The sequence below is a fragment of the Oenanthe melanoleuca genome, chromosome 4 (assembly GCF_029582105.1).
Source record: "Oenanthe melanoleuca isolate GR-GAL-2019-014 chromosome 4, OMel1.0, whole genome shotgun sequence".
Lineage (NCBI taxonomy): Eukaryota > Metazoa > Chordata > Aves > Passeriformes > Muscicapidae > Oenanthe > Oenanthe melanoleuca.
This window is the reverse complement of record NC_079337.1, coordinates 46,853,921-46,994,925: the sequence shown is the minus strand read 5'-3', so window position 1 is coordinate 46,994,925 and position 141,005 is coordinate 46,853,921. Positions and strand designations below refer to the sequence as shown.

Here is a 141,005-nt window from a genome sequence, read left to right as displayed (position 1 = left end):
GAGTCTTTATAAAGAGGAATTGGCAGAGTATTGGGATGATAGCACGGCAGGGATGAATCCTGATTGATCATGAGGCTTAAGAACATTAGCCAAATGTGGTCATTTGAGCAATTAATGCAATAATGCTGAGAACAGCAATATCTAGTTCTTTATTGTAATTGTCTGAACAGAATTTTGAACTAAGGAGGAGTAATTTTGCTACAATGGAAGCTATTTATGTTAAAGATACATAATGATATTAGGATTTCAAAAACTAGATCCACAAACCCATTAAACTGAGAAAGCTTTGAGCTATTTTATGTCTTGTATTTGCCTTTTACTTGTAATAAATTGTGAATATTCCTTTTAAAAATGTCAGAAGGAAAAATAATTACCTAGTAATCTCAAATTTCTTTATTAGGATTTCTATTTCTTTTTGTGCTACAAATTTTAAAACATTAAGGAAGTGTCTTCCCCAGCCCCCTCCATACCACTGGGTAGTGATGTCAGGTTGAAAAAAAAGTCACAGAAACGTATAACTTATTTAAGTCAGCACATTCTTTCATCTGGATAGCTGTTGCATGGTTGGAGCAGGCTGTAGCCTCCCAGCTTCTCTTTGCTGCAGGAAACTTTGTAATAGCACTTAAATAAATAAAGAGACTGGGTAGGAGATTATTGCTTTCATTGTGCTATTGTATATGTGCATTATAGAGTCACCCCGTAGATTGACACACTTAGTTGAATGCAGGACAAGACAAATGTTGTATATGACAGTGGGGTAGTATTGAAAGATGACCCCATATCTGGAGAGCTGAGAGTTATGGATCCATTGATGGCTGTTACCAGTGTTTTGAAGCGTGGCTGTTGAATTTTGCCTGCTGGCTTCTGGCTGCTGGCCTGCCCGGGCGACCGCTGGGCTGAATGGAGCTGCAGGCAGCCTCGGCACTTTGTTCTGCTGTCATAAAAACTGACCACTGACAGGAGGAGCCTCTGCCAGGCCCAATGGGGATGCAGCACCATGGATCTTTGTTGCTCTTTTCACTCCCTGCTCTGCTGCTTTGAAGCAATCTAAAGGGAGCTTTCAAATGTGTGTGTATGGCAGCGTTGGATGAGAAAAGAGATTCTGTCCAGCAAGAAAATATCCTAAACAAAATGGGATTTTTATAAAATATAAGGCTTTTCCTCCACAGGAATAATCCTCCTTATCATAATAAGATACTTATTGGTGACAGTGCAGCATCTCTGACTGCCAGCCATTTTCTTTTTAGATGCACACATGTGCAGTCAAAACATGTATGCTATAGATAAATAACTCAAAGTATCCAGCCTGCAAGATGCTGGCAGAAATTTTTGTCTACTTTGTTTGGAATGTAGCTGTAAATATTTTATATTTTTCAATCCTTGATGACCATTTCACCTGTAAATGGGAAGGCCAGTATGTTTCCCTTTTAAAAAACAGAACCCCCCAAATTTAAGCATTTTAAGTAAATGTTTCGTGCATTTGTCAGGAGGATTATTCAGGAGACCTCAGATATATTTTGTCTAAATTGCTGAGTAAATAAAAGTCCTGCAATCCTACTCTCTGGACTGTAAGTTACTGCATGTGTTTCCCCAAGCAAGTGCCCTAACATGGGAACTCAGAGGACAATCTGAAATCAAATGACAGCTAGACAGTGGACAATGTGTTCCTTGCAATCTTGTAAAATGGGTAAGGTTTCAATTTTTTTTCTGCTGAAGAAAAATAGAATTTTGAGTTCAGACTGTGTAAAGCAGGGAATCTATCCAAACAAGACCTTTCAAATACATTAATCAGAAAAACAAATCTAGCTGCAAGCCTGCAAGAGATGGTCACATTCTAGAAAGCTCATGAGCATAAGCATCTACTAAGAAGAGAGGATTGTCCCTTTTCTCTTTTCATTTAGCAAAAGCTAGGTACATGGCTGGCTTTCTCGGGGAAGCCACTTCTACTTCAAGTCCTGAAATGCTGGTTATTAAACATGTGTCTCACAGGATTTATCTGCAAGCCTCTGTCCCGTTGAATTCTGATGGAGGAAAATCTGTTTGGAGGAAAGTAGAAGCTTTTGTGTGACTCTTCTAAACTAACACCTGTTTACAGTACTGGTAAAACAGGCAAGTACAGTCTAAATGCAATTTATCACTCGACCCTGTGCTTCATCAGAGGAGTATTCTGGCTGTGCACATACACAGATAACTCTGTCATATAAAGGAGTCTCTGTTGACATAAGCTGAAAAAGACCTCATGTCACTGTGGAGCTTTCTAATTACTGATGTTAGTTAGGAAACATTTTTTGAATCAGAACACCACAGGTATAAACTTCCTCAGTTTATATCAGATCCCTATGGAAGGAGGAAACTTATGAAGAGTTCCCATCAAATTACTGAATCAGGAAGAAGACAGACTTTTGAACCTCTTCTGAGCACCTCATAAAATAATGGGAACTGTCAGTCTCCAGGCCATTGCATTATCCAGTGCCTCTTTTGTGGTCCCATGGATGTTGTACTGGCAGAAACACCTCTGGCTGATCACTGCCACCAACTTTCTGGGCTTTCACAATCTCTTTCTCTTCCACTTTGCATATTTGGGAGGGAAAGAAAGTACTCAGGACAAAGACATCACATGTGAGGTGCTGAATTTAACCAAACCATGGATTCCATGAAGGATTGGGGGTTAAAATTGTCAGGAGAGTAACTCCATTACTATTAAACTAACTGACCCATTCTCTAGCTTTAGAGTGCCTGCATGGAGATTTTTGACATTGGGAAAGGAGAGGTGTCACAGAGCAGGGTGGGACACTTGGGGATTTCTTCTGCAAGGAGCCAGCAAATGTTGGTATTCCTTGTCAGGAGGGATGAGACAGCTTAGTATTAGCACAAACTAGATAGAGGGGAGGCAGGGATTTGGCTGGTGGCAAGAAATCAGACTAGCAATCATTAGACATGGATTCTGATCTTCATTTCATTCTACTGAGTCCTGGTTTCTGAGTCAAACTATGCACTGTTTGTTACCTCATGGCACTTTTTTTCCTTCAAAAATAATAGATAAATAATTCTCACCCTGACAATGGTGCCAAACTGTGAAACTCAGGGTGCATTATGATCTCCAGGAAGTCACCAGTAACTGAATACAAAATAACAGCTTTTTTCATGCCCTGCTCATTCATTAATATTTGCAAAAATGCTCTGAGATCCTTCCATGTAGAGTAGGGTAGAATATGCTGTAATGTTCTTGCTAATAATAAAATCAAGATAATTTAGAGATAAAAGGAAATTGATAGATGTAATAGAGTTTGTATCTAGGAAGAAACAACCAGCAGTTTCTCTTTTCATTGTTCCAAATGTCTTTGATTTTCAAAGACAAGTTGTACTGTACTAATAATTTCATTTAACTAACTGATTTATTTTGTCCTTTTTTATTTTTTCCCAAAGCACTATTGCTTTTGCAAGACAACAATAATCATGACTCATTCTTCATACACATTTCTTAATAAAGTTGTTCTCTTATTCATTTTTAACTTCCCAGCATTGAGGAAAGGTGAAAACTTAGTGGGGTTTTCTATCCAAACATTTTGTTTTGTTCTTTATCTTTGCTGCTGACTATTGGTGTGAGTATTCCCAACCCAAGGCAGCTGATGAGAAGGATTCAGTTTACATCTGTAAGGGTTTCTACTTTGTGTCTCTCTTAAATCTGCTCATTCTGCAGTACAAATAGCTCCTCAGAAATCAGTAGGATTTCATAAGGTGAACAAGATTTCTGCTTTGCTGACTACAGTAAGAGTTTTATCTGATTCGGGATTGAGGTGTTGGTCCCAATGGTGAATGATCAAAGCCAAAGTGGTAAGAGATGAAGTGAAAAAATGAATAGTGATCCTTTTCCCCTTACAACCTGTTCTCATTGCTGTATTGAATTCTGACTCATACAAACCACTTAAACCATCTCTTTTCATGATGTATTTTCAACCACTATTAAAGAGAAAAAGACTGTTTTAGAACTTTGCTATTATTGAGAAATACAAGATAGTGTAGAATATTTTTTATTCATCACAGTTCCTAACTGCAGGGTTGCAAAATATTCTTGTCCTTGCAATCAGACCACATTTGCTTGTTAAGGTGAAAGGCACAGACAAGGTTTAGAAGATCACTCCTCAAGAGGATACATTTTTACACAGGATTTTTCTCACCACTTATTTGCTGATTTACTAATACTTGGGCATACACTTTGTGTGTTACTGTATACATGTATTCAAAGTACTATTTTGCACATTTTAATCAGGGTATTGACTACTTTTGTGGTACCTCAGTGAGTCTCTTCCTTGTAGACAATTATGCTCAATAGGATATGTTTGCATATCAGTCTTTATAAAATCAGAGATTTTCCATCTAGTATTTACATGGCACTAGTTTTAGTTTACTTCAAAGGAGACATGAAAAAAAGCTAAAAAGGGTTTAACCTGAGGAGGGTTGACACAAACCTAAGGATGCCACCATAGCAGGACACTTGCCACTCTCTCCTTGCTTGTCAGGTTTGGGACCCAGTTTTTTGCCCTGTCTGCCAGACCAGCTTTCCACCACCTCCACCATCCTACTATGGCCACAGTGGATAACTGCCACAATGCTCACCTTCTCTGGGAACTGGGCTTGGCTTATATTTCTCTCTGCCAAAAAAAAAAAAGTGACCAGCTCAGCTGAGAAGCCTTGGGGATGTCAAAACTCCATGGAATATGACATCAAATCTGTAGGCTCTCTGCCACCCTTCCATTTGGGACTTTGAAGACAACAGACATTTTAACATCTCTTACTTAATCTACTTTTTAATTATTATTGCAGCACCCAAGCTGTTGGCTCACTTTTCTCCTGCTCACATAGTTGGGGGTGTGTGGGGGGTGTTGCAGGTGTTACATGTGTGCCATCACACCAGAGGGGGATTTTATTGCAATGGGCACCATCTCCATCACCAAAGCCCTGATCTGGGGCACACTGAGATTATTCTGCTCTAAAGGGCAGAGCCCTGTTGCTTCACTTGTGGGCTCATAACCTTCGACCTGTGGGCAGAGCCAGGCAGGTCCCAGGCTGCTCTGGCAGGCAGCTGCATGGGCTGGGGCTGGCAGGGCTCCACAGGGGGGTGTGTGTGTGTGTGCACCAGGAATGCTCCTTGTGCCCTTGTGTGTGTGTGTGTGTGTGTGTGTGTGTGTGTGTGCATGTAATGCCCCTTTCACATGTGTGTATGTGTGCACATGTGAGTGTGTCAGGAATGCCCCTTTCACGTGTGTGTCTGTGAGTGTGTCGGGAATGTCCCTTTCACGTGTGTGTGTGTGTGAGTGTGTCAGGAATGCCCCTTTCACGTGTGTGTGTGTCTGAATGTGTCAGGAATGCCCCTTTTACGTTTGTGTGTCTGTGTGAGTGTGTCGGGAATGCCCCTTTCACGTGTGTGTGTCTGTGAGTGTGTCAGGAATGTCCCTTTCACGTGTGTGTGTGTGTGTGAGTGTGTCAGGAATGTCCCTTTCACGTGTGTGTGTGTGTGTGAGTGTGTCAGGAATGCCCCTTTCACGTGTGTGTGTGTGAGTGTGTCAGGAATGTCCCTTTCACGTGTGTGTGTCTGTGAGTGTGTCAGGAATGCCCCTTTCACGTGTGTGTGTGTGAGTGTGTCAGGAATGCCCCTTTCACGTGTGTGTGTGTGAGTGTGTCAGGAATGTCCCTTTCACGTGTGTGTGTGTGAGTGTGTCAGGAATGCCCCTTTCACGTGTGTGTGTGTGTGAGTGTGTCAGGAATGCCCCTTTCACGTGTGTGTGTCTGTGAGTGTGTCAGGAATGCCCCTTTCACCCTGCTCACCTCCCCGGCAGCGCACTCCAGCCTCAGGCGGCTGGTGGCTCAGTGCATTGGCTGATTAGGTAACAACAGAGCACCTTCCCTCCCTGTTTCCTCTCAATGCGCTTGGGCCACGGCTTTTGAAGGAGCCCGGCCCTGCCACTATCCAGCCATTATAACGGGATGTATGGGGCTTTATCCGGAAAAAGCTCAGCCTTGCCCCAGGCTTCATCAATCATTTAGACCGGTTCAAATCCCCTTCATCGTGTTCCGCCTCATTAAACCTATCGAGGGGGACTGAAGAGAGTTTGTATAGGTCCAGAATGCCTGTACACTCCTCTCTATCTCAGATTGCGCTGTCGGGAAAAAAAAAAAAAAAGAAAAAAAAAAAAAAAAAAAAAAAAAAAAAAAAGCAAGCAGTCGAAGAAAGAGGCGAAAAGGCAAAGAATCAATTAAAAGGGGTATCTCTGCCCTGTCCGCTGCTCTCGCACGTGAGCCGGGTCGGGCGTCCCCTTCACACTCCGCCTGGGCTGCTAGCCCTGGGGGGCACCCAGCAGCCCCCCGGGGCTATTAAACTGCCCGCAGGTGTGAAGAAAGGCCGGGGCGGTGCGGACTGCCTTGGCCCCTCTGCTCGTCTGCAGTCACAGGAGGAGAACAGCCCGTACACATCCCTGCAGGCAGCGAGAGAATGGGCTGGCTGCCACTGGGTCCTGTGCCAGCCTTCATTTATAAACGAATTATTTTATCCCCCGGGACAGAGAGAGAAATGAGCTCCAGCAAAACGGTGCTGATTGTTATTTATCCTTATATTTTTATTCTGACGACGTCAATCGCCGAACTTGTGGGTGCCTTGCCCCCTTGTTCCCGCTGGCCGCTGGTGATGCGCCGCTCCATCGGGGCTGCTCTTCTGTGCGCGCCCGGAGCCGCGCTCGGAAACCAGGCTGCAAATTGCTGACATCTGCATTTAAAACAAAGAGGGACATCTGCATTATCGCCGATCCCTTCTGATATTAATAGTCATAAAACCCGGAGCGATTACCGAAAAAGAACGCGTCAAATTGCGAGGAATCTGGGTGGGTTTGGGTCTAAAAAACAAAAACAAAAACAAAAACAAAACAAAACAAAAAAAAAAAAAAAAAACAAAAAAAAAAAAACCAAAACAAAAAAAAAAAAAAAAAAAAAAAAAAAAAAGTAAGAGAAAAAAGAAAGAACTAACCAAACAAAATAATAATAATAATAATAATATATAAAAAGGGGCAACGCACCGAATCCAAGTCTGTATTTTAACTTTTTTAATAACGATTTTTCCTGTGCTGTAAGCTTGCACCGAATCCTGGAGGAATTGCTAAATCAGATTAAGGTTATATTTTGCAACAGACTGGATGGAGCAATAAAGGAGAAAGCGCGGAAATGGGACTTCACCCATCAATTAGATCTCTATTAGCAGCCAATGCAGGCTTCACCACAGGAAATGTCACGTCCCGGCAGAAGCAGAGCCTTTCACTTTCCCCTGAAATTAAACAATTCTTCATGCTCGCAGACCCCGGGCGAGCCGAGCCTTTGTTCGCCCGGGTGCAGAGGGTGCGCGTCCCGCCAGCACCTGCTCGCTGCCTGCGCCGGGAGCCGCGGCCGGGCCACCGCCTGCACAGGTTGCCCCAACACCTGCGCTGCTCGCCCTCCTGCCCAGCACCCAGGAAACCGCCGCCTTAAAAGGCTCTATTAATATTAAAGGGGTTATTCCAGTCATAAACGGACCATTACCAACACAATGGCAGTATTTTGAATAGCAGGTCGGCTCATCTGCCTCCATAGATCATAACTGCCAAAACCATCCCCCTCTCCCCCCGTGGCTCCTCATCCCCGGCTCCTTGGGGTTTATGGAGCCGAGACTCTTTCGCATCAGTCTCAACAGTGGCACCGTCTCAGGCTGTGGGGCCGTGTTAAAGCCAAGGCAGACAGAGTGGGCCGCTCTCCGGAATGGAGAAAGGCTTCTTTGCACCGTGTGAAGCTGAGTGCCGCAGGGAGCTCCACTCTGCCTGGCAGGGCGTGCCTGGTGCTTCTCCCCCCTCTTCCCCCTCCGGCACTGCAACCAGACGAGCCACCGGCTCCGGGGAGCACACTGCGGGGAGGGAGGCAGGGAAGAGCACGGGCCCTTTCCCGCACACGGCCCCCCACCACTCCTTCCCCCCTTCCCGCTCAGGGAAAAGAAAGAGAAAAAAAAAAAAAGGAGAGAGAAAAAAAAAAGGCGTTGAATTTGCCCATAAGCAAGAAAGGTGCAACAGGAAAGGAATGGCCAAGAAGGGGGAAGTCACGGGGGGGATAAAGGGAGCTCTGTTGCCCCGGTCCTTGTTGTTCTTGCTCCTGCTCCATTCAGGCACCGAATTCAAATGGATATTTTACAGCTCAGTCCAGCTGAACAGGGGCTCAATGCCTGAAAGCTGCCGAGCTGCCTCCGCGGACATGCTCTGAGCCCGATATTATAATTTTCATAATGCGCTTTTATGTAGCTTCAGCCTCCTCCGGTGAGGAGCCCGCAGAGCGGCTGAAAGGGGCTTTGAGAGACCGGGGAGCGGGGCTGCAGCGAGCTGCGAGCCCCCCGCCGGCGTGAGTGGCACCGCCTGCCCCGGCCGAGGCTCCGCTCCAGCCCAGTCCCGGCCAGCGCAGTGCGGGGCGGTGCAATGCGCTCGCTGCGCTCCGGGGCCGCTCCGGCACCACGTCTCGGAGTGGCGGCACCATCCGTCCCCGCCAAACAGCACACCGGGACAAAGCTCTGCTTCAGCCCGGGCAGCTAGGCTGAGTGTCTGCTACACCCGCCCCACCAGGGAAAAAGGCAAGGAAAGAGGGATTCTCCCCTTCAGACAGGCAGGAGGGAGGGCACATAAACAATAGAGAAACAGGAGAGTTATTCCCACCGCTACAAGCCAGGTCGACTGAAAAAATGTGCAGCTGTGTATTTATCATCATGGCTAAGTCATCGGCTGCTAAGAGGGTCCCCGGCTGAATCGTTAGCCGGCCAGAGCCAGTGCCTGGGAATGAGATTCGAAAGATTATTGATTTCCCTTCGGGGCCAAACGAGGCAGCTCCGCCAATGCTTGCCCGCCCCCGCCCCGCTCAGCAGGTGCGTGAGCCTCGCTCGTCGTGTGAAAACATCCGAGGTCTCCCCTCGGAGAAGTTCTGCCATCCCCTTCCCTTCCGGCTCGGGAGGCACCCAGTGGCAGCATAAGAGACTGAAGGGATAGTCACTGACACAGAAAAGGGCCAAAACAGATATTTCTAAGGTCCTTTTTAGCTTCAAGAGCGCCCTTAAATATTTGCCTCACATACTGGAGAAAGGGGAATATTAAAGAGAGAAGAAAAAAAATCAAGGGAAAAATAAACCAAACCAAACCCAACAAAGCAGCACACCAAAACCCTGAGAAGGCAGAGTCCGCGGAGAGGGAGGCCCGCTGCACTGGGATGGCTCAGGGCCCGGCCCAGCCTCTGCACGGCCGGGAGCGGCCGGACAGCGGCACCGCGGTCCCCCGGAGCTCCGCTTAGGGATACAGCATATAAGGAGGCAAGGGAGAAATCCGATTATCTGTATCTAGAGTGGCTTTTGACGTTTCGCACGGAGTGAAAGGCTTCCTGAGGAGCAAATTACTATGTCGCTACATATAACTGCAACTTGAATATGAGCGGCTTGGCCCCAAAATCTTGTGTAGCTGTTGCCGCGTGTCACTCGCTAAGCGCCTGCTGCGGAGTTATAAACACGTGGGGTCATTTTTAAAGCAGGCCAAGTCCGGAGACATGTGGTCTTTCTCCTTCATGTGTCCCAGAAACTCCCGCAGCCGCCCTGCACGGGCAGGAGGCTGCCTGGAGCCCTGCAGCCGTGCCCGCCCAGCTCCCAGCCCAGCCCCGGCCGAGCAGATCAGGCTCCAGCTCTCCTCCAGCCCTGAAGAAGAGCTGGAAGGAGAGCAGAGAAACAAATCTGTCTTCGCCTGAGTAAAGGGGAAAAAATACTACAAACCAACAACAACAAAAAAAGGTTTTTTGCCTCGTTCGGGTAGAATTTCACCCGCGAGTGGCCGTGTTTCTCACCCACGGACCGTGGGAAGCCACCAGTGGCCACGAGTGCTTTAACCCTTTCTCGCCTCCTTTCCGCGTGCTCCTTTGCAGAGGCGGAAATGCTCTGGGGCAGCTGGACCACCTCCCCCCCACGACTGTTTCCCCCCAGGGGACAGCAGAGGCCGGGGACCCCGTCTGCGCTCTGCAGAAGGGTCCGGATGCTTCGTGCGAGAGGCTGTGCCCGTCTCAACGTGGATGCTGCCGTTCCTGGATCGTTTTGGTTGTGAACCTACTGCGCTCATGTTACAAATGCAATTAATAGTAAAAGCAGCCTTTATCTGAAGAGCAGGAGGCAGCTGCACACCGCAGGTCATTATCCATTAGCGGGTAGTGTTCAGCACTTAGCAGGGCTGTCGTGTTCAGGGCAAGGGGAGTAAAAGGCAGAGCCTTATCTCCGGTGCTAGTCCTTCCACCACTTTCCTCTGCCCGGGAGGGAGGCCAGCTAGCGGCAGGCTGGGCGCAGGCAGAGTGTGGGGACTTGGTGGGCTTTCCCCTCGGGGCAAATTCCCCTGTGATTCAGTGGAGGGGTTCAAATCTTCGAAACATATATCCTTCTCTCCTGCCCTCTTCCCAGAAGAGTCCTCCAGTTTGCAATCGGCGGGAGTCAGCAAGTGCCGAGCCCCCCCCGGTCCCAGCCGTGGCAAAGCGGCTTCGTACCTCAGTTTCCCTATTCTGTAGACCCAGGTCAATGCTCCCAGCTCACTTTCTGGAACACATCCAGACCGATGCCCTGTGCTGCTCATGCGAAAGGTGTTTCCACACCTCCGCGGGCCTCCCACACAACGTGAGGTGCCCGTTCCAGCCCCTCTCGGGTGCGTGTAGCATCCAATGGGCTGGAAACTACTGGCACCCTATAAGACATTCCTCTCGGGACTAGAGACGAGAGGATTGGACTAGTAAGAGAGCAGAGAGAAACCCAGGAGGCAGAAACCCTCCCCTCGGCCGCACAGCAAGGCTCTACCTGCTGGGGCAGTTTGGCAGAACCCAGCGAGGTCTCCGCCCAAGACTTTTAGGGCTTCTCACCCGTTAAAGGAAAGTTCAAGAACACACTGAGGACGTCCAACAGGTCTGGCTAAAACCTCACTCGGGCCACTCGCTCATGGCAGCGCAGAGCAAAATACTTCCTCTGCAGTGAACCATCTACCATCTGCTTAAACCTCAGGATAAGATGACATATCGTATTGATTTAGTCTCTAAAAGAAATAGAGGAAGGAAGTGGGGAGGAGGAAAAAAAAAAAAAGCTAACCCCAAACCACTCTGTTCTGTATTCTGGAAAAAGGAGAAAAAAAAGCACCTCTTCGTAGCTCAGTGGGGAAAAAGGTCAAGCTACTATTGACAAGTATGTAAAGACATCTTCTAACCATGGGAAAACATGTATAAATTGTTTCGACTCACTGCATTCAAAACCAATGGAAGTGAATTACAAAACTGCACTTCTTGCATTGTTGGACTGAAAGGATATCTATTTATCATCTTATAAGACAGCTCGAACGATCTTTATCTGCTTTGCCCAGTTTCTGACCCAAATTCAGGGTTTTTATGGAAAATTGCAGTCAGTTTGATTGATGAAATCCAAAGATGTCTAAAATGGCACCAAAGATCTCCAACTGTGCAGACTCCAACTGAGGGCTTCAATGTTGGCATTGTTCCTACGAAAAAAGTTGAGAAAACGAGCAAAAGTTAGGGAATTTCTGTTTAAAAACTTCAAATTTCAATGAGGATCCCGAACCTATTATCCCTATTCATGGGGTGAGCTGTGTGAACATAAAAGTATTTCCCACACATTGCAAAACAACAACAACAAAAAACCCCTTATTTTTAAGCCACTCCATAAACCTTCTTTGTAAAACGCTGAATAACCCTGTGCAGAAAATAAACCCAGCCGTTCCCGTTTAGAAATCACGTAAGCTTAAAATCCTATAAACAGGAAGCTCAAGAGAAACCTTTAAAGAGAGAGGGAAAAAATATAGATATATTTCATCTGTGCATCTGAAATTATAGAGAGCCTTAATTCAAAATTAGGAGACGATTTTTAACCCCCGTGTGAGGATTTAACTCGGGGTTTAGAGGGAGCAGTTCTGCAGGAGGTGCTCTACCCAGCCTTCCTCGTAGAAGGTGGGTGAACTGCTGCCTGCCAGGATTTGTCATCACGCGGAGCTGCGAGCTGGGGCCCTCGCAGGTGGGTGAGCGCTCGCTGCCCCCTGGTCCAGCCCGGATCGCTCGGGCCATGGCTGCGGCGCAAAGCCCCGGCGCTCTTTGGCCGCGGATCTGTTTGTTAGCGGCTCCCCGTCTCGTTTAGGGCTACGCATTATTGTGGAATACTGTCACCTGCCTAATTGTGCTAAATGGCCACCTCCTATTATTAATAATAGCTGGAACGTGGCTCCTAGACACGATACCAAGCCTGGGAAGCTGATGAATGAAACCCCTACCAGGGAAAATCTTGGTAGCTGTCTTCTGTCGCATTACCCAAGGGGGCCGACTATAAATCTTCCTTCATTTTAACCACGTTTACCCTCATACTCCTCCAGGCTAGGGATGCTGTGTTAAGATTGCACTGATGTGCCAATGCTTTGGACCAGCTGCTCCTAAATACAGACAAGTCCTTGTCAATTAAGCCATTGAGGAGCAGGGCCTGGGAGCTCTGGGGCATTTTAGCAGGCAGCAGTGTGCAGCCCCAACAATTAGCATCCATTTTGAAGGGACCTCCAGGGCACAAATGCACAGGCAGGGAAGAATCAAAACACCAGGCAACTTCAATTCTGAAAACCGGTCACATAATGATACTGAACAGACCGGCCTAGGAGAAGTGAGACAATCTTTCTTGGGAAGGACATTCAGCCGCTCCCCCAGCCAAGCCGTAGGGCCGAGGCACGCCGCGAACCGCGGAGTCAGAAGAGATAAATGAACACATTCATTTGCCTGTGTGAGCCGAAGTTTCCTTTGGCGGTTCTTCTTTGTAATTCGGTGTCACCTCAAGCAGCTGGTGGCATCCAATGCTCCCATGATCCTGGCCTTTGGCCCAGGCGGAGCTGGACAAGGCAGCCCGCTCCAAGGAGAAGAGCTGCGATGTCTCAGGTCAGAGAGGCCAAGCTACCAGTGGGACAGGCAGAGCACTAGGAGTTCAGCTAAACAAAACCCCGAGGGGAGTAGGGAGCCTGGGGGATCATTAGCGAAGGTGTTTGCTTAAGTCATTAGGAAGCCGGTAGCTAGGGGGAAAAAAGGTTTGTTCCACAAGGCACCTCCCCAGAATGGCAGGGCTGGAAATGCAGAGGATATCACAGCACAAGACTATGTGACCCTACCAAGTTCAACAACAGAGCAAACAGCACATGCCATTAGGGACGGCAGTCAACCGGGAGGTAACAAAGAGGGGAGGGCACTGGCAAAAATGTTCATGTATTAAATATGGAAAAGTATGGGGACAAGGGCAAGGGTCAATGAAAGTCAACAAGAGAGCAGGCGTAATGTTAGAAAGAATTTAATATCAAAAATACATAAATCTGCATGGGAGGCAGCCCCAGAATAGGCAGAAAGGAAGGCAGCCTTGGAGTCAACATTCACTTGGTAATAGAGCCAGAATGGATTGCGCCAAGTTGTTAACATCTAACACAAAAGTTAGCGGGGAATAAAGGACGCAGGGCCGGTTCCTTTAATTGTGGCCCCACCGGGAGATTTCCATATGTCACACTAAATGGATAACACCAGCCTCACTCCGCAAGGCTTCTGCCGCAGAGTCTCTCCCTTTACTTTCGTTCCTTATTATTTCTTTTTCCTCCGTCCGTCTCCGCACGCCCCGCGGAGCTTCCAAGAGGGGCCGAAACAAAGGTCTGGCTCTAAGCTGGTGCGGGGAGGATGGGAGAGAGGAAAGGAGAGGAGGCTTTTGGGCAGCCCATGCCCTCCCGGGGCTTCTCCGTCGCCCCTCACCGGGCGTCACGGCTCGCCAATAGCTGTCGCGACATGAAATTTAACTCCTGCGTTTTTTTGTTGGGAAAGTATCCTCAAGTTAAAGTAGGAAACAGGACCACTGTCCCGGTTCAGGAGGGCTCGGTTCAGCACCGCCCGGAGAACCGGGCCGGCCCCGCTGCCGCCCCCGCGCGGGGACCGGGCCCGTCCTGCTCGGGGGAGCGCACGGACCGCGGGACGGAGCGAGAGGGTTTTCACGGACCCAATAGAAAAGAAAAAAGAAAAAAAAAAAAAAAAAAAAAAAAAAAAAAAAAGCAGCAAAAAAACCCCCGCGCCCCTGATCAATACGGCAGTGTTTCCGCGCTAGTTCAGGAGGTCAGGCGGGCGTAGACACAGCATGGAGAGTTATTTATGTCAAGTCGGGTTATTGTAAACGAAATCCAGCAAATTGCACATAAGCTCCTCGGGGCCGCCAGTGGGCTCGTGGGCAGAGGTCAGTGTCAGTCAGTCTGTCCATCCCTCTGGAGACAGTAATTGTCCGGGGGCTGACACCGCGTCGGGGGCGATAGGCGGCTCCATCCATCTCCATCCAGTTATCCCGGCGCCGAGGCCGGGGCTGCCCGCTGGTCCGCGGGTGCGTGGCACCGAGCCACGGCCGGCCCCGCTCCCGGGAATGCCACGGGGGGAATGGCACGGCTCCCACGGGCCGGGCCGTGCCGCTCCCGTGCGTCGCCCGGCCATCCCCGCGCATCCCGCACCGGGTACCGCGCCTCGCCAGCCTCCAGCATCCAGCTCCATCACTACCCTATACTGCCTTTATTAATAGGGAAATTCTTCCTTTCTGACAATTTAATCGTCTAAAGTAATCTTCTGCGTGACATTGCCCATCCGTCTTCTCAAAAGAGAAAACAAAGGGGATGTTTTTTTCTTCGGGCCTCTCCAGATCCTTTTCTATTTTGAGAGGGGCTCCCCACAATGGGGTCTTTATGAACCATAATGGTTATGTTTATGAAGCCAGCGATACCAGTGTATGAAGACAATTTTATGCCTAATTAGAAAATGATGTAAGCAAGGGGGAGACAAAGAGGGCTTGTCTGCCGTGGCTAGGTCTCCGGCCACCACTCCAGGGCGAATATATCGCCTCTTCTGTGCTTTACGTCCACTATTTTTATAACATCTCGTCCATTAGCTCCTCAAACTGTTTATGATATCGTGGACAGTTAGTAAAACAGCTCAATTTAGCGGTGGATTAAAGCAATTTTGAAACTTGTTCCGAAGGGAATCGCACGGGAGGCGAAGAGCAGCCCTCCCTTCTCCTATCCAAGGGGACTTCACCTCTGGGAAGACTCCAATAACTGCAACCCCAGCCCCACTCGATTAAGGGATAATTTTTAATATATATGCAATAAATGTTCACTTTGTTAGATTGAATGACAGACAATAATATCGGCAAATCTTCATATCCATCCATTACCAGCAAACGAGCCGCACAAAGAACATATTTGCTTTTGATTAATTTATTTGCAGACTCTGTTTGATAAAGCAATAACTATTTGGTTAAACTTGACATTCGGTCTTCGGGGGGTTATCAGACCAATTCCCTCTCGTTCGTGGGTGATAATAAAGCTGTTTAAACGGGATTAATTATTAATTGGTTGCAATTAATTTCCTCCCTTCTCCACGTCGACAGACAATGAGGATCACTCACTCCCAAACAAAAGACTGCCATAGGAGCATCCTCGCCCCGTCTGTATCTATCTGTATGTTTATTCGCCTTTTCCATCTCTCGCGATTCCTGTACGCATCCTCTCAGCTTTCCTCTATCCTACAGCAGGTTATCTCCCCCTCGGCGGGGTGAGAGGGACATCGGGACCCCCGTGCGTGTCCGCGCCCCCCGACCCAGGGGTGGCACGGTGGCGGCCGTCCCTGCGCGGCCGCGGAGAGAGCGCGGAGCAGCCCCGGCCCCGCACAGAGGCTGGGCTGGGACGGAGCTGACCGAGCAGGCATCCCAGGAGGGCGGCCAGGGAGCGGGTCGCTGGAGGACAAGGCTCCTCGATTCAGCCGCAGTGATGAATTGCTGTGGGGGAGAGGAACAGAGCTTCTCTGCCCCCATCTCCGTGCTTCTGCTGCTGATGAATGGGCCCCGAGGATGGATAGTCCAGAGTGTGTTATATCTTCATCAAACTGTGAAACCCCTCCCTTTACTAATAATCTGTCACAACTTTACAGAACACACACTGAGACCAAAGGGAAGCCCCTGCCCTGTAGCCTGCCCCTTCCCTCCCCTGTCAGGAAGGGCTTTATTCGGGCAAGGAGCACGGGGGAGGGGGCCTCCCTCCGCCGAAAGTTTTCCTCGGCCACTGCTCGGCCTTTTCCCCCGGAGCCCGAAGGTCCCCGTGCCCTGGTCCGGGACTCCCGGCCTCTGAGCCCGGTCTCTCCTTGCCAGCCGTGGGAGGCAGGGCGGGTTCTGCTCCAGACAGCCAGAGCGGGGCGAGCCGAAAGCACCCCAGCAAATTCCCAGTGCGGTTTTAGTCGCGGGAGACATGAGGCCAGGAGGGAGGAAAGCCACCCGTTTTCCCCGTACAAACGGAGGAAGAACAGCTAAGGCGAGACCCAAAATCCTCCTCCAACAACCAATCCTTCCATTAGTATTTCTTTCGGTCACAGTTACATCTCCCTTTTCCGTCGCGTATTTACATTTCGAGCAGGTGCATCTTCCAGCAACGGTGTCCACTCCTCTACTCTACACGATTAAAAACAACGATCACAACTCGTTGTTTAAAAGTGAGGAGAGCAGCGGGAGGTGCCGTGGGTGACAGGCAGCACACACACACACACACACACACACCGCACCCGTGCCCCTGCCCGCCGCCCGGAGCCCCGCGGCGCAGCCTCCGCCCGCAGCCCTGGAGCGCTGCCTGCGCTCCCTGCGGCTCTCCACCTAGAGAAAGGGTCGTTCCGGATTATTCTGCTGTTAGCAATAGTCATTGCTCTGTCCCGGAATAGTTTAAGGCGTAAAACTGAGGCAGTGAAAGACATTAGTCTAATGAGGTTTGTCGTGTAGAAGCTGTTGATATTATGTTGTCATTCATCTCATTTAAAGTCCGAAGAAATGCATTCATGAGATTGTTTCTTTATTTTTTCCCCCTTTTCTCCCCCTTTCTTGCTGTTTTTAAAAACATCGCTTTCTTTGGCTGTTTGCTTTAGGGGCTTTTCATCTGGGTGTTTCAGATAAGAAAAGAAATCAGATTCTTTTATTTTTCGATTGGATCCGAATTCCTTTTGATGTCCCCATTTAGTGCCTTTGACTTCTCCTGTGAATGGCAGCCTTTTGTTGCCGTCCCACATGCCCTTTAAGAAATTCTCCCTTAAACGCCTGGTACCCGCTGATGGATCCGTTTTCAAATGGACCAGAAGGAAAATGCAAGGAGCGAGAGGCCCGTTTCCTTAGTAATTGCTCGCGTTTGGGTGAAAATGCAGATATTTTTGTCCGATGTGGGAGTATTGGGAGCAAGAACATCAGCAGGGGTTTAAAACAAAGATCGTCAGCTGCGAACTCGCTGCACAAGGCGAGTAGCTCGCTTGACTGCCTTTGGTGTCAAAGTTGGGGTGTTCTCCAAAGTGCGGAGCGACGTGCAAAAGCTCCCGATGGCCACAGTTGCGCCGGAGGAGAGCGGGCAGCAACGGAGCGCTGCCCGGCTGCCCGGGCCCGGCCGAGCCCCTGCTCCCCTCGCTTCCCTCCCTTCAGGGCACAGCCCTGGGCACTGTTATGCAAGCAACATTGCTGAGAAAAAAGAGTTGCTGATATATACATACATACATATATATCTCTATATATACACATATATATGTTTTTGGGTTTTTTTTAATATGGATGGATGGATGGATGGATGGATGGATGGATGGATGGATGGATGGATGGATGCTGCTCGGATATCGCTGGCTTTAAAGAATTATTCGAGCATCCCAAACTACACTTCGGAAAAAGCGACTATAAAATAAATTCACCATCCAGAACCGCAAACATCCCCGTGCTTCGAGGCTCGGCAAGCAACGGGAACACCACCAGACCGAGAGTGTTCAAAAGCTAAACCTCACAGGCACTCCCGAAATATATATTTTTTTTCATTCTTAAATAAGGACTTTCCCCCTCATTTTACCTCCTGGGGATTTAGACAATCTTAAAGTAATCGGTTAGCGATCAGAAATCACTATCAAGAAATGACTCCAGGATCCGTGAAGCGGGATCAGTCTCGTATCCCGCAGCGATCCATTTGCTAAGCCATGAGCCCGTTTTCTCCTCCAAGTACATTAGTTCTCGTTACTCGTCAGGGATACATCGCAGCAAAACCATTGCTGATCATTTTCGGGTTTTGCCTTTTCTTGTATAAACACTCTTCTCTCACACCTTTATGTCTCGAGACATTGGAGGATAATTAAATGCCAACAGAAATAGCAAAAGGTCGGATACATTACTTAAAACTATTTACTTCCCCAGCACGGGGTTTCGGGGCTGTAATGGGAAAAGGCTCGGGTGAGCCCTTGCAGGAGACCCGGTGAGCCAGCACAGGTGGAAGGAAAGGCTTCGGCTCCAGGCAGTTACTGAAATCTCAGCCACCCACTTTTATTTTTTTTATTTTTTTTTCTAAAGCAAGAGCCTGCAGCGGCCGATCTGAAAGCATCTCTTTTCTCGTGGGGAGTTCTCCAGGACAGGTACCTTGTTCCCCACTAAGCACCAAGAGCTAACCAGGGTACTCCAAGTTATCTATTCTCCAAGGGAAAAAAAAAAACAAAACAACCATGCACTACGACAAGGGAGGAGAAAAAAGTATCAAACCAGATTTTCTTTAGAATACAAATGTGGGATAAAAGATTGCGTATATTTGGAAACAAATTTGTGGCCAGGCATAATATTTCGATTCTGCAAAGACAATGGCAATAAGAGCGGAGTGAAAGGTGCCTTACTTACGTTTTAGGCGAGCGCCTTCCCTTCCGCACTGACCTGCCTCCTGTGCTGTAGATTATTTTATACATTTCTCCCAGATACACTTATAAACAAGTGGAAATTTTGCATCCTACCCGCACCATTTTATACATGATGAGCCATCAGTAATAGGATTATTAAACAAAAACCGTCTGAGGCGCTGGCGTTAACCTTTTTTAAAATGGCTAATTAGGTTTTGCACAGAAAAATTAGATTTAACATTGCTTACATTGCCTACATTTTCAGTTGATGCTACAATAATTTGGGGGGTAGGATGGGTAAAACAATTCGAAGACATAATAAAAAATTAACTATTTTAACATATATTATAGGTCCCTTACACTAGGATAAGGCAAAGAATATTTTCATGATCAAATATTATATACATAAAACTAATTATCTCTCGCTGCTGCCTCCATCAATTACGCGGGAGAAGGGAGCGGTGTAGAGCGCCCTCTGGTGGGCCAGAACGGGAACGTGTCTCTCGGAGACACCGCTCTCTCCTTCCCTCCCCTGCGCCGTGACAATGTTTTTTTTTTTGGACGGAAAAAATGTCCTTTTAATTCATCTACAGCTAGATTGATTTGTAACATAAAATAGGGAGGATGCTGTTTATTTGATCTGTGTTGTTATACAAAGATAGCTACGACAGATGGTAGACAGTACTTGTCAAAGTTACACATGCTAGACAAAGAGGTCTTCCTTCCTTCCTTCCTTCCTTCCTTCCTTCCTTCCTTCCTTCCTTCCTTCCTTCCTTCCTTCCTTCCTTCCTTCCTTCCTTCCTTCCTTCCTTCCTTCCTTCCTTCCTTCCTTCCTTCCTTCCTTCCTTCCTTCCTTCCTTCCTTCCTTCCTTCCTTCCTTCCTTCCTTCCTTCCTTCCTTCCTTCCTTCCTTCCCAATTTTTTCTCCTCTTCCTGTGGAATCTCATCCGAATTTCTCTGACTCTTCCGCGGAGTGCATCTCTCAGATGTTCTCCCCGCGGAGCGTCTCCCGTCCCGTCCCCGGCTCGGGGAACGTGCGTGTTTTGGGAGCCGACGATCGGCAGCGCAGGCACCCAGCCGCGAGATTTCACCACGTCTTTTTCTCCCACCATCTTCACTTTATCCTGCTTTTCGAAACACAGACAGCAGATCTCGCCTCTGAAGCATCTGCACGTTATTCAGGGGAAAGAAGCCCATTTTCCTGCCTGCTCTGTTCCCTTCCCTAGGTATTTACCGGAGAGAGCCTGGCTTGTTTTTCAGCCTGGTTTTAACGAGCAACACGCAGAGAACCTGAAAGGGTAATCAGAGGACGAAAAAGCTTTCAGAAGAAACCAAATGAGAAATATATGCAGTTTATCCCACACAGCAGCGTTCATTGCTAGACTGAGTGTGCTCTTTTCATCTCTATGGTAGGATGCTCTGTCTGCACGGCTTTTGCAGGGCAAATCAGGAAAATGGAGGCAAGAGCTGCACGAAGCACAGTCTGTCAGAAGGGACTTGGATGAGGTTTCCAGAAATGAGAATGGTAAAAGAGTACCTGTCCTTCTACAAAAAATCTTGTTCTATCACAATAGATAACAAGGCCAGCTAGTACCATGTGAAGGTGCAGTATATAGAACAAATGAACCATTATTCAGTTTAACATTCAAAATACATTTAAAAGCATTCTATGATCATATTAAGATCGTATTATTCTATGATCCATAGTTAAGCCTATTCTAGAAGCACAAGAATATACGCTCATTTTTACCTATTGCTTTTCCTGTATTAAGGCTTTACTGAGTTTAATGTAACTTCCTGATGTCACAGTCCAGGCACTCCATTGTGTCTGTAGTGTTCAGTGTCTCTGGAACCACACTTTGTGCTCTTCCTGCAGCCTAATTTCTTAGCAGGGAATCCCCCCCAGTTTTGCTGTTCTGATCCTGCAGCCTGTGCTCAGTGACTCCCGGCTACAGATGCTGGAAGGAGACACCCGGTTATCTGTAAATTATCACATTTCACTCCTGCTAATTTAGTCTTCTCAGAGAGCTTTAACACTTCTCATTCGAATTACTTTTATAGAGGTGTCTTTAATGGCTGTACTGTGCTGTGTAGACAGACCCATCCTTAGGCAGGGGAACAATCCTCAAGACCCTTCCCTGATCCATTAGCACCCAGTTTCAGATGAAGAGAGAATGAAACACTTACCCAGCTTCCTCTCTGTGACCCAGAACATGTGTTGCCCTCCACAAAATCTGCCGAAGTACCTAAAACATACAGATAACTGTATTTTCTCTGCTGGTATATAAATCTGTTTACCAGCATTTCTGGATTTCCTCTTTGTTTATGTGTACCTTTTGGTAACCACTTACAAACTAGGTATCTCCCCACCCTAATTTCCCAGGAAGGAGAGTCTGGTGGTGGAGCACAGAACGTACTGGATCAGCACCTCCACCACATTCCCCTAATTTCACCTCAGGCTCTTTTCAGGGGCTCCACCAGAAGCAGACAAAGATGGTAATCTAGTCATCGGTCTTCTGTAGCAGCTTTCTGAGCAGAGACAGACTATACTTAGTAGACTGTATATTCCCTTATTTCCAGACTAATATTCACTTAAACATCCAGGAAACAAACAAACTTTTGTATTCAATCATTATCAATATACCCAAAATAAATGGAAAAAGTGAATCATGCATATTTTTTATTAAAATATGTGTCACTTCTATCTTCCCCACCCGCAACCTTTGTCTCAGCCACTTTGAGCAATATGTTACAGACAGATTTTGGCTGGAACTATGCAAATATTTGGAATATACAACTGAAATATCCTACATTTCTTTCCAAATTTGCCATATTACACTAAGTCTGCTACTGCTGGAACAGACTACAAATGTATCGAGCTTAATAAAATTCTCTTTGGACCCTAAATCTTGCTATACAATGCAGAAGGTTTTTTATTGAAAACAAACAACTGAAATGGCCCATTAGGACAGTTAGCCCAGAACCCTGCCTTCCCAGGTTCATTGCTTACAGTCAGAACCAGAGGCATAATGCAATTATGTGGCTGTGTATTGTGCAGCATCTCAGGAAAATATATCTGATCATAAGCCTGTTACTCTCTGGTAAAAAGAGCTTGTGGACAGCTTGATGGCAGGATATGGCTGGTCTTGGTGTGTGGCGATAGCCAGACTGATTGCAAGAATTAAAGACAAAACACTGCAATTGCCTGTGATTTTATTTAGTTTCGGGTTATATTTTGAGTCATTTTTATATCTAAGGGGACTGTATATTTGCCCAGATCTATTCAATTTTTACAGTGCTCATTGGCAGGTTTTTGGCCCATTCCAAGGGATGGATGTTATTTCGGGGAAAAATATGCTGCACCTGGGACTGCTCCTAATAAGTAGTCCTGGCAGAGTATATGGGCAGGGTTTGTATATTTTGTCCATATGCCCAGAAAAAAGACCCAGGCCAATTTTATTTACTTATGTTGACAGATATTTTCTTATACTATCTTTTATAAATAGCTGAAAAATGAAGTAATTTCTTCTTATCTGATTGTTTAATTTTGAGGGGATCTTGAAAGTCTATTAGGTAAAAGTATTGAACCATGTAATTTCTTGCTATGGGGTTAGACATTCAGGAGGAACTAATTCCATTCTGACAGAATCAGAGTTTAGAGCATGAGTAAGTTTCCATTTGGTTATAGCTTTTGTAAAAAAATCTTGCAACAGAAATGTCTTTAATTAGTACAGTAATTATTAACTTATCAAGAACAAATTTGATCTTTAATAAGAATTTCCTTTGTGCTGGGACTTTTCTTTCCAAACCTACAGGAACTGCATAGAATTGATAGTGTTGATTTTTTTTTTATAGTTAAAATGCTCCATCAATAAAGCCACTCTGAGCCTTGTGCATGGTATGGACATGGAAAAAAAGGATCAGAATACAGCATTTCTATTATCTCTGCAGCTTCTTAGTGTTAGTAATGGACAAGAGCCATGCTTGCTCAGGATAAGTCAGAAGGTGCCAGTGTGCCAGAGTCTCAGTGACAACTCTCACAGGATTGGTAATCTGTACTGTTAAATTTATAAGGGCTAGGCAGTATGACTGACTCCAAATGATCAGACATTTGTCCACATTGGTTTTTGCCTCCTTTACATATTCTCTTTGAAGAGAATTTATGGAAGTAATCTGAAGCAAAACAAAGACCGAAGGAGGAACTGGTAGTGTGGCCAGTCCCTCACAACTGCTCAAATTCACTTTCTGAACCTCTTTTATTGAACAGCTTAAATGCCCTCTGCATCATCCTGACTACCCTGGATCTCTGGTGAAATGAGAAGTGATGCTGTGGATTCATCACACGAATCTTTAAAAATTTGCATTTGTACTTTCTAAGCTGTCCAAAGTGCACACAGTGCTTTCAGCATCACCTCATCTAGGGACTGCTGGATGACTCTGTGGGATGGACTGCAGAGAGAGGCCAGGAGTCCAAACTTCCTGAAATAAATAGGAAAAGTATCTTTGCAGATAGGTTTGAATCAAGACATCCCATTTTGTAAGGATATCCTTCAGTAGCCTTATAACACTTATTAGACTAAGGCACAGGGTTTCTGTCATTTCTTACCTAATGGTTTACAATTGAACCTCCTCATACATGGGTTCTTGTGGTAGTTTAAACAGTAACACAAACTCTATTTTCACTAGAAAAATATTTGCCTTGTCTAGTTGTTTTTACTTTTAGATTGATAAACATACTGAATTGTGTGGAGATTTTGCTACCTGGACAAATACCTACAAGAAACAAGTAGGAAACCACTAAATTGATTTTCACTCCTGGTTTTAAAACCAGTAGATAGTCTAATCAAAGATTTAACCCAAGTAAACTGTTTGGTATTAGCTTTAGAAATTTTATTCTTCATAAAATAAAGCTCTACTTTGATACCAGGTGTTAATGCCTTTACTCAAATTGATCTCAGCTGACAGCATTACTGAAAAAGCTTTCAGCAACTGATAGAAATTGAAACACTGTCTCTATTCATGTATAACTAATACATATGGTAGACATAATTTAAAGCATTTCTCAGACTAGTTGGCTTGATACTCCGTATTCAAATAGGAAAGAAAAACTATTCACACTGATCTCCAGAGCAGAGCAAAATCAGATGACTAGTGACTGAGCAAGCTAGGTTCATGAAAACAATCTTTGAATAATATGGGTTGAATATAAAGAATGCACAGAACAGATCAAATCCAGAATGTAATACTGTATTTCTATTCACTGGATATCAATGTGCCCCTTTTATTGGTCTTGCAGAATCTGAGGAAGTCGTGATTAGATGGCATGAGTGTTCCATTTTCAAAAGAATAGATAAATAGCATGAAAGTTCTCTTATGACTTTAAGTAGAAATTCCCCCCACACTATTTCTGGTTCCTAGTAAACTTTGCTGTTCTTTGAGAAATACCATTCCTACAAGATATCATGCAATTCTACATCTGCAGATGCCAGAAATACTGGGATGCCAACACCACTGAAAAAGTCCTTCAATATATAAAATATGTCTCCTAACTATACTCCTTGTAATAAATATTATTCACTATTCATTTCTAGTGACCTTTTTAGCAGTGTTAGATTGTTTTATACTTTAAACAAGAAGAATCTTAGTGTGAGGATCTCCAGTGAAATTTTATGAGATAATTATACAACAAATGATGAACATACTAGTTGCAGTCATCACTGTTCTGTTTTATTGCTTTTGTAATCACTACCTCTAAGGGCCTCAAATGAGGATACTGAGAATTTGTTGAATGCTGCACTTGCTCAGATTAAAAGAAATTTTGGTGTTCTCTTTTTGTTCCTGGGCTTTTGCAGTCTGAAGTCCTCACTGAAGGAGGTGGGGTCATATGAACCAAGGTAAGTGCACCTCTTAGTTTTTACTGAAAAAGTGCAAGTGTACTTACATTTCTAAAACAATGAGTGGACGTAATCCAGTTTATGGATAATTAGACATCTGGATTATCATAAATTACCTTACTTGAAAGTCATAGTAAGAGTTTAATTTTTCAGAACATGTAGAATACAAACTGTCAGATCATAATGCTCTATACTGAACCCTGAGAAAACTGCAGAAACAGGAAATTGACCCATGCTCATCACCCATTTACTGTAAAAGAGTTTTGATTAACTCCAGAATAACAAAACATATTTCAAAACTGAGGTCACCACTGATTTGCTATGTTACTGAGGTTCATTCACAGGAGTTTAGAGAGAAGGACTTGAATTACATCTGATATGATGTTTTTATCACAACAGAATCAATTGTGAGGTTTTCCAGCACTGACAGGGACATAATGAAAACAGATCTGTCTTGTGGCCCTGATATCTCTTGTTGAGTAAAGTGTGGCATCTTCAGAAGAGACATGAAAACCAGCTTATTCTTTTGGCATAAAATAATATATTTGACCACTAACCATGCCTTCACCTTTACCTGTTATTTGGTCCTCCATTCTTATTTTTACTAGTTTTACAGCATTTCATCTCTTCTCTAAGCCATGCACTACACAGGATATCACCCTGAGAGGAGAATATAAAGGACATTTGTGTCCTCATGATGGTCATGAATTTGACCCAGTAAAGAGGATAACAATCTATTTATTTTTCTTACAATGATTTTTTTCACGTATCACAAGCTATTTTAAATTATATTCTAATTAAAGGTAAAAACACCTTTGGAATAGAAAGGTACTAACCTGAAGATTCACTTGTAATTTCAACATTAATCAAAAGTCACACTTAGATCTCCAATACTCTTATCTATATTCTTTTTTTACTCATCTATGATTTACTTCTGAATTACTATTTTCCAGTTCTACTGCTACATGATAAATCCCCTGATAAGCATAGGTAAAGCCAAGACAAATATATATTTGATTGACACAAGTTTTATTTTGTTGCATGAGCTGATGCTCACAGGTGAATATAATTAAATTTTATGGCTTATGCCTGAGGCACCTCTGGTATAAAACTGTTGTAAAATACAGCTCATATTTAAAAGTTAGAAGTGTACACTGCCTCTATGGCATAGTAAGGTCATCAGACTAGCAAATGTTACCAATATTAATATTTTTTCTGAAGAAACATCTTTAGTTGTTTCCTTTGAACTGGGGTCTTCATAAAAACAGACACACTAGAAAACATTCTTGAGGAAGCAGTCAGACCTTTTATGGTTACCATTTTTTGAACTCTAGAGTTCTGACAGCATCCTTATGAATTGTGGGCAGCTCCACCGTGTTAATTGAATGAATGTTTGGTGTCCTGGCCAAAAGTGTCTCATCTTTGTTGTGAATTTCAAGAGGACAAACTCTGTGACCTGCTCTCTGTCCATATTTTAGGCTGTTAGCTCATCAGCACCTCAGGTCCAAAGCATCCATGTGGTACTGAGGAGAAGCTGATCTCAGGATTATGGACGATGAATGAGGCTCTGACTTTCTTGGTGTCCAAAAGAGATCCAAAAGGAAGCCAACAACTGGAAACCCAGTGAAGTTTGAGAGACTGATGTTTGGAAACTCAGATGAAAATCAAGATATTACCTTGTGCTTGGAGACAGCATTGACAGACCATTCTCGTGCCTTGTGACTTGTTTTTTAGACACTTCTAGGAGACACTTCTTAGACACTTCTAAGTGTCTGTTTCAGTTCCTCATTTTTAAATTTATGTCACCAGCCTACACTCCCTAATATTGAGATTTTTTTTCCCCCTGGCCATTTTAAGAGACTGGAGAAAGGATTACAGACATTCTGCTGTGGCATATATAATTTTTCTTATCTTATCTTATTTTACTTTTACTTGAATTTCTCTAAATGGATGACCTCACTAGTAATTTACTTAACTTATTGATGGATATTCTTTTAAAATATAAAACACTTAAGAGAAATACCTTTTGTTTATCCAATTTATTTTGGACCATGTCAACTTGCAATTGTTTAGTCCAGTGTTATTTTCAACAAATAGTTATAATGGATTTTTTTTTTATTTCCAAACCCAAGATTGGTGTAGCAGCTCAGCTTTTTGGTACAGTACAGATGAGGAAATTTGTGAGCTGTAGCACTTCAGAATAGCTGCACTGTATGGATACAAATAACCTGTATTCTTGTGCCTGTACCTTAGAAATCAACACTTCCTATAATGATGGAATTCATCAAAACATTTGCTCTGTTTTGAAGCTTCATTATTACTCATCACTTTAATTCCTATGAATCTTTAAGACTCCTTATCCTTCAGTACCTCTTAACAACATGTCTCAACTCCATGAGGTATTTGTTAATCTCATAATAGTGGGTGTCAAACCCATCACTAGTTGTTCCAGTTTCTTCATTTTTGCTGTTTAAGAGTCTCACTTTGCACAAAACCAAACAAATATCAATTGGAAGGGATCCCAGGGACTAGGTGGTCCAACTCCCCCCTTGAAGTAGAACTATAGCTGAATCTTGAAAATTTTCAAGGATACAGATTCATATCCTGCTGCATATAAATTATTCTCTCATTTCTTATTGTTCATCTCTCATTTGTCAAGCACATTCCTGTCACTAAGCCTGCTACAGTTCTCTTCTTACAATTCAGTCTTCTCCAGACTGTTTCTTTGGCTATTTTAATACCTCGATTTCTCTGGTTTTGGAGGATTTTTAAAAATGCATGAAGATTAAAACAAAGGTGCCATGCCAGAATTGTTTGTAGTGGTCTTGGATCAACTGTAATGTAAAGCAATTATTCCTATCAGGAATAATAAATAGTATAACTCACCAAAAGTGAGTTAAACTTCAGTGAAGAAGCTAAGAGTGAATTTTCTATAGCCACAACCTGAATTCATTGTGTTTCTCTTCCCAGGTCACTGACTGATAATACATTAACTATTAAATTTCAGAAGCTGTCATAAATGTCAATAATCTTGCTATGTATTTAACACTTCATTTTACTTGTGACCCTTTCTAGATTGCTTACAATTTCCTTTGTGTAAATGCCAAATATCTGCCTTGAACCCGAATCTCCCTGTATTTTACCTTCCTAATGAAGTAATTACTACAGGCTCTATATAAACAAGCAAAAATTGCTAAAGGGGAAGTGTTAGACAAGTCATTTCTGCAAAAGTCACAGCACAGAATTCAATAAAAAGTTATGTGCCTCAAAGAATATCCTTCCATTACCAGTCATTCTGGTCAATATATAAATCAGAAGCTTTGTGACCGAGCAAGAAACTTATCCTTGACTTATCAAGCAGGCTATCTGACTAATTGGTATCCTTGAGGATTTTTATATCTCAGTAAGAATATTTCTGGGCTATGGACAGCTTGATTTCATTCAATTTCATGCCACTTCAGCACATGATTAAATCAGATTTAAATGGATGGACTTTACCTATGAGTGTTTGGAAGGACAAATCTAATTAACCTGATTGTCTTTCCACGTATTCTTTATCTTTTCTAAGTTTTAAGCTGTTACTGATTATCAGTGGCTACAAAAAACAATTGGATAAAAAATGCCTATACCTTTTTTTGGCAATGATTATAAACTTAAATTAATCTAACTAAATTATATAGAATAAAATAAAAAACAGAGGGAATAATTTTATAAACTGGAACACTTGCCTGCTATATCTGGAATTGGATAGGCTGTGAATGAATAAACACCAATGAATAAAAACATTCCCACCTCCAAGTGGAACATGTCAGTGGACATGTCAGTTGACTATGCTTAAAATTTAATATCCAATATCAAATGTTAAAAATACTTCTATATATTCCTAACATGCAATCACCCAGCCAGTTTTCTGAGACTGAATTTCTGAATGGGATCTCACAAAAAATGCAGAAAGTTACTGATTTCTGAGTTTATCTGTAACTGCAAAGTGAATTTTGAAAATTCAGCACTTGGAGTATGTATTTAAAGATCAAGAACAAATTATGCAATATAATACATAAGACTACTTCAACCTACCCTGGTTAGGAATACATACCAGATTGTGTAATAAACTGTCCAAAACCTAAAGCTTTTCTCTTTTCTCCTTTAATTTTAATAAGGTCTTTTATAAACACCTGTACACTTTTACTGCCTAGGACATAATGATGGTAAGATGATGCAGACAGACACAATCAAAGGTCTAAAGATGCTTGTAAATGAAACCAAAGGCAGCTTTGTGGGTGCTGAGAACAAAAAATGTGCAGCCCTCACATTTGTTGAGGTTGTGAGAAAAGTTTTGTATGTGAATAGGATGGGATTTCTGACTCACTAGCTGGTACACTTATGTCAAAAGAAGTCTTTGCTTGTGTCACCTTCAGATAAAGGCAAAAAAATCTCAGTGTTCATTTTTATTCAGTTTATACAGCTTGCAACCCTAATTATTTATCTGCAAACTTCTGCTTTAACTGAATGAGTGGCAGAATGTAATAATAATATCTCTGCTGAAGAAAACAGGACCACAGATTATCATGTTATTAGTTCTTAGTTATTAGTGCAGAACTGTGTTAAGTGTTACTGTCATCAATCTTTATGAGGTTTCACTCAGATCATATAACAGACAGTATTTTAAAAAGTGAATATTTCCTTTCACATTTTTCTGCATACCTAGAGCTAACATTCTTTGCATGGTAACAGAACTTCTTGGGAAAGCTCACAGGTTTGGGTTTTGTCCTTTGTCCTCTTTTGATTCCCTCACTGTAGCCTGTGATCAGAATGAGATAAGGAAGCCATTTACCAGCAGCACAGTACTGAGTCCAGCATTGATCAATACACTTTCAGATATTTCTCTGAGCTTGCAAGATGATGTTTATCAATCTCTCCTGCTCTGGTATTTATAATCAAGCACTACAGGTAGTCGAAAGTTTACATCTATAATTCACTGTGTTCCTCCATTCGTTGATATGGTCTCTTGCTGCAGATTTCTAAAATCTTCCTAATCTTTCTTTAATTAATTTTTAAAAGAACACTTGCCCATCATTCTTTCCATCCTTAAGTTTTCAATATTTTTTTATGTTCTTAATGGGTAGGACATTGCAAATAAAATACACTGGTAAGGCTGCTCTCTGATTCAATCACATGACAATCCTTGTTCCATACCTTGGATCCTACAAAAGACATATATAAAGTCATCATATTTCTTTATACAGTCTTAAGCTTACACTTGCTGCTTCTGTGTCACTTATTTTAATAACATAAGACTATAGCAAAATGCCAGGAGTCATGAAAATGCTGACACAGAAAGCAACTGGAAGGAATTTTGCACATCTATTTCACACATCTTCAAAAATTTTGTGGTTTCTCTTTTTCACTGCTTTGGCACACACTCAGTGATTAAAAGGGTAATTCTTCCAGGAAGGGTGAATAAATGGAAACTCCAGCTGCGAAGGAAAAGAAAGAAGAACATATTTGATATTGCTACAGACCATCCAGCAAAAAATCACAACGCAATCTGGTAGAGACAGAAGACTTCTGTTTCTTTTTCTGAAAAATATAACAGGCATTTACCCAATGTCCTTTATTGTTTCTTGAGATTTGGATAGCCAGCTTGAGATAACCACAAACAAGAACCAAATTGTTCATTAGAACTTCGCATAAAAACTTATTTTATCTTTGCGTTAGACACTACTGATACAAATAATGGAGCTAGTTTGGCTATGAGGAACTGCAATCCCATCAGTCTTGGAGGAATGTTCTCTCTTTTGTTTGAAATAAATGAAAACTGCATACAGATGTTAGCAACAGTACCTTCTTTCAAACCAAGAAGGACAAAAGAGATAAATCATTGTCTGAACCTCAAATGCCCCTTGCTGCAAGGTGATGAACACCACCTAAACAATGCTACACCATTGTCTGTTAAAATGATTGAGAACTGGTGCCACTGTAGACCACAAAAGATTGCATGCTTGTGATGGTGATGTTATTAAAGAGACAATAAAAAAATCAAATTTAAAACTACCTTTAATGCAAAATACTGATTCTATAAAGTATTTATTATGGCTGTCAAAATGCATTGGCAAAGAATTACTGTTTCTAAATTATTTCCACAGTGTCTGTAATGAGGTTCTCAGTAATTTGAAACACCATCACAGCCTTCTTTGGATATTCAAACTGGCTTCAAATTGTCTATGGAGTTTTGCATATGATTTCATCTGAAAACACATAGTGACTAAGAAGAAAACTGGAAATGCTGGCTTTGGAGTTATATATTCCATTCCTACCCATATGCTGCTGCTTGTGTGCCTACAAGTAAATTACTAATCTTTTTGACCTAAAGTCTTCACTGAACTTCATCTAAATAATGATGTTGTGAGCCTTAGCAAAGTTTCACTGCCTCTGGGGAGTCTCAGCCTTGCTAAACAAATGTAAAGCATTGCACTCATATTTTCTTCTATATAATTTTAAAATGTGTGACTTATTTTGCAGATATACTAAGGTGCTTTATTTTTTTTCCCAGAAGACATCAAATGGATTAGTGGAAGTAGGTGTATATATCTGGGCATAAAAGGTCAAAATATACCCCTTTGCATCCATAACTTTTTAAATTAAGAGCAAGCTGATCCCAGGTATCATTATCATTACTGTCTAATTCTCTGACAGGTGTATAAATTTTTGGGAGGAAAACATGGAAGTGTTAGTTAGAATTTCAGCTGGGTCTGTGCTCATTGTGTTGGACTGCCACAGTGGAAAAATGGGACTGTATTGCTAATGAGGCAGGTGAGTCCTCATCAATTACAATGATACTCTACTAAATACCTGAACTATCAATCACCAATGAAAGCAAATGGGTGCCTTGATGGGATGGAAGAGTCCTCTTACAGCTGTTGGAATCAAAATCATTAGTAACAGACAGATCAATTTCTGCTCCTCCTCTCGGCTCAGTAATGTCATAGCAGAGGAGAACTGTGAAAACGAGAAGCCAATAGCTGACACTTGATTTCTAAAAGTATTATTTAGTGTCTTCCTTCAAGTTAAATTAAGCAGTAGTATGGTCTGAAGTGCTCAACAGAAGAGACTATATTGAACAAGAAGCAACAGCAGGTACAGAACAAAGGTGGAAAGTCAGGAAAACAAGGACAGAAGAAAAAGGGGACTAGTTGCAAAGGGCAAAGAGGGACATTTCTTATTAAATTTTCCAAAGTATGACATTTTTAAATTCATTACCGTTGTAAATAAATAATGGCTTAATACTCTATTTAAATGAAATTAAGGCAAAATTGTGAAAGACAACTCTTGCTGTTTTGACCAAGAGACCAAACTAGAATCTGGGAATGAATGCTTTGCATAAAAATGCATTGAGTACTTCCTAAATTGCAAGTGCTAAGGAATGAAAAAGCACTCTTGCTAAAGACATGGAATTGACATCCTAGGTTCATTTAAGAAAGACATGTAATCTTGAACACTGGCCAGGTTTTTTTCCTTTGTGACATTTCAGTTAAACATTCAGTGGTTTTCATGTTTCAGTTGCATCTAAAAAAATCTCCTGGATGTATCAATATTTAATTTTGAAATATAGTATTTAGGTAATAGCTCAACTTGAATTTACTGGGCTATATTTGAAGTCTTAATTTTGGTTTAGCATAAATGTTTGTCAGTCTTTTTTTTACAGCACCTGAGAATGCCCAGCAGACACACTGAGAGTCCTAATTCTCTACTGCTCAGTAGAGTCTCCTCCCTCCACAGAAAAATCATCTCAAAGTAGGAGGTAGTTCTTGTGCCCTCTTCTCAGTCACCTAAATGAGAGATGGATGGTTGGGAGAGAAGTGGGAAATCAGGTTCTGCATCTTCAATTTAAAAGTGTCAACTAGTCTAAGATTGCTTAGATTATTTATAATTGTTATGGTATTAGAATCCCTATCAGCTGACTCTTTTCCTACTTTCTTGTCAACATACTTCATTATACATTCTTCCTTAGTGTCTTCCAATCAATCTTCAAGTTTAATCACCACAAGCCAGAAATGAGGCTGATTGCGGATGCTGATTCCAATATCCTCGCTCACAGGAATATGTCTTTCTTGCTGTTAGAAAGTAATTGAATTGAAAGCCTCTGGGAACGATTAGAAGCTGGAGCAGACGGCTTGTGTCCTGAGAGCCGTGCTGCCAGGAGGGGGAACCTGCTGCACATCCTTTGGAGAAAGCCAGAAGCACAACTACGTGAAGCCACGGCAGCCACAAGTCAAAGGTGTCGGTCATGAGACCCACGTTCTGTTTTATTTTGCTTTGATGCCACTTCAGACGAGTTACAGACTTCCAAGTGAGAACAGCTGTAGAAACATGTACATAATAAAATAATAAAGTAATAAAAAAAAACTTAAAGGCAAAGGGAAGATTAATGGAGGATTAAACCTTCCCTGGAAAGGGAAATTACATATGCTACATGTCGGAGAGTGAGCAGAGGGCTGCTTCTGCTTTGTGCCACCCTCCTGTCAGAGGTTGCTGATATACCTGTACTCGAGTAAAGCTCCTAACTTTATGGTTTGATGATCATTGACCACAGATTTCAAAAACTTGTTTCAAAAATCCAGCTTTTTAACGTAATACCGCTGACAGACTTTAGGCCCACCTGGCTTTGAGGAGGTCAGTTTCTGTGGTTTCCCCCCCCCCCGCTTATAACATTATAGGGAACCAAAGACACTAAAACACAGGAACACAACCTTGCACCGTAGCACCGGGAACTGCGGAGGGTCCTGCACGCGTCCTGCGACCCTACGATTCCCATTTGTACTGTTGATGCACAGCACTGAGCCTCGCCAGGCTGCTGTGGAAACCCGGAGCCCTGGAAACCCAGTCAGCCCTCAGCGAGCAAACACTCCCCACACCGGGGCCGAAGCGAGCATTCACATTGTCGCTGCTGCTGCCACGACATCCAAGTGCCCCCAAACACCCCTAGAGACGGAGCTGAGCACCTGTGTCCGGGCTGCTATGGGCAGCGGGCTCACCCCGCACCGCAGCCGCGATCCCCGCGCTGCCGCCCAGCCCCATCCCGTGACGCCGCCAGGCGCCGCCGGGAGCATCCCAGTCACCGCCTACATTGCCCGGCAGCCCGCGGCTGCGGGAAGTGGCGTGCGGCCGCATCCGGGAGTGCGGATCCGCCGGAGCGTGTTCTGTGCCCCGTGTGGCGCTTGCGGTGGGTCGCGGCCGGGCCGGGAGCGGGAGCTCGGGGGGCGGCGATCGCGGTCGCGCGTGTCCCGCGAACTGAGGCGCTTCTCTCCCCGCAGGTGCGGCCATGGCGGACTCCACGCAGAACGGGCCCATGCCAGGCGCGGCCGGCGGCGGGGCCGTGGTAAGGAGCTGCCGGGCCTGGGGCCGGGCCGGGCGCGGGGCTGCTCCGGCGGCGGGGCACTGCTCGCCCGGCTGCGGGCGGGGGAGAGCGGCTTTCGCGTTCCGATTGAAACTGTGCTCCTGGGGTGCCGCCGCTATTGGAAATGGCTGAATTGGACGTAATTCAGTGTGGTAGCATCTGTATTTCACAGAATTGTAGAATATGCTGAGTTGAAAGGGACCCACAAGAGTCCTCCAGTCCAACTGGTGGCCCTGCACAGGACACCCCCGAAGTCCCACTGTGTGCCTGAGAGCATTGTCCCAACGCTGGAACTCTGTCAGGCTGGTGCTGTGACCCCTTCCGTGGGGAGCCAGTTCCAGTGCCCACTCTCCCTCTGGGTGAAAAACCTTATCCTGATAATCTAACCTAGCCGTGACACGGCTTCATGCTATTTCTGTAGTTATATTGTGCAAGTAAGATACAAAATTATGTTATGAAGATGCTTGTAGATTTCTGGTTATTTCCATGGTGATGCACTAGGAATATAGAGGGAAAGAGTAATCTTCAAAAGCTGGTCCAAATTTGGAAAAAAAAAAAAAAAAAGGATTCTTTCAGATGGAGAGAAGCTGTTGTTTTGACTTGGATGCACATATAGCCAAAAGCATTCTGTGTTTCATTATAGCCTTCTGGCACTTTGGCTATTTCAAGATTGAGCAGGGCTGTGGTTAGGAAGAGCCCAACAAGAGGAGAGGTCAGGATTACTGTGAAAAGTTTTCTGCTTTTTCAAGGCCAGGAATATGTGAGCCAAAAGGATGCCACTTTCCTTATAATGTAGTTATGCCAGCTTTACCTCGCCCTGTATTTTTCCTCGCTAACAATTGTGGAGATTTAGCCCCAGGTGTGTGCAGTATATTCTAAAAGAAACCTTGAAGCAAAAGTCAGTCAGGTCTAGCGACCCTACATGATAACATTTGTGAAACTGACTGTTTAGTGAGGTGTGTTTGGATAGAAAAACTGCTTTTCTAGAAGTTCTTACCGCTGTATGTGATTGTAATGTGCAAAGGAGCCTCTTCGTTCTGGGAAAGCCAAGCTATTTTTCATCTGGCTAGTAACATCATATGAGCCAAGTATCACAGAACAAAAAGAAGGCTTTCTGCTTCAAGCTATAATTTGCTTATACTGAGGTTGAGGAAAGACTTGCAATTTAATAGAATTGGGAAGAGTGTTCATTGTACACAAGTATTAAGATACTGGCTTTTGGTTTTTTTTTTTCTTGTTTTTTTTTTTTTTTTTTCTTTTCCAATTTAGCAATTTCTGATGGCTAATAAGTTGGATACAGCAATGTGGATTTCCCGCTTGTTCACGGTTTACTGCTCAGCTTTATTTGTCCTGCCTCTTCTAGGGTATGTACCATAATACTGTAAAATAGCATTAAAAATTTACAAACAAACTAGATTCCCTTTGCATTTAGTTGTTTTTTTCATGTCAGGTGAATTGCTGTTATTCAGCTGACTTGGATGCTTTTTGTCAGAATAGCTTACAGATTGTAGATTGGTTTAAAACACAGATGTGTTTGGAAAATGTATTGAACAAATGTAAAGTAGTGGTAAATGCATGTTTTTGTGTGTAAATGGAGTATTATATTGAGTTGTCTTAGGCACCTCTAGTAAAGTCAGTATTAAACAGTTTCTGAGTTCTTTTTTGGGAATAGTGCTTATGTACAATAATAGAAATAAAGATAAATACTTCAGGTATTGTTCAGTTGTGATGCAATCCTCGAGGGTAGAAGACTTCTGAGCTTGTTCACATGGTAACATCTCCTCTGATGATTTGCAGGTTGCATGAAGCAGCAAGCTTTTATCAGCGTGCCTTGCTGGCAAATGCTCTTACCAGTGCCCTCCGACTACACCAAAGGCTACCGCACTTCCAGCTTAGCAGGGCGTTTCTGGCCCAGGCTTTGCTGGAGGACAGCTGCCATTACCTGTTGTACTCCCTTATCTTTGTGAATTCCTACCCTGTTACAAGTATCCTTTTCTTGTGTCATCCTGCTAATGTTTTTAAATATATTACAAACATGATTCTTTTCATCACCGTTGCCATGATTTGAAAAACTAGTTTGAACTCGTTTGATATGTTTGCTATTTATAGAACATACTCTGTGTAAAATATGGGAGGCTTATGTTGATTGATCCATATTCAGTTTAATCAGCCCTGTAATTAGTGCACTGCATTCTCTGGCTACTTAGATTTTCTCTTTTTGAGGCTTAAGTTTGGTGGATTTTATGACCAGCCTCCAGTGATATTTGGAGAGCTTGGTAATTTTTATTTATTGCCAATACAGAGCTTACACAGTTCTCACTGTAGTAGACATGCATCATGTAGAGAGAGAATTATTCAGTAGTAGCTCTCTCAAATAAGTTATTAAACTGATAAAGTCTGCACAGTTTGCTCCTGTGGATTGTCAAAGAGCTGACATTTCTTTATGTCACACTATGTATGCTGAATGTCCTACTCTTAACTACATTTTTGCTCTGTAAAATCAGAATGGCTGGCAACTGCATGTTCTTTGGTAAAGAAATTAATTTTGCAGCATCTTTTAACAAAAAATACAACATTTATTTAAGAGGTTTTGCGCCTTCTGTGTAGAGAGAACACATTTCAGTAGAAGCTCACTGGGGTCTAATGATGTGTGTTACACTTTTGCATATTTGCAGACACCCATATTTTGGAGTTAATAAAAATGCATAGCAAAGAGGTTTAAGAACCAAAAGGAAGAGCTATAAATATAGGTCTTAGACTTACACATATCTTCATCCAGTGTAGGTCATTCCAGCCAAACTTTTGCAAAGAGCCATCAAGCTATGACTGGTGTAAGTATAACATCATGGAGAAATGAGGCACTTGCACAACCTGTCATTTTCCTTATGGCTTGCTTCAGTGAGTATTTTTCCAGTTCTGCTGTTCTCTTTGCTTCATGCTGCCACATACACGAAGAAGGTTCTTGATGTAAGTATGATACGTATATGTTACAATTAATACATTTTATATTCTTGGGGTTTATAAACAGGTTTAAGTTGCAGCTCTGCTTTGGTTTTCTTTGGTTGCAGTAGAGGAATTAGCGTGAAACTGTGGTATGGAATCTCAGCACAGAGAATTTGAGAAGACTTTTTTGGGTTGGTTGGGTTTGGTGGTTTGTTTTTTATTTTTCCCCTTCGTGGGATGATATGTTGGAGTTGACGCTAATTATTTTTCTTCAAATGCTTTTCTTTGAAGGAAACAAAATCTGTGGAACAGTTAAATTGAAACTTAAGACATGTATTTTTCAGGCTAAACTATAGCCTGTGAATTTTATTGTTCTGTTTCAGTAGTAAAGTAACAAACTACAGGGTGAGACTAGCAAGCAAAATACTTGCCAGTTGCTCTTGCTGCTCAGTGCACTGCCATGTGCATCCTAAAATAACTCCAGACTTTGTTGTTCCTAGCTGGGCTGTCTTGCTACCATGGGCACTTCCTCCTGGTGGACTGAACAAGGCTTGTGGCTGTCTCTGTGCAGTTGAACCTAAAATTGGTGGATGAGGGAATTGCAACTTCTGATGGCATTAATTGAACTCTGTAAATGATGGTGTTCCAAGCCTGCAGTAGTTTTCTGTAGAATATTAATCTCAAAACTGATGAAGTCTTAAAATGTTGAAATAGGTGGTAAATAGCAATTGTTTGCATTTTGTTTGCTCTGTGCTAATGAAGATAGGTGTAACATTCATGTATTCTGTAAATAATTTCTTCTTCTTTAAAGGCACGAAGTTCAAACAGTGTGCCCTTTTTGAGAAATCTCTTAGAGAAACTGAATGCTAATCAACAGAATATTCTAAAATTCATTGCTTGCAATGAAATTTTCCTGATGCCTGCTACAGTTTTCATGCTCTTCAGGTAAGAATTATGATAAATATTTAAATAATTAGAAACTGCTACACAAGACTGCTTTTTGCAAATGAGTTCTCTGTGGATCATATTACTCTGTTTATATGGTTCTGGCTGACCAAGGCTTGAACTTCAAATAAAATTTAAGTGACTCTTAGGCTTCTTAAATTTGTACATCCTGACATCAAAAGGCATTCACTATTATGTAACTCAGCATCAGAAAAACCTTCCCTTTCATAGTGTGGGTGATGAGTCACATGGGAGTTTTTCAGGCTTGAAACTTCAATTCGCCCACATTTCTATCAGAACATTGATAAGTAAGTTTAATTTTGGTTCGTTTAGTAGAATATTAAGATCTTCAGCTTCACTGAAAGTGAACTCATATTTTTGACAAATAGATTCCTGAAATTTAAATGGCAAAGTTTCATTATGCAAAAAAGTGTGCAAGCAGGAGTAGGTTGCATTCTCTCCTATGCTGCTTCTTAGCAGTGACCCTTTTGGGTTTTTTTGTTCCATTTTATTCTGCCTGCTGTGCAGCCTGTTGAAGTTATTTTAGGGATCTTGAGCATAATGACCTGCCAGACACAGAAGTTTGGGTCATTGCCTTTTAATATTTGGAGGAGCAATGCAGCCTTTGTTCTCTACAAGTTATAGCATAGTGGGAACATTTGTCTTGAGTGATCTCATAAGCAGTAGAAGGGAGGCTCTACCTTCTTGGATAGGATGGATAATTTGTCTTTATCTTTTGATATATCAGCTGAACATTTCAATGCTTCAGCCCTCAAGGATTGCATTCCATCTGAGACCACTTACCAGCTGGCAGATACACTCTGTCCAGTATCTGAAACTTTTGAGTGCTTTGAACTTAGTATAGCTTTTTTTTTTTTCTTTTGTCTCTCTGTGGAGAGTGTAGTTTGTCAAATGTTGCTACTTGGTATGTCATCTGGTAGATATTGAAGCTTGTAAAAGGTCATATGCTAAACTTTAAAATAATTTAATTGCTAAATGCAGCTATTGTGAATTTTTTTTCTTTAAATGTTGAAGCATATTAGATTGTCAATACTGTACAGATTTCAATATTTCATCTTTCTTCCCTCCTGTAGCTCACTTCCACTTTATATTTTTCTTCTGGGCAAAGATGGTGCTAATACTTAAAGGAGTTCTACTTACTGGAACTTACTTATCATCATGTTTAAATTCAAACAGATTTTTAAAATAATGTGTTATTTAAAGTGGCTTCAGTCAGTAAAACTTAGGGCATTTCTGTGCTTTGCTGTGTATGGTTTGTGTGCAGTGTTTCCACTATTTCACAGCACAGCCATGTCAAACAGCAATTTTGTGAAATACCAAAGCCTCATTTCACTGTAACTGAAATAAATTGTATTAGCTTGGCATAAAAGTCTCATTATACATCTGTAATTGTTTGCAGCGTGTTCTGAGAAGTTTTGCAAAAGATACTAGAAATATGGTCCAGATATTCAAAGTGCTGCAATTAGATTGAACAGGGTCAATGTAATTGGACTACTTATGTCAACCAGTTTCTGGGCTTGACCAACACATGTTTTCTTGCTATTAAATACATGTTCAACATCATTCCTGTGATTCTTTGCACACCACCAGAAATGAGGCATATAAAAACACTTCATAAATATAAAATCTCTACAAGAACAGCACTTCCTTAACTACTTCATTGAGCACATTTATTCTATAATGTTTCTGCATGTCTAAGTGTATAATTATGTACTTTTTCTTGTCAGATCTAGATTTTCTGAACCAATGTGACCCAAATCTAGCCTTATTTGAGCCCAAGTAGTTTGCTTGCTTTTCTTAGAAAAATTCCTTGCTTTGGTGCCTTGCTGGGTTTTCTTTTGTCACTAGTAAACTGTACTGAACTGTTCTCTTCCAGTGGACAAGGGAGTCTGCTCCAGCCGTTCATTTACTATAGATTTCTTACATTACGCTACTCTTCTCGGCGGAATCCGTACTGTCGGTAAGTACTACGTTGATTTTTGGGTGTTAGTGTTAACTGCTTAGTGCTTAGGCATTTAGAAATGTTTCGTTCTAAAATGAATGCAGAACTCATAACACTGCATCTGCAGATGGCAATTGTAGAGTGTTAAATACACCTGGATGTAAATAAAACCGTGGCTGGTTAAAGGTTAGAGTTATTTTATGTAAGGGATCAGAAATGTTCCACCATTCTTGAATGGGAGCTTTCAGAACATCCTTGTGTAATTAAAACTACTTTGGGAGAAGAAGGTCTTTCTTATCAGAGAGATAGCCTTATTTTTAGATTGTAGGTACATCTGAGGCTGACACTTAAAAACTTGTGTAATATTGAGAGAAAATCCTGTGGATGATCTTAAACATGTTCATTGCCTTTAGTTAAATTCATAAATAAGTCTAATTTTATTTGAAATAGAACCTTATTGATCTTGAAAGTTGGTCAAGCCAATATTACTGCTTTAGACTTTGAGATCATAAATATTCCTATGAGCGTTTTCTCAGGTGAGTGCTTTTTAGAAGTTTTTTTACGACCATTGCATAGCATAAGATTTTGTGAACAGACTTTCCTGTCTACTTGATCAGAAAATGGTGTGTTAGAGTGCCAAAAAAGTGGCTTTGGCTGCCATGATATGCAAAGACAGATGTAAGAATCATAAGCTTAATTGTCTTCTATTCCGTATTTGTATAAGAAATCAGTTGTTCCATCCTACTACATGTATTTATTTTTAACAAAATCAACAACATCTATGAAGTTGCTTTACTACTTTGGTATCTAAAAACAATTTAAGCTGTGCAATACTAAAACTGACATTTGGTAAAACTAATTTATCCAAAATATTCTGCTGGCATTTTTGTAGTTTTAAGGGAAATTAGTGATGAGGGTTTTATTTCTCAGGTCTGTGTTTTAATAGGTGCTTCTGCAGTGCAGGGTTCTTGCATATTTCCAATAAGTAGCACAAACACAATAACCTCCCAGCTCCTTACACTGTTTGTGATAAAGCATTAATCTTTTTTCTCTTTTTTTATAGTGCTTCTGTAGCCTCTATAGTCTTTATTTTTTTCGTTTTTTTTTTTTTTCTGCTTTAAGTTTCTGCTCTCTCTAGTTCAGTAACTTCCAGCTGAGGATGGATATAGAGTTAGTTAAAAAGTTAATGTTTAAAAGTCAAGAATTCTGAAGCTCTTGGAAGCAGCACTGAGTTGGCCTGAAGAATTTAACTTAAAATGTCTATGTGAGTGTGATATTGAGAAAATAAGTGGATGAAAAAGATATATGATATGTGATATATGATATATGCTGTAGGGTTTTAAAAGTGTCTTTAAATCTGATTTTTCAGGACTCTCTTCACCGAGCTCAGGATTGTTGTTGAACACTTAATAACGAAGCCCTCGTGCCCTGTTTTTGTAAGAAGACTATGCCTCAGTGGCATTTCCTTTATAAGCAGATTGGCACCAAATGTTGCATAGCCAAATTCAGGCACTCGTGTTTTGTGAACATTATGAGCAGCTGGCACTTCTGCTGATGATTGGAAATTCCTGGTTTTACACTGATCTCGCTCTGGGCTGTGTTAAAATACATATATGCTTTTCTTGGAGATAATATGAAATTTAGCATATCAAAAACAAATAATAGAAACTTAAATTAACTGTGCTCTATTGTTAATTGATGAAAAAATTAGATGCATCCTACCTAAAATTTTCCCTATCATACAGGTTTGTTGTTTTGTTTTGTTTTTTTAAATCAAGACTTGTTTGAGATTGATTGAAACTTATTATAAGAGATCTGTGCTCACTAGGTTTATGTTAGTTGGAACTATAACTACTTTAGGATGTCTCCAGTGGATAGCAGTTGATACACATACCTATGCAGTAAACTTTGAACAGTATTCTTCTGCTTACTAAATGTATCTAGAATTGTTTTGTCCAATTTATTATACTTAGTGTATAAATATGGCCCACTTTGAAGTTAACACAAGGGATTAAAATCTATCAAGTTGACAGAGATAACACTCCTTCCTGAAGGAGAGGTTATTTTTATTAATAACACATAACAAGAATTCTCCCATGTTTCTACCTTGTGACATAATCTTATATTAATCTGTTGGAAGAAATACCAAGACTGATCACAGAAAACTCTGTGCAGTTTTCTTGTCATAACAAGTTGTTTTACCAAGCCAAACTGCTGACCTGTAGGATTTTCAGACTAAGATGCAATGCTTAAACTTTTAACCATGTCTGAAATGAACTAATCAATGTTAGTGAAGTAACTTTTGCAGAGTCATTGCAGATTTATTCTTGTGTCCACACAAATGTGAGACTGCAGTAATTCAAGCATGATAGCTTTAAAAAAAATTAATCTGTAGGTAGTTCTATATAAATTGTTATTCCAGTTTCTGAAACCCTCATTGTGATGGGAAATTTACATAAAGAATTGCACCTGTTTAGGCAGCTTCTGAAACAAATGGGTGTAGGATTTCTTGGCATAAATCCATCTGATGACTGATCTGAAGCCAGTGTCATGACTACAGAAATGAATATTAAATTAAATATATAAATTAATTACATTGATTATGCATTCACCCAGCAGCTGAATGGTAGATCATGGAAAAATAATACTATCTGTCTGATCACAACTTCTTTCCAGAAATTCAAGGCAAAGTATTTGCTGAATTTTCTGTAGTTAGCATTAGTATTCTAATTGCATAAAGTTAAAGGACTTTCATTGGCCTTTTGTAACCTTCTGTAGCACTGAACTTAACTATTCTTCCATGGTCAGAGAAACCGTATGAGAAGAGCTTTCAAAAATAGTCTTGAAGCAAAGTATTTTCCTGTAACTTGAGTTATCTTGTTTGTGATATGGATATCATTCTGACTTTACAGTTGTATTGGTTTTTAGATCAGAGCCATGTATTTATAAACTTACTTAATTTTTTTGCTCAACCTCTTGGTACTGATGAACCAGTTTGTAATTGAATATGATATTCTTTGACTACTTGTCTTGCTCTCTGAACATGGTTAGCTATTTATAGAATACTCGCACACTGCAGAAGCAACTGCATGCAGTTAATGCTCTACAGCTGCTAAAGACTTGGAATGAGATTGATTATGTGTGTATCCTATAATTTGAGGATTTTATAAAAACTAAAATTTCTACTGCAATAAAAGGAGTGTTAAATGTAACTTACTAGGCTCTTCAGGCTCATTTTCTCTCTAACCCAACTTACTGATGCTTGAACCTGGAAGTTGAGCAGAATGCTGTCCTGTGTGTATGTGTGCATGTTCTTATATTCCCACTGCTGCTTCTGAATTGGGATATAATGTCTTGTGCACTTCTAAATTATTTTATAGAAAATTTTTGCCTTCTAAAGTGCAAAAATTTATGACCATTTCCTTAAAAATCTAATTCAAGAATAAGCACTGCAGCAATGGTATCTAATCAGAAAGAAGAATCCAGACCTACTTATTACTGTTTGAGTTCCTCAGCATGGTTCTAGACCCTTTGTCATGTTGCATGATGTGTTTTTTGAATGGTGACATCAGATTCTATTCAGCTGTTTGTACCACTACAATTTAAAAATTAATTTGGTCATCTAAGTTGATCCCCCATACTGGGAGTGGAAGGCAAATAAATTTGTAATTACTGTAAGCAAAATAACATGTTACATCTGAGCAAATTTTTGTGGTCTGACTGCTGTTATGGGTGCATTCTACTGTTCCTTAATTATATGATTAGAGACTGAATTAGTTACTAAATTAGAGATGAGTCCATAACTGAGGGATGCGAAGCAGAGATCCAACTCAATGAATGCAGGAGAAGGATTAGAAGGAATAAGTGAATGACAATCCTGTGAGTAAAGAGTTGGAAGACAGTGCTGTGAAGTAGAACTTAAATGTGGATACTGAATTTATCTCTTTCTGTTAAGTCTTGAAAATGGACCAAGTGGAGGAAATTTCATAAAATGGATTTGATTTGGTTTGGCCAGTAGCATATTCTTGGCTTTGCTTGGCAAATGAGAGCAGCTTGTGGCCTGGTAAAACATACTTCTGTGATTTGTTGAGAAAACATGGAATAATGTTGTAATCATAATGTTCAAGCCAAATAAATAGGGCACCTGACCTGTGCTCTGCATCATCTTTGATTTTTTACTGTAGCCTTCCAGTTGCCTAAGTGATAACATTGAGTTTCCTCCATGGAATAACATTCTATCCTTGAGCCTGCTTCCTCACCACAGTTTGTGACTGTTTCTCTTCTAATGATTAAAGTAAATATAAAATGCTGGTTGTATCCTGATAGCTTGAGGGTTTGATTTTTTTTTTTCTGAAGAGGGCTGTATATTCATGCTGCTCTGCTGTCAACAGCTAGCTGTGATGCAGAGGCTGTGACAAAAGCCTGTGATTGTAGAGAAATTTTGCTACTGACCATAAAGTGCCTGCCAATCCCAAAATGAAGCAGAAGAGTTTTTGTATTACTGGAAGGTTTCCTACCAAATGTGGTAACTGTTTCCACTGGTATAAATCATACTGCTCATTGGTTGTTGTTGTCTTAGCTTTTGTAAGTTAAGTGCTGTTGCATAGATTCTGTGGGTAGACAAACGCCTTGCTCTCTACAAGCTTTCTGTAGAAGTGATGCTCCAGTTTAACCCTTGTCTGTTTTCATCTATAGATGAAGTTTCAGGAGCCATTGGGTCTGTTGGAGTAGCTAATGCCAGTTAGGATTTCTTACACACAAAGTAACTCACCAATACATCCATCCTCTCCTTCCTTGCTTTTATTTAATTTTATATATATATTGTCATTTCTGTGCTGTCAGTTTTATGTTTTGCTCCCTTCTTTGATGGGTGTTTAAGTGGAGCAATATCTGTTAATGTTTTAAGGATTTAAATAAAAATTATTATAATTATGAGCCTCTATTTCTTCCAACAGTTTTGGAGCTGTTAACTATGTATGTGATAGTCCTGTCCAAACAAATAACGTAACCAATGATTTTGTACAGTCTGTGTTAGACCTTTTATCGTTAGGCACCTGTACTGCAACATTTGCTGTACAGATGCTGTGTTTATTCAGGAAGTTCTTACCCATTTTAAAGACAGGAATGGAGACATGGAAGGAAAGAGCATTTGCCTGAGTGCATGTAAGAGTTCTGGCAGAGCAGGAAATAGAAAAAAGAGTTGGATAAGATCCCAGATGAAACTGATTTATTTCTACTCTACATATGACTTGTTAGCCCTGCTCCTAAAATTATTGTAACTGTAGTCTGAAGTACTTTAAAAAGTACTGTTCCTTACATTGCTTAGATAAATGTGCTGTACCTTACAGTGCTCAGAAAGGGTAAAGAAGACACTACTAAAACAACATGTTCTTTTAAAGTGGTATCAAAAATTGATTTTCATTGCAATGCTAGGTGTGGCCCTTGTATCATCATCTCTGACAAAAAATAATGCAACAAAGTAAGATCCCAAGATGGTAGTAGGGTATGCTAATCTGTTTTCATTGTCTACAGTTTTTAATTGCTGTGGTACACCTATTTGTGGTTAAACCATATCTGCACTGAAATTGGTTAGTGTGTTTTTGTATTGTGACTTCTATTGTGCTATAATTTTCTTAAAGTCACAGGAAGAGTCAGGCCTTGCTGTTTCAAATCACCTTTTAAGGACAGAACCTTAAACAGTTCTTTATTTCAAAGATGGAAAGATAGCAGTATGGATAATGTAATAGAACTTAATCTTGAATTTGGATTCAGGAATCTTTTTCATAAAAATCTCAGCACTGCTTTTTAACTTCTCTGCTCAAGCTAGCTCTGTGATAATGGCAGATGTTGTGCAGGTAAGGGAGTTTCATTGCTTAGTTCTGTGCCATCCAGATGGTATAAACTTTTAAAATTAATTGAAAAATTCATCTTTTACTTGTATTCAAGGACTGAGGCACAAAATGCTAATGTAAGGACTCAGAGGGGAAATACAGTTCTCCTGCATATTTGAGAAAATGTGAAGCCCTTTCAAGAAAATCTAATAAACATAATAATCGCAGGCTGCTGACACCAAGGAAAAAGCACCTCATTCGCTCTTTCTTTTATGCAGCGATTTACTGGTCCCTACTGATTTTCAAATTGGATCACTGCAGTAAATTATCCATACCAGTACCTGTGAAAGAAAGCACTGGGATCCATATTTGTTCAGTGCTGTGCTTAAATCAGCAAGAATGATAAATTTGATGGTATGAAATTGGAAATACCAAGGGCTTCTGTCAGTGAATGAGCAAGTATCTCCATTTGTAATTTATTGTGATCCTTTTTCACTGTATGTGCTTTGTATGTCAAGTATTTATTTTGAAACAAATTAAATAGTTTTCTGTATTGATACCTATTGTTTTGTTGATGTTCTTGAAACCAAATTGTGTATATTTTCTGGATTTTAAATATTACCAGTGTGTGTTGCAAAACAGCAGTTATTTAAGTTCAAATCTCTCAGAGAGTTACTGACCAACAGCTTTGTGTTGTGTTCTAGGTGCATGTTGGGTGTTGGTTTTTTTGTGTATGTGTTTAGAATAGTGCAGAATGCAGTGAGCTACTGCAGCACCTCATTTACATTTTCTAGAGAAACAGGAAGATTAAGGTGTATATCAAAAGAAAAAGAGCTGATCCCTGCCTTTAATTCATTTAATTCTACCTTATATCTGGCATAGGCAATATCAAGTCCTGTGGAAAAAAATCTGTCTATGTGCCCAGTTTACTGCCATATTTTCAGTGCAGGTGTTAGCAGAGAAAGTTGTACACCTGTGTTTTGGCAAAAGTCCTGTCCTTTTAATGTTAAAATAGGTTACTTTGTGACTGATTACATGCTACTGCATGTAATGAATCATGGTGACTGCTGAATTACTTGGATTTTTTGTCAGGATAATAATAATAATAATAATAATAATAATAATAATAATAATAATAATAATAATAATAATAATAATAATAATAGTTTCACGAATACTAGGCAAAATTGTGAACCAGCGTTTTTAATAACGTGACCCTATGTTTTCCCTTTCTTGTAGGCTAGGCTTAGCTCATTGGTGAAGGCACAGTTAGTAGCTGCCTTCTGTTCAACCCAAGTGCCAACCAGATGGGCTTTATTCTACCACACCAGGCTACCACCATACAGCTGGGGTTTTGTAAAAGCAGTAGTGTGGATTTTATTTTGAGAAGCCACGAAAAACTTTGTTCTTACTTTAATTTGAGTTCATCTCTATCACAGCTTCTATGTGTCTGACCATGAAAACTTGCTTGTGATATGAGTGTTATAACAGTCCAGAACTCCTGCTTGGCATGAGGAAACTGGAACAAGTGCAGATCATGTCTTTTCGTTTGCTACATGTGTCCCTATGAATATTCACTCGTATTCCTCTGCCAATTTTAAAAGCAGTGTTAAAAGTATGTTAGGTGAAGATGATGCATCAGTTCAGATATTTCACAGAAAAATGAAGCTGAAAATCAGAAATTTTAAAAGATGCAGGTCTAGATTATCTGTAGGAGTTAAAGCAACATCAATTACAGTTTTCATGGAGGTAGAAATGCAATAGATAAAGAAGGTAGAAGAATGGGGAGAAAAATCAGGGGAATGCAGAAAATCACAAAATTACAGAATATATTCAATTGGAAGGGACCAATCAGGATCACCAAGTCCAGCTCCTGGCCCTACGCAGGACACTCCAAGAGACACACCAGTTCTGTGATACCAAGGTGTCTGGAAATCCTGCTGGGTGCTCTGTTGCTTTCACAAACCCCATTTCACCATTCATGGTTTCATGCCATCAGTATCCTCTAGAGACTAATTAAATTTTCAAGCTGTAAATTATGTATAATTTATTCTCCGTTAAAAACTATTGAAATAGCCCCGCTGTACAGGAGCTTACAGTCTAATCTTGGTTTACTTAAAATGGAAAACAGCTGCAGTGGAATTATGTGTTCTTCTCTATTGTGTTTGAATGTTCTGCAGTGAAAAAGTAAAGGAAGAAATAATCTGGGCTTCTTGGCTTGCCTTTTTTCTTTTCCTTTGGCTTTTCTCATTCCATGTTGCTTTGCTATGTTTTTTTCTTGGCCGTCTGGGGCAAGACCTTGTATGTGCAACTCATGAGGTTTTGTCCTGATGTATGTTTGCATAGAACATTATCTTTGTAACTTAGTATTTTAATATTTTTGGATTTATTTTTTAATCTAGAAAATCTGGCCAAACAGATGTCCTCATACTACAGTCACTTTCAATATACTTTCTGCTGTAACAGCTTCAGTTAGGTTCTCATTAAAGCACAACAAAAAGAATTGTGAATTCTTTTCAGTGATAAAGTTTAAATCAGGCATGAATGAAAAGTTTTTTATAATCGTAGATGGAAATCTGAGGTTGGCTTTCAAATTTTTATGTGTCTAGTGGCATTTTCTATGAGATAAACTCATAGTTGTGTAACTGTATAATACAGAGAAATATTGAAGTCTTAGAAAAATACAGGTACAACAACAAGCATCAAGTTCAGCACACGTGTTTGAGCATCCAATGGCTCTATTCACATTTCTAATTATCTCAAATTTTTTAACATCACTCTGGGGCAGAGGTAAGATGTTCAATTGCATTAATATGTATGTACTGTGAATGGATGATATGTATATATACTTACAGGAGTAGATAAATGAGGATTTTTCCCCCTTTTTGGAAATGGTAATACACTTTGCACTTCATGATGAAACAGCCTCTTCCTGTCCTCTGGCAGCCTTCTCTCTTTGTGGAGTATTACACATTTGAAAGAGAAATAGTTGTAAAAGAAGATTCTTGCACTGCACAGGTATTTCTAATATGCACTTCCAAAGTACTAATTGAACTTTTCACATTCTTGTAATTATTTTTTTTTCATTACAAGCAAAAGAATCAAGCTGCTTTTAAGCTGGTCCATGCTTGGTTCATGAAAGAAATTTTAGGACAAGTGGAGTAGCAAGGGACTGGAGCTGATGATGCAAGAAGCTTCCTCCAGTCCTATGTTCTTAAGCATATCTGCATATTACTGTAGAGAATGAGTAGTTGTTTCTGTATGTTATGTATTATGTACCTAGTATTGTTTTTAAGAATTTTAAGCTAGCTTTCTTGCTTTTGGATGAAGGTAAGTGCTGCTAACCTTAAGAGTTTTTTTTTCCTTACTCAGAGGCTGGAAATTTTATTTGATTATATGATTTGTCCATTTGAAATGAAATTTAATTCTTCCTCTGTGTGCTAATTTTATTCCAAACCAGTGACCTCTGGTGGCTGGTTTGCAACTATGAAGCTAAAAATTTTAGTAATGTAATGTGCTCCTCCTGAGTCTACTGCCTACAGGAAAGTAATTTTCCATTTAAATTTCTCTGGAGAATAATGCCTCTTCACGACTTATTGTCCTTTGGCAGTCACTGGATGCTGCCTCCATTTTAAGAAACTGCAGATGTCTGCTGATGTTCAGGTGAATGAACTGCATATGAATAACTGAAAACACTTATCCCTGTGCCGGAAATGAAAATATTTACTTTTAGTTTATGTAGGTCTTTGACTCAATGACCATGAAATTGCTTTACAGACCTGCATGACTCAGAGTGGTGTTATGCAAGCTTCTGAAGATTCACCATTCCGTGCTTTGGAAGAGTCATTCCCCTCATGCACCTGCCTGCCACAAAATATTGTCTCATTTTCTGTTAATGTAAATGGTTTGCCTGAAAATCTTAAAGGCTGTTTGGGATCACTGGGCACTTTATGTATTCACACTTTTTTTTTGTACTATTGGTATTGGGATGTAGCTGCTTTGTGTTAACTGTAGGATCATAAAAGGTACAAAATCAAAAGTCTTTCCCTTTTCCCTTTTTTCCCCTTGCTATGCTGTATGAGAGACTCACAAGGCAGGATATGATGGGAATCCTGAAGAGTAATTTAAACTATATTAAGTCAATACCATCAGCTCTTCTGGTGGATCTGGGGACATTGCAAGTCTCTCTCCACTGTTTGAAATTGAAATATTTAATGAATTTCAGATTTAAAAATACTCAAATTGGCTTTATATTACTTCATTTTTCATACAAGGAACACTAAAATCCTTCCTTTCTTATTAGCCTTTGCATATCACATATTTCTTGCAAGACAGTAATACCAGAGGATTTCATCATGATGGAGTGTTGTAGCTTGAGTAACACAGTCAGTTACTGAGTTATTTTAAATAAACAAGAATGACAAAAGTTTTCAAAGGCCTATATTTCAATCCAGTCACCTGTCTCTCTTGGTCTGCAAGCAGTTCTATGTAAACTTTTCAAGTGTCTCCATAAAACAGGTTCTAAGTCTTAAAAGGTCCCTTTTCTTCCTGAAGACCTGGTAATGCAACTTAACCTTATAATTTTTTGTAGGCAAGTTAATATGCTGTATAAAAAACGGTCCTGGAGCTTTTGCAAAAGGAGGCTTGAGGAAATGACTGATGTGGGAGCAAGTCTCCCCCCTCTTATGAGCAACATACCACGATCTTCACACAATTGGTCTCCTAAGCAGAGGTTCAGATTGCACAAAAACCCATGAAACAATTTTTTTTTTTTAACTAGCTTTATTTTATGAAATACAGGCTTAAAATAGCAAGTTTGGATTTCCTGAAATACCACATCATTTAGAATGCTTCTCTGTCCATTGCTAGTGATTGATAACTAATGTTTGAGATGCTCATAAATAAGGTTAATACATTTTTCTTAGGAAGCTGCAGCTGCATGCCAGGAGTCTTGGTAATTCATTATCAATTGCTTTATGTACTTGGCTATCCCACTCAGAATAGGCTGTTATTGATGCTCTTTTACATGCTCTTTGTCTCCATCAGTTTTCAGTGTTTGCCAGTATAAAGGGTCATGCACAGCAGCTGATTGTGTAAATCCTGGTTGACCACCACACTGTTAGTATCTATTAATTTATGATATTCCAGTTTTATTATTTTCCTTGCTGTTTCATATTTACAATGCCAAAACCAGACAAAACAAATTCAATTATTCAGATGGATAAAAGAATATGAAATAGTAGTTAAATATGGTTTTAGAAAAGAAACAATAAACCTAAACTTAGCATCTTTTCTACAGTATAGCAGTGACTCTTCAGATACAAATGTTTCAAGAATTTCTATATGCTTTCAAACATCTTTATGTAGCTGATAAAAATATTGAACTCTTAACATCTTCCTTTTTGTTTTTTACTGTTAGGCTCTTGCCAAAATAAGCAGCTAGCAAAACACATATCAGGTGCATGTTAGACTCCAACTGAAATTGGTGAATTGACCTCACTTGTGCTACTTTACAACTTGCAGTCAATTTAGTATTTAACTCCAGTGCTGTACATCTGGTACTTAATGATACAGCATCTGTTGCAATACTCCTGATTCATTTGGTATGGCTGCAGTTGTACTACTGGGAAGATGAGTGTTAATTATTCTGTGGAAGTATTTTACTTCAATTTGCCTCCCCAGGGCTTCTAGGAAAACTTGTTTTGGCAATTCTGCTCGCTAGGCAGCTGGTGAAGATGTGCCAGCAAACTTTGTTTTAAAATCTAATTGTGTATGTTAAAGACAGGCACCGTAATAACTCTCCCCAGTGATCTAATGCTTTGTGGATTATCAGGTACATTAATTATCCAAATTCCCTGTCAAGCTAACTTCTGGTGAGCTCCCGTGTTCCTCCTAGTGTGCAAATGAAGACAAGGAAGCCTGAGACATTTTCTCAGTCATGTGAACCAATATCAAAGTTATACTGAAAAAAACCCAACCTTTTATAAAAAAGATTTTGATACAGTGCCAGTGGGACTGATTACAGGCATGGTCCTGAGCAGGGCAGGAGGTGTTACAGCTGGGCACAGGCAGCCCTTACAACCCTGGAGCACAGGATCAGCCACAAGGCACTCTCCCTGGAAGAAAACATAATTTAAAATCTTATTTTATCAGCACTGATTTTAGGGGATGGCTTAGGTTAGGGGAGTACATTTTCATACAGAAATCATGCAAACAGATTTGGTGTGTGTGCTTTAATGTAATTGTGTTCACAGAAAGGCAATGAAGCTGGTGAGGGTCTGGACCACAAGTGTTACGTGGAGTTTTTGAGGAAGCTGGGTATTTATCCTGGAGAAAAAGGGGCTCAGGGGAGACCTTATCACTCTGTGTAACAGCCTGAAAGGAGGCTGTAGCCAGGTGGGGATCGGCCTCTTCTCCCAGGTAACCAGCGACAGGACGAGAAGACAGTCTGAAGCTGTACCAGGGGAAGCTTGGATTGGACATCAGGAAAAACTTCTTCATAGAAAGGGTCACTAGACATTGGAACATCGTCACTGGAGGTGTGAAAGGAAAGACTGGCTTTGGCTCTTAGGGCCATGGTCTAGACAATGAGGTGGTGTTCGGTCATAGGTGGAACTCGATGATCTCGGAGGTCTTGTCAAGCGACCCTATTAAAAAAATTCTCTAATATTCCCACCTGTGCTAATAAATTTTATGCGCGTACGTTTGCTACACGTAGCCGCACGTACCAAGGCTTCACCAGGCCCAGTAACAGAGCGGGGGCCGCTCCCCGGGGCAGAGCCACCTCCCGCGGACCTGCCGCTCCCCGGGGCCGGGCCGCCTCCCGGGGCAGAGCCACCTCCCGCGGACCTGCCGCTTCCCGGCGACCTGCCGCTCCCCGGGGCCGAGCCGCCTCCCGGGGCCGAGCCACCTCCCGCGGACCTGCCGCTCCCCGGGGCCGGGCCGCCTCCCGGGGCAGAGCCACCTCCCGGGGCCCGGCCGCCTCCCAGGGCCGAGCCGCCTCCCGGGGCCCGGCCGCCTCCCGAGGCCGAGCCGCCTCCCGGGGCCGAGCCGCCTCCCGGGCGGGCCCGGCGCAGGCGCGGCGGGCGGGGCGGGTGAGTCAGCGGTGGCACCGCGGTGCCCCCGCACATCCGGGAGCCGCGGCGCCGCCCACCGCCGGCCTCTGGCCACCGCCGCCGCCCGGGGCCAGGGGGCTCCGCCGCCGCCGCGCCGGCCGCCGCCGATGCGAATCGCCGCCCGCCCGCCGGCCGCTGCCGAGCGGCCGCCGCCATGATGCCGGCCCTGGCCGCCCAGCGGCGGGGCTGCCGCGGCCTCTACCGCCTGTACCTGCGGTGCCAGGCGGCGCCGCGGCCCCGCGCCTGCCACGGTGAGTCCTGCGGGGCCGGCGCTCGGAGGGAGCTCCGCGTTTGCCTGGGGCGCGGCGAGCGGCGGCCGTGGCGGGCCGGGGTCCCTCCCGAGGCCATGGCACCGCTCCCGGCTGCGGGCGCCCGCGGGCCGGGGAGCGCCCGCTGTTTTCTGAGCGGCGGCTGTGAAAAGAAGGAGAACGTGCAGGTGTTTTGTGGGGCCGGGGAGTCTCGGCCGGGCTGTGCCAGCCCCGTCTGACGTGAGGCAGGCGCGTCATGCCCGTGCCGGGGCCGAAGTTTGCAGTAATTACATAAAATGTAACGCCGTCACACAGGGTTTGTGTTGGTCCGAGGAGCGAGCGCTCGCTTTTCCTTTAGGCCACAGATCTGATAATATTTAAATTCTGAGCAGTTTTGCCACTTTTCGTGTAGGCACGGTTAAATTGCAGCAAATGCTTTTTTTCTCTAAGGGTTTCTTGTGTGTGCGTGCATTAGTAGGAAAAATGCCCTCTAAATGTGCTGATTAAGTTTTCCCTTTTCAGCAGCTCCAGTGTCACCAGAGCTTAGGAAACAACACTGCTCATCTTGTGCCACGTGTTTATTGTAGTGTTTTATTAATTTGTAATCAGTAAGTTCAGTGAACTGAGTTTATCGTTAAGAGCTTTTGTCACATTGTGACAACTATTAGTAAGAGCTATCCTTTTTTGGGGGAAATTTTTCCTTCAGTAAGATTCAGGTAAGTGGATGTAGACATGCAGGGGTGCAGAAGACTAAAATAAAAAGCTGTTGAGACTTTTATGGAAAGGACAATTCTATAATTTTTTTTTTTTTTTTTTTTTTTTTTTTGTGAGAGCTGTGTTATTCATATTTAAGTAGTCATGCTTGGTATGACTTTATTTACTGTCACCTCTTAAATATTTTAAAAAATGTATTTATTTTTTAGTGATTGCTTTCCAAAGCAGCCAGTTTCCCTGCTGCATTTCTGGTTGGAGGTGTTATTTACCCTCTCTACAAAAGTGCTTCCTAAAAGAAACTGATTGCTGATACAGGTTGGTCTGTACTGCAACTCTGCTTTTGGCTAATCTTTTGAAATGGAAGATTGCCTACCCAAGGTGGTTTCTCAGAGGACTTTTTGCATATTGATCTTGTAATTTGTCTGTTGTGAAAGCTGCAAAATTTAAGACACTTTCTTATAAAATGTTTTGTACAGTGTCATGTGCTTTTCTGCGTGATTTCTGTAGCAACTGTGTAATTTGCACGCAGTTCAGTTTTTCCTCATTGGTAAGCTGTGATGTACAGAGTGAAATGAAATGGTAACACTGGCTAATAGTTTTGTAGTGGTCTGTATTTGTTCTTTTATCAGTATATGGTTTTTAGAAACTTTGAGGCAGTTTGGGTAGAATGAGACTTAGTGTATCAGAAAACCAATCTTGTCAAATAGCTTTGGGTTTGTTTTTTTTTTTTTAACCCTTAAGATCATCCAGAAGTCTGGGAAAAATGCGTACTGGAGTGTGGGAAGAACCCCCTAGTGTTAGAATGAAATTTAAAAGTGGATGATTGAAGAGAAGTAGTGAAAGCATGCTATTTACTCTCATTTTGTGGTTCATAGCATGGGTAAAGTAAGCACGGGTCAGTGCTTACAAGCTGACTTCCCATAACTTACGCTGCCAGACCAGGACCACTTTCCCTTCTTTTTCCTTCCAAAATAGCTGCCTGAAACAGCTTTTGTTCTTCCCCTTATTAGGATGGCAAGTTTCAATGAAAAGTGGGAGTTTGTCTTATATTCTACCATGTAATCGCCTGCCTGTGCAGTTGATGAGTCAAGTGAGAGTTTATACCTCCAATGGTCAGAAGAAAGATCTTGGATCACAAGATACAAATGGATCAGCCCGTGAAGAAACCCTGCATAAAGCTGAAACAGGTAGTACTAAGCTACAATAGAGAGTATTTATAAAAATGTAGAAGCTTAATATATTTACTGATATGGTGTTTTGTTTTTTTTTCTATTGTATGATATTACGGAGTTCTTAGTATTTTTGGTTGTGGACATCTATATAGGAAATTCAAATGCATAAGCAGGAATGCTGAAATTTATTTCTCTCAGTCATTCTGGTATTTTAAGGGTTTAAATGTAATCAAATATAAAGTGCTGATGGAAAAATGTGGGTGTTGAAAGGGATTAAGTAATTTAAGGGATAAGAAATTGAATGCATTACTCATCTTTCACCACTTTGCTTGTTTATTAGAATTTTTTGGTAGTATTTCTGGTCTGTGTCAAAGGAATTAATGATAAAGATAGAATGAGTGCCACTATTGAGCATTATGGCATCTCAAGGCCAGGCTATAAATGACTGGTAAATAAGGCTGAGCTGTTTCATCTGCTGGAGCTTTCTAATCTGACAGTTGTTAGAACTGCAGCATTCACATTAAACATTTGATACAGTGTGCATAACCTGACCCTTCCTGCTGTTCGATTGTCGATCTTGTGCTTGTTAGGTGCTCGTGGAATTCAGAACTGGCTTGTCCTTGCTCCATTGTAACATCCTCTATTTTTGATGCTTAGTAACTGTGGCACCACAGAGATACAGGTTTGGAAGACTGTGCTTAAGAGATAACAGACACTTTTCGAAATGAAAGCTCTCTTTCTTTCTGCTTTTGTCTATAATGGAGTGGTCTTCTGAAGAAAATTTCCTTTTCCTCATCAGGATAGCAGATATTTGTTCCTTCTTTAGTAACTCGTAAATTCCTGGAGCTTGCAACAGTCTTTAAAAGCTAGTTACTGTAGCCAGCTAAGAGGATTACATTCTGATGTTTGGAAGTACAAAAGTGACTCTTAAACATTGTTCAGTCTTGAAAGTTACCATATCAACCTCTACTTAGTCTGAAAAACAGTGGCTGTGAATGGAGTATTCTGTATCCTTTTTCCACAATGGTGCATTGTGATTTTTTTCTGACTCTAAGCTGAGGTAGTAAAATTTGAAAGGGTTCTTGATGTACATAGATCTCTGTGCATGGATGTAATCTTAGTATTTTTGTCTCCCCCTCCCCAGGTCTTGTGATGCAATCTTTTGTTAAATAGTGTTTGCAGTATTTAGTTTGATGATATAAATGGTTGTACATGTTTTTTTGAAAAGTGGTAGGGCACAAAAGAGTGGATATGTTGGTTTGACATGCTAGAACTATAAGGTTTTTGTTCTGAAAGCTATATTGAGATGTATGAGACAAGGATGCAATATTTGTTTGAATTTTGAAGCAGTACTTCTGGTTTCTAAGTAGAAAGCTCACTAAAATTACTGGAATTTATCGTTTTCCAAATATTAAGATTAATTTCACTGTTGTGAATTATATTTTGCTGGTTTTTTTAGTAGAATCATATCCTTAAGTTTCAAAACCAGCTGAAAGACTTTGTTTTTGTTCCAGCTCCAGCTTGTTACATATGAGTTGTGGATTTTAGTTTCAATATTCTGTGTTTTAAGGAACTAACTTTTTGTAAACAAAGAAGCTTCCATCCCTTAAGATTGAATCTCAGCTTGGAAGCTCTGAAACACTTTGATACATAGCAGCCACAGGCTATATTTATTATTAATTATGTTTACTAACCTAAAGTTTTGCATAAAACTTGTCCCAAACAAAAGTGCACAGTTAAAATATATTTTTTAAAATTTGGAGTGCTTTGGAAAATATGTTGAAAATTGGTGTTCTTCTGCAAGCTGCTAGGAGTTTTTTGATCAATGCTATATTAAATATTTACCTTTTTTTTTTTGTTTGTTTGTTTCAGTCTTTTGAGAGTTCTAAATGTTGGAAATCTGGCAAATACATTTTCTAATTGTCAGGGTGCAATGCAATTTTAAGATATATCCTAGTGTTATGTCAGTCAAACTCTTTACTGAAAAGAAAAGTAGGTGCTTTAGTATTTACAATGAGCTTTAATTTTATTTTACAGGACAAGATACAACTAATGCAGGCCAAAAGCAGTCTTCACCCAAACAGCCAATCCAAGTAAAAGGTAAAGAAATACTTAGTGTATTGGAACTTTAATGCTGTTTGCTAGTAGTTAAAAAAAAAGTGTAAGGAAACTATAGTTCCTCTTCAATTGTGTAAGCAAGTTATGTGAATAGCATTTTAAAACATACTTATGTGCCAGCTTTGTTTGGTACTATTCGCTTGAAAGTGACTCTGAAAAAAAATCAAACATAGCAATATTTCTTCTAATTATTCACTCTTCTGTGTTTGTTTGTAATTTTCATTTAAGCTGCAGAGTTCATCAGGAAAAGACTGATTTGTTTTTTCACGTGTTGTTGTAGTCTGTCCTCCACAGACCTACTGTGGCTAAGCTCAATACTTGGTCTTCCCCATTCCTTTTTCTAAGTCTTCTTCTGTTCTTTCTTATTACTAAGTTAATCTAATCAGTCTTGCTTCTAAATATATTTTGACCACATCTGCCTAATCTGAGTTCTGTAAAATTCCCATTTGTGTGTAGTAGTGTGGTGGGCTTGACACTGGTTGGACACCAGGTGCCCACCCAAGCTGGGGTATCACTGCCCTCCTTAGTTGGATAGGGTACAGAAAATGTAATGAAAGACTTCTGAGTTGAGATAAGGACAGGGAGAGATCATTCACTGATTACTGTCATGGGCAAAACAGATTGGACTTGGGGAAAATGAGTTATTTTATTGCCAAGCAAATCAGACTACAGAGAAATAAAAACTAAATTTTAAAACACTTTCCTCTAACCCTTCACTTCTTCCCAGGCTTAATCTTCTGCTTTTCTCTGCCTTCTCATCCTCGATGGTGCAGGGGCATGTAAATGTCTCTTAGTGTATGTGTGCAGGGAGAAAATGCAAGGTATTTCTGGGAAATAATTGTGAAAATAGATATATATTTCAGCAAGAGTTTTCCCTCTCTTAATTAAAGATGTGCAAGGAGAAATGCTTATGTTAAAGATTTTTTTTGTGTCTAGGAAGTGGAATCCTAATCTTAAAATGCTGCTCTGACATAGTAATACTTGGATCAGTAAGTTTCTAAGTGTTACAAAGACAGTAACATTTTTAAAGGCTCACTAATCTTAAAAAAGTGTTTTCTGAAGTGTTTTATTTACATCATCTTTTGTTGAGTTCATCTTTCTCTTGGAAACACCAAATAAGTTTTTTTTCTCCACATTTACTACAGTTTTATACAGTTACTTGAACTAAGGGTAGGATTGTTGAAATAATGTGCAATATACAGCTGCAGTACAATATATACAATGTACAATGTATGATTTATTTTAGTGAAATTTACCTGTATTTCTGAAAGAGGAATTAGTAAGGGTTTGATAAATCTATAAGTTGTTTTTCAGTAAGGTTAATACGATTTGGGTGTAGGTTTATTTTAAGTAAAAGATGGGGAGTGTTTAAAAATTTTCAGCCTAACCTTAGTTCTAGGCTTAGTAAATGTGTGTTAATTAATTTAATTTGTATAAATGCCCAGTGTGAAGAGTACTAATTTTGAATGTAATAGTTAAGAAAAATTGCATATACAGTCTGTCTCGTTTTTCTGTATGCTCTGCAAAGGTCAAAAGTCTTATCTGGAGAAAGTGGACTTGATTATTGGAAAAAATAGATATGAAGCAGTCTGTTGCTATTTCAGTTGTTAGACCAAGGGTTTCCAAATGGCCATATTTGAATGCTATTTATGTAGCCAAGCATCATCTCTGACATCAAAGTTGGGGAAGTAGCTGACTGTGGCAGTTAGGTTTGAGAACCCTGAACTACAGCTTAGTAAGTAGCATTTTTGGAGGTAAATTATTCTACCCTAACTCATTTCCACAATGAGGAAGATACCTTTCTCTTCATTCTCAATTTTCTGTATCATTGACAAGCATTGTTTTTCAGATTTCCACTAAGAGATATCACAGCATGACACTAGATTGAACTACTTTTTGAAATTTCTGCTGTAGTCTCTATGAGTAACTTAACTTGTGTATCTATTTTTTTAAGTGAAAGCAGTCCTTAAGAAAAGAGAGTATGGACCAAAATACACACAAAATAACTTCATCACTGGAGTCAGAGCAATAAATGAGTTTTGTCTTAAATCCAGGTATGATGGGTTTGAGTTGAGATTTAAATTCTGACTTTTTTTTTTTTTATTTTTTATTGGTTCATGTGTGCATGAGAAGTAATTGTGATTGTAGAGTGATTTTGCACAACAACTTTTTCTAAATGCTTTTGTGGTGTACGTAAGTGTAAGTGGCTGAAGTTAGTTCTTGCTTAGTTTTACATGAACTAGGAACTTGCACTTAATTTTTCAGTACTTGCTTCTTAAAGTAGTTTATCTGTATTTATGAGGCTGCAAATCTAGTTGGGGGGAGACACTTTCATTCCTCCCATGTTCACATAATGGTGTAGATACCCTAAAGTGTAGCTCAGCACAGGAAATTTTGTGTTTCCCCAAGTAGCTTTATTATCTTCAACCTTTTGTAGCTTGTGCTGGGAGCCAAATTTTGGGATTAAATTTCTTAAATTTTCTTGTCACATGACTTCTGATTCCCATTTAGGAAGGCTAATTCATGTAGCCTCATGTTTAGCATCTGTGCACATTATCAGTTACATAAAGATCATTCATTGGATGTTTTATTATTTAGTGTTTTAATACTTTGTCTTCAGTGTGTAGTATTTCATGGTATGAAGACATGATTTGGAATTCTGGATGTGAAACAGTACTTTTCAATAGTCTGCTAGAGATCACTTCATGTTGTCTGTCTGGTCTGTTTGAAGTAGAAAACTTCACTTTTTTTGTACAACAAATTAGTAATATCAGAATTGTGGATCATCACCCAGACATAAAAGTCAAATGAGAACAATATGATCCTTTTGTTACAACTAAACTCTTTGTCCACTTTCCTTAGTGATTTAGACCAGCTGAGAAAAATTAAACGACGAAGTCCCCACGATGACACTGAGACTTTCACGGTGTACCTGAGATCGGATGTAGAGGCAAAGTAAGAACATTTTAAAAGGATTATATGAGAGAGAGAAAAGTTTTAAAAGTCAAGTTTGCAATGTCAAAGGGCAATAATGTTTCCCATTTCCTATCTGAACACATTTTATATCCTGATTATTATAATTACATTGTGTATCTAAAATTGGGCAGTATTTTATGCTTGATAAAAAAGTTGCCTGAGTAGAAACATTTTTAAGTTACTTTTACTTCATGCAGGTCTCTTGAAGTTTGGGGTAGTCCAGAGGCTCTTGCCAGAGAAAGAAAGCGACGCAAAGAGGCGGAGATCAAGTACAGAGAAAGTGAGTGTAGAATTTTCAAATTCCTTGAAATGTAGCAAGAAAGTAGGATTGTTAGAAATCTACAAGATAGTGTTACTTTATTGAAAACTTGTAAATTTGGAACTAGCAATTGCTGACTAGGTTTTATGGCATAGTCTTAGGGTAAAGTGTTGCTATCTATGCAGATACAGTCTGTTACTATCTTGCAATTTATCATCTTTGTGATACAGCAAGACCATACATTCAGTGGAGATCTGTAGTCATACTCTTGGGATGGCTTTTTGTTCTTAGATGATAATTTACATTTTCAATGCAGGGTTTTTTTAATGGAGAATTTTGAAAAGAGTTAGAACTGATCCAAATCTTTATACTAGCCCCTACTCATTTTTTTCCTCTGAAAAGAATTCAGCTTGCCTTTGTGTTTCAGAAGGGGAGAAGTACTCCCAGATAGTATTTTTTTTTTTTTTTGTGTAATGTTATTTTTGTTATCCTTGCTGGTATTATCAATTATCAACTTGTACAGCCAAATCAGTAGTTGGTAATGTATTTGGATCTGTCTAGTCAGTTAGAATGACACAAGAGGCAATACTCCTTCAAGATACTTAGTCCAGTTGTGTACCTTAAAGTGAGAGGTAATTTTTTGTTTTTTGAAACAGTTGTGCCACTAGAACACCCCTCTGTCAAAAAATGCTAGAACTGCAGACATCTGTTAAGGTATCTATACATGTACTGAAAGTGCAGTCAGAAGCCTAAAAATTTTTATTGACCTGAAGAATAATTTTTGGGTATAAATAAAATGCCTGAATTTGTAGAAGTGTATTTTGAGTTTTTCCCTCTGTGTATTATCATTTGTTGGCAGAAATGGTAACAATGTATAGGATCATAACAGATTGTATTTGGCATTTTGCATAACAACATCAACGTGTATTTCTGATTAACAACATCAAGAGAGGAATTCTTTCACAGATCATCTAGCTCTTATTAGGAGTTGGCTGCTGCATAAAAAAAAGACTTCAATTCCTGAAACTACTGGTTACTAGTACATATTCATGATGTGAATCTTGTACTACAGATCTGTTTAGAAACCAAAGGCTGTTGTGGGAATACAAGGAGTTCTTTGGAAGTACTAAGGTAAGGACATTTTCAAGTGCTTGGCTAGAACAGTGTTGTGAAATGTGTTATGATGCCTTTTGAAGGAAAATTTATGTAACTGAATATTACTGGAATGTTTTTTTGCAGTGTAATATACTAGATCTATATCTGATTGTTATGCAGTAGTAAATGTTAAGATGACAGCTTGAATGGGTTCCTACAGTAACTGTAATCCACCAGTAAGAGGGTTTTTTTCAGTTGCCTTCTTATAAAAATGTGGCTGTAGTCATTATTTAAAGTATAACCTATTACTATGTGTTGTAAATATATTTTTAATTAAAAAAAATATCTAAGTAAGTTTCTTTAAGAAAAAAGAGCCTGGAAGAGGAGTGCTTATGTCTATGCACTGCTGGCCCTTCCTCTTTGCTTAAGCAGACACACACCCTAGATCCAGATGCTTGGGTATAGAATGATTCCTTAGCAAGCTCTAGGCCTTATGACTGCAGTGGCCTCTGCTGGAGACTTCATTGGATGTTTGTCTTTTTAATAGCCAACCATCTGTAGAAATACATAAGACCAACTGCAGTTTGGCTGAACACTCAGTAGTAAATTAGTTGCCTTTAAGAACTTTCACAATACAGAGCAGTGCAAAGTTTTTTATTTAATAGTTTGTATGGTAGGTGTCTCATGAGATCAAGATTGAGTTATTAAATAATCTTTATTTCTTTATGTAGCCACGCTCCAGTACAGCAGCTATGTTTTTCAAGGGACCAGGGAAGGTGGTAATGGTAGCTATTTGCATGTAAGTAAAAAAAAAAAAAAAAAAAGTTTTGTTTTTGCAAGTAATAAGCAATTTATTTATATTATCCTGGAAATAGGAACAGGGTGTGTATTTAAGATAAAGATACCTATGTCTGTAACTAAAGTTAAGAGAGTTATCTGCTTATTTTTGATAGGGGAGAGTTTATGCGAATACATTGATCAATACATAGACATCAGGTATTGGATATATCTCTGATGAGAGAAGAACAAATTTTTTGGAGTTGATCAGACTATACAGTTTCTTAAAGTAAAAACTAAAATTTTGAAGGACCTGAAGAAGCAGGGATTTTAAGTTGTCTCCTTTTCTTGCTCCTTCTTGAGAGGAAGCTTTTCATACATTTTAAAGATTTTTCCATATAACCAACAGAAAAGAATTCACTTTTCTCTTTATGCTGTTATTTCTTTTCTAATTGAAAAGGGGATGTTTTTGGGGGTTTTTACCCTTTCACATGTTTTACAAGTTTGAATGAAATAAGTTAATGATCCTAATGTAAAGCAAATTGTCACAGAGACTATCTGTCATGAAATAGGAGGAAATGTATTAAGTTTCTCTCAGGAAATGAAGGCTAAAACATTTGCTATGAAACCTTGCAGTTTTTAAATACATTTTCTTTTATAAAAGCTATTTATTTTTTAAGACACTATTGATATAACTGAGCATAATAGAAAGGGGAAAATTTTTAGCCCAGGAAACAAAAACGTTGGGAGCAGGAAGTAACTCTTTGAGCTTCTGCAAAACCATATTCTTTTATTTGGGGAAGAAAAATACAAAGCTCATTTGACTGAAAACCTGCCTCTTTACTGACTATTCCACTACTATCTCTTCAGACCCTTCTAAGTTTAAAGCATGTAAGAATTTTTAGCATGGATATTTCTAATGGAAAAAAAAAGTACTGGGGATGTTGTGGTCATTTCTACCTCCTTCTGTTTCTTACACTCCTACAGAGAAAGTAGACCTTTCCTCCTGCTTTGTAGACAGAGCATTGCTGTAAACATTGCATTTTTTTCATAAATACCTTTTGATTATTGGGTATTTTTATACATGAATGCCTGGTAGCCAGGCCAGAGGACATTTGTAGACAAACTACAAATGGTTATTGTGCTCAGTCGTCTTTTTGTGGGCCTGTTTCAAAAGTTCAAACTACTCTGGGAACTCAAATATCTGATGACTTTTCAGAGGTTAAAGTCAAGGCCATTATCAGTGCTCCTTTGTTTGTGGTCTTTTTAATATCTTTTGGCTTTGTGTCAAGAAGGATCAATCTGTCTTAACTTTTCCAGTTGGAATTATTTGGTAGACTTTTAACAAACTTCAGGCTTCCCCCGTGAGGGTGAAATGTGGTTCAGTCAAAAGCAGAGTTGTTCTATGGATCTGTATGTATATCCAGCTACGCTGGAATACTACCAATAGCTTTGGTTTGTGTTCTGTTGAGATTTCCTACTTTCAGTTCCATCTAGATAGAAATAAGGTTAGTCAGAAATTAGTTAGTTCAGTCCAGTACAATAGAGGAAATACTTTCTGAAGTGCTAGTCACTGATGTAAAATGATGTAAAAACCTTTTTTCCAATCAAATCAGAGCATTTTAGCTTCGTTCTCAGAATCTGCTGGGTTTGCTTCATCTAACTTGAATATAATGTCTGGCACATGTTAAAATATGCCACAAGAAGATGTTGTTAATAGTTTCTTATAACAATTTATTTAGATACTTAAAAACTGGCAATAAATGAAACTCATGTTAAAAATGATAGAGGAGGATATTATAATTCTCTGGTCTAATTTTCTGTGCAATATGTTTGTAGCAATTAACCTCCTGATTCTGATAATGTTTGAAGTAGGACTTGGACTTTGGTGTTAATAGTTACCTTTGTGCAACATAAGACAATGTTTACTCCAGTAAACCTGTAGCTGTAAAAATATCTTCACAATTCACACTGAACATCTTAATGGAGAAGTTTCATAGATAATTTTACAGCGTAATCTAGTGACAGCCTTGTCTTCCTGTCTGTTGTCTCACATTTGTATCCAACTGAGAATGGCTCAGACTGAAGATGAAGTAGGGAACCTTGCACTGTAGTATTGGGAGAGGATGTGTAGGGGGCAAAGGATTGAAAAAATAGAAAAGGAAGTTGTTAAGAGTTATATTTTCCTGCTGGTAGAAAATTAGTTCTGAGTAGTGAGTGTGATTGTAGTTTTCAGGAAGTGTAACTTATTTAGGACTGCTTAGAAGTTAATGATTTCTGAAAAATAAATTGTGTATCTTTATCAAGGTTAGCTGAAAGGACCTTTTTTCACAGAAACTATGATGAAAATCTCTATGAATTATGTCTGTACAGCTCTCTAATAATTAAAATTATATTTGAGTTTGCTTCTTTCTTGCAGATAATGTATGATTGTAGAGCACTTCTGATTTTGCTGAAAATATTAAACATCAAATATTGTTATTTCTTCTCTTTTCAGAAATGGATTGAATTTTTTCTTTAAGCTACTTGCTTGGGTTTACACGGGTTCTGCAAGTATGTTTTCAGAAGCCATACACTCTTTAGCAGACACATGTAACCAGGTGAGTATTTTTTTCTATTCTGCTAAAGTTAGTACTTGTAGTAAAACTGGGAATAAAGACACATACTCCAGCAGTTGTAGTGCAAAAAGTAGGGTGCTTTTTAATTTGTATTAATGTAAGAATGAGAAGTCAGAATGTAGATTTTGAAGTCTTTTAGAAATAAGTTGGAAGAGGGGAGTTGCAGTAAGAACTGTAGTCACATACTTCATGGTTTATGAGTGGTACTTGAAACTAAAATGATTTTGGTGGATATTTTGGTTAAATGTTAACTTGAAATGCTTCTCCTGTCAGTTATTACTTTGTTATTATCAGACTTTGTTACTTGCTCATCTTTAGGTAGAATAATGATTGGAATATGAGCATTTTGTTTTCTTTTTCTATTCCTAGATTACCTATCAGCCTCTCACAGCACAAGTAGTAGTAGTAGTAGAGAAGTGGAGTGGCAGGCTCAGAATTAAACATGTAATACTAATATGCAGGGATAAAATTAATATTGCTTTTTCCACTGTTTTCTATAGTGTGCTTGAAGCATATGTTGTGAGACCTTGAAATGACATTGCAAGGCTTCAGGGGGAAAATATATCAACCCTTAAAGAAGGGTTGAAGGAAAGGCTCCTGCAGCTCCAGCAAGAGGAGTCCTTGGGTAGCTTGTAACCCATAAAATGCAGCAGTCTTATGCTCCTCCAAATTTGAGGAATCTGTGGAACCTTAGAACAGACTGAATATCTCAAAAAGTCTATTAACACAGTTTTGGAAAACTTTTTGTTTGATTTGGACCCATTATGCTTCTCCGTCCAGAAAGACTGAGCTGACAACTCGCATTTTGTTTGATGGTTTCACACAACCTTTCAGCTGTTCCAGATGTAAAGTGAGGGTGCTCCTAATTCAACTGATAATACTTAAATTTATGGAGAGGCCAGCCTTAAAGTGTGATTTTTGACTTGGCCAAGTGTGTTAATATATAGGTGAACCAAGTTTGATAGTGATATTATATGTATTGAAGACCTATTCTGTTTCTTAAATATCAAAATTGAATGTTCCACTGAAATGTGGAGTGTTTGTTTTGTTTTTTCAAATAATTGAGTGTGTGGTTTTGAGAAAACCACAGAAGAAACCTTGCTGTCTCAGAGTAGCTTGCTGTCGCTAAGACTAAAGTTTTTGTATTTTAATACTTGTTATTATGTTTCACTATCCATAGTGTTTAACAAAAAGCGTGATTTGCAACATTCCGGTCTAGATTTACAACTTACTGCATCAACAACTTAATACATGCCTAATTAAATATATCACAGATAGGCAATTTAGATAGCAAGAGATTATTCCTTCCTTCAAAATATGCTGAAAAGTTATGATTTAAAATATGCAGTGTAAAGTTGCTGCTTTAAATATTGTCATCACCATACTACCCCAGTCTCAGTATAATTTCTCTTCAGAGAGGGATTTATTTAAATAGCTTTGTTCCCTGAGCAACTTCATTCCTTTACACTGAAGCACAGCAACAGCACTTGTGATTGCATGTAATGTTCATTTTCAGTTGCGATTCTAAAATTATAATTAACAGTAATTATATATATACACCGTATAATTGTGTATATTTTATATATGTAAGTATAACTAACAATTTTTTGGGAGTGGTAGGTTTAGATGACAATTTTTGAGGGTTATATTCCAGCTCTAATAAGATACCAGTAGCAAAGCATATATGCAGTTCAACAAATGCCATCTGCCTTTAGCTTTCAAATTCAGTTGATACAGAATGTTTCTAATTTTTTTTTTTAACCTCTTGTCTTAAATAGGCATTGCTAGCTTTGGGCATCAGTCAGTCTGCAAGGACACCTGACCCTAGTCATCCGTAAGCTTTTTGAGTAAATAAAGATTTTGTAACTATGTATAGGAGTAAGATCAGTTCTTGCTTGTGCATCACCTTTTTAATTTGCTGAAATGTATTGTTTCTGTTTTCACAACAGATAAAATAAAAAAAGGATTTTCTTTCAAGCTCCAGGAGTTGTAGTTTCAGTGGCTTGGTGCATGTGTTGAGTTTTTTTGGGTTTTGTTCTGGAACACGTTTGCTATGTTTTATTTTAATTTATATTATTTCTTTAAGTTGTTCTGGCCTCTTCTGCCTCTTGCAGCTAATAGATCTACTTTTTAAACACTGTGCATGTGAATCACAGGATTTTTTTTAAAATAAAAATTACTGTCCTCTTCCTTTTTTCAACAAAGTACTTTTATGCAAGCAAGGTACTTGTACCATAAGGAGTTGTGTTTGACATAACTCTTTGTATCTAATAACAGGGATATTACTTGATAAGTTCTTACAAGTTTGTGAAAGTTACAAGCTGTACTCTCCATGATATTTTCTCAGTGTCAACCTGTTTTATGGACAAGTCATTAATTCTTTAAGCACTAGTTCGAAAATACATCTAAATTAGGGAATAAATTATGCTTTTTTTCATTAACAGCATCAAAAATATTTGAAAAATTTAAATCCTATATTAGTGCAAGTATTTGTTGTGTCTTGTTTTTCTCTCTCACTTCTTTCTCTTCTTCCTCAATATAGACAAAATAAATGCACTGTTTGTAGATGGAGTTAAAACCAAAAAATGGAATAAACACAAAATTTTAATATTGCTTTAATTCCTCCACTGCACTTAAAAACTGCAAGTGTTCAATGTTTGTAGGTAGCTGAACTACTGAGAGATGTATACATTTTATTCCCTTTAAATTAGCTTTGAGTTATGTAGAATGGTTGCTCACAAAACTAGAGTCCTCATTTAGAAGTAGCATTTCACTAGAAATGACACACATGTTGTTTATTTTGTGGGTTTTTTTCAGTTGTAAAATAAAATCCTTGGTCACGGTACAAGAGCTAATTCAGCTGTTTAAAAGCAAGTTAGAAAAATATTTATGCTTGATTTCTTTGCATGTATTAGGTATCCTTTTTCAAGTAGGTTTTTTCCCCCGCCTTGGATTAGATTTGATTTAGCAGCTTTGTCTTAAATAGATGCCAAGCCATATGATGATAATTTGGGACAAGTAAAAATTAATGGCAGACTTTGAGATTTGTTTGTGGAGATGTAGTATCTTATATTCCTAAAATAATTTTCTTTCCTTTCTCCTAGGTATGGTTTCACAAATATGCGCTATATTGCCTCCCTGATTAGTGGAGTAGGCATTTTCATGATGGGTGCAGGACTTTCTTGGTATCATGGGATCATAGGTTTACTCCACCCTCATCCTGTAGAATCTCTCCTCTGGGTAAGCTAATCTTGTTTTGTATTGTATTTAACACCAGTAACTTAATAAAAAATAGTGGCATAGTCCAAAATTCACTTCCTAAGTTGGTTTGAATCCCAGCACAATTAACTCAGACCATTCTTAATGAAAATGTGTTTTAAGGAAAAGAAATCTTTAAACTGTAGTTGATTTTGCAGCAAAATAAGCTGTTCTCTAAACCCTGCATCTTCCTTTCGTATCCCCCCCCTCCTAGAGGTCCTCCTTTCCTGTTTGGAATACATTGCATGATTCAATTATTATTGGTTTCCTTCTGTTTAGGGACAATTACATGGCACAGTGGGTAATGTGGTTCTGGAGCGCTATGTTTGGATAGCCTGTGGTGTAGAGATCTGTAGAAATATGAATATAATATAGTATCATATCTGATTCTTTTTTTTTTTTTTTCCATACAGGCATATTGCATTTTAGCTGGGTCATTGGTATCTGAAGGAGGTATGCAGTTTCAAGTTTCTATTTAAGTATTTGTAATCTCTTAAGATTACAATGTCAGTAATTACAGTAATGATTGATCCTTGCTTACACAGTGAAGTTTTGAGCTCTGTTACAAATACTTGTAAACAAACAAAAAGAAACATGTGAAAACTTTACTTTTTTATGTATGTATTTTATATATTTAGGCATGGATTGCCTTTTTGGAATTAAACTATCAATGAATATAACTGTTCTTATTTGTATGGGAGGCACGCATTGTAGAAAAGAAAGCAGCTATACTTTATTCAAAATGCCAATAATCAGAGCTTTCTTGATGATCTGTTACTGTGATATTATAATGAAAAGTTCCCTCTTTTCAAAGTGGAAACAAGTCCTTTTGCCTCTAGCAATTTTCAGCAACAACTTTGTTGTTTCAGCTACCCTGCTTGTTGCTATTAATGAAATTCGGAGGAGTGCTCGAGCCAAGGGTCTTTCATTTTATCAATATGGTATGTATCATTATAGCAGTAAGGTATGTGGTTGTTTAAAATAGAATCTGTTCACTAGAGTTTGCATAATGATAGAAACAATTTTCTGTTTTTCCTTTTCCTTTTCCCTTTATTGATCTGTTTTCTATTCTACTAACAAATAACATTTTACAAATTAGGTGAGAACTGTTGATTTAAGAGTGCTACTTATATACGTGGCTAAGTGCATGTATTTTTCAGGATAAATGCCCCTTTTAATTTTTCTAATGTTTTTGATAAGCTTCCATGATTTGACTTTTTCTGTGTATGTATAACTGCTTTTGGAAGTGTGAGCATATGCAAAAATTCAGTTTACACTTACATAATTGCATAAATTGTTCTTTTAAATTGCTGTTGTTGGTATAGTTTAAGTCATCTGCATAAAGTAGTAAAGCTAAGCTTTCAGAGCAACTTTTTTTTTTTTGTTCTATGTGCAGTTGTGCAGAGTCGTGATCCTAGTACCAATGTGGTGTTACTGGAGGATGCAGCAGCAGTTCTGAGTGTGGCTGTAGCTGCTACCTGTATGGGTCTGACTTCTGTAACAGGTAAAATTCTGTACAGGGGCTGGCAGAATGTTGATTTTTCCCCATGCATATGAACACAGAGCATTTAGTTTGTATTGGTTGACTTAAATATGTCTCTGCTCTTAATTTCTGATACCTGTACTTTGTAAGCAGTTTTTGAGCTATTTTGTCATACAAACTAAGTTATTTTTTTACTAAAGGTAAGATGATCTGTATGCCAAGTGGTTCAAAGTCTTTGCTGCATAGTTAAGTTTTCTAAAGAGGGATGATTATTATTCATAAGGGATTACTTATTCATCCCGTTTTAAGTATTGGTTTGTTTTAAGAGAATAAATATTGGAATTTTGTTTCTTGTTTCTAATGATGTAATTGCAAGTTTCATTTTTTATATAGAGGGAATTTTAAATTTTATTTCTAGTATCTTTCATCAGCTTAAAAACATAGTACTATTTCTATAGGTTTGAACATATGTGTTTGGAACTTATTAAATACTGTATTCCAGAAATGGTTAACATTTGCAAATTTTTGAGTTACTGATAAAAGAACACTGGATTTTATGCTGCTACCTATGTTTCAATGTATATAACTTTGTGTATAAATTTGTGTTTACTAATATATATAGAAACACACACAGATAAGTGTTAACTTATTTATTAGTCCTGCTGGAGACTGGAGTGTTCAAGGGACAGGAGGGACTTAAGGCTTTGTTTTATGATAAATTGTTTTGTTCCAGCTTCATCATGTTCTTCAGCAGGAAAAAAAAAATTCACTGAATTAAGGAAAAAAAAGTGAAATAAATGACCAACTTAAAAAAAACTCCACCAACAAAAAAAAAAAAAATCTCACTAAAAAGCAAAAGCCAGGAAACCCCTCAAAACCATGCACTCTTTTCAATGTGAAATTGGAATTCTCTGCTATGTTTTAGAAGTACTCTATGAAACTAATTTTATATATCTTGTTTAGGAAACCCGTATTATGACAGTGTGGGGTCTCTAGGTGTTGGAACTTTGTTAGGAACTGTGTCAGCATTTTTAATCTACACTAACACTGAAGCCCTCCTGGGACGATCCATTGAACCAGAACAACTGCAGCGGCTCACCGAGTTACTGGAAAGTGATCCTGTAGTAAGGTAAGAACTTTACAGCTCAGTCTCACTATAAGCAACAAAAAGCAAGAAAATAACATTTAATGAGAGAAGTCTGGCAAGATTATTTTTAGTGTAGAATATTCTGTGTTTGGATTCTGTGCTGAAGTTTTCAGTGAAAGAATACTTGTACCTCTTGGGTGTTCAACAGCTAAAATAGCATTGCAGATGCATTCTAACAGTCACATTAATTACAGGAATTGACAATGATCTAATGAAAAAGCCATCACAAACTTAAAAATATTTTCTAATTAATGAAATGCAAGCACTTAAATGATACTGTTATGTTGCTTGAATAGTTTATTAGCACTTAAATATTTAAATTCTGTTACTGTTAATATTCAGTGTATGGAATTCTGTAGCAGTTGGCAGGATGTACTGCAGTAGCATTATGATGTAATGGATTCTTCATGTTACGTGTTTATTAAATTAACTCATTTCTAATTTCTCCTTAGCAAGTCTGCAATTTATAGTAAAACCTATAACTCATTGTACTTCTAAAAATCTTTCTTAGATGCTTTTCAATGAGCTATTTTAACTTTACCCTGTTAACCTTGATTTAGAGGAGAACTTTTTTTTATTTTCTCTTTAATCTTTATTTAGGAATATATTTCTGTGTAAATCAGCTGAGATGTTATAGGCTTTTTTTTATTTGTATTGATTTTTGAACTGTGGAGGAAAAAACCCCAAGCTCATTAGTTAATACCAGAGTACTTGAAAGAAATTAAGTGCTGACATCATCACAGTTCCAAGCAGGAGGTCTGGATGACATGCCCTTCATTCCAGAAACTAAACAAGAATCCTATTTGGAATAGAATTCTGTTAGAATTTTCACATATCAGTAAATTATTTGTGGTGGCTCTGGATTAGTCTGAATGATGAAGGATGTGTCAACAGTGCTGTGTTAGAGTAGGTGAGCTCACATGACTTCTGTAGTTTTTTTTTCTGAAGTGCACAGGTGGCTTTTGCTTGTCTCAGGCTGAAATAATAAAATTTCTTCTAGGCCAAGTACCATTTGATACTGTATTCCATTTTGTAGGTGACTCTGACTTCTCAATTGAGCAGACTTAGTTTATGTTCTTCTTCACTTAAGTTACTATTCCAGCAGTAGCTTGCTTGAACATCGTGATCCACTGCTGATTATGAAGTATTTGATTATCAGACAGTACTAACTGCTGTTCTACTAAAATAAGTCTCTGTGGTGGTTGTGATATTTTTTCAACTGAATCTTGATACTTTAATATTTTTTAATAGCAGGATTCTTTGACAAGACCTACATCCCCTAAAATCTTAATATATAATTCTTCTCCGCACCTTTCTGTTTTTCCTTCAATTGTCAGGTGAAGTTGTCCTCACTTAAATGGAGGGATCTGTCTGCTGTTCTTGAATTTTGACACAGTGTTGTTAATCTGGTTCGTTTTTATTTTAATTCTCATCAGTATGGCAAGATGAAAAATTAATTTGCCTTCACAGTTATGCTCAGTTCTTTTAACTCTTGAATATAAGTTATGGAACCTGTTGGATTAGAAGCATTTTTTTCCATTTAAATATCCAGTATGTTTCTCTGCTATTAGTAGGGAAATGCTTTGTTGTACTTGCAATAATCTTGCTTTTTTAGCTCAAGAAGACAATTACTGCATGTTTTTTTCTATTCTGTTTCATTAGTAACAATTTTCTATTTCTGTCTAGTAGCAAGCTTGTTTCCATGTTGTCCTTTGGCTCTGATATTCTTAAAAAAAGTTGGTTTGTATCACATTCTGTGACTTTTTCTTCTGCTTCTCCTTTCAGCTTCTTGGACCTTATTTCTCTTTTAGGCTCATGGCTCTTTATTTCCCCTTTCTTTTAATTTTTCTCAATAATTTCTAGTTGTAGCTCATCTTTTACTCATGGTCCTGAATAGACTTTCAGAGTTGTTCTCAGCTGGAAAATTATTTATTTTTGCTATACAAACATTCAGTTCTTAACCCTTATTGACACCTTTGGTGCATAAATCATTCTTGTGTTCAGCTTAACTGAACTGTGGGAGATTAGCCTTTCATAACCATGAAATAAAATATGTGATGTGGTACAGACTCTGTTCTGATTCCTCATGGAATTTAATCACAGATTCGTAGGCACAAGCTATTCTTAGTGACAGTTTCATCCTTAATTTTACTTCATTGAAACAGCTGTTGTGTAGTTGTGTTTCTGTTGTGCTGGAAAATCTGTCATTCTAATTTGAACAAAAAACAAAAATATTACAACCAGTTGCTCAAAATCAGTAACTTGATGTTCTTTGACAAATTTTTCATTAATTTGAAACTTGCTCTTTTCCCTAGTTAGAATTGATGGTGTCTACTAACCATCCAAAATCTTCCATAGCAAGCTCTGTAGCTTAAGCTTTAGCATACACATTTGTATTTTTGAATGATTAGTGATTTTTCTCCTCCTGACTCACTGTCTTATCTTTCCTGGTCAGATTATGTGCAGACTCTTTTCCTTCACATTTATAGAATATGCATAATTTCACTGAATTTTATCAGGCTACTGCTTAATGAGAATCTCAAATATCAAATATACTTGTTATCTTCTTGCTTAGTTCTGATAGGTACTTGATATGTCTTCAACATTTTGGAATCACATGGCTCCAAATTCTCTTCATTAACCACATCTGTTATCTTAAATATTCTCTTTGGGATGAGGTAGTTTGATGCCATCTGGCTTACTCCAATTAATACTGTTTTGATTTGATAACTTTCCACAGAATAGTTGAGTGAATTGGAATGGAGCTAGAAGGTCTATTGCTACCACTAAGCTGATAGTTCTTTTAACCTGCTTAAATATTTACTAAGATGTATTTTTTGGTATTTCTATATTTAGTTTGTGTTCTATTTCTTTTTTAATATACTTACCTCTCCTCCACCCTGAGTATTAACAAAAAATATTCTGTAAAAATTGCCTGTGATTTTTCATCTTAAAGTTTCTGTCTCCTGCTCTTCTTTGGTTGTTCATTCTAACAGGCTCCTTCCAGTATACACGCCTTCTGCTTTCTTCCTGCACTGCCTGTGAAGTTACTTATGATTTATAAACAATCAGATGCAAAGAAACATTTATAGTTGGGAAGAGTAAATTTGCTTAAGACAAAGGGCATGCTAAATTTACAGAATTCTGTGAAATTGCACAGTTTAGCAAAATAAACAAAGGTAAAATTTCATACTTTCCATCAAGTGAGCTGCATTGCTGAATCTAAGTTTTGTGTTAGAATTTACCAAATAGTCAAGAATGCATTTTTCTGTTAATAAAACTAAAAGTCTTGGAATATTTTATACTTGTTTTACTTTGAAAATGTCAGAAGCAAGAATTTTAAAAATGTGCACAGTTCTTCACAGTATGTCTTGGTCCTGAGTTTGCTTCTTATCCCAGAAAAATTAAGAGCTTGTTGTTTGCTACCTATATTTCATATATTAGAATTTATCCAATAAGCTGGAACAAAAGTCTGCTTCAGAAACCCAGAATTTTTCAAAGGACCAAAATATAAACATCAGAGCTTTCATGTTCTAGTATTTATTAGGAACCTTTAAATAAATATGCATTTTCAGCATTTACAAACAGATGTATCTTGATAAGCTGTAGTTCTGAAGGATCAGAAATGAGTTCCAAACACAATATCCATAATTTTTTCTTATGGCAAATATACTTTTGAAAATTTGCCAAAAGATCATGCCTTTACCAACTTTAGGAATGTATACTTCTATAGGTTTCCTTGTGCCATATATATGCACAAAAGTTTCTCTGCAGAGGAAAATAAGTTGGACTTAAATTTTTAACACAGAATAGAAGTTCTCACATTTTTAATTGTGGATTATTTTTTAAATATACTGTTAGTCTAGTTCTAAATCTGTGGTGCTCCTAGTTATCTGTATTTTATTGCAGTGATTTATAGATGTGTTGGTGTTGCAGAAATCTGTGGAAGTGATATAACAGTTAAACATAAATCAGTATTTAATGGAAGTGTGGGTGGGCAAAATGAGGATATTTTGTCAAAGACTGACCTTTTAAAATTACAGGATCGTTTTCTGGTGACAGTATTGTTAACATGAGAAGTCAAACTAGCTCATGGTTTGTTCTATGTTGTTTCACATTTTCTTTAAAAATGTATGTGTTTCAGAGCAATTCATGATGTTAAAGCCACAGACATGGGAATGAGCAAAGTGAGATTCAAGGCAGAAGTAGACTTTGATGGACGTGTTGTTACTCGGTCTTACCTGGAAAAACAAGACATTGAGCAGCTGTTACAAGTAAGTGTAAAAATTGCTTTTGTAACCCCCAATATGTGATACTTTCCAGTTTCAAGTACCTTTGAACCCAAGACTTGCAAATAGAAGAGATACATTTCATTTCTTTATTTGAAGGATTTCAGTCTTACTTTGTGTTAGTGTTTTAAATGTACTTAGAGAACTGTATTACGTGCTGCTGAAAAAGACCTATTTTTGGCTTGAGAAGGAGGAATGTGATTGGCTCAGTGGTCAGAGCCAGGTGTTAATAATGCCAAGGTTATGGGTTTGCTCCCTGCTTGGGCCATTCATATAAGTGTTGGAGTCAATAACCCTTATGTGTCCCTTCCAACTTGGAATATTTTATGATTCTGTGATTGTTTGGTTAGAAAATAGATATTTGTAAAAAAAAAAAAAAAAAAGTGTTGAGAACATAATTTAATCCAATACATTTATTGACTTACAAGAGCTGCAGTTAAAACTAGAAGCTGTCACCTGCAAATAGGCATCTGTTTTGGCAGAGCCATTTTCTCTGGGTGTTCGTGATGCAGTGTTGGGGTTTACAGGTTGAACCTTTCAGACTCAGTGTGAATATGGATTGCTTGCTTCACATGGCTTAGCATTCTGATGATGTTTAAAAATTTGCCATCCTTTAGTAAATGTCTCTGGTTTCAGGATAGTTCAAAGTGGCTTTTTTAAGCCCTCTTTTCAATACAGAAATGCAGAAATATTCTCTGCTGTATTCTATATGGCAGAACGATGAAATATGAAGAAAATAATTATTTATCTAAATTAAAGAGTTTTAAGTGAGCAAAATGTTTTGACAAGACAGAGTTTTTATTTTCTCTAGGACCTTGCTTGTGTACATTTGTTTGTGTACAAAATTTCTTTATTTTTTACCCTTTCAAAATGAAACACAGATGTCTGCATTTTGTCCGTCCATTAAACATGACTTAGGAGTTATGTTTACTTTTAAATTTTACATTGCAATTTAACAAATTATTAGTCAGTATCCCAATTTTAAAAAACATGTTAATGTCAAAATAAGAATTATGTATGTATAAATATAGTGCACTATCTGATCTGTTCACCTACTGGATTTCAATTTCATACATTTTTGAGAGGAAGACTGCTACCAGCTTTGTACCACTGAGACACTGCAAGTTTGCCTGGTTTTATATTGCCAGTTGCTTTGCTGTTGCAGTTTTTAGTACACTAGTCTTCTTTTAAAAGTATTGTTAGCTTTTATTCTTTACCTGCTATTCCCTTTGGCAGTTGCATACAAGATTCACTAGTTCATCCAATAGTTCAAGTATTGTTGGAAGAGATCTTCTCTTTGATCCTAGGTTGGCAACTATTTCTTACACAGGTCATTGTTGTTTTGTGTAGTAACCTCATGTCAGCTATAAAACATCATTTTATAAGATACAGCTCCTTTCAGTAGGCTTCAGCCATCTGAAGTCAGAGGCAGACAGTGTACTTGCCTTTTGACCTATACTTTTTCAAATAAGCAGCTCATTCAACCAGTACTGCTGTCAATGTGATTCTTTCTACAGTTGTGAAATATTTGTTGAAATGCTGTCATTTAGATTACCTTGGTTTTTTTCTTGTTAGACTTGCTGTGATTGTGGTCATGGGTTATTGTGGTTGAGATATGTTTTAAGCTTGCTCAATTGTATTATTCCTCTTCAATTTTAGAGTAGTGAGAAGGGGAAAGAAGTTGCTGTCGTGTACCTGTATGCATAAAAAGAATTAGCTGTTTCGTAATTTGTCTGTTTGCAATAACTTATTTATCCTAAATATTCTGCAGATGAGATAAGCTGCAGGACAAAGGGCTTCCAGCTTGGTGAAAGACCTCTAAGGAAAGCTCAAGGCTTTAAACTGAAAGGTGATAGACAGATATGAGAAAACAATTCTTTACTGTGGTGAGACAGTGGAACAGATTGCCTAGAGAAGCTGTAGTTGCCCCATCCCTTGAGGTGTTTAAGGCCAGGTTGGATGGGGCCCCGAGTAACTTGGTGCAGCAGAAAGTGCTCATGGCAGTGGGGGAACAACTTGATGACCTTTAAGGCCCTTTCTGACTCAAACCATTGTATGATTCTATGGCAGTAGTGTAGTATCTGCTTTGGTGCTGCTGATGTCTGTGGGTTTTTGGAGGGTGGAGTTTAACACCATGTCTTCCTTAATCTCATTCCTTCAGTTTCATACACTGTTGTCTCTTAGTCTGAGTTCCTGTCTTCAAGTTTCTGATATTATGGAGGAGTCATTTACAGCAGCATTTGTTGTAATCCTTAAGGACTTTCAGATGAGTTTGGTTATGTGATGCCCAGGATAGGCAGTGTAATGGAATAGCAAGCATGTAGAAAATGGAGAAAGAATACACAGGGGTACCCTGTTCTGCCTTGCTGTGAGGAATGCCTCAGAAGCTTCTAGAAAATGAATGAAATTCTCTAAACTTATTTGGAAAGTTAAGGAGGAAATCAATTTAAGATAGAAGAAGGTTTTGTATCAAATGCAGGTGTAATGACAGAGCCAGCTGTTTTCATCAAATAGATGCAACTCTTCTGTGTCTTTGAGAGACAAGAACAGATGATGTTTTGAGAGTAAATGGCACAAGCTGAAGTGTTTTGTTTAGGTTTTTTTCCCTCCCTCTTGAAATATGTCAAGACCCTCTGGAGTGTTATTCCTTTATTTTCTTTTCCTCATCTCAATCTCTTAAATTTAATTTCTTCCTAGGAAATTCAGCAAGTGAAAACCCTTGAAGAATTAGAAGCCTTTATGCTTAAGCATGGTGAGAATATCATTGACATGCTGGGAGCTGAAGTAGACAGACTTGAGAAGGACCTGAAGGTAAATTTAACTGCTTATTAGTGAGTGCTTATTCTGTGATGTATTTTAAACAATATCACTGTATCTAATTTCTGGGATTTCATTTGTAAGTATGAGAGATGGAAAGGGATTGATATTACAAATGCAGATTTTTATAGTATTATTCTCTAACTTCTGACCACCACCAAGTCCTTACTTTGCCACTGATCCATTTGTTACACCTTTTGTTCCATTTTATACTAACATAGAACAAATTTTCATTCAAGAGACGTGAAAGTGTCTTTTTTTCTCTATTCTCAGAATGTCAGGCTGTTGAATTCTCTTTTGGCTGTAAAAAAGTAAATTTTCTTTTTTTTTAACTGGTTCTTAGAATTGCATCAGATATTTCTGTGTGATGGGGCTGTTACTCAACATCTTTCACTCACTGTGTTTATTTTACTTTACAAAAGCTACTCACCTGTCTTATAATTTTTTTTCATTCTGCAGTTTGAATATCCTCTGGGTGATACAAGAAAGGGTTGTCCCATTTTAAATTTTTTAAGTATATTTGGGCTGTCAGTCTTACCTTCCTGGCATGAATTCAGAACTCCAAGTATACTGACCCCCAGATAAATGCAGCCATGGCTGTCTCTTCTGGCCATGAGACACTACTTAAGAGCATGTCTGTCCTTGCTTGTTATATTTCATAAATATTCTAGTTTAGGTTTCCATGCCTAGGATTGTCCTATTTAAGAATCAAAATGTTATTTTTTATTTTAATTGCACTATCTGAATCAGTTTTTCATGCATGGTTTTTGAGGAGCAGGATCATGCCTAAATTTTTATAGACATGGATACTGCGTTTTAGAATAGGCATATATATAGTGATTGTGTTGGTATTGAATGTGCTTTACTAGTCAGGTTCACATGCTGGATGTCTTTGGAGTCATAACTTTCCTGTGGATTGTATAATTCATGTGATGGTGATAACATAGTTCTGTAATATCAGAAAACACATATTTCTTCAGAGAAACAGTGTTATGAATCTTTATAAATAGCTTCAATGCCATAGAACAAATTATTTTGGCACTCTTACCCATTATTCAAGAAAGTATCTGTTAATAAGAAAGTGAAATAAATATATATATATATATATATATATATATATATATATATGTATCTGAACAGTTTTGTATAAAACTCTTCAGCCTTGTTAAAATCATGAGTTCCTCCATACATTATAAAGCATAAGAACTAATTTATCCATGATGTTGAAAAAGTATTTTTCAAATAAAAAGATGACTTAGTCTTCCAAAAATGCCTTATAATATGGACAATGTTTATTGAAACTCTTCTTTATTTTAAAATACTCACTATGTTACCAAAAAGGGGATTTGCTATCCAGTTGACAACATCATACCAGAAACGCATTACTTGTACCCATGTGCAAAATATATTTGAGTATTTTCAATACGTTGTTTTTAAATTTTGTTTCAGCAACGAAATCCTGATGTTCGTCATGTGGATTTGGAGATATTGTAGACTTTAACAGGAGAAATCTTCAGGTTGCTACCCTTGTGGAAAGAAGTGACTGAAGGGCTGAAAAGCTTCTGAGATGGCAGTGGCTCAGCACCGTACCTCGCTTCCTTTGCTGTAGGCTTCCTGGACTGTTAGCACTGCTTCTCTTTCTGGAAGAGCGCTAGACTTGCAGACAAAAATTTCCATGGCAAAATCAGCTTCAAAAAACTACCTGGGTTAAATTCCACAGGAGAGTCTGTCCAAGTGTATTTCCTTTGATTCAGAACTTAAAACTTGAGGTTTAGTTAGGCAAATACAGCTGCCTGAAACGATACAACACATGTAGTTTTTCCATTTGTGTCCCTTTGCAGTCTGTTTGCACTTCTTTAGTTTCTTTCAAGATATCATTAAAGGTTCTTGGGAGATATTAAGATTAGATAGGAAGAGTTTGTTCCAGTGGAACCTGCCAACCTTAAATTGTAATATTTCAACTGTGTGATTATTTCACAGTTTTTCTTTTCTATGAGGTAAATTGTTTCAAATGGGCGCTGGCCTTATCTCAAGTACCATGACCTGGAAACCTGCTTTTTGCCACCATTACAATTACAACTGCACTTCAGGAAAACAAGGCTTTTCACCTTAGAGGAGCCAGCTGTATGGGTTTAGCCAGAGTACATTAAATTACTGTGAAAAATTACTGCATACAACTTTCGGTGCACTTCCTCTCTTTAAATTTTGTTTGTTTTTTCCCCTACTTTGGCATTTGTTTTCTTATTTGTAAGTATCTTCAGATGTAATCTGGGAGATATTTATGGTAGTGCTTATTAAAAGTTACCTGGCATTTTTGGCTTTTTATATTTTAATAGACTCTATTGCCAGTTATGGTCTAGAAGATGTGAGAGATGTAGTTGGAATATATAATAGTAAAAAATGATCTATTTATAATTAAACAAATGAATATATTGTATTTTTAATTTATTTGCCTTTAGATATTACCTGAATTCAAAACCACTTACTCTGAATTTTTTTATAACTTGACCTTGCTTGTTTGGGAAAGTAGAGTAATTCTATCAGTGATCCTCAACAATCCAGAGATTAAGTTAGATTAGTTTACAGCTTTGAAATGTGAAATTCTACAACTGTGTACAATTGTCTCAAGGCTTTCTGCAGTAGGCACTCAAGTTATACCAGATCCTTTGAGACCCAGCCTTTATTAATAAGGCCATGAGTACTGAATGTGCAAGTTGAAATAAGTTAAATAACCATATTTAAATAGCACTGAGGAAAATTCTTTATGCACTTTAATGTAAAATAAGATTTGCTCGAGGATGACAGGTGGTAATAAGACCATCCTAGTAACTCAGTTGCTGAGTAATGGCTGAATTGCTGAAAGAAGAAATGTTGATATGAAACATGAGTCTTCAAAAATCAATTTAAGATTATATTAAAAGCATTGCAGCAAGTAATTGTGGAGACCAATATGTCCAGATTTGACTAAAAGCATTTTAGAGGTTTTTCCTTTTTCATATTAGGTGTCACCAGTGAGCAATGAGAATTTAAAATAACATGCCTGTTTGACAACTGCAAAGCAATTTGCATGCTGGTCATTTTAGGTAGAAAAACATTCCAGAGTTAAGTTACAGATGGGGTTTCACATACAGTAATTGTGGGTGAAAGGATTTCCTTGGTACCCTTTCCATAATCCCTATTCACTGGTGGCTTCTTTATAGCATATTACCTTATTATATGGTTTATTCTAAAAAAGACTTACTTTATCTGGTTTTCTCCTGTTGTAAAAATAGTTAGTATATTTAAGCCTGATGATTTAAAATGTAGTTTAGAGGTAATTTGGAAGTCTCTGATATTATCAGATAAATAAGGTATGTTTTAGCAAATTATAAATAATTTACCTTTCTCCTTGCCCTTCCATGTAAAATTCATCTCATCTCAGTATGCACTCTCCTGGTATTAGTCTTATTCATGAAGACTACTGGAATGTGGTAACACATAACATGTTTTCTTCTCCCTAAAATATTTATATAGATTTTGAATTTGAATAAACACATTAATAAACCAGTTATTTCAGAAATCAAAAACCTGAAGAGAAGTAAAACTGGGGAAAAGGTTCTTCCTGCAGAGTTTAGTGAAGACAGCCAATGTGATCCAAGTGGTTTGCATGCTGGAGTTATTGATGAATGAGTAGTGTTAGCATGCACTTTGCAGGGCTAAACTTTCCCTGCAAGATTAGTAAAGGTAAATTTACTCAATGTAAATTATCTCAATTGCAGTATTCCTATATCATTTTCAAGAGGAGGTATGCTTAAGCTTATATTCTTACAGGACATCTACTCCAAAAGCCTATAAAAATGGCCTTTTATTCACTGGAGATGTAATTCATCTGAATTCTGATCTTAGTTTTCCTTATTTGAGTCAGAAAAATACCCATCCACACCTTTTGTTTTATGTTCCAAGATAGAATTGAGTTCCTTGTTTGCCAGTTACTTTACTGATTATAGCATCACGATATGGTAAATTCAAGATGCCAGCATTTGAATGTTTTTGGGTACATTACTGTAGACCAGCCGGGACCCAGTCCTGTTTTTAAAAGTGAATTGGATGGTGATGTACTACAAAAAGGCAGGCAGACTGGATTTGGCAGTACCTTGAAAGTTTACATGTCATGGAGTTGGATGGAATTACTGATTCTTTCAGCCTGCCAGGTTGGAAAGGAACAGTAATTCCAAGCTGTTACATTTTAATTTGTATGTTATAATTTGCAAATTGATTTTAACAGATATGACATTTTTACTGCTTTTTTTTCTTTAACTGTCTTTATAGTCAAAACCTTGAGGTATTGTGGGTCCACTACTTAGTTTACTTTTGTTTTATTGTTTTTGGGAAAATAATTAACCAATACATTTACTTTTACATGATAGAATCCTCAGATTAAAGAACTGTACATGTGTGGAGGAGTGAATTTTTCTTTATCACAAATGCAATTGCAAAATGGATTTTTTTTTTTTTTTTACTGATTTTAAGGAAAAGAAGTGAGGATTTGCCTAACAATAAAGTTATATTCTAGGACTTCTTCAATTAAGGTGTGGTGTTTTAAAATAATTTATTTCTGTAGACTGTCCTTGCAAGTTCTATTTTTTTCAAATTGTATTCAAAGTATGGCTGCCCTCTCTGATTTGTGGAAGATTTCTTACATGCTGTGCAGTGACTCATAATTCTGTAAAACTTGCAATGTTTGAAAAACTTGTCTTAGTGTTTCAATATACTGAATGATCTTAATGTATGTTAAGCACAAATTCCTGTAGAATATTTTTTCCTGTAAAAGATGAAATTTTGAAGTGATTCTTTCCCCCAGCAATGAACTTCAAGTCTAAATTGTTTCCATTATACAGTGGAACTCAGCATTTGATGTGGTGTTCCTTTCCCCCTCCACTTTTAAAGCATTTATTAAGGATACAGTGGTGGTAGTCAATGCCTCAGTGGATTACTGTATTACAGGGACTGTTTAGTTGTTTGGGTTCTGGTCCAGAAGTAGTGGGGGGGAGCACATTTTTAAGGACAGTTTGCATCCTTTATTCCTTGTGAGTCATCCTTGAACTGAAGGCTTTTTTAGACTCTGGTTTTTTCCTTCCTTGAATTCCCACACAGATTTTATTGCATTTTTAAAGTGACTCTTAGTTTTAGAGGAAGAAGCTGTTATGAACATCATACATTTCTAAAAACAGGGCTAAATTCTACTCTTGGTCTGTGAAATTTTGTACTGTACTTCTTGTTCATTAATAGTTGAGAATAGTGATTACTGTTTTGAAAGCTACAAACCATGTTAGCCAAAACCAAGTTTTCTGATTGTCAGGTGCAGCCCTTTCAGCTGTATCTGGAGACTAAACTTTTGATGGATTTCTACTCTCTCCTCTTTGATAAAGGAGAGTATAGGAATGTTTTTAGGTATGTTTTGTCTAGATTATACATTGATTGGAGTCGTGTCCTCTTTATGTGTAATAGTTTTAACTGGTTTTTTTCTTTTTTCTGTAACAAAGAAAAAAAATACATATTATAGAAGTACCTCTAATAGTGATCATCAAATACAGTCTTCATGCAAAGAGTTTTATTCAAAGTGTGGCAATTTTTGAAAATTGTCAATGAAGTAATCTTTTTTCTAAACTTGACTTAGATGTCTTCCTTATAGAGGAAACCAGAGCACCATATTGTTTAAGATTTAAAAACAAAGTGTTTTTTTAATGGTTGTGTATTCTTGAGGCATTTTGGCATGGTAGAACAATTGAAGAGTATTGACTCCTGTACAAAACCTTCCCTTTTGCACATACCTAAAGGCTTACAGAAGTGAACATAAAAAAAAGACAGTGTGCTTTTTTCCTTCTAGTTTAAGTATTGTGCTGCTTCTATTCTTATTGTTGGCTCTGAATAGAGAATACCACCAACATCTTTCTTGCAGTTTACCTGCATAATGTAAATGAGAAGTTGAGATGTACCAAAAAAGATTATTTTTTAATACAGGGTTTGTGTAGCTTAAGTAATTTTTCCTTTCTTGTTAGTGAGACACAAATTATTAAGATCAAAAGTAGATTATATTATAAAAAAAAAAAGAAATAGGAATCCAGGCTCTAAAGCACAGTAGTTCAATTTTTGAAATGTATGTGAGGAAAATAAAATGGAAGCTCTAAGTGGATGTATGGTCTATAGAAACTGGAGTCAGGCTTTGCTGAAACAGAAGAAATTAAACTAAAAGTATGTGATAAAAAGAAAGGAATACGAGGAAGGAAAACACCCAAGACATTGAAATAGTTTGGAAATAGGAAAGGATTAAAATAATCTAAAAAGTTGTCCAGAAATAAGAAATAATGATAGGAGAAGTAAAGAACAGTATGAAATAATATTTTATTAAAATGCACAAAACTAGATAGGATGATGATTTCTTTCTTTTAGCAATATTTTGATAGTTGTGTAATTCCCCCAGCAAAAATTTTTTTTTTTCCTGTACTGAAAATCAGAGTCTCTGTCTAACTATGTCCTGATATGGTGTTCAGCCTTGCAGGTACAAACCTATTTGTCCATTGAAAACTGCTAAGGGTGATGTTGAAATCTCAGTTTTGTTGGTGAGGTTATGTGTTGGTAAGTGGAGGGTGAGTAATGTTATTTGTGGAAGTGGGAGCTAGAGTGAATTAAAGAGAAAATTAATTGATTCTTTTAGACTGGAGATGACTGAAGCACCATATTGAATGTGCTCTGGAAAAAGAAGTGCTCTGTTCCAAGGTCTCCAGAATTCTTGCAGTGGACTGTAGTCATTGATGAATACATCAGTCTTTATTTTTCAATTTGCTGAGATGTCTGTGGATAAGCAAGATTTCTAATTAAATCACATTCTGAAAGGGAGATAAAACATTCAAAATGTAATGTGAAAAGGATGTATGTTTTTTAAATATCACAGACACTATAGCCTATTATAATAGAGAGACAGAAAATATTCAGTATTACATAGGGCACTTGTGGACATTTTTTCCTGTGTAAATCAAAGTCTCCAATTAAAAGAACAGGTCATGATTACTTTTTATAAGTGCTACACTAGCAGCAAGCCCAATCAAGTTTTTGTATAGCCAGTATTCATAGTTCTGTTTTGGGGAGGAGGTGCTTGTTAAAATAGTAGAAGACGGGTCCATAATCTAGCATAAGTTTGTTTTTTGTAATCTGAATTTAGACCTTGTTTAAAACTTTAGAGACTGTGATCAGCTGCTTCAAATCTGAAGTCAGAAGAAAAACAAAAGCAATGATGTGTAAATGATGTAATATAAAAGGGATTTTGTAAGTTTCTCTTCAAATTAAATATACTGAAGAACTGTGTGAGAAGTGTTTGAAAAATGCCTAAAGCGTTTGGAAAGCATTGTGGCTATTGCCAAGGTGGTATTAAATTTGAAAGTCAGCAGTGATGATTTTTCACTCGTGGTAGAACTTTCAAAGGGCAATCTCAAAGTCAAAATCCATTTTTCCATGCAGCCTTTTAATGAGATTCACCTGCCCCCTCCCCACCCTGCACCTTGCATTTTGGTGTATTGGCTTTTTCATTCTGTGTCTTGGTTACTCCATATTAGTATAGGGATGTAATTTTGGTTTGTGAGGTGTAGACACTGGAATACTTACCTGCATATGTTCTTTGTTTTGTAATTATACTTGAATTCAGTACATTCTGTATCATGTCTGGAAGTTGTAATTACTCAGTAAAATGTTACATAGCCAGTAAGGGTTGTGTTCTGTTAATTTAGGCAATTTTATTTGTATTGGAAAAGTAAGCAATAACAGTGGCTTTAGGCAGCTGATGATTTGCTACGTTTCTGAATTCAAATTGCATAACTATTTAATGGATGCAAAACAAAGGTTCTGTCCATCTATCTGTACTAGTTACTCAATCTGCCTTTGTAATGCTGGTACACACTGTTCAATAGCATATGCTTGGGGAGGGAGCAACCTGCTCAGGCTGCCCAAGCTCTGTATTTGTTCCCTGAACCTCACTGCCACCTCTGCCTTTCATGCTATTCACCCCCTGCCCTCAAACAGGACAGTTCCTTCCACTGTACTGAGAAAGCTCCTTCTGCCTGGCTCAGAGGTCCCACTGGCACTCTGCAGTTTGGACTACCTGTCCTGATCCAGATGTAAGGATGACGTGAAGAAAGATAGTATTACAGATGGGTTGCATGTCTGTGTATAGTCAATGGTATGAAGAATTCCTTGAAGAGGTTGGATTTATCTGTTAGGCTTGCATAGTAGCAGAGTTTCACAGTCCCAGCAAAGCTGTCCAAGCCTCTTAAGAAAAATCTTGAAATTAGTCAGCTACCCCAAATACTGATTGAACAGCAGTTTATCATTAAATCAGGCTACTCTGGATACACAAAGCATTTAAGTTTAGGGTTTAAATGTGAGGGGTTTATTTTTCTCTAAGATAGTCATAAAGAAAATCCATCTTGAATCTGATGTGCATAAAAATGCATTCATATGTGAAGCTCTGTGTCTGCATGTTCTAATTGTACATAGGTGTCTTTGGCTGCAGATTTGTACCTCATGAAAGACAACTTTCTCAGCATCTCAGCACAAATAAAAATTAAATACTGTGGATGAAGATCCATATGAATTTGGACAACTTGGAAACCTTGATGCAAGAAAGACTTTTCAGTAAAGCTGTGTTCTTCATTGTAAAACCTCAGTTTGCAGGTGGTTCAAAGCAAGGATTTTAGGTGGAGAAGACTAATTCCAAAATCTGTGTTCCAGGTGCTCCATCTGCTGAGTAGGTAATTGGGACACTCGTGGATCATTGAGGAGATTGAGGAGATAAGCCTTTGGTGGGTTTATGAATGTGGTCATTTGTAAGGTCAACTTTTTTCATGGAAATGTCTCAGCCTGGAACAGTTTTCCTGATGCTGTGGATGGGAAAAATACCCCAGGTGTTTCCTTGACAGTCTGTTTGTCAAGAGACTGTGTTGGAACTTGCTGCTCTGCTTCTTTGGATTATCCTTTAGCACATAAAAAATTCCCTCTTTCCAGCAGTTCAATAAGTAGTTCAGGTTTTGGCTTTTTGAGGTTCTCACATAATTTTGGAAGAAGAATTTCAGCTTTTCAATCACATTGCTACCAGGCATTTTTGAAAGGTTTAATTAGACTTTTTCTGCTGTACTATTGACCCTGTTCCTAAATGGCAACTAAATTTAATATTAACTTTTCTAATGGGAAACTACTTTGAGTCATTAGCAAACCTGTTTCTTTCCATTTTCCTACAAAGACAATCTAAGTTGAGGCAATTATATCTGTCAGATGAGTGGGAAAGTTTAAAGCATTTTTAAGGACAAAAGGGTTTTTTAGCTTTTTCCCAACATTGTTGTATAAGCTCATGTCAGATTTTTTTCTCTTGACTTAGCTAATTAATCTGCTGGTGTGGCTTTTTTTTCCCTTAATGTGATACATTTGTAGTAGAAGCTGCTTTTATACTTCAGATGCTTAAGGGTCTGTGGAGGAGGGTTTTTACATTCATAGGGCAAGGTCATATACTGAGATCTGCCAAGTATTCAAGGGGCTCCCTGGTGCAGCAGGGAAGGTTTAGCCCTGGAGAGCTGTTTATGTATGAACTTACTAGGAAATAACCAAGACAGAGCCTCTGTTTTAAAGAGGCATTAAGGAGTGGCCAGGTCACATCAGTGGTGTGGGTTTGCTCTGTCAATAACCAAGATTTATGTGATGGTTGCCTGCAGCTGAATTCACACTTACCTTGTGCTGAAGCACTGGGGTACTGTTTGTAGTTACTGATGAGCATAAGTAAGAGTCAGGTTGGGAAAGATGAGTTCTTTCTGAGATATGGAGTTCTTTCTGTGATAATGTGCCTGTTTCCTAACAGAAACTCACTTTGCAAGTCAGTACACATTGTATTGTTGTCCATGTTGCCTGAGCTAGTGGCAGTCCAGGACCTCAGTAGCGGGAAGGAGACCAAGAAAACTTGCCTAGCTGGACTCTTGAGGACAAATTTTGCAACATGAGTAATCTCATTAAAGTAAGATTACAAACACTTTAAAAATACGAGCTTGCACATGAGCTTGTTCAAAGCAAATGAGTTAAAAACTAAATACCTTCATATGCATGAGGTTCAATGTCTGATTTGGACCTTAAAGTTCTCTTCAGGGACACTTTGTGCCTCAGGAGAGATGTAAGTGCCAGCAGGGGCCATGTTTCTGAGGGCACCAGCACTGCTGCACAGCAGGAGCACAGTTTAGCCATTGCCTTACCAGTATGTTTAACAGGTATTTAGAGTGATAAAGGAGTGATAAAATGTGACATTATTGAATTATACTCCCCATCTGTGCTGCTTGTTCCACTGCAGTTACTTCCCAGGCCTGTTTCTTCCCATCCTAGGCATCACTTCTATACCCCTTCTCTGCCTGCCCAGCCCCAGGCACTACCTCTAATGCTTATCCCCTTCCATGGACCTGCTGTTTGAGCTCCATAAACCCAACTGCTGCCTCTGGTTCCCTACTTAGGCACTCTTCTGAGTTCCTGCCTGTACTGCTCCTTCACCCTCTTTGGTTTACACACAGCCTATCCCTGTTCCCTGCTGCCTGATCTACCCTCACACATTTCCAGCCATTGCCCAAAAGTCTGGGAAGTCAAAGTTTTTCAAAGAGAAGCTAATTATAATTTTTTGCTGATGGATTAATACAGGATTTCTACCTCCATTTCTCAGAGTTACCTGAAATTATTTTGGTGGGGGGTTAATAAACTGTTCTCACTAATTGTGATCTTCACCAAAAAAAAAAAGCAGTAGGCTGGAAATACTTGCCCAACCCCAGTTAATTTGGCAGCCCAACCTCAGAGCATTGTTTTATAATGGCACTATCTGATAACCATTTCAAGTGGCTGACACCAGCCTGTGGGCAGGCCCTGGCGTCCCAGCCCAGCAGCAGTGGTTTGCTGTGGAGAATGTTTGTCACTGTAATTCCTCTACAAATTATCTGCAGCCAGGATTTCCTAAAGCGTTTAAGAGACCAGGATGCATTCAGCCATCACTGGGCTCTGAATTAAAATGGGATTTAAACGTCACTGCTTGAAAATCCAGGTTTTAAGATTGCAGATGGGTACTTCTTTGAATAGTCTTTCTGTTTAACCAGCACATAAATCTCTGTGGTTGTACATTGAGGTGAAAATGATTTATATTATATTCATACTTGAATTCTTCATAATCTTTCACTGTGCTTTCTGATGCTTCATACCAAACAAGCATTTAATGCAAAAGAAAATGCTCTAGCCCTTTATATAAATCTAAAACTTTTAATATATGTTTATAGTGAGACCCAGGTATCATGGCTGTCACACTGACACAAGATTGCCTCTAGAGAAAGAAAGAGACAGGTTAACCAGAGACTAACTTTTATTGTGCATTTTTATGCAACAGAACAAATGGAACTGGAGGTATGTAGTAATAAAACCAATATTCAAATTAGAATTAACACCTGAAATAGTAACCTGTAGGTAACAAATGTCTTTATAATTAAAAAATATTGACTGTTTAAAAAATTCTCTAAGATTTTATATTCTTTAAAAGAAATGTGTGTTGCCACATAGAAAACAATTCACACATCCTATAGAAATTGTCACAAAAACCTTACTAGTCTATATTACACTATGCACTTTTCTTTTGTACAATATCTGATAAAGGTCTATCCCTAACCTGTACTTACTCTACACAGTACAATCATCATAAGAAAGTATTCATAGAATTAACTACACCATAACAATAAAAATATCAGGATTAATGTTTTCTTTTAATCACAGTTTCTCCACAAATATTTGTCATAGAAAATATAGCGAAGGCATGTTGGCACAGATGGGCGTGCGGTGCTGCTACACAAGGTTTGAGAGAAGGCAGATACATAAATGACAGTAAGATTAAAGCCTATGGAAGGATAAGACAAGAATCTCTATCCTCCTGGGACTTTCTGGAGTGACATGATAGATAGCAGCTTCCTTCTGTTGCTGGGAAGGGATGTGCTGGCTTACAAATCACACTGCCTAAATATGGATATCTCCCTCTGCAAGGGCTTATGTGCTATCTATTATTTCAGGTCCCATATCTAACATATTGCAGATATTTAGATGCTTCAATGTGTCTGAATTTATAACACCTAATGAACAAATTAACTGGAAAAAGTTGTGCAAGGTTTGGGATTTTAAAAATGAAATGTGTGGGTCAAGTGGCCATGATGGCAATTAAAAACACAGCTGACAAAAGTTTTTATACTCTGTTATTTTTAAACCAAACATGAACAAAAATATGAGCTGGTGTCTGTTAATGCCTGTCTGTGACCATGATTCATGTCACTGGCCAGTGCACAGAAGCAATTGAGGACAAAATTTTGTTCATAAAGAAAGGTCCAAACCTGGAAAGCCATTTCTACTACCAAAGTGGCTTTCAGGATGAAATTATACTTTTGGTTATTTTGCACAATGAGACAGAGGATTGTGAGTGGCTCCAGGATGCTGGCTATGCTTTTTACACTAAAAATAAAGCTAGGTATACTAGTTATTTCAGCAAATCTTTCAGTTATTAAGTGAAAGGTCTGTCCAGTTCAGTAATTCTGTTCTGTGACTGTTAAAAAGTGTTTATATCTTAAACATCATACAATAAAGCATCTGAGAGGAAACCATCACAATGTTTACAAAAATACAGCATGATACATATCGCTGTGGACAAATTTACAGTATAATGTTGACTCACACGTTCTGACATGTTTTACCAAATAGTTCTGGCATGTGTCACCACATTAAACATAGACCAGCAAGACTTACACCATCTGAGTAATGTAACATCTTCTATTATAGCTCTTTTTAAAAAAGTGTAAGCTCAACACCGAAAAGCTACTATAGGATATCTGTACTGTGACATTTCTATACACTGAATTTCTTCTCCAGGGCCACCATGGGGTGTGACCACTCCAAGAAAGTCACCTCCTGTCTGTGATGAAGGAATGCTGTTCTAAACCCATTGTTCTAGTGAGGTCCTGTGTGACTAAACTGCTAATTGACTTATAGAAAATAAATTAAGTATTTTGGGGTCAGTGAGTACCTTTCAACCCCCTTTCAAAAAAAAAAAAAAAAAAAAAAATCACCAAAATAAAAGTGAGTTAAAGTGAGAGGTATTGGACATTTGAGGGCCTAAAGCATATGGGGCCAGAGCAAAGTCCTCTCTGTGGCAGTGCAGGGTGAGCCCATGTCTCTGATACCCAGGGGCCAGGAGAGAGCAGTCACAGGGAACCCACTGGCCAAGGGGAGGCAGAGGGCAGGAAGGAGCTCCTGTGTGGGGGAGCTGCAGACTCTGCACCCCAGAGAGCCCCTCCTGGTCTCTGGGGAAGGGTCCAGTGCCTCCTGCCTTGCCTGGTGCATGGGCAGCAGGTGGGGAAGGGGAGGAGGAAGGTAAAAGGAGCCATTAGTAGCTACACTTGTGGCTTGCACAAGGCGTGAGGAAAGCTGGGGAGGATGAGAGGCGCGTTCAGGAGAGCCAACGCTGATGAGGTAGCACTAAGGATGGGCAAAATGGAGTGAGCTTTCTTCCCAAATAACACTTCCCTCTACCTGCCAGTGGGGAAATGTTGCCTCAGGGAGTGCTGGTTCAGGCTGTGGAGGGTGCCAACACTGGCCTGAGTGAGCACACAAAGGTAAGGAAATGGAAACACCCTGATGTGGAAAGGAAAGGGCATCGTTTCTTTGGCATGCACATTTCTGGCGTGGATCAATTTAAAGGGACAATGGACTCCTAAACATTTAAAATTGAACTCTTTTATGTGGATTGACATTTGTTTTTAAAGCTAGTATCTGCTTCCAATGTTGTGCACCATTGTGAATTCTGCTCCAACAGCTCCTTTCTTACAGCTCTCAGTGTGGATCCCATGTCTACTTACTACAGAACAATAAACCAGGTTCTTCTTGCCCAACCCCTCCCTGAATGCAAGACTGAGCAAAACCAGCACGTTGCCTCACCTCTTTCAAGGAATGGATATAAAACACAAATTAAAGTGAAAACAAGAAAAGGCAATTTAAAGCCTCTAAAGCTACGTAATGTGGCTGCAGACTAGGAACAGACAAAGGAAAATCTGTCTTCTGAAATGGCAATTTGTTTTTAGCAATCTTGTTTTAATGAAAACTGTCATGATCAACTCTAATCCTCTAGAAATCTAGATAAATATACTGTCTATCTGATATAGAATGCAATTTTTATCTGTTAGAAGTGCCTGCTATTGTTCTGGGTCTTTGAAGGATTCTGCTGTTGATGAGTACTGCTGTTTTACTTGGGAAGCTTAATTTCCTGACAGATTTGGCTAAGAAAGTCCCTAGATTTTCTATCTTGTGTGGTATTTTAAGGTAGCATTTATAATTATGTTCTTTTCTGTAGCAAATGGGAAATCACATTTTTTTTTGTTGTAAATGTGCAGACTTGTACTTAAATCTTCTAGTCAGTGAAAGCAGATAGCACCCAGCTGTTCCAAGTCCAGGCCTGGGATTGTTATCAATAGGCTGAAGAGATAGTAGCTGCAGTTTCTTTTGACATTTTTATAGTTTTTAAATGACCTTTCCTCTACAACTGGATGAAATGAACTGCGCGTTCCCTTTGAGCGTGCTATGAAGGGTTTGGAAATAATAGGCACTGAGAAGTCCCATAAAGCAGGTCTCAAAATGGAATTCTTCCTGTTAACTGGGATACGGTGGGAGGGAGAAGCCGAAATGTACGCAGGATGCGTTCAAGCATGCTTTGGAGCGCTAGGTGACAGCAGGGCTGGGTATGCCGGGCGGGCAGCCTCTCCGGACGCTGCCGTCAGTCCCCGGGCGCGTCCTGCGCCCCTCTGCCGAAGAGCTCGTCCTGCGCGCCCTGCTCGCCGCCCTCGCAGCACGAGTGCCCGTTGTGCAGGAAGGTGCCCACGGCGCGGCCCTGGCGCGCGTGTCCCACCGCGTCGCTGAACACCTTGTTGATCTGCTCCTCCGACGGCATCCACCAGTCCGGGTTGGACGTGCAGTGCATCCTAATGAACTCTGCAGGGAAACACGCGGCGTGAGACGCGGCTTGCTGCGGCGCCTGCTACTGCCCAGGGGTCGAAAGCTCATGGGGAATAAGAGAGGAGGTATTGCTGCTCCACTTTAGCAGCAGTGAAGCCTTATGGGGGATGCCATGATAATGCACTTGGACCTCGTTTGTTTCTGCACAAGTGTCTCTCCACATGCAGTGTATGTTGTTTTACTGAGCTACCTACGTGACCCGTGGGACCTGGATATAAAATCTCTCCTTGTGTGCAAAGAACTAATCTGAAGTGAAGGCTGTGATCCAGCATGTGCAACACGTGTGGAAGCTAAGGACACATGGAGCCAGGACATATTCCATTAGAATTAGCCTGTTGCTATCTACACCTCAAGGTGATTGCTGTTGGCTCTTTCTGACCTCCCTCTGCTGGCACCTTCAGCACCTGCACCCTGCAGGGGCCCCCAGCCTGCTGGAAAATGTCACTGCCATTATTTCATTTTGGTGCTCTTGTCTCTTTGGGATATCTTTCATTTCAAGTTCTGCTATTTTCATCTCCCTGTATTTTACACCTATTTTTTCAGAGACTGACTTGGCCTTAGGAACAGCTAAATGAGATCAGAGGGCTGATTTGGGGAGCCTTGCAATACTTTTCAATGCAGGAGAAAATGAATTGTACTGCATGTATTTTAGCTATTTGTATAGCTGGTGCTGCCACATACAGCTATTTGTATGTGATGATTACATTTTTTATAATTTATTTTTCAGATTCTTTGACATCCTATATGCTAGACTTGCAGAAGGTGCCCTGCCAATTCTGGAGCTGTAACTGCTAGACATAGCACAAATAGGTGTATTTGGAATTTGAAAGATCCAAACATGATTTTAAATGTGAGGGCATCTTATTAGAGATACTGGATACACTGTACCTGATATAGAAACTGAGCTGCTTATTTATTCTGTAACATTAGTTATTCCCTCATGCAGAATTGTGTGTCCCAGAATATTTTTAAATTCTATTTTCTACTGTTGACAAGCCAACAGCACAATAAGTGTTGTAAGGTAACTTCATTACTGTCACCACATCTCCAGACAGGGAATACTGTGCTTTTACATGAGTTTCTGTGCCTGCAAGGTATCTCATCTGCTGGACAATTAGGATGTGATTTTTGCATAGCTCCTCCAGCAGTGTGTCTGCAAAAGAGATAGCAATCTCTGTTTTAAATTCATTTCCCTGGAAATCCACACAGGCAACAGTAATTCCTACCTAGTTATGTTCACATGTGCCTCCACACACTTCTCTTTTTCTCAGAGAAATGGTTACCATGTAAAGAAGTAATGCTATAATTTAAGCAAGCCAGGATGGTTTAAAATTGGTTCCATACACCAGTCAGTTGTAGGAGTATATTAAAAATGTTTATATATATATATTTAAACTGAGTGCAGACAAAGAACCAATTTGCACTCCCTGCTATGGTGGAAAGGCATAATTAGCTGGGTTGAGAATCAGTCAGACACTTGTTACCTTGGCTTGTAAATGAGTAGGAGCTAGTGGCCAACTCTCAGCACTGGAGAAAGTTGTCAAGTTCCCACCTACACATGAAAGCCCAAAGGGAGAGCTGTCTCCTCTGCTTTCTTAGCTGGTCATTACACACTGCATGTTTTGACTTCCTCTTCAAGCTTCTGAAAGTTAAAGAAAATACCCTTTCTCCTTCTCCCAGGGAGTGCTCCCCACATTCTGTGTGTCCAGGACCTCAGAAAAGAGTGTCCACAAGCAAAATTCCATGTACAGGTGAATCTCCTATTAGTCTTGGGAGGCAGGTGAGAGAAAGGGGAAGAAAAGGGTATCAACACTGTGCTTGTGCATAAATTATTAGGTGATACTTAAAGTAACTTAGTAAATGCTAAAGTGCTTGTATCCAGCCTTCATTTTCCAGGAGAACTTCTGGCCCCTGAATCTCTCTCTAGACCTCTGCAGCATGGTGTGTGATGGACTTGCCCTTCCATTGAGCTCAGACAGAGCTTTGGTACAGTCTCATACAGCAGCTTAAGAGATTCTTTTGTAGTACAAAAAGAGCTTGTTTTTCTGATTTGTCTGTATGTAAAATCTGAGCTCATTACCTGGTTACATCAATGTACCCTAACCTACTTAGCCTTGCAGGATTCTTCAGGTATATGGGCCTCTTCCCATTTTGTGCAGATGTGCATAGCCACTTTGGACTCCAGCTGAATGAGTGAAGATATTTTTATCACTGACTGACCACAACACAGCTTTTTACATTGCATTGATTAGTAAAACATTCTTGAGGTTAGTTCAACCAAAATTTCATGTATGTGCTTGAAAAATACTATAAAGTTAACTATGAGTTAATTAAAGAAATAATAAGCATATGCACTTATACAATGTAGATGTTGAAACTAAAAACATAATTTTACTTTGGCTTTCAAAAGTCCTGTTTTGTATGTTTTATTATAAAGCTTGCTACCAGCCTTTTCAAACAATTTTAGGAAATCAATCCTTTTCAATCTGTACCTTTTCTGTGCAATATCCTCACTCTCTGACATTGTGAAATGCTTGCAAAACTCCACCTCCTTTACAGGCTAAACATGGGGGAAAGTTGTTCCCTAACATTTTCAGGCAATGTTGCATCAGTATGCCAAAAAATAAGTTAAATTCTTAACAACATGCTTATGTACACTTTGTATTTAGCCTGGAGATGTTCTTGACCCTAGAACATGTTTTCAAACCTACTCTGAAACTCAGCTTCTAATCCCAATGAGGCACTGTGTTCTTGTGCATCATATCCTTACTAGACATTAGAATAATTATTCTTTTGGTTTGTTTGCTGTGTATGGTGTTAACAAATGACCTGAGTTCATTATAAAAGAGTGTAATCAGCAATGTCTGGTTTTGCTTCACTGCTTTTTAAAGTGCATTAGTGTCATGTGCCCTTGCATTTGGGGTCCCCTCTGAAAAAAGAGGCCTCAAAAACACCCAAAACACATAAATTATACATACATACATACTTGTATGTATGTATGAAAAGAAAGTGGAGGGTTTCTGGGTGCTTGTCACCTGCCTGTGAAACCCCTTCTAGCTCTGCAACTGTCAGCCAAATGCTTCTACTGAGCCAGAGGCAATGTGGTGAAATGAGATCACATATGGTGGACACTGAGCGAAAGGATGCAGTACCTCTGAGACATGTTACTTTAACTGGATCCAGAGGACGTCTTTCAGGACCTGTCTCTCCTGACTGCACTGACCTTTTCCTTTTCCCAAGGCCGCATGAGTACTTAAGCTCATCGGTTGTGAAAACAAATCTGATGAGATAGCGAAGGAGCCGCCGTCCGTCTTTCTTGGAAGAATTTACAGCCTCATCCCACTGTTTACTAGTGATGTACACAGGGTAGTTGTTCAGCAACTGCTTGCTCCCCTGAAAAAGTGAAATATTTCCGCTGCTTATTTTACAAGGCAAATAAGTGAAGATGTCAGTTGCAATAAAAGACGTTTTTAACTATCTGTGAAACACAACCCAAAGAGAACACCCGATTGCTCCTGCAGAGAGTGAGTGCTTCTAAAATTACATTTCCATTTTCTAGAACTCAGATTGGGTGAGGTACAATGAATGTGTTTTGAGAGGTATAGCTATTGAAAATTTCCACTTTCACAAGCAGGCTAAAAAGAGTTAAGAATCAGCAACTGGGCATGCTATTTAAGTGTAATGTTTCTTCTTAATATGGTAAAATGCATAAAAAGGGTCTTTGAAGAACATGATCAAATGGATCACATCATCACAGCTGATAGTTTCCTTCAGAGGTGACTCTTTTGGTCTATTTTTATAATAAATTTATTACTTCTGTAGAACACACCTGAAACTTGACAGCAATTATGTTACTGTGGAAAATGTAAAGAAAAATAAATAAAGGAACGATGAAAACTAAAAGCTTCATTATTATTAATGAATGCTGTATTAACTCAAATTATAGCTTTAAAGAAATGCCACTGTGTCAGCTGGAAAGAAATTTTGCATTTAACCTTCATAATTTGTGTGCTTCAAAATTCAAACATTAAATGAATGCTGTGGGACTAATTATGGGGATTCCTGTAATCCACACACATTTATAAGCCCTCTTAAGTCAATTGTACCTAAATTGTATTTAATTCTTATTGCCTATAAAATGCTATAGTTCAGGATTACCCAATTAATGTAAGATGGTACTGTTAATACACTTGAAATAATTGAAGTACATGGTAAAAACCCAAACCACACCCTCCTAGAGACTCATTCACTTTTACAGCTGCACCTCTTTATCAAGACACATAAACCTGGAAGCCCAGTTAGTGAACTCTTTGTGTAGCCCTCGGTTCCACAGGAGCTTGCAATGAGCTAGAGAAACACAAGTTTGATGCTCAGCCACATGCTGCACTTGTGGGCAACTGCTGCAAAGTTCTCACTTCCAGGCCTCTGATATTTGAAAATTATTTTAAGGACTACCCTTGCCTTCTCTCATATATTTATTATAGCATCATAGAAGACAGCTTGAGAGCATCTTTGAAGTTTTTCCTCAGGTGTTTTAATTATTTTGCAAGTTTGATAAATATATGGAAGATTGAATTTATCTGAGATAAATATTGAGATTATTACAAGATAATCTGTATGATCTAGAGTTACACCACCTCCCAGTGGGGTTAGCATCACTGGGAGCTCAGCCTGTGTGACTGACTGCTGCTTGTTTGCTTTGCTACAAGCTGCTGGCAAAGACAGCTATGGACAAACTCAAAATGCTGCAAAGACAGCCAAAATGTAAGGGGAGATGGGCTCTGTCTGTCTGAAGGGCCACTCCCCCCAAACACTTCACTCACTCCCCTATAGCTGTAAATTAAAGCTTGTAACCCCCAGAGAAACCCTTCACCTATAGTCCAGCCCTGTCACAATCTGGGGCTTTCTCTTTGCACTTCATTATCTCCTCATGTCACTGCAAACAGGTCAGGGTCAGTTCCTGCTCCTCCATTCCTGACACAGGCAGCTGCTTCAGTTTTTGAACCCCTGGAGGCCAGTAATAAACCTGAAGAGCTCTGCCATGGAAGAACATTATAATCCATCCAGTTCAGCTCCTTGTCCTCTTCCAAAGCTGTGAAGGAGCTGGGGAAGGACGAAGAGCAGAGGGGCAGCATGGAAAGCTCTTTGGAGGCAATATACTCTTATGCTGAAGTGATTGTGACCATTCTGTCCCAGGGGGAGCTGGCATGAGAACTCCCTTGGCTTGTTCCACTACATCAGTACAAAGGACCATGTGATCCTCATGCTGGTACTTAATTTTTTTTCAGCAGCTAGCTTCACATCCCTTTTATATAAAGTCAATTATTTTCCTACCTTAGATTTCTGAAACCTATTTTTCTTCTATTTAAGAAACCCTTTAGTGAAGCAATGACCATTCTTACTGATACCCCTGCCAAGTATAAGCTGCAGGTAACTGCAGGTGCTGTCTGGCTTTCAAGCCCTGTCAGGCCTGGCTTGTGCAAGGCAAGCCCAAAATGGCACAGGGTAAGGCTCCAGGCTTGCTCATGTGCATTAAGGACAGATGCTCATGTGTGGCTTTGCTAAGCAGCAAGCTGTCCTAGAAGCTATTCTGTGCTTATACACATAGCACTGATGAAAAGAGGGTGCAGAAAGGCCCAGCATCTAGATTTCATGAGAGCTCACATTGCTATTAACTGAGGAGAGGGTAATAAATTTTGTGTAACTCCTCAGCCTCAATTTTATCACACTTCTCCCTTGTTCCCTCTGAAATGTAGGATATTTTTCCTCATTCTTCTCCAAGGCATGATATAGTGTTATGCTACTCTGTTAAACAATTACTGGATTGCTGCTACAGCTTCCTTGGAAAGTAAAGCACTTCTGGGCAAAACATTCTCAGTAAATATATGATATGGTTTGGTGTGTCCAGACATTAAACTAAAACAAACATAAAACCTCCCAGAAATGAAACAGCAGACTCTGAAGGAAGAACCAAAATACAAACATATCTCTGCTTGTATTTGTACATGATAAAATTTATGAATAAAAGCTTAATATTTGTGTGTTTAATTGAATAAAAAATTTTCTCACATTATGACAAGCTCTTTCTTGTGAGACTTTACAAGTTTTTACAGTACTTGAAAATTTTAGTTAAGCAAAAGAACATTCAAAAAAGACAAATGAATCCTTGGAATATACTTGAATGATAACAGTTAGTGATAAATATAAATATGTATATATCAATTTGTACAGATAAAAGTGAATGGAGGAGCAGAGTGATACACACCCTGAACTGCTGCAGCCCCTCTCAGTCACCCAGCCACAGCTGTCACCAGGCTAGCCCTAGCCTAAATTCTACAGTCACTCTCAGTCCAGCCACAGCTGTCACCAGGCTAGCCCTAGCCTAAATTCTACCCACAAATGTGGCATTTCTGAAGAAAGAGAGAAAAACTACACAATGCAAGACAAGCACACCTGGTGTGCAGCTAGGTGCTGCCCAGTGAAGCAGTTCTAGATTATACTAATGATGTGTTTCCTCCATTTGGGGATTACTGTACTTTGGATTTCAGTTTTTAACCTATTTTTTACTACTAAATGTTACTACTAAATGTTACTGCTTTATAACTTTTTTGTAATGAATTATCAAGCATGAAGAGATGTAGTTTGTTCTCACTGTACACTACCTCAGTTGGATGGTCTGTTGGCTGTGGTACCATAAGCTGGTTGTGATGCTGAAGAACAGTCTTCAAATAATCTAAAACTGTCTGGCAGGGCACTGCAGGGAACAAATTGCAATTACTGTATATTAGCTATAAAGCAAAAAATAGAACAACAATATTAATTTAAGCATTTTCTAAGTCTGTGAGATTTACTTCAAATAGGAAATACTTCTCATTTTAATTTGTGCAGATATTTCATTTAATAAATATACAAGTGTTGTATTTCCTATATTGAGATCTCTGAAATTATTTTTATTTTTTGGCCACTAGTTTTCAAAGGGTTTTTTCCTGAAATTATAATTACTACAAATACAAATTAGGTCAGCAATAATGATAATAAGAAAAAAAAACATCTGTAAATACTGCAAAAATCCCAAACCATACAAAGGAGAAAACATTTATTGAATCTTAACAATGCATAGATTAACATGCAAATATGCTCAAATGTTTTTCAAACTACATACAGTCTGATTAAATATACTAAAGAGATTCAGTGACTCATATACTTTAATTTCTACTCTTTCCCCTCCTCCCAAATTTGTCACAAAATGAGGTGTTAGCAAATTGTTTTACTTCCCTTTGCCCTCATCCTCCCCCCTTTCCATGCCCATCACCTCATCCATTTCAGTAGTGGTACCAACATCCAATTCCCTTCTGTTGAGGTGATAGGTTAATTAGGGATGATTCAATTATGGGTGTCTCTTAAGCAGATGCTGCCACATCCCTGATTAACTCTGGAGTATTTTTGAAATACAGCTCTTTTCTCCTGAGCTTGAAACACCATAGGAGAATTAAACAGATATTAATCCAACATTACAATGACTTGTGCAGGACTAAATATGCATAGTTTTTAAGGTACCCTATGACTCACATTTTGTATGGGTTGTTTTTGTAAAGTATTCAGATTTAACCATAGCTTCAGCTCATAACTCAGAAGAATTTTTTTTTTAATTACTATTTCTTGACATTTTATTATTTCTTTACACCTGAAAAATGTGGTGTTCTGAGCTTTGTCTTAAGCTGGCAATCTGAAAGCAAGCACTGAAATATCTGAGAATGTCTGAAGGTAGGATTTATGGTATTTTGTGCAGAACAACATTACTCTGTGCAAAACAGACCCTTCACTGTGGGATAAGAGGAACTACATCCAGCAGACTGCATATTCCAGAAGTCATGTAAAGTGCCTGATATGATGAATAAATTCCTGTTACTGCACCCCACATTGACTTCTCTGCAAAGACAACCCACCAGTGTACTTACTCCTGCTTCTGCTTTTTCACACACTAAGTAATCTCACTGCAGGCTATCCAAGGAAGTGTTTACCTATGTTCTTCCAAGGGGATGGGGCTCAAGGGAGAAGACAACAGGAAATTACTTAACCTGTTGTGTCCCCAGCAGATGAAGTACAGCTCTGCTTTAACTCTGTGCTGCTGCTAAAATGCCTCCTCATTACCAATGAGAAACATGAAAGTATTAAAAGCAGGCTAAACCTTATAAAAACTCCTGTCCTCCCAAAAGCAGTTATGTTTTGAGCACAACATTATATGATTTTTTTACCATTGTAGTGACTGGAGGATGCTGATCACTTCTGACTTTAAAGCCATGACACAGAGAGTTTGCTGCTGCTACAAATAACCTCAGCCTTTCAAACACCAGGTGCTACTTTCAAATCCAGACTTTTTGGGCTGCCATATTAACTGAAGCCTAGAAGAAACCACAAAGGGGGCAGCATGAGGTGGAGTCAAAGCTTTGGTTCTGCTGCTGCATCCCTCTAATGGCTCTGAAGATATTCTCTTTGCTGAGAACTGTTTCCTCCAAACCCTTCAGGAAAGGTAACTTTTTGTAAGAGCCTGGGGCTCCCAGCTGAGAAGATGAATAATTATTTAAGTCTACTAGTTTATTTATTTTGTTTATCTTTGATGTGGTCTCTACAGGGTTAACAAGATCATAGTATCAAGGGCTGATACTCTGGATGCTCATGCAGGTACCCACTATCAGGACATCACCAAGAGGGATTTGTTCTTACTGTAAGTAGTGGGAGAGATACCAACATTGAGATAACACTTGTTATGATTTAGCAGAAAGCCTGTGGGGAGGCAGTAATTTTCCTACCCATTAGGGAAGAAGTTCCCACAGCCTTTGCTTTCTGAAAGTGCCAGCATCTCAGAATGGACACTGGAGATGGCAAAGTAGCCTGGCCTGCAGAGAATGAAGGGCAAGGTCTTTGCTGAAGGGCAAGGAGGAGGGGGAAACAGGGAACCTGGTGTGCCAGGGAAGGCTCAGATGTCAGCCAGGACACATACAGGAAGTGAGCAGGTATTTGCTGTTATTGATCATAAATTTAAGACTTTGTTGTTATTCTAGGTATCTGTATGTTGTAACAAGTGCTTATTCAGCACAGCTTGTCACAGCTTTCTTCACAAAGAATCCTAATTTCTGATAAATAGTTGAACACTGATTGTGGTGGTCATGCACTGTGCCAATGACAAAATCCAGGCTGTGATCTCTCACCCTGAGCTGCCACACAGCACAGCAACTCCCTGGATTAAATCCTCCTTGCAATAGGCAGCATCAGTGGGTGAAACACAGCAGAACTCAGGTAGTGATCTCCCAGGGATGCAGGAACATGAACCTGAAAGCAGAGTCCCTACACCTACTCACATGTCTGTACAGCAGAGGAGACTTTTGGCCATGCTGTGCATCAATACCCAGGCAGAAAGTCCCTGTGTCATGTATTAAAGCATTAAAAACATGAGCTGTGAACAGTTTCACAAAAAAAAAAAAAAAAAATCATCCAGAAATTCAACTGCATCATGGCAGTTTTCCCGAATTTCCAGAATACAAATATATTTGTATTTTTAAATCATGTTTTGTAATATAATGTTATGTAACACCCTGAATATCTGCAATACTCATCAACAAAACTTTTAATCTCATCAAAACCATAATTTGGCAAGATGTTGCCTGCTACTAAGGCCATTATTCTGCTTTAGCACTCTATTAATTGAAGCTGGCATCAGCTGTGCAATTAGTTTAATTAGTTTGTCTGGGCTCAAGATCAGGCCAATGAAACCACCATCAGGTGGACATCTCATGTCCTTAAAAAAAAAAAAAAATCAGACACTATTTCCATCTTTCAGTCTTCTGAAGCATCCAAAATATCACAAAGCATAAAGAAAAAATGTATTTTTTCATGTTTGGTTTAGCTCCTGAAGTGAGTTGTCCAAACCACATGGTTTTGAAAACATGACCCTTTGGTAGCAGCTGCCTAGAGCTTTTGGTAAGGAGTTGATGTGCACTTAGGGGTGAAAAGCTGGGGTGCCCAAGCAGCTACTGCTCTTCAGCTGTCCCAGCACAGGGAGGCAGCTGAGGCTGCAGTCCCACATGAAGCTGCTGATGAATGTGTGACAACACCCAGAGCTAGAATGGAAATGGAAAATATCTCTACCTGCTCACCATCATCATCATATTGGATTGACTGCTTCATGTTACCCTTCACAAGTATGAGAACAGAAATACCCAATGAACAATTCCATATTATTGATAAAATCTATTTCCATCTGATTATGGTCCAATACTGTTAGGATGTCATATTTTTCCTTTATTTTGCCAAGGGAAGGAAGCCTTCTCTAGACACTGCTCCAGATTTAATTGTAATTATTAATTTAGCACTGATCCAACTGATTTTTACACATCACTATTAACTTCCCATCAAATCTATTTGTTATGTTTCTAACTGTTCCTTTACTTTCTCTCTAAACTGGTTGGTTTTATAGCCAACATTATATTTTTCCTCCTAGATAGTCTTTTGGGGCCTTCAGTAACGTGTTTTTAATGTTTCCCAATTATCACCCTCTCTATTTCTTTCTTTTTAAACTTATGCCTCCAATAATTGTCTGCAAATTACCATGAAGAACCAAAAACACCTCCACTATTGGTCTGAGCTGGGGTTTTTCTCATTATATTATGGGACACAATCACTTACATTGGTATCTGTCAGAAGAACTCTCATTTTTCCTCCCAAAAATGCAGCCTCCTGTGTAAAACATTCCAGGGCTGTTTATATTGCCAAAGCACAGCACTGTGAAGAGATGCTTGGGCTTGCTGTAAACACAGCACATCTCCAAGGTAAATAAAGTCTGTCTCCAACCTCTCCTCCATCAGACACTCCCAGTGAGAAGGGATGGCTCACTCCCAGTTTGGCTGCCTGTCTCTCTGCAGTGGCCTCAGCCCCATCAACAGGCAGTGAGAAATGTGGTTATTCTCTCATTAATAAGATTTTGTGCTCTGTAGCTGACACTGGCCAGTATTCCTCTTGGTGCTCTGTAGAAGATGAGTCCCTTGGCACTCAAGACCATTTAGCTCTGGCTCACCAGTGAGGAGGAGAACTGGGAAGGGTGTACATCTACTCCCACCCCACTCAGGCTGCTGGCTGAGGCTGGCTCAGCACTCACTGTCCCCTCCTTCACTCGCCCTTGAGCGACGCTTCCTCCGAGTTCATTGCAGGGCATTTCCAAATTGATGCTCCACTGTCAAAAAGATGTGACAAATGACAGGGAACGTGCTGACGAACCACAGGGCTGTGTGAATTTCTTATAACATTAATGGAGATGCCTTTGCTGCCTGAGATTTGGACAAGTGTGCACGGCTTGGATTATTTCAGCTCATACAGTCATTAATTTCAACAGTCTGCCAAAAGCCAGCAAAAACTGCATGGATGGTCCATGGAGGCAACTTGTTTGGGGTGTGATGAGCCAGCAAAACAGCAAGGGGCAAGGAGAGATGGGGGAGGAACTGATCTCAGTGCTCAAGACCCTGCAGAATTGGATATTTGTGACTGGATGGTAAAATAAAACCAGCACCCATTTGTAGTGAAAGCATACAGCAGGAATCAAAAGAATTGACACAACGTGTAGGAGGGTGTTAAAGATTTCCTAAACTGACCTACATGCCAGCTGAAAACAGGGAAGGGAGAAAAATTAAAGCAAATATCCCATTGCTTTAAAAATCCTTCTCAGCTGTGTTTTCCAGGCAAATAATTCAATTTCTATAAATCTGCATCTGAAAAGCCACTGTGCTTTTAATTTTCTTTTGCAATAGATTTCTTCCAGAAAAAAGAATGTTCCCCTCCCATATGCCCCTGGGATGTACACCTCTGCATAAACAACAGATTAAAAGAGGTAAAACAAGGCAGCTGTGCATCTGATTTAAGTGATGCTGCCACATGCTCTTGTGGCTTTTATTTTTGTCTGTGCTCCCTCAATTCTACTCATTAGCTGGAGCCTCTTCTTGTGATCCCATTCAGCAGTGAAGTCTTCCCTTTGGAAGGGACATCCTCTACTACACATTTCTACTGCTGGTAACTAACAGGGAAACCAAGAAGTCCCCTGTGAGAAGGGACAGCAGCTTGTGTCACTAAAAATCAAATGTTTACTTGCAAAGGCCAAACCAAAGTTGAGACCTGGGAGTTCATCCTTGACAAAACTCCCAGCAGCTCCAGTTTCTCAACCAACTGAGAAACCTGATCTCCCAAATTCTTGTGGGTTTGTATCCAGAAACACAGAGAAAACAGACAAAGCAAGCCCTGGTCTGCTGCAATTACATGTTTCAATAAGTTTTTGTACTCAGGTTGGTTTAGCAAAGCTGTCACCCCCAGCAGCAAGCAAAGCTGTGCTACAAATTCAAAGGGTTCTTGTGCCAAGCACTGGCTGACCGTGCTCGAGGCTCCCTCTTCTCACAGTAACTTCACACTTTGAAGCTGAACAGCAGAACAAGGCCACAGATCAGACCAAAACATCCAGAACATCAAGGGAAACCAAAGAAGTGGTTAAATGTGAACATCAAGAAAAAGGACAAAAAGAAAAACGACATGACAAAGTGTTCATCACAACCCTTGATGGCTGCTTTGTCTGTATTGTGGCTGTGGCAGGCTCTTTGGAAACATGAGGCTCTGAAAGGATAAAGGAGACAGGATTTGTAGGGAAAAGTAATATCTTTTATTAGATCATCCAATAGTAGGAAGAAGAGTCAAGCCTTGGGCATACAACACCTCCTGGAAAACTTGTCTGACTTTTTCAATTACATTGATTTTAACTCTACCTGCAAATCCCACTTTGCTTTGGCTTCTTCCAGCCACCATGAATCCAGTCTCTATAGGTGACCAGGACTCAACATTTGAGGGGATTTTCCTTCCCCATCCCTCTGCTATTTGCTGGAGTATTTTTTGTGCTGAGCTAACAAAGTAAGAATAATCATTGTATTTATCACACTGCTCCATTTAGTTACTAATTCATACCTTTTCACTACTTTCAGACTGGTTTATCCAAAACCACGCAGCAAAGCTGAGAGCACCAGGAGGGAAACCCTAACTCATGACTATAGATCTTTGCTTTAATCACCTGGAAATATTTTCTCCCTTTCAGGTAAAAAAGTGTGAGAAAATCATGCTGGTAATATTGAAGAACTGTTTAATATCCTCATGGTTAAAATCCACATCTTGTATGAAGCTCCACAAATATGTCTTTAAATTCACTACCACAGTAATTTCTATACAAAGAAACTAGGAGAACCATTTCTTCTCATGTGGATGGATTATTTTGTTTTGTTCTTAATGCTCTCAAAACCTTAAAGAGCCAATGATAAGTTTGCCAAACTCCTTCCAGGAATTACCTAAACTTCAATTATTTTTCAAAAGAAGACAAGATAACACACTGAATGAAAATGTTTCTCTTCTGTTCAGTTGAACTGAAAACTGAAAATGTTTGGTTAATATTTTGCTCTTAAAAAAAAAATAAATTGGGGAAACCAGACAAGTTGAAGGAAGTTGCACTGCTTTAAACCCTAAGCACTGATAAACAAATTTTTCTTCATTTATTCTACAGCTGGAACAATTAAGCTTTAACACAAATTTAAGAATTGTTTCAGTCAAATCAAAGAGGGGTTTTTGAGAAAAAAATCTACCCATCCAGCAACCAAAATATATAGGATATTTTATCCATGTAATCGTTTCTCTCCATTGGTGATCTGCCAAAAAGTGATGCTAGGCTACAGGCAAAAAGATCCTACAGAACTGCAGGACTTCTACAACAGCAGGGCAGAGTCCTGAAAAAGGAAAAATCTTATTTTCTGTGTCCAAAAGCTACAGGAGGATATGTCTTCTGTAATATTTGTTAAAAAAGAAAAAAGTGTCATTGCCTTTGCATCTGCAGAGGAAACACTCTTTTTCGTGGTAGTCTCTTTGTGAGCCTTGCTTTGCAAAGCTAGAGGCAGAGATGTATAGCAGCAACTATTTTTAGATTGCAAACTCTCATGGATTTTAAAAGGGCTTTTGCATATGGAAAGCAAAAAAAAGAAATGCAAAGTATTTCAGGAGAAGGATAAAATGATTCATATTATAGAGCAGAAGGGAGGGGTTGGTGCTTTCATATCCTGCTGGCAGAGCTGCTAGTGGGAGCCTTGGTGACTGTGGGGAGGGCATGGTGCACACTGCCACTGCCCCACAGGGCCCCTGCCAGCCCCATCCAGCACCTCTGGAACAGCTGCATCCCACAAGGATTACAAGAGACACCACTGCATAAAAACCCTGCTCTTTCAGTGGCTGGATGGAGAGTGTGGTAACCTTCACACCCATCTAGCTGTGGCCTTGGCTGCCTCCACCTCACTCATCACCTTTCCTCATCAGATGGCCTGCACAATGTGCATGAACCTGCAGGGAAGAAAGTTTGTGCTCTGAGACTACTTTGATGTGATAGATGGTGGCAGACAACACTGACACTCTGCAGAGGGCTTTCTGTCTCCCTCCTGAGGCATGCAACATCTGGATATGCTGGAGTCAGTGAGGCAGGGGTCTCTCTGAATTCTTCAGGAAGACTGAGTAAGTCTTAGAGTGAGTTCTGATGTTTTTAGTAAGTAAAAGGTTCCAAATGCCACAATAGCAGTGAGTGTTCTAGTGAAGGTTGCACACATACTGATATCTTCAGTAGAGGCTCCAAGACCACAGTTGTAGACAGTGCTTAGACATAACAGAGTTATAGTAAGAATATTGCTTACATTTCTTAGATAGAACAAGATAGATTCTATGCACAGTGTTATATGTAACCTGGTGCTAAGAAACTAGAATTCTAATAGGTTAAAGAGTGGTGGTCTGAGCTTGCTTCTTAGCTTGTTGGAAAAATCCTATGTAAGACTATGTATAGGGAGCTGCTGCTTTTAGCTATTGGCTTTTGCCAGGGCTTCTAGCCATTGGCTTATTGCTCATTGCTTATTGCTAGCTGCTTTGCCATTGCTTTTTGCTATTGCTTGTCTGTGTACTTCTGAGACTGATGTGCTTTGTAATAAGATGTGCTTTGTAATAAATAACCTTTTTAACTATTAGCTGCTTTGCTTATTAGAGAATTACCCGACAGAGTCAGAAAGAACCCCCATATTGATGGGCAAAAACTAAAACCAAAAAAGGCACAGAAACAAGCTCCTGTTTACATGTAGAGCTGGGCATTTCTCAAGTCACAGAAAAATTTCTGCCAGCCTTTTCAGTAGTAGCTCACAGGAGCAAAATGAACACTAGAGACAAAAATACTTAGACATTGCCTTTAGTTGATTTCTGATTAACTTTGCTCAGTGGTGGCTGTGAGATTGCCTGAGGATCTCTGTCCTACCATGCAGCAAAATCTGGGGGAGCTTCTGTGCCTCTTAACACTTCTCCAAATACATGGGTCATTTCAGATCTACTTGGATATGTCACCAGAAAGCAGCAGATGTATCTGATGATTATTTTATAAAGGCAGATGAAGTCCTACCTTCTTGCACATTTCTAATGTTTGTCAGCTTCCTTTGGTACACAGTTAACAAGGAGTTTCATGACTCCTGGAGGGTGTAATATGACTATAATTATGCATGTTTATCACTTTTAAAGGGAGATGAAGGGTAAGTATGATGACCCAGGTAAATACTTGCTGCTTAACCCAGCATTAATCCTAGCAAAATACAGGCAATCACAATGGTATTCAAATGACAAAGAACTAAAGAATATGAATATAATTAATTCCAGTCAAAATAGTCTTATGGAAAGTAGATCTTGCCAGACTAACCTGATTGTCATTCTATGATAAGCATGTAGATTTGCTTAAAAAGTTGGGCTGAACTATGTAAGATGCCTACACTCCTGAAGGGCATGGAACTTACTACCATGAGTTAGCTGATTGCAAAAGCAGCAACACTCAACACCAGCAGACTAGACCATATATATATATTAGGAACTTGCCACTGACATCTCCAGTATTTGTCATTGCAGGAATCAGCCCTAATAGATATGTTTCTAGAAAGGCCCAACAAGGACTAACAGCACCTTCAATACTATTCAACATTTCTAACCAGGACCACAAAGTTAATTTAAAAACAATTACAAAAATTCTGTATAATATAGAAATTGACAAGTCAACCAACAGTGGGACAGTCAGAGCAATCAACACTTAGTAAATGAACATAAATAAGAGTGTACGTCTAGGAAGAAATGTGCACAGAAGGAGAAGCTCAGCTGCACAATCCACCAGGGAAACCATGGGTGCAAGAGAAGAGCCTATTCACCTTTGATCAGGCTCACAGGAACATATTGCATGCATTTCCAGTGCCCAGATTTTAAAGAAGTTAGCAGAAGGGGAGAAAAAAACTGCAAAGAAGGATTCAAGTAATTTGAGGAGTTTCAAACAGTACTGTTTGCTTCGTTTATTTAAAATGGAAATTAAGCCAGCTTTCAGTCTGTAAGTACCTTCAATCAGAAGAAGTACCAAGACCTCTAGAGCACCTCACTTAGTGGAGCAAAGCATAAAAGTCAATGGCTAAAAGCTGATTGCAGGTAGTCAGGCAGGGAACAAGGCACATATTTTCACTTGGTTCTAGTGTAATTAAGCACTGGAACCAAGTGTCAGGTAAGAGACACAGCCACTGCTCACCAGACTGGAGCCCTTATGAAATACTACTTGAGTCAAATACAAGTTATGCTTTAGTGAAAGCCAAAAAAAGTTACTGTGTTCAGTACAGGTGACTGAATGAAAGCTGCAGGCAGATTACAGACCCTACAGGATAATTTCTGGTCTTACCCCTGAAGGTAGGACTCAACAGGAGTTGAAGTCCACACAATTCCCTTTGTCATGCAGAACCAGATGATGTACCAACCACTTCTGAAACCAGTGAGAGTGCACGAGTTGTGGTAACTATATTTTTGGGAGGAGGGGTTACTCTAAATTTTAAAGGGGTTTGGAGGGAGTTACTCTAAATTTTGGGTTTTCTTTGCACTGAACAATGATGCTTATGGGATTTGCCAGTATCCCTATGGACCAATGCACAAAAGAAAAACATGATGTGATATAAATAATGCACAGTACATCCCTGATAGCTGGTGAGAAGAATTATGAAGACTACTGCTTGCATTTCGATCAGATTTTGCAACTGCCTCTACATGATGGGCAGTAGCTGGTTACTGCCTCCATACTTTCTGCATAGTTAGCATCTCTGAAGTATTTAATCTCTTGCAGCTCATGCAGTACTATACATGTTTTTTCTGCCAGTCAGAGATCAGTTCAATTAACTTTCCATGGATCTATCCATAGCACTTCAAATTCAGGTAAAAAAGGTGCAGTTCCCTAGAGTTTATACATGTCAAAAGTGCATCATATGCTTCTTTCTTTGCTAAATTGCAATTTGCTTTTCGTATTACTATTTGAGGTGTATTTTTGCCTGTGCTGAAAGTTTAGAAAATACAGGTCCAAGATACTTTGTTCTTATCCCATATCACTCTTCATGTATCTTGACTCACCTGAACAGTGAGAAGTCCAAGTTTAAGAGCAAGAGAAGCTTTTCACAGAAGAGGTTCCTATTTGATTTCTTTCTCTCTCTCAGTGGCTTCTAGGTATTGCTGAACTGGAAAAGTTCTTGTTTGTTTGTTTGTTTGTGTTTTTGTTTGTTTTTTCAGATTTATTTGAAGATCAATGGGAAGAGAAATGTATTAATGCTTCTTATAAAGCTAGCAGCATTTTAAGAGAAACTGCTCAAGGTAAAAGCCAAAATTATTTCAGGTAAAACTATGGATATAACTTTGAATAGTTTCCTTAAGTAACCAAAAGAAGGAGGTCCAAAAGGGAATTAGGTTCATAAGCTGTAATGTCACTTAAAGAACAAGACAGATAAAGAGTTATGAAAGCATATGTTTAAAATTGCTATAACAAACCACCTGATATTTGAAATTTGGGATTACAAGTACACAAGTACATCCCCACCTGAACACACCTTACTAGTGTATGACTCAATATTCACAGAGATGAGTATCAGCAGGTAATTTTCCACTGGGCACAGCTATAGGAATTTTGGCTGGAGACAAATTCCAGTGTTTGATTACTATGACTGCAATCTTTAAAACTTACTAGAACTTGAAATAAACTATTACCTACACTATTCTTATCAGTGAATGGCAACATTACATGGCAGGAGATTATTTACCTGGAATGCTCTCCAACTTCCTACGAAGCTCTTCATTTTCTTGTTGCAATGAAATTACCTCCTGCTCTAGCTCTTGACACCGAGGGCAGTAACCTTCTTCCTCTTCCTCCTCTTCCTCCTCTGGAAGCGTAGAAGATGATGGATGGCCATGAGATTCTGATGTTGCTGGAGATGTCCATCCACCTAAAGTGTGTACTGGAGAGGCTGAAAGTGGATCCACATCTGCCAAATGGCTAAAATCATTTATTGATGAGGTGTTCTGAGAAGGGAAGCTCCCAGAAAGCAAATAGTTCTGAAGGGAATCAGTAAAAACTCTCAGAAAGGCTGAGGTTTGTTGTTTCTTTTGCATATACTGCATCTCTATGTCTAAAATGTCTGATGTCTGACTATGGACCATTTTCCCGAGCTGACATTGCTCTTGTCTTTCACTATAATTTGGGTTTTCCTGCTTTATACAAGAAATCATGGACTGAGAGTGATTGTTGTCCAGTAGTTTTCCACCACAATTTAAGAGGCTTAGAACCCGGCTGCACTGTTGAGCAAAGGCATCCAGAATCATTCGACTCTCTGCAACAAAAGAAAAGATGAATCACAGAAACCTAATGCAAAAGGTTATGGCAGGCAGTAGAAGCTAGATGTATGTACACAACTGTTTACAGTAGCATGCATTTTATTTCTGAACACATTAAAATTATGGCTTCTGCTTTAATACTTCTGCAACACTGTGATTTAAAACAATCCTGACTCTGTTTCTATTTTGAGAGTGCCCTTGTGCCCTTGCTGTTAATCAGAAATGCATTGTGATGATAGACACTGCTTACTGACATCTTCTTTCAGAGGGATTAAGTCAGGAAAATGGGGAAGAAAACACAAATTACATTCAATTTGTTACAAGTTCAAGTAAGTACTGCCCTCAAAGCCTATTTCAAGCTGCTGGAGGGCATTATCTGTACATATTTGTAGGACGTTGCACCATACCTTTGTCCTATGCCCAGCTCCTCTCCAACAAGTCTTTCAAGTTTTGTTTTTTCTCCTTTTTGTCTTTGATGCACTAGTTTGACATTGGGCACAGGACACTCCACACAACTGACCCTCAATTCTATGGATTTTGCTTCTATTCCTGTTGCTCTAGGTTCCAGATATGTCCAGGAACTACTCAGAGTGATAAGCACAAACCCCTCCTCTTAAATCAAGCAAAGGCATCCTACAGGTTTGTGGGCAGCCCAGTACAGCACAGTGGAGAGCAGAGTTCTTCAAGATGCTCTGCTTACAATCAGGAAACTCTGCATAGGGTTGTGCAGCAGTTTCAGCAGCTCAGCTCTGGAAGCAGGAGAGGGATGCCACGCTGCACCTAGTCAGCTCTGCCTCATGACAGGAGGTGCCATGTCTCAGGGAGCAATAGCAGCTACAAGCTAAACCTACAGAGCAGGATAGCTCATTTCTGCAGTGTCTCATGTACAGCTCAAGCTGCTGTAATACTTCCTGGACCTGGACAGAAAATGACTAAAATATTTATGCTATGTCCTGTTGGGCTCCCCAGTAAAAATAGTGCCTTTTAATTTATTTTTTTTTTTACTGTATTCAAAGCTAAGTTCCTCTAGGTATCTAAACAGATGTAACTAGCATTTTGCATAAGAAAAAAAGACGGGTGGGTTAAAGTGCTGCCAATTTTGGAGAGCACTTCTCAGGCAGGCTTGACTTTTAGAAAGTGACAAACGCATTTACTTTTGAAAAGGCAAGCTGCTACACATACATGAGACTAAGCACCCCAGACCTTCATTTACCACAGCTTCATCAGTAGCTTCATCACACCCTTAATACATAAAGAACAGAAATTTTCAGAATTCAGGCCTTGAAGAGGTGACACTTTTCACAGCATTCTTCAAGATCCAGAGGAAACACTGTCTGGTGGAAAATCTACTTTACACTGAGGTCAGTACAGCTGGCCTGAAGAATATTTGAAACAACACTCATTTGCATTTGTACCATCCTCCAGATCTCTGCAAAGAGGGCAGGGCTGAAGCAGCATACAAATACTTTCAGTCTCAGTGCAGCCAGGAGACCTCCCTGGCACAAAACCCGAGGGTGTGATCTCCTGAGGACTTAAATGAAAGAACAGGAACTGAGGTGGGCAGAGCAAGCCCAAGCAGGGTCATGAGGCTGCCTGGGACATGCAGGGATTGCCCATGGGAAGGACTGGAGTGACCTAAGACCACTTCAAGCATCCTCACCATCAGCCTCCTGTGTTTATGAGCTGCATCCCACTCCTGCAGGCGAGTTCAGACTAGGGAGGGCAGATTTCTCCAACACATCTTTGATCCAAAGCATTATGCAGCACCCCCTGTCCACACTATGAACTGCAAAGGGCAGAAATGCACAGGCACTGCTGCCCCCTTTGCAAGGTGCCAGGTGCTCTGCAGCATCCATTACCCACTGCCTCTCCTTCTCTTTTCTACATGAACCTAAGGCCAGCTGTCTTTAACCCTTACAATCAATGCAACTGCAAAATAACACAGCAGATGTAATATGAATTAAAAGAACAGAATCCTGGTGATGTGGCAGCTTTCCAGATAGACCTGATAAACCAAAAGGAAACCAAGAAATTCAGGCATCACTAACAACCCCAAGATATGCTTCCTTTGCCTTCTTTTCACATTTCCCCTTTAAAATTACTAGGATGATATTGACTGTAACTTTGCAATCCTACTACAGAATGGTTTTTTCATTCATTTTAATCCTATAATCTGATTCCAGACCTGAAGTCATCTATACTGTTTGTATTTTAATCATTATTGTCCCTGTTCACAAAACAGTTACATATTCTTTGCGTATCCTTGTTGCATGGGGACAAGATATGAATGAAACATCTGAAAAGGGATTGGACTCTTATAAAAGATGTTACTCTAATATTATGGTTTATTTTAAAAACAGCAAAAAGTAACCTGACATTCAAATTACTAGTTTTGAAGAATACCAAAATACATATTAATATCAGTAAAGAGTAAATTAATTATTAGTTTTAAAATGTAATGCACTAGGCACATTCACTGTGATAATGGTTTAAAATGGAACAGAAATTTTATACAGAAATTATATTATTGATTAATTTTCAGCATCAGATCTACTACAAAGGCACAACAGCAGCAATTACTGGTTTTTTTCTTAACTTCAGCCCATACTCAAAGATACAAAAATGAGCCATGACAAAGCAGGGCTTGTTTGAAAGGCTAACCCAGAGATGCACAAATCTTTTTTTTTTCTGGGTACTGCTGGACAGCAATAGTGAGAGATGCTCTCAGCACATATTCTGGATATATCTGTCTCTGTCCTGAAGTAGGTTCTGCTTTGAAGAGATTTCTACACCAGTAATGGTGCACACACCCACAGTCTGAACAACCCTAAATGAGAATGATAACCACAGTTATTTCTTATGATGGAGAAAAGATCTTACCCATTTAGCATATATTGTAGAAACTGTGATTTCAGCCTTTACAGACTGACTATAATTAGAAATGCAAGCACTGTGCAATGTCTAATCACTTAAGGAATGACAAAAAGTTGTTTTTATGTGATTACTACTGAATAAACACCAATCTATGATTCTTAATTGATTTAATATAATATATGTATTTTCTATGAAAGTAGGATTCTATTGAAACCACTGCACTGGACTAAAACAGTGTAAGCAGTTTATTAAAGTCTTATTGTGATATTCCTTTTCCTTATTACCTTGCTCACCAACCATGTAATTCTAATGTCTCAGACCCCAGAGTCTTTAGTCTTACAGAACTTCTATTGACTTTAACTACACGTTTGCCTGGAGGTGGACTTGCTGGATAAGACCCATAAAGTGCCAAGAGAACAGGATTAAATTGCTAAATGCATAAGTATTCCTAACTAGATTGTTTGAGCCTGCAAGCAACCAGAACATACTATCATATGGCAAATCAGGTACCAGCTCCCAGATACAGCATTCATCTTTTCATCTTTTCAGGGGAGGTTCTTAGCTATTCAACTGCCAGACTGAAAACAGTGTTTAGTATGAGCAAATGTCTGAAACTGGATCTGATAACTTACACCACTGCATCAGACAACACATCTGGAAAATTTGGCAGGTATAACTCCAGCTTTTCCCACACCTAAGAATCTTTTCAATACTTTGAGATCAGACAGCTTTATTAATAAGCATTGTGTTGGGGCTCAGTGGCTCTGGATTCAGGTTGTGGCTTTTCCATAGTCTCCTTTGTATTCTTGGGCAGCTGGTTTAAAAAGTCATCTCTATAAGTATTGAGTGGGTCTGAATACCATACATTCTTCCCTGCAGGGAATGTATTCATTGGTATTTAATTTTCAGCAAGATTGTGACGTTCAGGTTCCTTAGCAATTTCAATCATCTCACTCTTCACCTTGCAGTGACTCAGCCCTCTCACCTGATTATTTGTATTTCTTGATTTGTTTATTATAATATCTCTATTGAGACCCTGGGGCAGCAGCCTTGTACCCCTCAAACTGGCCTTTATCCAAGCATACAGACTTTGTCAGTATATTTTTATATATGACTGTTGCTGCAAGGATCTGTGCTTAGGTTACAAAATTGAGAGCATTTGACACCTCCTACGTTTTCTTGGGCATTTTTCATGAAGATCATTTAGACAGTCCAGTGGATTAAGACTACAAGTGTCTGGCCATCTCAGTACTCATCTGAGAGATCTACTTCCAGACAAGGATTTGTAATTTCTAAGGTAAGGTCAAAACACTGATCTTCATCTTTCCTTTTCACAGAACAAACTGTTTTTCTCTCTGGTCATAACAGAGCTTTATTAACTGGTAATTTTAAATATGCCATGTTTTTGGCACTGCTAACAGGTGTTACCAGCTCTGCTCTTCTCCTTCTGCTTTCCATGAAAGCCCACACTAAATTTTAAGCTGACCTGTAGGGTCTACATCATGCTTTCCTAAGGAAAAGGACTTTCTTTGTTGGATTATGGATTATGTTCAATGTACATACTACCAAAGACAGAGATACACATTGTTTTCATATCAGGAAAAGAATCTGGATAGGTTAATGAAGAATTGATGTTTTACAGAAGAAGGACTGTGTTGCAGTGCAGCTTCACATTTCTCATTGTAAGATGACATTCCTTATGCAGGATCTTTCCTTGCATGATGGGATCTCAAGCTAGATTTTTCTTCACCATGGCACTGGGTGGAGAAATCCTGCTTTTCCTCCTTTCCCTAGTCTATCTTTCTGCAATTCTGCTGGAGTCTGGAGGTGAGAGTGGTCTCTTAGACAGCAACTGAGGGAAAATCTGGTTACTCTGGGGAAGATTTCCAACCATTACAAAAAGCTGCAAAAATATGGAAGCATTTTTAGTTGTCACTGTATTTGAGGTGGCCCTTTGAAAAACAAACTTGGAGCTGTGAATCCCAAGGGGCCAGAAATGTCATGCCTGATGTTTAAGAATCAACTGCATTAAGTGTTTAAGTTGCTGGCACAGAGTTAGGCATCCCAGGAGTGGTGATTTACTGACTGTTTGCTCACTGTTGCCTGCACAAATGAAGAGGTATCAGCAAAAAGAGGGGTATATCTGAAACTGAACTTAGGAAATGGGTGTCCCTACAAAACTGCCCTACAGCACTCTAACCCTTTATTCAAGTAAGCACCTGCCAAGTGCTGAGGATAAACTAAGTGGGAAAACTCTACACATCATGGATGATGAGTGCCTTGTGGAACATGCAAATGCAGATGGACACCCACTAAGGGGATGATCTGTCCCTCCCTACAACACTTGAGATGAACTTCTGGCTAAGGGGTGTTCTGGGCCTGTCCCCTTGCTGCTGTGGGGAGCCCAGAGATCCCACAGGTGTCAGCCAATGTACAGGGCAGCTGTGCATGGAGAACATGCAGATGGTCTCACTGTCCAGGGGCAAACCCCAACTCCACTTCCCCAGAGACAGCCTGTGCTATTAAACTGGCTCACACATCAGTTAAGAGGACCTTCAAGCTTCTGGACAATGGGACTTCTTCACATACATACAGCACTGGGGTCCCAGCTAGCTTCCTGCTCATCTTAGTGGTGCTACAGCTCCCAAGAACAAGGTGCATGGTGTTATTCCATCAACAAGCAGGAAGGATGGGCACATAGCTCAGCAAACCTCTGGATTAAAACACCCAGGAGATCTAAACTTTGCCTATTGCTTTACAGAACCACAGAGTGTTTTGGGTTTGAAAGATACTTAAAGTTCATCTAGTTCCAAACCCCCTGCTGTGGGCAGAGATACCTTCCACTAGACCAGGTTACCCAAAGACCCATCCCACCTGGCCTTAAACACTGTCAGGGATGGGGCATCCACAGTTTCTCTGGGCAGCCTGTTCCAGTGCCTCATCAGCCTCACAGCAAAGATTTTTTTCCGAATATCTAACCTAAACATCCCATCTTTCAGTTTGAACCCACTACTCCTTGTCCTGTCCCTTCAGTTCCTCTTGAAGGGTCCCTCTGCAGCTTCCCTGTGGGCTCTCCTAAGACACTGGAAGGATGCTATGAGGTCCCCACCCAGCCTTCTCTGACCCAGGCTGAACAGCCCCCACCTTCTCAGCCTCTCAGGTGCTCCAGTGCCCTTACCAACCTCGTGGGCCACCTCTGGTAACAACTCAGCCTCTGATAATAGCTTGTGCAAAATACCACTTGTACACACATTGCAGCAAGTTTCTAGTTTGTTTTCTCCTGCTCTGTTTCTCTTGACACTGCAACCTGAGCAAAGGGTGAGCTGGACCCATACTGGAACCTAAAGGAAAGCCTGAATGGGCAGTTGAAGGCACAAGGACTTTAAAGAACTTTGGTGCACAAATGGCAGCTCCTTCATGATCTCTTTATCATAGAACTAAGTCAGAGACAAGTTCTGAAGCCTGCTCTAGTGCCTGGTTAGTACAACCTACTCAGGAAAAAGGAAGTCCAAACTTCTGCTCATCAAAGCCCAGAGGGCTTTGCTGTGAATATGGCCTCATACATCATCTACTAGACAGCTGAATGTTTTCCATGGCATAATCTGCTTCTGCAAAGAAATGCAGGTGTCACATTTATCATCAGTGTTTTGATTGTGGGCCACAAAGAATACTTAAATACCACCATTTGGGCATTTCCTATAAGAAGCAATTTCATGAAGAAAGATGACCTTCTGCACAGATCACAGAACTATGCCCCAGAGATCTGAATTCTCTGGCTAATCTATTCAAGTGTTAAACTTTTTTGGTAAAGTACTTTAATTATTTGTAACAAGACAAGCTAAATTCATCCAGTACAAGGCTCCTTCTGAGCAAAAACAGGCATTAAAACACAGCCATAGATCCTATTAAGTGGCATATCTCCCTGTTTAGTAAGGAAATGTCATCACATTTGTTACAAAGGCAAACAGCAACATACCAAAACAGGATCCAATTTTTCTAAATAAATAAATCAATGATGTGTCAAAAATTAACAGATGAGTTAATATACCCGATGTTATCAAAACCAGATGGTGCTTCATAATATTCATCCTGTTCAGTCAAACCCTGAATATATTCTGGACCATCAGTATATAAAATAGGATGCTGCTATTTGTGATGGCAAACAAAAGCAATCATGCCTGCCAAGCACATACTATAACAGGCAGCATTTCAGCTCTGCTAGACAGAAAGTAATTAGAATGCTTTTAATGTCCAAAAGAATGATGCTGATAGGCTGCCACAGATGTGTAGATTTATGAATATTTATATGGTGGTTTATAGCTGACACTTTTATCAGTTGAAGAAGATAAAATATCTGCCTGACTCAAAAGCTTGACAGTCAGGTTAATAAAATCTCATTAAAGAGAATGACCTATGCAATTATATAGGATTTATTGTAATTCATTTTTGATTGTACTCTGCTTAAAGATGCAATTTCCCATTTCCTGATGCCAAATTTAGGTTGCATATCAAGATCTACGTGGTTTTTAACTCCAAGCCATCACTAGAGGAAAGATATGCGTTCAGCATCTCGGTATCTTACACCTTTAAAGAAAAAAAAAAATAAATTTGATCTCCTGTTTGTCACTGCATCTTACGAAAACGGTGCAGGCAAGCAGCCGATCTATTTTCTTTCTGTTAAAATCACCACCTCTCTATCAGCAGCCTCTCCATTACCAGCAGCTCCTCCGGCAGCCGGCCCCAGCCTGCCGCCCTCCCCGGCGGAGCGGAGCGGGGCTGAGCGGAGCGGGGCTGAGCGGAGCGGGGCTCCCCCCGTCCGCCCGGCCCCGCCGGCAGCAGCGGCGGCGGCGGCGGCTCCCTCCTCCTCCCGCAGGTGCGCACCGGCCGGAGCCGCTGCCCGGCCAGTCCTGCGCGGCTGCGGGCACAGCCCCGGCACAGCCCCTGCCCACCGCGACCCCCGGCCCGGCAGCGGCCCCGCCCGCCCGGGAAGTTCAGCGCTGCCGCCCGCCGGACGCGCCCGCCCGCCCCGTCCCCCTCGCAGGCAGCCCCGAGCGCGGGGACCCGCGGGCATCGCGCCCTTCGCCCGCCGCCCGGAGAGGGGTGCCCGTCTGGGGGGCGGCCCGCAGCCCCGGCCCGCAGCCCCGGCCGCTCCCGCCCGCCGCAAAGTGCCCCGCGAAGTTGCGCGGAGGAGCCAGAGGAGTTGCGGTACCTGCGCTCAGCTCCGCGCCGCCGCCCCCCGCCGCGGGCGGGCAGGGGCCGTAGCGGCCCGCGGAGCTCGGGGCCGGCAGCGGCGGGCGCGGGTGGCCGTGGGCAGCGGCGGGGGCAGCGGCGGGGCGGGCGGGCGCGCCGGGGAACGGGCCGTGCGGGGCGTAGGGCAGCGGCTCGGCGGCGTGCGGGAAGGGCTGCCCCGCTCCGCGCCCGCGGGGCACCTCCACCATGGTGGGTCTCTCGTAGCGCTTGGCCAGCGCCGCCCGCTTCCCGGGGAAGGTCTTCAGGACGCTGTAGGGACCCCGCTGCTTGTAGATTTTGGGGGTGCTGGGCCCCTCCTCCGCCGGCTGCATCTCCTCCTCCATCCTCCGCCGCCTCCCCCGGCGCGGCGCGGCCCCGCTCCGGGCTGTGTCTGCCGCCGCTCGGCTCGTCTCTGTGGCACGGCGGAGCCCCGGCGCGGCGGGGCGCCGGCCTGATTGACAGGCGGCCGCGCCAATGCCTGGAGGGAGACGGGCGGCGAGCGGCGAGTGTTTGGGGTAATCGCTGCTAATGGCAGCGGGGCGCGGGGGCGGGCGCTGGCGGGGCGCCGCCGCCCCCGGCTCCCCCCGCGGGGCAGGCGAGCGGCCGGGCGGGAGCACCCCCGGCACCCCCGGCCCGAGGGGCTGCGGGACCGCCCCGCCCCGCCGAGCCGCGGCCGCCGCTAAAACTTTGTGTCCCCTCGGCCGGCCATCCCTCCCTCCCTCCTTCCCTCCCTCCCTCCCTCTCCCGCCTCCCCGGTTATTAGGGGTGAAATAAATAATGCCGTAAATAAAAGTATTTGGGAGTCCAGGACCTGTCAGAGTTGATTAGGGCACAGAGGACATTTTCTTTCTCATTATGCAAAAGCATTTCATGGCGAAATAAAAGAGGTTTCGCTGTAACTCATGCATGTCAGATTTCCAGGAATCCGGGAGATTAATCACATTTAGCATTATTTGCAATGTCCCCCGGCCGCTTTTTGCAAAGTGCTGAAATGCTGCGGGCGCGTGGGGCGCGGGCTGGTCCCGCGTCCCCTGCTCACGTTCCCCCTGTCGCCTCCCGGGCCCTTTCAGGGACAGTTCAGAAATAATGAAGCGACGGTGAAAGACAGGAGGAGAATGAGATGCCATCGAGAGACGTTTCTGAGAAATGGTGGAGATCTGGGTGAGATGGGAGACAGCTGAAACCGAATGATATGTTGAAGAAAAATAAACGATAACAAACTGCTCGCTTGCTCTCTCCATTCTTTTCTGCTAAGCAATTTTATATTTTGCATTACCATTTCCCTTCTTCTGTCCCACTTCTCGCCTGCTTCTGTTGCTATAATTTATCAGGATTACAATAAACCCTCTGGCTTGTGGAAGTAAAATTGCAGAACACCTTAGTTGTATTTAAGTGGCAGCAGTGGGAAATCATTCCTCTGTCATCAAGTGGAGTTTTGGCCACTTATTGTGGTCATCGCTCTCCCATTTCAGCTTTTTTTTTTTATTTAGTCAGAGTTGGGCTCACTGGTAATGAAATTAATGAAATTAATGAAATGAAGCAACAATTCTCTGCTGATGGTAATTAACTCCTGCAGTCTTCAGCCCATCTACTACAGAAAAGTGGAGCTAAGTTCTACAAGCCAGGCATTCTTTTCATGCAGGATGTACCAGGAGCTGGGCTGGTTTTGGTTTTGATTTTTTTTGACAAATATAATAAATTGATTCCTTGTAGCAGCCAAAAGCATCTAAGTAAAGGCTAATGTAATAGAAATCACTGTTTTACCTAAGTAAAATCAATCATAAGTCTCTTTGTTTCCTGCCTGAGTCTGATCATTTGTGCTTTAAAAAAAAATAAAAATTGTACTGTAGTACAAATAAAGACTGGAAATATATGTGAGAGAAATTGTTCCCACTCAGAAATTAAACATGTTCTCTACCTTGTCTCATCTGACTGGCCTCTGCCATGGCAGCTATTGGAGATCAGTACTAAAATTGTATAAAGTTAGTATTAGGCTCTTAAAAATTAGATTGAAATAAATAACACAAAATTACTTTCTCAGGTGTCAACTATGCTCATAGAGCTCACTACTCTTTGGTGGAGATGCCTACCCCTGAGCTCCTCGTGGGAGAAACAATCCTAGCCTAACATGAGCCTCGTACTGACAGGGAAAACCAGGGGTGCCAGGTCATGTCCTCCAAGCTGCCCTCTATACTGGCCCAGGCAGATCATTGGGCAGGTGCTGGCTCTCCATGGACAGGAAGAGAGAGGCAGGTTTGGAGTTAATGGGGCTCAATGCCTCTGAAATGAGGTGGGGACCTCATCTGTGAGGAAAATGGAATATGCACTGAATTTCTTTCTGCTGAGGTTTTAGACATCACCAACAAAATGCAACTGCCCATCACCAACAAAATATCGTTTCAGTTGCTTTTAGGAAAGCTTGGCTTTTCCTCTAGTTTGCTCTCAGTGATTGTTTTGGGTATGTATATACCTAAAATATCTGTTGATGTCTCCCCACCTTTCCTTTTATGTTTTCCACTGAGTTTCAGATGAGTGTCTCTGGTGTTGTGACCAAAAAACTGTGTTTAGTGCCCGGTTCCTGCAGATCATTCCTGTGGTACAAAAGTGTTTAACCCTGGTGGTGCCACCTTTTCCTTTGTGGAACACCTTTTTGCTCCTGAGCTCTGTACAGGTATGCAGCCACCCTTGCAGGAGGACCATGTGCCTTTGGAGTGGAGGAGCGTGGCCCTGGACTGGCAAAGAGGCAGGCTGGGTGAAGCGGTGGTCTCCAAGAATGGGAAGGTGCTGCTCTATCTGCTGTGAGTGGTTTTGGGCTGCCCTTTTCCATGGCTGCTCCCTGTGGCACAGCCTACTGCTCCCCTGTGATCTCAGCATGTAGTAATGAAATCATATTCACCAAACATTTAACTCTGAATTACAGAGCCAGTGTGTTTCTTTTAACTCTGAATTACAGACCTCATCCAGAGGTTGCACACTGGATGAAAACAGTTAACACATTGCATTTACCTTGAGCAACTAGGAAAAAAAAAAAAAAAGCCTTAGCTGATACCAGCAGCTCATTTTTACAAAGCCAAACACCTTCATTTCCCTTAGACTGTGCCATGACTTGGGATTTGACCCTGAAGAGAAGATTGTGTCTTTCCCTACCTGTTTACTGATTCAAGTTTTCACTGTTTTACTGACACTAAGGGCTGGAGATCTGTAACAGGATTATTGCAGAGCACTCTAAGCGGAAAAATGATGGGAAGTAACTGACCCTCGGAAAAAAACCTAATCAAAACAAAGGCACAGGCACAATGAAAAATAAGAAACCCAACATTGCTGCAGTATATACTCCTCTGCTCCTAGAAATCATCTCAAAGAGAATATTTGTCAGTATATAGAAAAATACCCAATCTAGACACAGGCTATCAATCACTGAACATGTCTGTGTTGAAGGTACTGTGAGGTACTCAAAGAATAAAAGTGTGATTCATCTCTATCTTCCGAGCAGGGGCTAAATCTTACTCCACTTATTCATGGGAGCAGTGCTCCTGTGATAACTAAAGCATGCAGGATTTGGCCATGAGCTGCCAATATTGCTCTGCACATTTGGAGTGCATGATGAGAGCTGAGATTGGCAACTCTCCTCTGTAATCTAAACCACTCTGCAAGCCGGCTAGCCATAATTTGCTGCCCTAAACATTTAACCCCGGCTAGTTAATTTAAGCTTAGCTCAGTTGCTCATGTTTATGGATAAAGAAACAAAAGGGAAAGCATCAAAAGGAAAAGATGACTGTGGAATTCAATATTTCAGCAGCTGTTGATAGGTAAATCTTATTGAAGTGTGGCATTCAAAACCAAAGGCCCGCATTTATGATAATGAGCCTAACAAGGAAATGAGATTGACACAGCAATTCTCTGTTTTTGTTGTCCCCTGAGGTTAGAGATTATGCAGTGCACGGTGCTGTTTTTAGCCTCTTTGGTGATTCCAACTGTGAGAGACAACGCTCTGCATATTTGTCAAGGTTGCACTTTAATCAGGTGACTCAGGAGCTTTTTGAGGGAGAATGTGAACTGCTGGTCTCACTTAAACCTTAATCCACATCCTGTGTCAGAGATTCATCAGCCAAGCAGCGCAGCTTTTAGCCCCTTCTTCTCCCTTCTGCTTACTCAGTGCTCTGTGAACATGCTTTGGAATAATTGAAATGTATCTATCATGGTTACATTGTATTTTGAGAATTACTGGAATGTTTCTCAGTGACATTAATTGGTTTTAAAATATTTTCGTCTTTCTAATTAGTGAAAGATTGATGAGCAGTGGAAAGGGCATTTATACACAGGCAGACACATATTTCCATGCTACATTTGTGTCTTAATAAAATGGTTGCTAACTGGTTTCTTATGCCTAGTAAACACTGGAAAGATAGAAAATATCCTATAACTTTAGGAGAAAATATCCTCTGTTTTAAATGGGATCTCATGGTGTAAAAGAAACCCCAAGTCTCCCCGAGGGCTGGAAAATGGATAAATGAATTATTTAAATATAGTTAAAGGATACACAGGAAAAAGTAATGGCTCTGATACCCAATGTAGGGAAAATTATTAATATTTTAAGGAATCAATTGTGGACACATGAAAAAACTTGTTTTAATTAAAAATAGCTTACATAAAGCGGTTTCAAGCAGGGAGAAACAGTATAGGATACTTGTTGCTGAGCTTTTTTTAGAAATACATCATGGATAAAATGAATGACATAACAGTTCAAACTTCTACCTGCCCTAAAAAACCTCCACTGTCTGTGTTGGAGCATTTTAGAATAGCTTCACCTCTCTGGAGCATTAGCTCTTGCCCAAGCCTGGTGCTTTCTCTTTCTCTTGGCCATCACCATGTAATGTAGGTTGCTCTATACTGCATAGCTGCTCTTTGCAATGCTTAGTCCTCATTTTGCACACTTGGCATTTTGAGGGCAGCATCTTGAGAGGTCTGCTGGCTGTCAGAGGTCACACTGAGCTGCACCACTAGAGTGGAAAACACTGATTTCCCCAAGCAGAGACTTCACTGATATTTCACTCTGAAATGTTACACTTGGGCCCAGCATTCACACAGCTTGGCAGCTGTTCAAAAACATGGTCAGATTTTGTCCAGCAAGCTGTGCACATCAGTTACAATGAAAATACAGATGGGATGGACAGAGGAAAACAGCTGGAAGCAGAATCTTCCTTAAACTGATCTGGATGGGGAACCTGACTGTGATTTAAGCTCAACAGGTTACACATGATCAACCTTGTGGTGTCTACTGAGCAGAGAGTCAACTCAACTTAATCTGACAAAAGAGATGCCTGAAGTTTCCAGCAGTGATGGAGGTATGGGAATGACACATTATTCTTTGCTGAAGTAAGACTTCAGCCCATATTAGATGTCTTTCCCAGTTTTAGAGAGCCTAGGAACAGAAGGGTTCAAATTCTTCCCTGCATTTCCCTTCATCACTATCCCATTTTCAGGCAGTCCCTAAAACTCAAATGAAATAATAATAACAGCTTCTCTGCAACCTTAAATGCAGGGTCCAACCACCTAATGGAACTGAAATGAAGGACTTCCTCTACATTAGTAATCATGTAGAAGCAGCACTGCTAATCCTGTGGGAGATCCTAAAAAGCTGGGGGCAAATAATTTCTTAGAAATTGAGAAAAGAAGAAAATGATGGGCAAAACCTGAAGTTTCCTGAGACCTCAATTGCACACTGACTGGTGCACTGCAAAATTGCTCAGTCGTGAGAGGTTCCAAAAGCTTTGAAACATAAACAAAATTGAATTCCACATTAATAGAAATGGGGGGAAAAAGGCAACAGAACATACAGGCAAAATTTTGTGGAAGTAAGGCCAGGAGACTGCTGCAGTTTCATGTGAGAAGGAATTCCATCACCCTGCAAGTCTTTATGCTTGGGAATGTGTCCACCACAAGCTACATTTGCTTAGGGAAAAAAATAGATGAAGCCATGTTTGCTCAAGGGTAAATGCAGAGATGCTGTATTTGCAGAGGCTGGAGCTCACCTGATGCATCACCCACTTCTGGCTCTCCAGATGCAGATGAGTTGTTACCAAAAGACATCCAGAGGTGATCTCAGAAGAGCACTTCAAGTAAGTAATGTTCTATAAAAGTGTATGCTTTTATTTGTTTAAATGTAAAGGATCTGGGGAAAAAAAATTGATATGTGTGGTTGTCTCAGATAATAATATGAGAATACCCTCAGCATTTTGTGATTACTCTGTCATGAGAATCTTTATATCCTGAGCATCCTCATTATTATGTTCTTGTTTCTTTGCTATGTGACAGTGAGTTTGTGGCCTGCAACAGAAGAATTTGCCCATTGATACCAACAGAGAAGTGAGAGTTAACTTTAGCAAATGCTCTATCTCTGAATACTAATTTAAAATTGAGGAAATCTTATATTGGCCACTCTCCTTGAAAGTATCCACTAGGTTTGATGCTGGTTCTGCCATCCTTAGGTAGACTAGATGAGACCAGAATTTAGATAATTTGTGTTTTTTAATCTGGACTAAAAATTTTTTAAAATCTTCCCAGCTGGTCGAAGAGTGTCTCTTCAAGGAAGTATTTCTTGCTGTCTCTCTACAAACAACCATTTCACTCATGTAGAATTTAGCTTGTTAAGAAAAAAAATAAGGTGGGTTTTTGTTCCCTTTTTTGTCTCTGTACTTCTTCAATCACTTTTGTTTTTTTAATACTGTGGTTACTGTAATTTTCTTTTGCTGGGAAAAATCCTTTCTGGTCAGCTCTATTAATGATGGAGTAGACTATGATTAACAAAGAAATTGTTGTTTTCTAGCCATATATATGTATGAAAGCAAGACACTGTGGCTCCTGGAAAATCCAAGTATCAAAAAAGACAGCTGTCCAGGTTTGAAAGAAAATCCATTGCCCCAGTACACCTAGGCAAAGCATGAGCACAGGCATAGCCTTTCTTTCTTTACAGCTGCAGACTTGCAGACAGGCACACTTGCCTCCAGAAAACTGGAAAACTAAATATTAAAACCTGACACACATTGAAGATTTCACATGTTCACTTACATAGATTAAAAATGCAAATGAAGATGGTTTCAATGAGATGCTGACCTGAGATCAAGCTTTCTGAAGACAGTCTCCTTCCACCTTCTTCAGAAGAAAGAAAAAAAGACTTGAGTTTTTATTCACCTGGATAAAAAAAAAAAGTAAAAACTATTTATAAATATGTATGAATAAATATTTAATTATATATATGCTGAATGGTTTAGCTGTTGTTCAGCAAATACATAATTTGTTAATTTTGCCTGCTTCCACTGAATAATTTATTCATCAGATCAGCTCTTTTAATATTCACTAGATGATCGGCTGATCAAATCCTGTTAGCTGAATATGTTATTTGATTTTTTTTGCCCTTTTCAAAAATCACTTAGTCTATTGGAAGAGCATTGCTGTGATTTATTAGTGGTATATCCTACCCAGTCTATGGTGACATTCTTCAAGAGCAACCTCCAAAGACAGTAGATATCTTGCTCTTGTCATATGATATTAAACTTTTGTAATCCTGACACGTATTTGGTGCCTTTGACCAGGGAAATAAAACCCCATGTCCAATGGTACACTTTTGTATCTCAAATTCATGACAATACATGTATGGTGTGTTTTATTTTTCACTTGATGATTGAATATTGAATTATTTAGATGAGCTACATCAATCATTCCTATATTCTGGTTTATCCAAGTGTCTACCCTGCAGTTTTTCTCAGTACTCTATCTTTGCAAAGGATTTTTTCTAACCTCTAAAATTGCCATATAGCTTCAGAGATACCCTGACATTAGAGTGTGGAACAAGATGGAGAAAGGACAGTGTCTAATCCTTTACAACTCAGCCTTGAAGTCAGTCATCTTATAGCCCTTTGTAGCTAGAAAAGACTTCTTACACATACCACTTGAAAGGGGAAATTCTTAGATTTCAATTGTACTGTCTTCATACTCAGGGAGGTCTGCAGAGATCAGGAAGTAAAGGCATGGTGTCATTCTGTTTGGAAAATCATTTTATGTTTTTATAGTATTCTCTGACATTTTCATAATTTTTAAAGCTTCTGATGACATACTTTTTCTCTTAAGTCTCTTAGGCTGAAGCCTAAATATTCAAATAAGTCTAGCTTTGTAAAAAGGAGGTTGAAAAAGCATCATCAATCCATTTTAAAAAAAGGCTTCTCAAGCTAATTCTCTGTAACACTCCTGTGTAAGACTTACAGAAATACCAAATGACAAACAGGGCAGTGACGCCTCAAAACACTGAGATCACCACTCTGAAATGACCTGTGCAATTCTGAGCTGGTGTCAGTCATGACTAGTGCTGACATCTAGCACTCAGATGTGTGTGCCACAATCTGTGTGCTACAGCCTAATGTATTCCAGATTTCAAGATGCATGCATATGTAATAGCCTATATAATATTCCATACAAAAATTGCATTAAGAAAATGTTAAAGTTGCCTAGTTCGGCATTTAAAAGTCAGGAAATAAAATTAAGGTTGTACATGCAACATTAACTCTGTTCCCTAGAGCATTTGCCTATGATACAGTCTAATTACATGATCAAATATTATTTCTCAGATTATACAGTATAATATCTACATTTTTTTCATTTTGCAAAGTGTGAGGTGCATTAGGGAGGCTTCAGCTTCACCTTCATATAAAAAGACTTCAAATAAACATGGACTTGTCAGTCTGGAGAAGGGATACCTGGAAAGGATTATAACAAGGGGTCATAAAAGAATGAGTGGTGTAGGAAAGGCGAATGAGGAATGATGGTTCAGTATTCCTTCAACTGTAAAAGCTGGGGAACTCTCATTCAACTAGCAAGTTTAAAACATGCTTATTTTACATGCCACACACATGGAGTGAGCACCATAGACTCTAAGGAGATCTGAACTATAATGCATCCAAAAGACAGCAGAGAAATGTACAGACCATAGGGCTATTGCTGACTGTTACATGTGAGCTAGAGGTACCCTGTCCATGCCAAGAATTCAATAATTGTTGGTGACCAGAGGCTGGGAGGATCTGCCTGTGAAGAGCTCATTTAATTTTTCTTCTGCTCTTTCTCCAAACAACCACACTTTCAAAGCATTGCAGTTACCAGTGTTTCCATACAAATTAATGATGACAGCAATACCCAACATTTGGGATCCCTGCCACAAGGAAAGGAGAGTGTGACTCCTTGGTCTATTTACCAGCTGCTTTACTGGAGGTGCTTCTGTGCACACCAATAACCCAGCCTAAAAGTTCTTCAGGACTGTCCCTGTAAGATTCCATTCCTGTTCACTGCTCCACACCCAAGCAGGACCTTGCCAGTAGAACTGGGTGTTTTAAGCCCTGAGAGGAGGACAGCTGAATCCTCCACCATGTTTCTCAGCTGTTTGAAGCATATATATATCTGCACCTCAGAGTCTTCTCTCCCTGACTCTAGTGGCAGGTTCTGATTGTGAGGTTGTTCCAGTCCACTGCTGGCTGGGATGGAGTGCACTTGGGCAGCCAGTGATAGTGAGCAGCCCTGGCAGCTCTGGAGCAGAGCTGCCCAAAGGGACACAGGAGCTGACACACTCTCCAGGTACAGGCTGAAGCACAAAACTGAAACGGGGTTTTCCTATGACATGGGAGTGTATGTCAGACAGAAATCAGGTGATGACAGCCATGTGATAGACCATATTCACAACCTATTCCATTCATCTTGCTTATATTATCTGCCTCCTTCACCTGCCCTGTGACTGCTAATTCATTTTTACCAAGAGCCTTTTTCTTATGCTAATGAGGTTCTTTAAACAATTGTTGCTAAAAACTCGCTGGCTTTTAAAAGAAATGGTTCTTTCTTTCCCAAAGTGCAGAACAGTCCTTCCTTTACTCCCTGGCAGGCCTGAAATGACAGTGCTGCTCCACTGGAGGTTTAAGGTCTGTTATTTCACTCTTCGCTGGGTCTAGAAGTCAGTATTTTACATAATTGAAGATCATGAAATATTAGTTCTGGGAATTAGATTTTGAGGAAATCTTGACAGATAGCAAGGTATTATGTATAATTAACACCAAATAATCTACAATTAGAAGATTTAGCATATACACATGTTATTTTTAGGAAACTAATGATACTTTACAAAACATGTGAGTCATGATTTTTGCACCCTCTGAAGTCTAAGGTTCTCCAAGCCTTTGCAGATGAAGTAACATAAAAATAGTGCCAATTTTCACATTAAAAGACCTGAATTCTTCATTTTGTATTTTGTAAAATATCTGTAACTTTCTGTAATGCAGATCTATATATAAAACCTCCAGATTATATCTGGGTGAGGGAAAATAAAAAAAGCTGTTCAGTTTTTACTGAGGGAGGAGCTTTCTGTATGTGGGGAAAACCAAGCTTGATGTTTACATCTGCCATGTGACAGTGACTCATACAATAGGACTTTCAAATAGAGAGGGGAAAAGTAAATGTGAAAGGAATTACAATCTCATTGTAAGGACATAAACTAAAGTGCTGACCATATACAACTGTCCCATTACTTACTTATATTCTGAAAAAAGGTCATTACTAATTTGGAGAGGGGGTTGTTTTGCCATTTATGTGTGGGGGTATAAAATACAAGCATTGTATAAACACTGCACTGGAACAAATCACTGCACAGCATCCTCAGCATTGGGGAAGGTATGTCTTCACCCCATTGCACATCTTTAATGCAGAGATTGTAAACAACCCTTGTACCCATGAACTTATGGGTTCATTTTTCCAGACTCATAGAAGCTATTAAATGTTTGCAAAGCAGTTTTTCTCTGTAACATTAGACTTAATGGGGATAAATTAGCTGAAAGACATGATTGCAGGAAGGGTAACAGCTGGATTCTGTATGAACTTTGAGTTTTAGAGAGTGTTTTTTTCTACTCTTCCATAAAAAAAAAAGCTCTTAACATATAACTTCTGAGGCATTGTAAGCAAATAAAAGATGACATAATTCTTTGCCCTTAAAACTGACTTAGGTTAGATGGTGCACACCTCTGAACTACAGAATTCTTCAGGGCCGACATAATTATTGTAAACTAAGACTTTTTAAATCAACAGAATGAACCTGGTTATAACAAGTCAGCAGAGGTTACATGATCTAAATTCTAATTTAAATTGGTCAAATGTTGATACCAGGTAAGAGAATATAAAATATGCTTTGGAGAGCGTATAAGTGAAACATTCACAGGAAGAACCAGGTGAAACTGTATCCAAACTTTGAAGGGAACATTAGGATTGTGGGATAGTTGTCAAAACTGATATTCAGTAAAGCATTGTGACTTCATGTGAGAAGACAAACATCTCAGACCCTAAGTGCTAAAGCTCTCCATCAGAACATGCACTGACATCCAGCTCCGTGCTGTAATGCAGATGGAATGGTTCTGATGCTTAGTCCTTCAATGTTGCATTCCTAAATTTGCTGTGTTAAATAGACTCCTGCTATTCCTAACAGATCTCAAGCCTGTAACAGCAAAGAAACAGCAGAAGATATATGATGTCAAAACCACTATCTGCTCCTGTGTAGTTGATAAATGTTGTGGGCTCGTATGGTGCTCAGCTCTTCCAAAAAGTAAGGTTTAGAGGTTTGCTCCAGACCACATAATAAAGCTGGCAAAGCAGAATATGATTTAGGATCAACACCTGCCATATGGCACTTACTTCTCCATCCTATGCTGCTTCTTGATCATGCTAAGTTAGTCACAGCTCCAGCAGCAGAAATGGGAGGAGTTGTTTATTATCCTCAGCACAGTAATGATACCTCAGGCCACAGTGATAAGTAATTGAAACAACAGGGGTCTTATAGAGACTTAAAAGCAGAGATCTTAAAATACACAGAAACTGGTGTATTAAATGGAATGTGTAACTAATAAATTGCCAGCTATTTGCAGTATAATACAGCATTCCAAATTCAGTCATTCTAGAGACTTCGACTTCCACTTGATACTCTTCAGAATGCAAAATTCCATCAAGATGAGGCTAAAATAATAGCAATAGTAATAATCACACCAATAACAACAACAGCCAATGTTACTCACACTTACTTTTCTCTAAAGGGATTTCTACTTGTAAATGTAGGTAGATGACAAATAATTTTAACACCAAGGTGTGACAACAATCATGTGCAATTAAGGACCCAGTGCTGTGCAGTGCTGAATACCTATGATCTAAAGCTGATTAGGATTTAATTGAGTAAATAACAATCTTTATAAATATTATTGACTTATTGTATCATATTCTTCTGGCCTGAAAATATGTTATGTCATACTGACTGCAGATTTAGATATTAAAAACAAAACAAAGTGATTTCTCTTCAATTGTACTTGTACTAAACAAATGTCATGGAGCCCTCCTATGGGGATGCAAGGATACAACCTTCAAAGCAAGTCTTATGCCATCAGACCTACTGATATGTATTTCTCTGTGTTCTTTATTAAATGAAATTACATTTGGTATTTTTCATTTGTCTTTATGATCTATTAATAACACTTTACCTATCCATCACTCTGTATTTTCTGCATAATTTTATCCAATTCTAGAATTTTTAGTGCTATTCCATGTACTGTATGAATTTTGAGCATATACTTTATGCAGCTGAGATATATCATACTTAACAGAAAGTTTTCCAAAACCATTGTCTCACATTGTAATGAGATACAGAGAGATTAAGGATATTTTAGTACTTTGGCTACTGGATGGCACATGAAGGGCAATATGATTAAATGCGAGATAAAACTGTGAACTGAGTGATAAAACCAGACAAGTACATGAAAGATTCTTCTGTCAGAGGTTTTTCTTATTTGTCATGTAAATATTGCCTGAATGTGCTATTACTGAATCTAAAGTTTGTAATTTTGCAGCTAGTAATTCTCCATTAGGAGTACTGTTTCATTTATCATTGCTGGGCTGTCTTTGGAAGACTAGGAAATAAGACAGAGTGACACAACAGTGATCTGCCTTGGCCTGTGTTAACCTGGCTGTGCTCTTTATTTCTGGTAGAGTGCACCATTTGCCAGGGGTGGCATCTAGCAAGGTACTGCAAGTGTGACTCTGCAGTGTATAAAATCAGCAGCTGACTCCAACAAAATGCTCCCCCAAAAAGGAGAAAAAGAAGAAAATCATATTGCCAGGTCTTCATGGCAGAGATATGTACACCTGCTCTGTGGTTAATGTGCACAGCAGGGTAGCACCAAGACTTAGGACAGGCTGGGCAGCAGGAACTGCTCAGGCATCATTGTGAGCTGTTTCTGCCATGAAAGTGTGGACAAGGGGAGGAGAAACGAGTGTGACACTCTCAGCTGACCTCTTCCAGGAGCCAAGGGGGTGTCTGCTTTGGAAAGCAAAGCTGGCTCTACCCAGCTTTGGGGATCCTGGTGCTGCACTGGGGAATGCACTGGCTTAGCTTCCCCTACCTTCAGCCCACTGCCCCTGAGCTGCTGGGGAAATTATCCTGATTTGGGGGTGTTAGTGTGTAAAGAATGGGGATGTTAAGAGTTCATGTTGTCTCTCAATAATAACATTCACACCAGGAAAAACAGGAGAACACTTGCCCAGCAATATTCCACTTCCATTTTTATATCATGATGGAGAAGTTCAGTCTGATCCAGGCTTTTGGGATGTGGCTGGAGCACCTAAGCATCACACCACCAGTGCACACTGGTTCCAGCAAGGGCCAAGCTGTGCAGAGGTTTGGAGAGGCTGCTGGTGCCTGTCACTGAAAGCTTCTGGAGGCTGCCTGCCTGCTGATGCAGCTTTGAAGGAAGACAGGGCTCATCATAAGCTACTTGAGAAAATTGTAGGCTCTGTGTAAGTTGCACAAATTACTGGCCAAAGATTTCAAACAACGAATATATTTGTTCTCAAACTATTTAGGAACAGGAAAAAAAAAAAAAACAAACCTCACAGTAAGACAGTGATGTGTTGAATATGCTTTGTTTGCCTGGCATTAATGGATATCTGAAGGAGCTGGGCTGTGTGCCTCATTCAGTCAAGCTGTAGAGATAATCAAAGGGGTGAGAAATGCTTCCAAAGTATCCCCTTTTGCATTCTTCAAACATCCTCTCAAACTCCCAATGAATTCAGTATAGGAAAATAAAGATGAGGCTTACATCCTTGCAGGTCTCCTGTCACCCTGTGCAGCTGAACTGAGACCAAACTGTCTGGAGCAGCACAATTGTCCCTTCCTGTATGCCATTAGCCACATGTGTTTTCAGTCCCTGGGCTAGATCTCTGCAGGCTGCATGTGACCTGCTGCCTGTCCCCTGCCACCCTCTTTCCACAAGGCCCTCCCTGTCACCTGGGGATGGAGATGTGCTGTGCAGTCCCAAGTGTCTTGGTAACAAGCTGCCTGGCTGCTCTTGGTGAAGTTCTGGGGTCCCTCATGGATATTTGACACCCAGGAGTAAAAGAGAATTATCACTATAAAAAAATTGGATCTTTTCATGTCTATAATTCGTTCCTGTGTTTGTGTGTTATTGCATTGCATTAAGCTCTCTCTAAAAACAAAAAACTACAGTTCATAATCAGAGAGGGGGGAGAGAGAGAGAGAAAGAGTAATGCTGGGAGTCCCAGATTGCTGAAAAGCAGAGGAAAAAAACCAACACAAATTGCTGCCTGAGATGATTAAAGACACTTCAACATTTTATAGGGAACAGCCTGCAAAACTGCTACAGAAAATGGTGGGAGATAAGGCAGCAAAGGAGATGGTTATCAGAGCAAGAACTTGGTGATATTTTTTGAAAAATAGTCACTACATGAAAAAATCCTCTCTTGTCTCAAAAAAAAAAAAAAAAAAAAAAAAAAGCCAAGAGCAGATATAACCAAGGAACATATAGATGATCAGTGTCCCATGCTTCATTCAATCAGGCAATCAAGATAATTAGAAAGTATGGGGAAGATTGATTAATGGCCAGGACAGACATTGAGTTGACCTTTTCTTTATTACTACAGCAGTACATTTAAATAGTCTCCACTTAGTAGGGTTTAAAATGGAAAAGTGAGCTGTTATAGATATAGTAAATGTGTAACTAAGAATGCATGATCTAATACTCCTATTCTGTAGTATGCTTTCCACCTTTAGTCTCCACACTATCTCATCTGAACATGAAGTAGTTTAATTTCTTGAATCCATGCTCTGGAAATTAAACTAGTTACTATCTTAAGAGAAACCAATGTATTTAATGGTAGCAAAATAGATACACTTTAAAATATTTTAAATTTGAAAATATGAAAACAGAGGTCAGTGCTACTTTGTGAATTAGCATCAGTTTTGTTGAGGACAGGAGCAGGACAAGGGAAGCTGAGCCAGACTCCTCATGATGGGATCCCAAGATCCAGTGATGAGTGAGGGAATATATCCAGGACTTCTTCGCGGTACCTTTGACTTGGAGAGCCTGGCATGTCCACAGTAGGGGCTCTCCTTCATCATGTCAGAGATTTTGGCTTAGTGACCCACAGCTGGGGCCACTGGAGCTGCCACAGCACCAGTGCCAGCAGCAATGTCAGAGCACAGAGAGCAGTCAGGAGTCTCACAGGGAAAGAAACTTTGTGAGAGCATCTTTACAGCCATTAGCCAGACTCCTTGGTGTGAGGGGAGGGCTACCAAGCAGGCTACAAGGGCTACCAAACAGGCTACAAGGCAGGCACAGCACAAAGAGGACATGCAGGAGAGACTTGCAAGGATCTGTGGTACCCATAGAAAATGGCTCGTGTACCAAAATGTGTAGCTTGCAATGCTCACCTGAGAGGGGTTGAAAACACAACACAGGTCACAGGTTTCAGGAGCTAGCAGATTCTGGGCTGATGGTGTGGAGCTGGACCCCTAAGCAGCAGACTTGAGGGCATAGCAGTGCTGCCTGGGTCAGGTAGGGAATCTGGGTGTATCCAGGGAATATCCCTCTTAGGAGAAGGATTTAATTTACCTTTTTATACAAAACATTCTTCTCTCTGGTGAGAAATACAGCGAGCTGGGCTCTATAAGGTGACCCTAATAGCAAATGTAAATGAGAAGTAGAGGTAGGTACAGACACTTTCAGCAGTGTGGGAACGAATGATGCAGGATTTTGCCTGGAGGCAACTCGGGGCAGAAGCACTGTCAGATCTAGAACAAAGGCAATGCACTGTGTATCCTGCCATCAGCAAGGGCTGGACCACAAGCAAAGGGGGCCAGAGCACTGCTGAGCCTGCTGTGGAGGGCTCAGTTCCCCCCGAGGTTCAGTGATACCTGCTGAAGAGTCACAGCATTTCCTCAGCTGCTGAACTGAAGGGTGGCTTGTAGTGCTCAAGGCTGTTTGCTGAACACTGCTTTTCCTCACAGGCAAATCTGCAGAGGAAAGGGAGAGAGGTTAATTAGTAAAACTGGAAGGCATCTAGAAAAATAAGTATGTATTTGGAAGAAAATTCACGCCAGCCTATTTTGGATAATGCAGGGGAAATCAATGGATTTCTACAAAGACTGGTTTGTAGAAGTTTACAAAATCTACAGGGAAATTGTGACATTAAGCAATGTTTGCAATTACAGAGTAGTGTTTCAGGCAAAAAATGTTATAAGTTGTTCATTTGCAGTAGTCAACACCCCCCCAACTACAGAGTTAGCCTTTTAATTTTGTAGAGTTGAAAACAATTGACATACTGTATGAGAAGTTTTCTTCTGTGAGTTATCTGCTAAGCAGAAATAATCTTGATTGCCAGCATTGGGTCAGGCATTCAGCTCATGTAACCCAGCAGAACTCCTCTGGTGTCAATAAAACCACCTTGATTTACAGTAGCAGGAGATCTGAGCAGTGTACAGCTGTGAAAAATTGAGGTGTACACTTATTCATTATTTCAAAGGTAGAGGCTTGATCTGCTCTGCAGAGACATAACCTTGCTGTGCCAGACAGCTGTGCTGAGATCTCCACTGGCTCAGGAGGACCAGGGGTTGCTCCCAGACTGTGCTCTGCAGGAACAGCTCCTCACTGTAGGAGCCAGCCCAGCACTTCCTGAGGAATGCCTCTTTGCCCCAGCCCAGCAAAAACGCACTTGCAATGGCAATTAATTGGTTCTGGGATACCCTCCAATGCAAATGGCCACATCCAAAGCCCTCTATTTTGCTGCCTTCAAAGGGCACCAGCTTAGTCTCAAGGGTGTCAGTTTGAGACTGGTGCTTTATATGCATCTAGGTCAGATTTCACCTGTGACCCAACACGTGAACAGTGATCCTGTGCTGACCTTGAACTGGGTGCAGGGCCCCGTGGGGCTTTTGTAGCAGCCCTGCTGCATTGCTGCAGTGGGGCTGTGAGTGTGAGGGTCTCTGTGTGAGCACATGGAGGGGCTGGTGCCTGTCTGCCTCTGCTGAGCCTCCACAGCTCTGTTCTGAGAGCACTGGCAGGGAGGTGGGGCTCCAGAGCTGCTCTTACTGACAGTGCTGCTCTAATTTAAATTAAAATGTTAAAAATTTCTATTAAGGAAACCTCAAAATATTAAAATGTAGCTGCCCTTGAAACAAGAGGGCAACAAACAACTGTTGTGAAGATTGCAGACAGTGCCAATGGGTTAGAGCCAGGTTTGGTTTAGAGTTTATACTGCATTAAATGCCATAGAGCCTGGAATTCAGTGTAGGGAGATGCAAAATACTTCTATCAATTTCTGAGCATTTTCCACCCTCATTTGACTTCACTGGAGGAAACTCAGTGAGCTCCATACCTCAGAAAGTGACTGCAAGCTCTGACATTTGAATCACACTAATAAAGTAGTTTCCCTTGGTGGGATGTGCATTCCCCCTCCCCGTCAGTTTCAAATAATACTACTCCTTAAAGTAGGAACAAACATTTTACTTATGGCTAGAATGCATTTATTGGTAATTTTCACATAAATCAACTTATATGAAAATGTATTCATAATCCAAGCCTTCTCTATAGTGATAAAATGTTTCTGCTTCTGTGGTAGAAAATAGCTTATTATGCAAACAGCATTGCTAGTGTTACATTATGCATGGGAGTCACCTGGAGAACATCACAAAAGCTTCAACCAAAAGGAAAAAAAAAGAGGGGAGAAAATCAGGTGTTCCATTTACTGCACCACTTGCCTATTATAATTAGCTGTAAATGAGCTGATATCTGTACTTTGAAATGTATTTCATATATGCCTTGGTAACATTATACAAATAAGAAGAGCAGAAGAGAATGAAAGGATATGAAACTCACCCAGAAATGGCCTTGCAAAATGTCACCCCAATTAAAAAAGCAAAAGCCAGTTGCCATTTTTAAACTGCTTAGTTTTATTTACTTTGAGAATACCTTGGTTGTATTTATTTTCTACTTGATTTAATTCAGGATGCTGCAAGTTCCCATTGGACTGTCATCATTATGAATGACATTGTTGAAAAGTCTGATTAAATAAGATCTGCTCAGGCTAAAACCCATATTACCTCAGTTATGTTTACAATGATCATGGGGAAAAAAAAAATTAGTTCCAGCACAATCATTCAAGGCCCATTGGCTCATGTGGCCTTTCTTATTGAGGGATAAAATAGTGGTTTTAAAAAAAAGTGGAAAGATGAGAGCAGCCCTGTGGGGAAGGGTTGGAGGGTGATGGTTGATGAAAAACTCAAAATGAGCTGGCAGTGTCAGAAAGGCTGTGGATCCTGGGCTGCCCCAAAAACAGCATGGCCAGCAGGTGGAAGGTGATTCTACCCCTCTACTCTGCTCTGTGAGACCCCACCTGGAGTACTGGGTAAAGCTCTGGTGTCCCCAACATAATGACATGGAGCAGCTGGAGCAAGTCCAGAGGAGGGCACAGAGGTGGTAAGAGGGCTGGAGCATCTCTCCTCTGAAGACAGGCTGAGAAAGGTGGGGCTGTACATCCTGGAGAAGAAGGTTGTGTGGACACCTCATAACAACCTTCCAGTATCTGAAACTGGAAGGGGAACTTTTCATCAGGAATTGTAGTGATAACACAGAAACTGGAGAGGAGCTTTTCAACAGGAGCTGCAGTGATAGGATAGGGAGCAATGGGTAAAAACTGAAAGAGAGGAAATTCAGGTTGGCTATTAGAAAGGAATGTTTTACTGTGAGGATGGTGAAGCACTGAAACAGCCTGCTCAGGGAGACTGTGGATACCCCAACCCTGTCAGTGCCCAAAGCCAGGCTGGATAAGGCCTTGAGCAACCTGGTCTAGTGGGAGATGTCCCTGCCCATCGTGGGAGGGAAGGGGGGCAGCTGGGACTAGATGATCTTAAAGGTCCATTCTAATCCCACTCCAATTCAAAGATTTTATGATCACTGCAATATGGGTAAATCCTCTGGAGACAGTGAATTCTTATAGTAGCTCTTGTGCACATCTTTTAGGAGGCTCTAGACAGACATCAGAGCAGCTCTTGCCCAGAGAAGGTTTATAGCCAGGGCTGTTTAAGACAAGATCTCTGTGATTTTTAGCCTGAGGACTGGTATTCATGTCTTTCTGAGTCTTTCACAAACTGCTCAGTGTGAAACTCCCTGCATTAGCACTAGCTTGTCCACCCTCTTTGTCCCTCCTGTGTTGTTACATCTCTTAAACTTTCACTGGAAGAATTCCTTTGGCTGCAGTCTTCCTGCAGGGGCCAGATGTTTCCATTGTCTTCCCCAATTGGCCTGTAAACACTGACTTCTCTGATGGTTTTGGCTGTGCATTGAAAGACTAGAATTTCCATGAATCACTTGGTTCTGAAAGCATTTGGCTAAGCCTGAGCAACAGCTTTTATGATCTATTCATTAAATCAGCATTTGTGATAAAAGCAGGACAAACATAAGCAGGGCTTCAGTGGCCTTCACAATCGTTTAGTCTTGCCAGCCAGTCAAGAGAGGAAGCTAGCCCAGAGACAAACAAGCTGGCACTGGAATGGGGAAGGGATGTGCTGTGGACCAGAACCGGTGCTCTATGACTTGCTGTCAGCTGTCACAGCCCTCAGGGAGGGTGGGGGCTTGGCTGTGCCTGCTGCCTGCAGCCACTCTGCTCCTGGCACCTCCCTGCCTGAAACCTTGGGGGAATCCCTCCATCAACCAGCACTTTGCAGTGGTGGTGCTCCCCACACAGTCCCTGGCACTAGAACTGGGTCTGGTCAGGATGGACTACAGCTACAAGTTCCTGCTTTTTCTAGCCCAACCCAAATTTGCTCTGTCTTTTCATGTCCCTGGCAGATATAGCTGTAAGTTCATATGATCTGAGGAAACAAAAAAGTTATACAGTGTGAGGTTATGACCTCTGGAGCTCTTGGCTCCAACTTCATCAGGTTATCTTCTAAAATTAGTGAAGCAGCTAATAGTTGCTAAAAGGTTATTTATTGCAGAAGCCCATCAGTCTCAAAGGCACAGTCACAGACATCAAAGTCCATGCTAAGTTTTAGTTTAGAGTCCCAAGCAGAAGCAGAAGCTGTTCCCAGAGGTCCCCATGGGGCCGATGTTGCTGCAGCAGCTCTTATCTTCTTCTCGGGTGTTGACAGCAAACAAAAGCAATGGCAGAAAAGCAGGAAAGGCAGAAAAGGCAAAAAGGCACTAACTCTCCCCAGTACTAACTCTTGTATAGGATTTTTCCAACAAGCTAGGAAGCAATCTACCACTCCTTAACCTATTAGAATTCTAGTTTCTTAGAATGCTAGGTTTCTTATAAACTATGCATACAACCTATCTTGTTCTATCTGAAAAATGTAAGCAACATTCTTATTATAGCTCTATTATGTCTAACTACTGTCTACAGCCACTGTCCTGGAACCTCTACTGAAAACATTAGCATGTTTCTTAACCTTCACTAGAACTCACACTGCTACTGTGGAATCAAAACCTTTTACTTACTAAAAGCACTAGAGCTCATACTAAAACTTACTAACTTCTGCTTAAACATCTACTTTATGTGTGAATGGCTTAATGTACTTCAATCTGTCCAAAGGCTTTAATTCAATCCCTGCACTTTGATTCCTCCCCGAAGGATTCAGAGAATCCCCTAACTCATTGACTCCAACAATACAGTTCATGTTACAATGATCTTCCAAAAGCCTGAGCACTGAACTCACTGGTCTGAACTCACTGGTCCCGAGACATTTGCTGGCCCTGGAGTTATGCTCTGGTCTTGAAGAAGGGTCACTGGTAATTCCTCACTGTGTCCAGCTCTTCTGGGCTCTGGGGTTTAGAAAATCAGTTCTACATCATGAAGCCTCATGTCAGCATCAC

General features: G+C 40.1%; 3 protein-coding genes and 2 long non-coding RNA genes across 6 annotated transcripts; 2 read left to right on the top strand and 3 right to left on the bottom strand.

Moving 5' to 3' along the window:
• Nucleotides 1-6,671: 6,671 nt before the first annotated feature.
• LOC130252737 (uncharacterized) lies at nucleotides 6,672-18,851 on the bottom strand. The gene is made up of 3 exons (XR_008840426.1): nucleotides 18,782-18,851; nucleotides 11,302-11,555; nucleotides 6,672-6,760 (listed from the first exon to the last, which is right to left on the bottom strand). It is a non-coding gene; the product is annotated as an uncharacterized LOC130252737 (long non-coding RNA).
• A 10,239-nt stretch (nucleotides 18,852-29,090) lies between these two features.
• On the bottom strand, nucleotides 29,091-33,762 carry LOC130252470 (uncharacterized). The gene is made up of 3 exons (XR_008840366.1): nucleotides 33,673-33,762; nucleotides 32,379-33,030; nucleotides 29,091-30,147 (listed from the first exon to the last, which is right to left on the bottom strand). It is a non-coding gene; the product is annotated as an uncharacterized LOC130252470 (long non-coding RNA).
• A 56-nt stretch (nucleotides 33,763-33,818) lies between these two features.
• On the top strand, nucleotides 33,819-46,308 carry TMEM33 (transmembrane protein 33). Its single transcript, XM_056489741.1, has 8 exons — nucleotides 33,819-33,893; nucleotides 33,985-34,049; nucleotides 35,337-35,431; nucleotides 35,865-36,052; nucleotides 36,967-37,034; nucleotides 37,822-37,955; nucleotides 39,853-39,936; nucleotides 41,288-46,308. Exons 2-8 carry the CDS (start codon nucleotides 33,993-33,995, stop codon nucleotides 41,415-41,417), a joined length of 756 nt encoding a protein of 251 aa, XP_056345716.1. The 5' UTR covers nucleotides 33,819-33,893; nucleotides 33,985-33,992; the 3' UTR covers nucleotides 41,418-46,308.
• A 6,577-nt stretch (nucleotides 46,309-52,885) lies between these two features.
• Nucleotides 52,886-85,176, top strand: SLC30A9 (solute carrier family 30 member 9). 2 transcript variants are annotated; one of them, XM_056489572.1, is made up of 18 exons: nucleotides 52,886-53,115; nucleotides 54,837-55,013; nucleotides 57,036-57,098; nucleotides 59,071-59,170; nucleotides 59,979-60,071; nucleotides 60,290-60,372; nucleotides 61,424-61,482; nucleotides 62,178-62,245; nucleotides 64,721-64,823; nucleotides 66,620-66,675; nucleotides 67,946-68,081; nucleotides 68,513-68,552; nucleotides 68,969-69,040; nucleotides 69,496-69,603; nucleotides 70,546-70,711; nucleotides 74,874-75,003; nucleotides 77,716-77,829; nucleotides 79,285-85,176. In XM_056489572.1, the coding sequence occupies exons 1-18, from the start codon at nucleotides 53,019-53,021 to the stop codon at nucleotides 79,327-79,329; spliced, it is 1,710 nt and encodes a 569-aa protein (XP_056345547.1). In that variant the 5' UTR covers nucleotides 52,886-53,018; the 3' UTR covers nucleotides 79,330-85,176. The 2 variants fall into 2 exon arrangements, with proteins under 2 accessions (XP_056345547.1, XP_056345546.1); XM_056489571.1 differs by lacking the exon at nucleotides 52,886-53,115 and adding an exon at nucleotides 54,077-54,141.
• Nucleotides 85,177-89,282: 4,106 nt separating this feature from the next.
• On the bottom strand, nucleotides 89,283-120,119 carry BEND4 (BEN domain containing 4). Its single transcript, XM_056489671.1, has 5 exons — nucleotides 119,756-120,119; nucleotides 111,102-111,668; nucleotides 99,576-99,667; nucleotides 96,066-96,306; nucleotides 89,283-92,889 (listed from the first exon to the last, which is right to left on the bottom strand). Exons 1-5 carry the CDS (start codon nucleotides 120,117-120,119, stop codon nucleotides 92,675-92,677), a joined length of 1,479 nt encoding a protein of 492 aa, XP_056345646.1. The 3' UTR covers nucleotides 89,283-92,674.
• Between the last annotated feature and the right edge of the window lie 20,886 nt (nucleotides 120,120-141,005).

Excerpts from the sequence above, each read along its gene's own strand:
- TMEM33 (XM_056489741.1), top strand. The coding sequence starts at position 33,993 with ATGGCGGACTCCACGCAGAACGGGCCCATGCCAGGCGCGGCCGGCGGC. Across the intron at positions 34,050-35,336 it reads CGGCCGGCGGCGGGGCCGTG|CAATTTCTGATGGCTAATAA; the intron begins GTAAGGAGCTGC and ends TTTCCAATTTAG. Across the intron at positions 35,432-35,864 it reads TTTGTCCTGCCTCTTCTAGG|GTTGCATGAAGCAGCAAGCT; the intron begins GTATGTACCATA and ends GATGATTTGCAG.
- SLC30A9 (XM_056489572.1), top strand. The coding sequence starts at position 53,019 with ATGATGCCGGCCCTGGCCGCCCAGCGGCGGGGCTGCCGCGGCCTCTAC. Across the intron at positions 55,014-57,035 it reads CCTGCATAAAGCTGAAACAG|GACAAGATACAACTAATGCA; the intron begins GTAGTACTAAGC and ends TTTATTTTACAG. Across the intron at positions 66,676-67,945 it reads ACACCTGACCCTAGTCATCC|GTATGGTTTCACAAATATGC; the intron begins GTAAGCTTTTTG and ends CCTTTCTCCTAG.
- BEND4 (XM_056489671.1), bottom strand. The coding sequence starts at position 120,119 with ATGGAGGAGGAGATGCAGCCGGCGGAGGAGGGGCCCAGCACCCCCAAA. Across the intron at positions 111,669-119,755 it reads CGGCGCGGAGCTGAGCGCAG|AGAGTCGAATGATTCTGGAT; the intron begins GTACCGCAACTC and ends CTTTTGTTGCAG. Across the intron at positions 99,668-111,101 it reads GAAGTTGGAGAGCATTCCAG|TGCCCTGCCAGACAGTTTTA; the intron begins GTAAATAATCTC and ends TGTTCCCTGCAG.